The sequence below is a fragment of the Phocoena sinus genome, chromosome 19, assembly GCF_008692025.1.
Source record: "Phocoena sinus isolate mPhoSin1 chromosome 19, mPhoSin1.pri, whole genome shotgun sequence".
NCBI classification, from domain to species: Eukaryota; Metazoa; Chordata; class Mammalia; order Artiodactyla; family Phocoenidae; genus Phocoena; species Phocoena sinus.
The window spans coordinates 14,204,689-14,343,966 of record NC_045781.1 but is presented as its reverse complement, the minus strand read 5'-3'; the positions used below and the strand labels follow the sequence as shown (position 1 = coordinate 14,343,966).

Sequence of the window (139,278 nt, the reverse complement as noted above, 5' to 3'; positions counted from 1 at the left end):
TAATTTTCAGTTTAGGTTAAAATATACATAATGTTTCTCAAAATGTCTTTTGCAGTTGATTTGTGCAAACCAGAACCCAGTTAAAGTCCACACATGGTACTTCACGTATGAAATGTCTCAAGTCTTTTTGATTTAGCACTGTTCTGACCTCACCATTTAACAAATTTCTTCGTGAAATGGACTTGCTGCAAACTAAGACAGTTTCTGTGTAACCTAATCCTGAATTCTAAGTGAGCCCCAGATATCGGGGCCCTAATCTGAGGCATACGAAAGAAAAACGTATTCATACCTCTCTGCCTCAAAGGCCTACCTCCCGTCAAGGTCCTAGCTCCCCACATTCGCTTCCGGAGAGCCTGCAGTCCACCCGCCCTCCATCAACCCACCAACCAGCCTGAAGCACAGAAGCCCACGTGATGCGCTTGCGCATGCGCCTCGCCTACTTGGAACAGCGGCTGGAAAGGGATTTCGAAACCGGCCTTTCCTGCAGCTGGGGCGCTCAGAGGCAGTTTATTCTTTATTTTATTTTAATTAATTAATTTTTATTTCTGGCTGCATTGGGTCTTCATTGCTGTGTGTGGGCTGTCTCTAGTTGTGGCGAGCAGGGGCTACTCTTCCTTGTGGTGCACGGACCTCTCATTGCGGTGGCTTCTCTTGTTGTGGAGCACAGGCTCTAGGCACACGGGCTTCAGTAGTTGTGGCACGTGGGCTCAGTAGTTGTGGCTCGCGGGCTCTAGAGCGCAGGCTCAGCAGTTGTGGGGCATGGACTTAGTTGCTCTGCGGCATGTGGGATCTTCCCTGACCAGGGCTCAAACCCATGTCCCCTGCATTGGCAGGTGGATTCTTAACCACTGCGCCACCAGGGAAGCCCTCAGAGGCATTTTAAATTCATGTAGGTGCTGGAGGCTCTTTTCCTCTGACTGGAGTACTGGAAGTTAGTGCCACTGGCCTTGTGGCCCCTCTCGACTCTCGTTTTTCCATCAGCTGAGGTCTGGGAAGTGCCAGCGTCTTCTGCAATCCTCGCCTTCATTCTGCGGCCTCGGACAGGCCCCTCTTCAGCTGGTGCAGAGGGCCTTTCTCCCAGCGCCTCTCATTTCTTTTCAGTTCCTCAGATCTGCGTTTTGGAGGCTATGCTCATCTCTGGGAAAGCTCTCAGGGAAACGTAAAAATGGCTGATAGGCCCAGGAGAATTAGAAGAAAGGTGGGTATTTACTGAAATTTCACCCTCACTGTGCTTTGGTACATCCATTTCCTTCTCTTGCCCTGGACACTGCCTTGTGGTCAGTCTGAACTGCAGTGATCTTGGAGCCTGCTGGGGCAGCTCTCTCTGCTCCATCCGTGTGGCATTTCACAAAGTGGTTTCCTTTGAACAGCACAGATGGAGCATTTAAAGAAAAAACAGGTAGGTAACTAATAAGGACCTACTACATAGCACAGGGAACTCTACTCAGTACTCTATAATGGCTTATATGGGAAAAGAATCTAAAAGAGGAGTGGATATACGTATATGTATAACTGATTCACTTTACTGTATGCCTGACACTAACACAACATTGTAAATCAACTATACTCCAATAAAATTTCTTTTAAAGTATAATAAATCTAAGTTAAATGATAAACAAACACACAAACAAAAAATAGGGATGTCAGTGCTTAAATGCCAGTGGTGGTTGATGTAGGAGGAGGGCAGAGGTATCAGAGGCTCCCGTGGGCTGGAGAAGTGTGGGAGGACTTCCAGGGGGAACGGGCAGACTGCCTTCCAGGATTTGGTAGGCTAGAGAAGACATGCCAGGGGGAAAGAGGAGGGCAGGAAATACACTGCCCTTGCCACAGTTTTGGAGAGTGTTATGGCCTATGGGCTTATTTAAGGTTGATTTTTTTTTTTTAACAGACCAGCTGAAGATACAATAGCTGTACACATCCACCAGGGAGGGACTTGGTTTGATGAAAACAGTTATTAAGTTAGAATGACTTTTCAACGTTAATAATAGGGAATTTTCACCTAAAAATCTGGATAATCTGCATCTCTGTCAACAGGTCATTCTTACTGTGCTTGGTCCACATTCTGGGTTGGTGAAATTTCCAATTAGACGTGGCCTGCCAAGTCCACATGTTCCACTTCCTACCTTTCCCTTTGCTCCGCTGGACACTGAGGTGGAAACCACTGACCAAAACACTCCCTCCTTGCCTCACTCCTTGACTTTCCCCTCCTGGCCTGGGAAGTTCTTTTTGGATTCACCACCTCTTAGCTTAGGTGGGCACAGGTCAGCCAGAGTCTGAATGCCAGGCTGGAGTGGGAACTGTACTTTGGAGTAAGCTGTATTTTGAAGGTTTGTGATAAAGGCTTTGATATGCTTAAATCCATGATTTGGGTAAAGATGATAAAGGGGCCAAAGGACAAACTGTCTCACCCTTGGAATTGGTTTGATGAAATTAACTTACCTGAATGCATTTAACATTTACTGAACAAGTACATAGATAGCATGCTAAACACTTTTGTACTGATTATCTCCAGAAAAGATGCACTGTGGTTTTGATGTGGAGTGGTTTACTACTCATATCTCCCTTGATTATACTATGTTCAGATATTTTGCAGAGAAAGCGCTCTTCACTTGATCCTAATTTGCTTTCTGTGGTGGAGATTTACATGTTTTTAGATAGGTTAAAAGGAATCAGTTTAGATGTCAGGCCAACACTTATAGCTCAGAGTTCCTCATTTGTATATTTCATTCTTCTTTTTTAATTAAAGTATAGTTGATATACAATATTGTATTAGTTTCAGGTGTACAGCAAAGTGATTCAGTTTTTTATATATCTGTATATCTCTCTATATACACTTTTAGTATTATTTTTATTATAGGTTATTATAAGATATTGAATATAAGTCCCTGTGATTGTTTCTTATCTATTTTATGTATAGTAGTTTGTATCTGTTAATCCCATGCTCCTAATTTATGCCTCCCCCCTCCCTCTCCCCTTTGGTAACCATACATTTGTTTTCTTTTTTTTAACATCTTTATTGGAGTATAATTGCTTTACAATGTTGTGTTAGTTCCTGCTGTATAACAAAGTGAATCAGCTATATTTATACATATATCCCCTCCCTTTTGTGCCTCTCTCCCTCCCCCCTATCCCACCCCTCTAGGTGGTCACAAAACACCAAGCTGACCTCCCTGTGCTATGCAGCTGCTTCCTGCTAGCTATCTATTTTACATTTAGTAGTGTATATATGTCCATGCCACTCTCTCACTTCGTCCAGCTTATCCTTCCCCCTCCCCGGGTCCTCAAGTCCATTCTCCACGTCTACGTCTGCGTCTTTATTCCTGTCCTGCCCCTAGCTTCAGAAGCTTTTTTTGTTTTGTTTTAGATTCCATATATATAAGTTAGCATACAGTATTTGTTTTTCTCTTTTTGACTTACTTCACTCTGCATGACAGACTCTAGGTCCATCCACCTCACTACAAATAACTCAGTTTCTTTTTTATGGCTGTGTAATATTCCATTGTATATATGTGCCACATCTCCTTTATCCATTCATCCAGTGATGGACACTTAGGTTGCTTCCGTGTCCTGACTATTGTAAATAGCGCTTCAGTGAACATTGTGGCACATGACTCTGTTTGAATTATGGTTTTCTCAGGGTATATGCCCAGTAGTGGGATTGCTGGGTCATATGGTAGGTCTATTTTTAGTTTTTTAAGAAACCTCCATACTGTTCTCCATAGTGGCTGTATCAATTTACATTCCCACCAACAGTGCAAGAGGGTTCCCTTTTCTCCACACTCTCTGCAGCATTTATTGTTTGTAGATTTTCTGATGATGGCCATTCTGACTGGTGTGAGATGATACCTCACTGTGGTTTTGATTTGCATTTCTCTAATGATTGGTGATGTTGAGCATCCTTTCATGTGTTTGTTGTCAATCTGTATATCTTCTTTGGAGAAATGTCTATTTAGATATTCTGCCCATTTTGGGATTGGGTTGTTTGTTTTTTTTGGTATTGAGCTGCATGAGCTGCTTGTATATTTTGGAGATTAATCCTTTTAGCCATGGCAATCAGAGAAGAAAAAGAAATAAAAGGAATCCAAATCGGAAAAGAAGAAGTAAAACTGTCACTGTTTGCAGATGACATGATACTATACATAGATAATCCTAAAGATGCTACCAGAAAACTACTAGAGCTAATCAATGAGTTTGGTAAAGTAGCAGGATACAAAATTAATGCACAGAAATCTCTTGCATTCCTATACACTAATGACGAAAAATCTGAAAGAGTTATTAAGGAAACACTCCCTTTTTTTTGAATTTTATTTTATTTATTTTTTTATACAGCAGGTTCTTATTAGTCATCCATTTTATACACATCATTGTATACATGTCAATCCCAATCTCCCAATTCATCACACCACCACCACCACCACCACCACCCCACCACTTTCCCCCCTTCGTGTCCATACATTTGTTCTCTACATCTGTGTCTCAATTTCTGCCCTGCAAACCGGTTCATCTGTACCATTTTTCTAGGTTCCACATATATGTGTTAATATGCGATATTTGTTTTTCTCTTTCTGACTTACTTCACTCTGTATGACAGTCTGTAGATTCATCCACATCTCTACAAATGACCCAATTTTGTTCCCTTTTATGGCTGAGTAATATTCCATTGTATGTATGTACCACATCTTCTTCATGCATTCATCTGTTGATGGGCATTTAGGTTGTTTCCATGACCTGGCTATTGTAAATAGTGCTACAATGAACATTGGGGTGCATGTATGTTTTCAAATTAGAGTTTTCATCTTTTCCAGATATTTACCCAGGAGTGGGACTGCTAGATCATATGATAGCTCCACTTTTAGTTTTTTTAAGGAACCTCCAAACTGTTTTCCATAGTGGCTGCACCAATTTACATTCCCACCAACAGTGTAGGAGGGTTCCCTTTTCTCCACACCCTCTGCAGCATTTATTATTTGTAGACTTTGAATGATGGCCATTCTGACCCATATGAGGTGATACCTCATTGTAATTTTGATTTACATTTCTCTAATGATTAGCGATGTTGAAAATCTTTTCATGTGCCTGTTGCCATCTGTATATCTTCTTTGGAGAAATGTCTGTTTATATCTTTTGCCCATTTTTTAATTCAATTGTTTGTTTGTTTTTTGATAATGAGTTGTGTGAGCTGTTTGTATATTTTGGATATTAAGCCCTGTCTGTCACATCATTTGCAGATATTTTTTTCCATTTTGTAGGCTGTCTTTTCATTTTGTTGATGGTTTTCTTTGCTGTGGAAAAGCTTTTAAGTTTGATGAGGTTCCATTTGTGTTTTTTTTTAAAACATCTTTATTGGAGTATAATTGCTTTACAATGGTGTGTTAGTTTCTGCTTTATAACAAAGTGAATCAGTTATACATATGTCCCCATATTTCTTCCCTCCTGCGTCTCCCTCCCTCCCACTCTCCCTCTCCCACCCCTCTAGGTGGTCACAAAGCACCAAGCTGATCTCCCTGTGCTATGTGGCTGCTTCTCACTAGCTATCTATTTTACGTTTGGTAGTGTATATATGTCCATGCCACTCTTTCACTTTGTCCCAGCTTACCCTTCCCCCTCCCCGTATCCTCAAGTCCGTTCTCTAGTAGGTCTATGTCTTTATTCCCGTCTACAGCCGTACCACCCTGAATGCGCTGGATCTCGTCTGTATTTTTGCTTTTATTTCTTTTGCCTTGGAAGACTGATGTAAGAAAATATTGCTATGATTTATGATATCACAGAATGTTTTGTCTGTGTTCTCTTCTAGGGGTTTTATGGTATCATGTCTTATATTTAGGTCTTTAAACGATTTTGAGTTTATTTTTGCATATGGTGTGAGAGTGTTTTAATTTCATTGATTTAGATGTAGCTCTCCATCTTTCCCAACACCACTTGTTGAAGAGACTGTCTTTTCTCCATTGTATATTCTTGCCTCCTTTGTCACAGATTAACTGACAAGGTGTGTGGGTTTATTTCTGGACTCTCTATTCTTTTCCATTGATCTACATATCTGGTTTTGTGCCAGTACTACAGTTTTGATTACTGTAGCTTAGTAATATAGTCTGAAGTATGGAAGGGTTATGCCTCCAGCTTTGTTCTTTTTCCTCAGGATTACTTTGGGAATTCTGGGTCTTTTGTGATTCCATATAAATTTTAGGAGCATTTGTTCTAGTTCTGTGAAAAATGTCATGAGTATTTTGATAAGGATCACATTAAATCTGTAGATTGCTTTGGGTAGTATGGTCATTTTAAAAATATTAATTCTTCCAATCCAAGAGCATGGGATATCATTCTTTGAATCATATTCCATTTTCCTTATTAGTGTTTTATAGTTTTCAGCATATAGTCTCTAACCTATATGAAATCCCCATGAATTGAGACAAGAGTTGAGTTGGAGTAAATGACAGTGAGCCAGGAACTATTTTCTTTGAGGAATGATGGGATTTGACCCTGCAATTTATAGAAGGCTGCATGCAGGTCTGTACTATAGCCCACCCTCATCTCTCATGTGTAAGGATTTTAAAGCATTCAGTGTGTATCATATACACTTTTATTTCTGATTGAATCTTCAGTTTTGTTTGTTGCTTGCTATTTTTTCTTATGTGTAAAAACTCTTTGTTCTTTAAAATATAGTAAAATCTGAAGTAGCTAAGGTAGAGTTTAAAAAACTAGGATTATTGCAGACACTCAAAATTACCTTTTTTGGAGCTACACCAGAAACACTACCATAGACAATCCTTAAATTAAGACTTTTTATTAATGCCCTTAATAAAAAGTTTTCTCTGTGATAAAAGTGGCATGCACAATCATACTCAAAGGGTTTCTCATTTTAGAGGTTGGTGAATTTCAGGGATGTTTCCATTGACTTCTCTCAGGAGGAGTGGGAATTCCTGGACCCTGCTCAGAGGGACTTGTACAAAGGTATAATGTTGGAGAACTAAAGCAACCTGGTTTCACTGGGTAAGGATATCATTCTTTCTAAACTCAAAATAAGAGTTCCATATTCCTTTGTTTGCTATGTTATGACTCTGGGGGAAATTATGATTGGTATGCCAGTATGTTTCCTATACTCTGAAGCTTTAGGTGCTTTGTGGAATTAGAAATGAGCAGGTTCATGTTGCCTGTTTCATAATGTTCAGAATGCTGAGACGTTGATCTTACCTATTCTTCAGATGATTTTCTTATCCTTATTTGGTCATTAGTTTTAAAATTTCTATTTATATTAAGTCTCCTTAAGCATGGTAAAAATTCTGATTTTGAACATCCACCCCATGGTGATTCATTCTGAGAATGTTGGACATGGGTCCCTGGAATCTGCATTCTGATAGAGTTGGCTGGGGATACTATTGTGTGAAAAAGAATTCTAGGGTAGCTATAATTCTCCTTATTCTGGGTTATCAAAGCATTGCTTCACAATTCTGGGAAGTTCATAGCATTGTTAGGTTCTTTTTCTTCTCTCAAGCAGGAACCAGAAGGCCTAAACCATCTGTAATCTCCTTACTTGAGAATGGGAAGGAGCCATGGCTGGAAGAGAGAATGGTGACAGGAGCCACAAGCTTAGGTAAGTGAAAAGGAGTGAGGCAGGAGTAACACATCAGCTGGTCAGAGAGGAGACCTGAGGTGAAATGTCAGCTTATATTTTTTGACCATCTAAAGGAATATTACTGTTAAGATCTTTGGAGAAATTCTTCTCTTAGGTGGTTCTTATCTCCAAATTACAGTCTTCATATTCCTTTTCTGGTAATCTCTTTGCTATGTAAAGCAATATTCTTTATTTTTGGTGTCTCACAAAGGCATTACTGTGTACTATTCCAGTAGCTAAATTTAAAAAGTTAAAAGAAAAATGCTCCACAGAAAACTATGTAGTAGAAGAGGTGAATTTTTTTTAATTAATTAATTTATTTTTGGCTGCGTTGGGTCTTTGTTGCTGCACGTGGGCTTTCTCTAGTTGCAGTGAGCGGGGGCTACTCTTTGTTGCAGTACATGGGCTTCGCATTGTGGTGGCTTCTCTTGTTGCAGAGCACGGGCTCTAGGTGCGCGCATCAGTAGCTGTGGCACTCGGGCTTAGTTGCTCCGCAGCATGTGGGATCCTCCCGGACCAGGTCCCAAACCCGTGTCCCCTGCATTGGCAGGCAGATTCCTAACCACTGTGCCACCAGGGAAGTCCCAAAGAGGTGAATCTTTATACTTCAGCATTATTTACTTTATCTATTTCACCCATATGTTTCAATTAGGAATTTCAGTGTCAAAATTTCAGCAAACAAAAATTAGTTTAGGGCTTCCCTGGTGGCGCAGTGGTTGAGTCCGCCTGCCGATGCAGGGGACACGGGTTCGTGCCCCGGTCCGGGAAGATCCCACATGCCGTGGAGCGGCTGGGCCCGTGAGCCATGGCCGCTGAGCCTGCGCATCCGGAGCCTGTTAGTCCGCAACGGGAGAGGCCACAACAGTGAGAGGCCCGCGTACCGCAAAAAAAAAAAAAAAAAAATTAGTTTAAATAATGCATTAATTTTTTGGCTCCTCAACCTGTTAGATGAGAGAAACTGAATTTCTGTCACATCTGGAAAAACCTAAGAAATTCAGTATTTCTTTAGCCAATTCAGGGTCTCTTCACCACTCCCTTCCCCACACAGTTAGGCTCTGAATTTACCTAGATTGAGCTCATAAAATGTAATAAAATGCGTTTAATTTATTGGGCTATTATTTTAATGTAATCCATTCACATTGCTCTCTGATGACTTATGTAGGAGCCGTCTGATCCTTATTTATCAGTCTTCAATCATCACGGCTATATCCCTTGTTCCTAAATCTAGGACTTCTATCAGTTCTGTTTCTACTGTACTTCTCAGACATTATCAGGAGCATGAGAAAAACTGGCTTCTGGCCTAATGCATGTAGGATCTCTGCAGACCTATAATGTCAGACGTTCCCTGCCTAGACATGCCCACAGCTATGTCTTCTCTACTGAATTGTTCACTTTATGAGTTGGGGAGATTCTAGGCACGTCATTATCCATTCCTGGGGAAGAAAACATCTCCTATTTAAAGCCCAAACACTATGTTGCTGTTTTATTATTGACTTAAAGTACTTACCTTGATGGTTATAGTTGTGTAGGTTTAACCCCCATGCTTCACTCAGATTTCTGTTCACTCATCAAGTGCATAGCTTCATTCAGTCAAGGGTGAGCAGGAAAGACTGACTCTGCCAGATAACTATTCTCTGAATGCCTTGGGATGCAGCAGGGAGAAATTGCATTTGTAAATCTAATGTTGAGCCTTTTGGATTGTGTTCCCCTGGTTCTCTTAAGAATACGCTCTTGATGTGCTCTAAGACTCCTGGCATTTTGTCCAAGAGGCAAAGGCTCATTAAGTCTGAGAAAATGGTAGTGATAAAATCACACTGCTTAATATATTGTGTATTACCCTGGCACACATAGATGGGATCCTTAGAGTTGATGTAGCATAGGATCACAAAAGAAAAATGGTGAAGTCTGAGTTTAGGAGATGGAGCAAACAAAAAAAAAAATAGGAGAAAGAGCATGATAGGTTCCTGAAATCACATTTCTGCTCTCTGGAATAAGGAAGTGATCAGCAATGTCACAGTTTGCTGACTTAAGGAATGGGATGAAAACAGGTTTATGTGACTGTGATGAAAACTTGTGGCTGTTGGTGAGTTTAAATTTTTCATTGTTTTGGGAACAATGCATATATGTGTGACTTTTATACACGCATGCACATTTTTTTTTTTTTTGGTACGCAGGCCTCTCACTGTTGTGGCCTCTCCCGTTGCGGAGCACAGGCTCCGGACGCGCAGGCTCAGCGGCCATGGCTCACGGACCTAGCCGCTCCGCGGCATGAGGGATCTTCCCGGATCGGGGCATGAACCTGCGTCCCCTGCATCGGCAGGCAGACTCTCAAACACGGCACCATCAGGGAAGCCCCACATGCACACTTTTAACAGGCATTCCCTTTAAGCTGGCAACCTCATGTCTAAAAAGTTCTCTTAGACAAATCATAATCATGCATAAATATATGACACAATGTTTTTGTCCAAAATGTTTTTATAGAATTAGTCAATCAAAGTAAATTCCAATAATGCAATGCTATATCCTTTAAATACAGTGATGCTGATCTATAATCAATTTCCATTGGAATGTGTCCATAATGTATTGTTGAGTATATGACCAGTTATAGACTGTCCATATCTGTCCATTCTGTCCACACACGATATAAGTCTGCCTGTGCACATATACATACCCATATTGCTTAAATTCATTTCACTTTTAGTCAACATCACTTATTGCTTTGTTGCGGTTTTATGTGGGTTTATTTTTTAACATCTTTATTGGGGTATAATTGCTTTACAAAGGTGTGTTAGTTTCTGCTTTATAACAAAGTGAATCAGTTATACATATACGTATGTTCCCATATCTCTTCCCTCTTGCGTCTCCTTCCCTCCCACCCTCCCTATCCCACCCCTCCAGGCGGTCACAAAGTACCGAGCTGATCTCCCTGTGCTATGCGGCTGCTTCCCACTAGCTATCTAGCTTACGTTTGGTAGTGTATATATGTCCATGCCTCTCTCTCGCTTTGTCACAGCTCACCCTTCCCCCTCCCCATATCCTCAAGTCCGTTCTCTAGTAGGTCTGTGTCTTTATTCCTATCTTACCCCTTGGTTCTTCATGAAATTTTTTTTTCGTAAATTCCATATATATGTGTTAGCATACAGTATTTGGCTTTCTCTTTCTGACTTACTTCACTCTATATGACAGACTCTAGGTCCATCCACCTCATTACAAATAGCTCAATTTCATTTCTTTTTATGGCTGAGTAATATTCCATTGTATATATGTGCCACATCTTCTTTATCCATTCAGCCAATGATGGACATTTAGGTTGTTTCCATCTCTGGGCTATTGTAAATAGAGCTGCAATGAACATTTTGGTACATGACTCTTTTTGAATTATGGTTTTCTCAGGGTATATGCCCAGTAGTGGGATTGCTGGGTCATATGGTAGTTCTATTTGTAGTTTTTTAAGGAAACTCCATACTGTTCTCCATAGTGGTTGCACCAATTCACATTCCCACCAACAGTGCAAGAGTGTTCCCTTTTCTCCACACCCTCTCCAACATTTATTATTTCTAAATTTTTTGATGATGGCCATTCTGACTGGTGTGAGATGATATCTCATTGTAGTTTTGATTTGCATTTCTCTAATGATTAATGATGTTGAGCATTCTTTCATGTGTTTGTTGGCAGTCTTTTTATCTTCTTTGGAGAAATGTCTATTTAGGTCTTCTGCACATTTTTGGATTGGGTTGTTTGTTTTTTTGATATTGAGCTGCATGAGCTGCTTGTAAATTTTGGAAATTAACGTTTTGTCAGTTGCTTCATTTGCAAGTATTTTCTCCCATTCTGAGGGTTGTCTTTTGGTCTTGTTTGTGGTTTCCTTTGCTGTGCAAAAGCTTTGAAGTTTCATTAGGTCCCAGTTGTTTATTTTTGTTTTTATTTCCATTTCTCTAGGAGGTGGGTCAAAAAGGATCTTGCTGTGATTTATGTCATACACTGTTCTGCCTATGTTTTCCTCTAAGAGTTTGATAGTTTCTGGCCTTACATTTAGGTCTTTAATCCATTTTGAGCTTATTTTTGTGTATGGTGTTAGGGAGTGATCTAATCTCATACTTTTACATGTACCTGTCCAGTTTTCCCAGCACCACTTATTGAAGAGGCTGTCCTTTCTCCACTGTACATTCCTGCCTCCTTTATCAAAGATAAGGTGACCATATGTGCGTGGGTTTATCTCTGGGCTTTCTATCCTGTTCCATTGATCTGTCTTTCTGTTTCTGTGCCAATACCATACTGTCTTGATTGCTGTAGCTTTGTAGTATAGTCTGAAGTCAGGGAGTCTGATTCCTCCAGCTCCGTTTTTTGTTCTCAAGATTGCTTTGGCTATTCGGGGTCTTTTGTGTTTCCATACAAATTGTGAAATTTTTTGTTCTAGTTCTGTGAAAAATGCCAGTGGTAGCTTGATAGGGATTGCATTGAATCTGTAGATTGCTTTGGGTAGTAGAGTCATTTTCACAATGTTGATTCTTCCAATCCAAGAACATGGTATATCTCTCCATCTATTTGTATCATCTTTAATTTCTTTCATCAGTGTCTTATAATTTTCTGCATACAGGTCTTTTGTGTCCTTAGGTAGGTTTATTCCTAGATATTTTATTTTTTGTTGCAATGTAAATGTAGGATAAAATTTAAATGTTTTAGTGGTATCGTTTTACATGATTTCCCACTAAAACCAAGCTTCTGTAATTAATCAACTGATTGCACTTGATAAAAGGTATCCACTATGAAAATAAATGATATAAAATGCATTTGATATAACTGTTCAGCTGATAAGTCAGATGAACTTCTTGCTAAGTGGAGAAACAAATACCTTCATTGTAAAAGCGAGATCCTGTTGGTCATTATATAACTTCCATCTTAATTGAAATTCCTAAATTATTATTCTTGTACCAACCTTTCCACTGAGCTATACACACATATATCTAAATGCCTACTTGATATCACCTCTTTGATACCCAACAAGCATCTCAAAGTTAACATGACCCCCACCCCCATCCTAGACACTTGCTACATACTTGTTTTCTGTCTTGGCAAATGACACTACCATTCATCCAGATGTTCAGGACAAAAATTTATCCATTATATCTAACTTATTCTTTCCTTCATAAGCACATCCAAGCATCAGCCATTCCTGTTAGTTCTACACTTAAATTGCATCCCAATTTGACCATTTTTCATTGACTTTACCATTTACTACCCTAATTCAAACTACATTCATATCTTAAGACCAGTGGTCTCCAAAATAAATCATATAGAAGCAAAACTGCCCACTGATAATTAGAGACCTGAGTCAACAGGACAAGTGGAAGTCCCCAGCCAGGCCCTTCTCTTCCCACCCCCATCCCTGTCCTATGCCATAAGGAGCCTTAGGTTTGGACACTCCAGCTTGCATATCTAAGCTCTGTCTAATCTTACCAAATAGCTTCCACTTGGCCACCATGTACACATAGGCAACACTTTCACCTTTCGTAGGAGAGATCAAGGGATGGAGCTTTGGACACAGAAGAGGTGTACAGGCTCTGGAAGCAAGCTTGATGCTACTTGAGTGAGGAATTCTCAGATACCCAAAGCATGGTCTGAAGGGGTTTGTGAGCTCTGGACATGCATGTCTCTTTGCATATGGACTTCTCATCAGGAAGGAAAGGTCTTGGCCAAAGGAGGGCCAAATTGTGGCTCTTTGTTTTTTTGAAAGATATTTATTTATTTGGCTGTGCCGGGTCTTAGTTGCAGCATGCAGGATTTTTGCTGCTGAGTGCGAGATTTTTGTTGCCATGTGGGATCTTTTTTTTTAATTAATTATTTTTTTTATTTTTGGCTGCATTGGGTCTCCGTTGCTGCGTGTGGGCTTTCTCTAGTTGCGACGAGTGGGGGCTACTCTCCATTGTGGTGCACGGGCCTCTCATTGCAGTGGCTTCTCTTGTTGTGGAGCAAGGGCTCTAGGCGCACGGACTTAAGTAGTTATGGCATGCAGGCTCAGTAGTTGTGGCGCACGGGCTTAGCTGCTCCGCGGCATGTGGGATCTTCCCAGACCAGGGATCAAACCCATGTCCCCTGCATTGGCAGGTGGATTCTTAACCACTGCACCACCAGGGAAGTCCCATGTGGGATCTTTTTAGTTGTGACACGCAGGATTTTTTTTTTTTTTTTTAGTTGTGGCATGTGGGCTCTTAGCTGCGTGTGGAATCTAGTTCCCTGACCAGGGATCGAACCTGGGCTCCCTGCTTTGGGAGCGTGGGGTCTTAACCAGTGGACCACTACGGAAGTCCCGGTGTGACTCTTTGTGTGTTAATAATTATTAAAATGTTAGAGGCATTTGTTATTTTAATCAACTGGGTACTAATAATTATAATAACTAAATCTTTAAGAAAACTTTGACACAGAGCATTTTAGTCACAGGATAAGAATTAAAATTTCATTTTTGTTGCAGAGAAGTAAAACAAGACTTAATAAAAGATTTTTGAGGATAAGCAGTTGTTACATTAAGACAAAATTGAGTGATGAAAGTGGAGTGGAAATGATTTCAAGTAAAAGGTACCATGCAAAATTTCTAAATGTTAAAAAAGAGGGCTTCCCTGGTGGCGCAGTGGTTGAGAGTCCGCCTGCCGATGCAGGGGGCGCGGGTTTGTGCCCTGGTCCGGGAGGATCCCACGTGCCGCGGAGCGGCTGGGCCCGTGAGCCGTGGCCGCTGAGCCTGCGCATCCGGAGCCTGTGCTCCACAACAGGAGAGGCCACAACAGTGAGAGGCCCGCGTACCGCAAAAAAAAAAAAAAAGAGCTTGCTCGTGTGTGTTTAATGAATGATGAAGATATCTAGCCTATTGAAAACATGCTAGAAATTATATCTTTGCATTATTTAAACTTATGAAAACATTGTAGGTGTCACCTTAAAAATGTAAAAGGGAGTACATTATTTTTAAAAATTGTTTCAAGGGGAATGTAGCAAAACATATGAAAGACCACTGCTCTGATAAAGGAAGATCAAGCTTAGTAAATGATGTGTCAAGGTATACCATCACAGACATGTATGCTATTGAGAAGTAAATAAGGTTGACCCCTGTACCACACCAGCTATCTGAACTTTCATAAGTTGTCACACTTCTGATACAAAGGAAATTACACAGTTCTTGGCTCTTAAAAGTTACCCATTAAATTTAAATTCTCTTCCCTAGAAATTAGTAGTGGGTTTTATATGTACCTGGATTTGACAATCACAAATTTTGGTGTGGGAGGTTCTTCACTAGCGTTAATGTTAGGGTATGAATGCTTTCCAAACATCTCAGTAAGCCGTGTCTAATAAGCCCTGGTAAAATCGTGCTTTATTCTTCACTCCACAGGGTTCTATAAAAACATTCTAGGGCAAAGAATACGGATGGTCAATTAAAATAACTAAGACAAGAAGTCGTTCTTGGTTTCTTCATTCTCAATTTTACTTCATTCTCAATTCAAAGAAGAACTACTGCCTTCAAATAAGAAACAAGTGAAAAAACAGAGCTTATAAATACAGAGTACAGTTTGGTGGTTGCCAGGGGCAGGGTGTGGGGTTTGGGCAAAATGGGTGAAGGGGATCCGTTATAAAATAAATCATGGGGATGTAATGTACAGCATGGTAACTATAGTTAATAATACCGTATTGCATATTTGAAAATTGCTAAGAGAGTAGATCTTAAAAGTTCTTACCATAAGAAAAAAAAATTTTTTGTAACTATGTATGGTGATGGATGTTAACTAGACTTACTGAAGTGATCACTTTGCAATACTTACAAATATCAAATCTTTCCATTGTGTACCTGAAACAAATGTAAAAGTCAATTATACATCAATAACTAATATACATAATAGTCTACAAAACAAATCACATACCATGATTCTCACACTTGTTAGGATACTGAGGACTATGACATCATGAGGGCAATTAGTGGTTCACCATGAAATATTTATATTTGATAATAAGTAAAGTTGGGGAAATATATATTCATTATAAAAATTACAACAAAATAGGTAAAAACATCAGTGCATCGAAATAACTACATATTAAACTAGATGTAAACTATTTCAGAATTTGTATCGCTTTGTTATTAAGACACTATTACTAAATATGAGCCAGATTTTGTTACCTACTAGGATTCCTTTATAAGGAAGTAGAAACATTGTTAAGAAAAGTTCCTGGGAAGAAAAATAACTTGGAAAGTTATATTAATTTATTTTCCAGCAAATTTTAAAACGCTCATGTGCTGATTACTTCCCTGTTGTTGTTTCAGCTCCAAGCATGTCTTTCTCTTATTCTGTGATGCGAGGGCTGGAACTCTGACAAAGACATTTCCTATTCTCCCTTGCTAGTTAGCTTCCTGTTATAGTTTGCCAATGGAGGCATTAAAGGGATTTTGGGAGACAGAAAGGGAGAAGGAACCCGCTTCCTATTTTCCAGTTTTTTTAGTATCTCTCTAGCAGCATCTAGATATATCTAGTATATCTCTAGCAGAATCTCTCTAGCTTGCCTGTAGAATCTTTCTGCTTTCCCAGCACCAGTACCAAACCTAGTTAACAGCCAGCCTGACACCCCTCTTCAGAGCTTTTAGGTTCTAGTAAATCCATCTCTTCCCCTTTGTTCCCCAAGCTCTAGGGTTTAGCTGCTTCCTGAAGTTACAAATCTCTCCCCTTTTTGCTCTTTGAGGCCTTCCTTCAAAATTGTGTAATCAATTTCCTGTAATTAAATCTTCTGTTTGAAATTCCCAGCATAGTTCTGCTTTCTTGATTAGACCCTGATAAACAGAGTCCTACAACAATTTCTTTGAGCAGTACACTTAGTTGACATACTTTGAGGACCACAGCCGTACTCTACTGGAGATGACTGGGCTCAAACCAGTGTTGGACTTGGTGGTATGAGACAAGAAAAATAAAGGACAAAAAGTCTTCTTACGATCAATTACTGACATATGAAGAGATAGTCATACATACAGTTTCTCTGAAGGTACACCTTACCAGTCAGGAAGTATCTTAAATTTCTAGCACTTTAGAATGAAACATCCAAGAAGATCTCTAACCTGCGTGATAGTTAAGTCCAGGGAAGAGCTGTGTGATGTATTTGTCAAGCACCAAACCACAATTATTATCCAAAGAATTCTTTTTTTTTTTTTTTGGCTGTGTCGGGTCTTAGTTGTGGCATGTAGGATCTTCGTTGAGGCATGCACGATTTTTCATTGCAGCGTGGGCTCTTGTGACGTGAGGGCTTCTCTCTAGTTGTGGCATGCAGACTTTCTCTCTCTAGTTGTGGCACATGGGTTCCAGGGCACGTGGGCTCTGTAGTTGTGGCGCTCGGGCTCCAGAGCATGTGGACTCTGTAGTTTGAGGCACGTGGGCTCTCTCGTTGAGGCACCCCAGCTCAGCAGTTGTGGCGGGCAGGCTTAGTTGCCCCACAGCATGTGGGGTCTTAGTTCCCTGACCAGGGATCAAATCTGCGTCCCCTGAATTGGAAGGCGGATTCTTTACCACTGGACCACCAGGAAAGTCCCATCTTCCAAAGAATTCCTAACTGGTAAATTTCCCATTAAAGCAACCCAACTATTAAATGTTTGTGGAGCCTTAAAAAATAATTGCTTGCTTTCTTCTGAATGTAACAATGCAATGTAACAACAGTTTCACAGAGTAAAGTGCAAATCACTTTAGTCCTAGTAGCCAGACTCCCCTTGTCCAAGACTCTGGGGCTTTAGCTATTTGAGGGCTCTTTCTCGGGAGGGGATTGGAAGGAATCTCCAAGGATGTGTTCTTATTTCAAGAACTTCCCTTTGCTTCCACACACCCCCACTTACCGAGATCTTGACTTGGGTGCACCTTCCAGATCTTCCAAGGTCTGGGGAAGAATGTTGGTTTGTTTGGAACCTTCACTGACAAAGACTCTCTCCTTGACCAAACTTTTAGTCAGACTCCTCTGAACCCTCTTCTTAACTAGGCTTCAACCTTTGGGCTTCAATGTTTGTCTTTGCAACACCCACTTTTAGCAAGAATTCTGTCATGTCAGTTTAGCATGAGTTCTTGATATCTGATCAGTCTCAATATCTAATTAAATTTCTCATCTACCCAGGTGGTATCTGATCACTCTGGCCAGCCCTCAGCAAGAATCCTGTTGGTCAGTATAGTGAGAATTCCTCCCTACCCTTTACGTCTCCTCTTTGTAATTTTCCATGAACTGACCACCCCCCAACCCCAACTTGCTCCTTGCCTATAAATCCCCACTTGTTCTTGCTATATTTGGAATTGAGCCCAGTTCTATACTGAAGTCTCTTTCCCCCTATTGCAATATTTCCTGGATTAAAAAAAACAAAACAAAACAAAAACCCCTCAACTACTGTTCAGCTCTGGTTTTCTTTAACATCACTCAGGGGTTCACATTCTTTCCTCCTGACTGTGGACAGTTTTTCTTAAAGCTGGGCCCTAATTAAAGTTTTAAAGTGAAAAGGAGAAACAGCAATAAACCCCAGAGCTGTTGGCTACAACATTATAAATGGCTTTGGTGCAAATGAGCATCTTCCTACAACTGGAATATAATTACCCTCTGTGCCTGGCATCACATATGGGGCAATCAGAGAAGGGATAGTAAAAATGAGGATAACACTGACCCCACCCATGGCCGGAGGTGAGGGGTTGGGTGGGGGTGGGAGAACAGTTAGACCTGGAGACAGGCACACACACAGACACACAAACACTCTTCTCCCACGTACTCAACCCTAAAGACAAGCCCAGAAATACCGCCCATTATGGGTAAACTCCTGCGATCTCTGGGATAAGAACACAGTTACAGAAACGTCATGCCCAAAGTCAGCCACAGTTCTTCACACACCCACAATCACTCTCCCATTCTTGGCGGGACAGACCCACAATCTGTCACACAACGACCCACACTCACGGGCGTGACTGAAAATACAGAAGCTCACTACACCGACAGAACCCGTCGCCCCGTAGTGAGCAAGCACAAAAGTGTGCAGCGACAGTCACACACACAAACCGCCCCACCTGAGCATTCAATAACAGTCACGGGCGTGCACAGCTTCACCACTCCCTCACACACAGTAGCCCAGAGTCATCTGAGTGCCCAAGATCGCACACAGCGTTCCGGGTACCCGCACCTGCGGCCTCGGTCACCTGTAGCGCAGGCGCGATGTCGAGGCGTGTCTCGGGGCCCTCTGGGAAATGTTGTTCTTTCCGCAAAGAGGCCGAGGCGCAAAGCGTTCTGGGGCTCGTGGTCCGCGTGGTCGGAAGGAAAAGCTGAGTCGTTAGTGCAGGTTCCTGCAGCTGGAGTTTACCCAGCGGAGCTCGGTGTCCCGCGCGCCTCAGTCCCCGCCCCGCTCCGCCCCGCAGGGGATTCTGGGAGGCGACGTCGCCGGTCTCGGGTCGCTGGGCGTGTTTCCAGAGCCAGCGGCGCTGGGAGGTGAGTAGGGCCTGGCTAAGCGCGAGAGCTAGAGGGCAGGGCCGGGCTTGGGGTGGACCGGCAGGGAACGGGGTGGGAACCAGGAGGGCGCCGCCGAGGAGACTGTGTGACAGGCTGCGGGTGTGACAGGGTGTGATCTTCTGTGTCACCGTGTATGTAATTGTGCGCGACTGTGACCGTCTGTCTCCGGTATAAAACTCCGAGTCTATGTGTGTTTGTGCGTGACTGTCTCCGCAGGTGTAACTGTGTTATTGTGTATGGGTTTGTGAGAGATTGCGGGTGTGACTTTGTGTGTGTGACTGTGTTTGACCCCTTGTCCCTGTGGATATAACTGCGTTTGAATGTGTGTGACAGAAGGTGTCATTACGTGCCCATGACCATCTATATCTGCAGGTATAATTTTGTGTAATTGTGGCAGGATGTGTGACTTTGTGTGGTATGTCCCTATGCATGAGATTGTGTGTGACTGTCTCTCTGTTGGAGTAACTGTGTATCGTCATCTCTATCTTTGTGTTAATACCACTGTTTATGTATGCGACATTACAGTCGCAATTATGTGACCATATATATGTGTGTGATTGGGTGAGAATTTGTATGTGTATGTCAGACCTAGTGTGTGATTGTGAGACACAGAAAGATTAAAATTACTCACCCATTCACACAGTTACTAAATGACAGAATCAGGACTTAAGCCCAGGCAATTTGGCTCCAGAGGCCTTGCTTTTAATTGCTAAACTCTCTTGATCTTTCCCACGCTGTGAGGGTGAAAAATGGGGGCCCTGAGTTCTGAGGGTGTTGGAGAGTATTGTCTGTGGTCTTGGACTAGGACCCTTCTGGACATAGAACTTAACCTGGGTATCTCTGTTTGGTCCCCTTGTGAGTAACAGAACCCAATCTAAAGACACTGTGGTGAAACCATCCTCATATTGGCTGCATTTGGGGGAGGAAAGCCCAACCTGAAAGGCCAGTCTTCCTCTCCTTAGGCCATGGAGTTTGAGATTTTAGGTTTGTCCTTGTCAAAACTCTTCCATGTCTGGTGCTGAGAGAGGCTGATCCCTGGCTCTTTTTCTCACATACCAAGTGAACTAAGTGTTTGGTTCTGACTTCATGTAATAAAGAAAAATGCTCTCATTTCCTTTTCAACTGTGTGTGTAAAATCTAAGTGGCAATAAGGGTGGCACTTCTCTATGCCAGGAGTTGGCTCAAGCAATCTTGACAGTGAGGAAAGGTTCTGACAGTTGGGTTGATTTGCCCAAGGTCACATAGCCAATGAGGAAAGGAATGGAGAGTCAGTGTGTGTCTGGGGGTCTATATAAAGCACAAGTCTTTCACAGCACCTTTCAGTGACTGATGGTTCATCTCAAACTTGAAAAGTATTATTCAAATGATACACAGCGATTTGAAACAGCAATTTAAAAGCTATTTTTTTAATGCAGGTGCTACTTAGAGCTCCCGGGTGCTGAGAAGACTTCACTGATTCTCCTCTTGGGTTGCAAAGGCTTTTATAAACAAATTCAAGCTGTATTACATTAAGGAAATAATTTTCTTACAGATTGAGTTGATTAGTGCAGAGTAGCCCAGAATTAGGGGGTTGTATATCTTAAATTCTAAGTCAAACACAACTATCTTTGTTTTCAGAGTGAAGAAATGTTGGCGCTGAGAAGACAAGGAACTTGTTTCAGGCTGTGCAGTTTCTTGTTGGTTTGGTATTGAAATTTGTCAATGTTTGCCTCAGGCTGAATTTCTGTGGAGTAATAGAGGTAACACCTGCCACCTCGGAATATGCTTCTCTGAAAAACATATAGCATTGATTTCTCAGGTTATGCTGAATATTTCCCATACAAACATTGTGGTCTCTTGAAAGAGGACCAGTTTTTGAGCCACACTGCAGTTTGACTCATGACTTTGAGTTAGCTGTTTAAACTTTTTGAACCTCAATTTCACTTGGTGGTAAAATGGGGATAATAATACCTACCTTTGCAGTTTTGTGAAGATTAAATAAGATAATGACATACACAACATGTGTAACATTGCTATTTATATTAAAGGAGCCACAGTAAGATTTATTTATTTGTTTATCAAATATGTTTTTAGCACTTACAGTGGTTCTGACATTATTCTAGCACTAGAGATATACCAGTGAACCCAACAAATCCTGGCTGTCTTAAATCTTATACTGTTGTTTGGGAAGACAACAGTTAACAGGAAAAAAAAAATAACATGTCCAATGATGTTAAATGCTAAGAAGAAAAATAAATCAAGATAAGGAAAAATAATAACTGGGAAGGAGATTCCCTTTAGGTAGAATAGGGAGGTCCCTCCAATGTTGTTAACAATTGAGCACAGATATGAAGAGAGGGAATGGGCCGTGTCCAGGCAGAAGGAAAAGCCAAGGCCACAGCCTTGAAAAAGGAGTGTAGACAATGTTTGAGGAACTATAAGGAAATCTGTATGCCTGGAGTAGGGTGAATAAGGGGGAGAAGAGTGGGAAATGAGGTCTAAGGGGCAGCCAGGGCTAGATCATAAATTGTCTTATTGGTGATAGGATGGACTTTAGATTTTGTTGAGTTCAGGCTGTGTGTCCTTAATATCAGTCAGGAGTTCAGGGGTTAAGTTCAGCTTTGGCCTTTTTTCTCAGATCTTGGAACAGGGTAGGGCTGGCCCATGTAAAGAAACTAGAGACCATAAAGGGGCAAAAAACTCTGTGAGTCTCAGATCAGCAACATAGGGCTGCTCTGCCATTTTTTTTCTTGTTTAACTCTCCCTTCTCAGGACTTTGTTCTCCAAAAGAGAAAATTGAAGAAGGAAGGAAGAATGGCTGTTGGACTATGTAAATCCATGTCCCAGGTAAGTTGATGTTTTCACTTTGTTTCCAGAAATTCCACATCATTTTTCAGGACTTTGGGACCTCAGAGAGAGTCACAAGTAGCCCAGTGAGCGCACTCTTCACTTCTCTCTCTCCACTATTTGTTCATATAATCCTTCTACAAAACATTTAGTTGCTATTTTTACTCAGTGTTGTGCTTAAATGTATGGTGGAACAGAACTTTTCCTCTTTAGATGAATCACGATTTGTTGTGTTGGAGATGAATGCAAGTGAAATAAAGGATGGAGTGTGATTATCAAATAGGGAGGTCAAGGATGGCTTTTCTGAGAAAGTGACAGTTGAGCAAAAAAAACCTGAGTGAAAGTAGGGAGTAAGCTTTGTGGAGATCTGGGAAGAGCTTTAAAAAAGTAGAAGGAATAGCAAATACAAAGTTACTGTGTTGGGAGCATGTTTGATGTGTTCCAGGGATGGCAATAAGCCAGTATCCTCAGACAGAAATGTGCACTGTGAGATTAGAGCAGTAGCTGGGGACCAAATTATGCAGGCCCTTAAAAGTCATGACCAGAACTTTGATTTTTGTTCTAAAGGTGAAGGAGAACCATTGGGGTATTTGTGATGTGATTTGATTTATGTTTTAAAAGGAAAACAAATAGCAGAGAAGTAACAGTGGAAGGAGGGAGGCCAGTCAGGAGACTGCTGCAATAATCCAGGTGGGAGGTGATAGCTGCCTGGACCATGGTGGTGGCATTGGAGCTGGTGAGGTTCTGGGTGTATATTGGAGATATAAAATATGGGATTTGATCAGGGATTGGTTGTGGAGTATGAGAGGAAGAAAGAAATCATGAATGACTACAAAGATTTTTGACCTGGGCAATTGTGTAAATGGTCATGCCATTTACTGAGATGGGAAGACAGGGTGGGATGAGATAAGAATCAAGAATTGAGTTCTAGATATATTAAATTCAAAAGACCTTTTGGATATCCAAGTAAAGTATTGATTATATATCTAGAGTTCAGGACTGGAGATGTGAATTTGAGAGTCATTAGTGTATTTAAAGCCATGGGACAGGATGAGATTATCTTGAGGGTAGGGTTGTGGCGAATGTAGATAGGAAAGAGGTCCAAGGACTGAGCTTAAGGCATTCAATATAAGAGGCTGACAAGAAGAGGAGGAATCAGCAAAAGAGACTAAGAAGGACTGATGTAGAAGGAAAACCAGGAGAGTGTGGGTCCCGTGAGTCAATAGTAGAAAGCATTTCAAGGAGATGATCAACTGAGTTAAATTCTTCTGAGAGAGACTGAGGAAGATGCTAGGACCATATGGGAGTACTTGGCAAACAGCATTTTTTTAAAAATTTCAGGGTTTGGTGACCTTCAGGGATGTGGCTCTAAATTTTTCCCAAGAGGAGTGGGAATGGCTGGACTCATCTCAGAAGGATTTGTACAGAGATGTCATGTTGGAGAACTACAGGAACTTGGTATGGCTTGGTAAGGATATGTATCCCCCATAATTCAAATCTTCCCTATGAGATGTTTATGCTTCCTCCATTGGGAATATCTAGGGCATCTTAAATGCTTAGCTGGATTTCTACTTCGTGTTCCCAGGAAATTATTCAAAGTAGTTCCATAGAGTTATAAATGAGTATAGTTCCCTTTGCTCTAGAAAGATGGTTTGGGATAGCAGCATTAGTATGGCGTGGACATTTTTTTAATTGCAGATTATGGGGTCCCACTATAGACCTACAGATTCTGGGAATAGGCCTAATAGTCTGGGTTTTAATGAGCTCTCCAAGTGGTTCTGATACCCATTAAAATTTGAGAACCACTGTGGCTTCTGATTCGGTAGGTCTGGTTGGGGCAGCCTGAGAATTTGCATTTCTAATAAGTTCCTAGGTGATGGTTCTTCTGCTCTAGTACTTTGAGAACTGCTGCTATGAAAGAAGCTTTGTCTGTCTCATTCTCCATTCAAACATCTTTCCATTCTCTGGCCCTTCCTCTAATGTGCTTTCTTGCCTAATGACCAAGAGATTGAGTCTGAGTCTGGAACAGCAATAGCAAGTTGATTTGTTTATCTATCTGTCTGTCTTGCTGGCTCTCATTTTTCTTCTCCTGTAAACAGGACTTTCCATTTCTAAGCCCAACATGATCTCCTTATTGGAGCAAGGGAAGGATCCTTGCATGGTGGAGAGAGAGATGTCAGATGGTCAATATGCAGGTGAGTGACGGGGAACAGAGAGGGCTGTTGTAAGGTGACAGCACAAGTGGTCATAAGAAGACTGCCCTGCATTTGAGGAGGCTGTCCCGGGCTTCAGGGGGTCATTTCCTCTCTATTTATATCAAGTTATATTCTCAATAATATTTCTACCTCTACCCTGAATCTTGTTCCTTTTAAGTTCTTCTTTCCCCTTTATGGATAGAGTTATATACATTTCTAGATTTCTTTTTAGAGTTTTTATTTTTATCAAAGTTATTATCAAAGTTATGCATGCACATTGGTTGAAGAGACAAGTTGTTTTATAAGGCTTATTCCTTTAAAAAAGGAGGGCTCTTGCCCGCTTCCCAGTTTCCCTCTCCCTAGAGGGATCCACTTTCTTTACTTTTGCAGCTTCTTTTGGTGTCTCCTTCACGTCTCTAATAAATATGTTTATGTTGCTGTTTCTTGATTGTTTTTTTCAGGTTTAGTCCTCATCCAGTATCTTCACTAAGAAAATAAGAATTTAGTACTTTCTTATCCTGAATCCAACATGTGTGTGAGCATGCACGCGCACACACACAATTTCTGTCTTCCTATCTCACTGATACCATAATTTTTTAAGTTTTATTTATTTTTTAATTGAAGTGTAGTTGATTTACCACGTTGTGCCAATCTCTGCTGTACAGTAAAGTGACTCAGTTATACACATATGGACATTCTTTTTTTTAATATTCTTTTCCATTATGGTTTATCACAGGATATTGAATATAGTTCCCTGTGCTGTAAGTAGGACCTTGTTGTTTATCCATCCTATATGTAATAGTTTACATCTGCTAATCCCACACTCCCAGTTCTTCCCTCCCCCACCCCCTCCCTCTTGGCAACCACAAGTCTGTTCTCTATGTCTATGAGTCTGTTTCTGTTTTGTAGATAGGTTCGTTTGTGCCATATTTTTAGATTCCATATATAAGTGATATAATATGGTATTTGTCTTTCTCTTTTTGACTTATTATGGTAATCTCTTAGTTGCATCCATGTTGCTGCAAATAGCATTATTTCATTCTTTTTATGACTGCATAGTATTCCATTGTGTGTGTGTGTGTGTGTGTGTGTGTGTGTGTGTGTGTGTACCACATCTTCTTTATCCTTTCATCTGTAGATGGACATTTAGGTTGTTTCCATGTCTTGGCTATTGTGAATAGTGCTTCTATGAATATAAGGGTGCATTTATCTTTTTGAATTATAGTTTTGTCCAGGTATATGCCCAGGAATGGGATTGCTGGATCATATGGTAATTCTATTTTTAGTTTTCTGAGGAACCTCCATACTGTTTTCCATAGTGGCTGCACCAACTTACGTTCCCACCAGCAGTGTAGGAAGGTTCCCTTTTCTCCACACCTTCTCCAGCATTTGTTATTTGTAGACTTTTTAATCATGGCCATTCTGACTGTTGTGAGGTGGTACCTCATTGTAGTTTTGATTTGCATTTCTCTAATAATTAGTGATGTTGAGCATCTTTTCATGGGCCTGCTTGCCATCTGTATGTCTTCTTTGGAGAAATGTCTATTAAGGTCTTCTGCCCATTTTTCGATTGAGTTGTTTGTTTTTCTGTTGTTGAATTGCACGAGCTGTTTGTATATTTTGGAGATTAAGCCCTTGTCGCATCGTTTGCAAACATTTTCTCCCATTCCATAGGTTGTCTTTTGGGTCTTTTTAATGGTTTCCTTGGCTGTGCAAAAGCTTGTAAGTTTGATTAGGTCCCATACCAATATCTTAATTTTTATTGAAACACTGTTCAGTGTTTACATTATTATGGCTATTAAGTGCTAGTCGTAGCTGTACTGTGCATATACCAAGGTTACTTTTTCTGTACTTTTTCTTTTTCTTAGCATTAATAATTATCTGGGGTTTTGTCTGTTTTTTCCCTTAGTTTTCTATGTACATATTCCTAACTCAATTCTTAACTCCCAATCAATTGTTTAAATCTCTTAAGACACTCAGACACATTAGGTTATCTATTGATTTTACCTTCTTGGAGAAATCTCTCCAGAGTCTTCAGATATGCTTCACTCTAGACAAATGGCTCATTACATTTGCTTGCATTCTATTTGGGTTTATCTAACGTTTTCTCATGATTAGATTGAGGTGGTGCACTTTTGAAAAGAGTGCCACAGAAATAATGTTGTATCCTTCTCAGTGAGTGCATCATACCAAAGGATTGATAATATTGATATATCTTATTATCAGTGATGTTAATTTTCATCACTTGGTGAAGGTGGTATCTGCCTGGTTTCTCCATTGTAAAGTTACTATGTTTCTATTTATAATTAATAAATATTTGGGGAAGATACTTGATACTATTCAGTTTCTTCTGAAACTTTTGCCCACTAATTTTAGCATCCACGGCCCTGTTGGATCTAGTCTGCAACAGTTACCACTGTTGTGGTATTGACCTAATGTTGACATTTTTATTTCCTTCTTTTATTTACACATATTAACTAGGATTGTTCTGTCTGGAAGAGCTGTTTCACCTCTCCCATTTGTTTATATATTAGAATATTTCTTCATATTTATGGAATGATGGGTTTTTTTTTTCCTATGAGTTAAAACTACTGTATCATTATTTTGTTGCTCAAAGTGTTCCAGCTTTGACCATTTAGATCTTCTTCAAGTTGGTTCCTATGACCTTTTAACATGCCCCACTTCGTGGTTCCAGGTGTTCCAGGTTCATCTTGTTTTCCTTTCCCCAGCCTTGAATCAACCACTTCTCCAAGGAGCCCTGGTTCCTTTTATTGGGAAATGATGTTTAGAACCAAGGTCTGGGTACTAGGTGTACTTATTGCTACTGGAAGTGATTTCTTCTAGGCCCTCACAGCAGACTGAGCTGGAAAATATATGTATGTATACCAACACACACTTTTAGACAGACACACTTTTATATTTATTTCTGTCTTTATTTTTTTTAATACATTAAATTATTCATTTATATTGATACCTTGATTTTAGTCCTACCCTCCACAGCGTTTATCATAGCCTTTCTCCTTTACTTATTTGTAATTTCTTCTTCTGACAGTGAGAAGCAATGTATTTAATTATTTCCTCCATTTAAGTGTACACACAAAGTAGTTTCAGAATTTCTAACCTATTCCTCTGTGAGAAATAAATTTACTAAGTAGATTACATTATTTGTGTTTAGGTACAAATGTACTTTTTTAGTCTTAAGTATTCAGTCAAAAACTATTTTCCAGAGTTACTTAGGTTAGTTCTTCTAGGTTCATTTGTTTCTGTTGATTCCTACTACATCCTGGTTGATTTTACTTTTTTTTTTGTATCTGAAACATTACTATGCTCCTAAGAATCAGACCTTTACAAGAATGTATCCTCAGAAAAGTGTTGCTCCCTCCTCATCCTTACTGTCTTGTTTCTGTTCCCTACTTCTTCCTGCCCCTTTCTTACCCACCCCTTGTAGACCACCAGTCTTTATTTTCAGGTTGGTCCTTTTTATGTTTCTTTTACACAAATGAGCAGATATACCTGTAGTTGCATTTGCTCTTTTCACTTAGCTATAACGACATGATTTGAACTGTGAGGGTCCACTTATATGCGAATTTTTTCAATAAATACTTACTACACGATCCGAGGTAGGTTGAATCCATTGATGCTGAACTGCAGATTCGGAGGGCTGACTGTAAAGTTATACCCATAGCGCCTGTATTGTTCGGGGGTCAGCTGTACAGGAAATCACTCCATATGAGTTCATGGAGAGCTTCCTCATTTTTCTGACAGCTGCAGAATACTCCATTCTGTGGATGTTATGGTAATTTATTGAATACTCTATAATGTGTGAACATTTAGGATGTTTGCAGTAGTTTACAATTAAGACAATGCTGCAATAAATAACCTTGTAAATATGTATGTTCCTGTTGTTGAGGCTTTATTTTCAGGGTTGTTTTGTAGATGTAGGATTGCTAAGTAAGTGCATATGTAGTTTAGGAATTGACAAATTCCTCCCCAAAAATGTTGTACCTGTCTGCTTTTTATATTAGTTTCTTACGGCTGCTGTAACAAATTACCACAAATGTAGTGGCTGAAAACAACACAAAAATATTATCATACAGCTCTGGAGCCAGGTCAGAAGTTCAAAATGGGTCTCACAGGGCTAAAATCAAGATGTTGGCAGCCTGCCTTCCTTCTGAAGGCCCTCGGGGAGAATCTGTTTCTTGCCTTTTTATGCTTTCTTTAGGGCCTTTATCATCTGTTTATTTTCAACTTTGTAAAATCACCTTGTTTTAAACGTGAGCTTTATATGCAGTATAGAATTGAGTTTTGCTTTGTGAACCAGTCTGGATATCATTTCAGTTTAATAGGTGAAAGTCCAACCATGTTTTTAATATGTTTGGGCTTAATTCTGTACATTGTTTTGTGTTATATTTTCTGATTTTTACAGTTTTTAAAAAAGACTTTAGCTTGTCTGTTTTCCTAGGCTTTTTTTTGGTCGTGTAATACTATAGTTTTTATAATAATTAGAAAGATTCTTCTTTTGTTCTAGTGCCTTCACGGTTATAGGGCTCTGTTTCTTTAGACAGTATTTATTCCTTCTATTACTTGATTGGTCAGCTTTAAAAACTAGCCTTTGATTTTTTCACCTGTTACAGATGTGTCAATAAGTAACCTTATTATACTCCCCACCTTGTTTTCCCAAATTTTGTTACTTGTATGCTTTTTACATTGTCCAGGCATATTATATTTACATGCTCTTGTGTCACATTTATCCCAACCTTTCCTTTTGTCTTAATTCTGTAGTTATATATATTTAGTGTTTTCCACTAAGTCATTTTGCTGAAATTTCTCTGGATTGGCTGAAATCTGTTCTCTAGCAGTTTCCTCAAAAAGAGTTCATGCAAACAATGTCCCCCTAAGCTCTACCTTGTTCATAATTGGCCATTCTTTTCTTAAGTTGCTTATAGCATAGTATTGGTGTTGAATGTTGTTACAAAGAAGTCTGATGCCAGCTTGATATTTTCCCTTTATGTATAAGTGTCTTTATATTTTGTTCTGATCTCCTAGATGGGTACAGGTTAGGGTACGGCTGCGGGTTAGGGTTAGGGTACGGGTTAGGGTATGGTTTATGGTTAGGGTACGGGTTACGGTTAGGGTACCGGTTAGGGTCAGGGTATGGGTTAGGGCTAGGGTACGCTTTAGGGAGAGGGTATTTATTAAACCTCTCCCACTCTCTAGATATCACTTAGCACGTAAAGGTATATTATTCGGGGTCCAGCCATGGAGAAGACTTTAGACACTAGGATAAGAGAAAGAACACACACATTATAAATAAATCACATTAGGGTTTTGTTTCAAACCTGTACATTAAAACACTAGTGCTTAGGAAATCTAATGGAGGCAGAAGCAGTAAAGGGTAGTTTTATGGGAATAACATCACAGATTTTCTGTAGAATACACAGATTTTGACTGGTTAGAAAGTCAAGGAGGGATGCTTTTGTTCTGAAGACATAAACCCTCTTCTAAATTGAGCTGTTATTGGAAGTTAGAAATTTTTTGTTGCTGTTGTATTGCTTTGTGTTTTCATGATTATTCTGCTTGCATCTCCCTTGTTAAACCTTTGATTTGGGGAAGAGTGCCATTACTGGAAATGATTTTACAGAATTCTCAAAAACAAAAGGAAATGGTTCTCACCTAAATATTAAGCAATAATCTCTATACTGGTGTACTAACAGAATTATGATTCAGGGATAATAATTCTATGAAATGTAATTAAACACACAATATATTTTTTCTTTTAAATTTCCATTGTTACTTTTTTAAAGTACAATTGTAATTCAAATTCTTTGTAACAAGTGGAATTTAAAAAGATTAAAGGAAAAGATAATATTTTACCACTTGCCATTCTTTCCCACTCCCTGAAACGACCAGCATAAATGTGTAGCTTTCTTATTTTATCCAGGTGTTCTATACATCTGGAACATCATGTTTCTCACTGTATAAAAACAGATTTAGCTCTCACAATTTTTTTTTTTTTTTTTTTTTGGCGGTACGCAGGCCTCTCACTGTTGTGGCCTCTCCCGTTGCAGAGCACAGGCTCCGGACGCACAGGCTCAGCAGCCATGGCTCACGGGCCTAACCTTTCATTTTAAAGTCATTTTATCAGGACATGTTTTAGTCTTGACCATTTTGGGTCACTTTTTCCTGGTAGATATGTTCTCTATCAGGATGGAGAGTCAAGTTTTTATTTCTGGAAGTATCTTTTTCTTTTTTTACTGATGAAGTTAAAAATATAGGAAAGTATAGAGAATAATATAATAATATAGTAAAGGATTTCCTATTGATAAACAATTTTTGTATTTCTGAATTGCATACTTCATCATGTGTATTATTTATTTAATATACTGCTTGATTCAATTTTTAATATTTAAGAATTTTGCCTGTTATCCATGAGATTGGTCTGATATAAGAACAGTGAAATAGATCAGTGGAACAGTGAAGAATGTACAAAAATACACCCATGTATATATGAGAATTTAGTATTAGATAAAAGTAGTTTTTCAAATTAGTGGTGTAAAAAGATTTTCTTAGAAGTTATAGATAATATTTGTATAATATTGGGTTTTGGAAAGTCTTTCTTAAAATGACATAAAGGCCAGGCTCTATAATGAAAAAATTGGAAGATTTGAGTTCATACAAATTTTTAAAAAATTTTATCAGAAGCATTATAAATCAAGATGACATGTGACAATAAAATTATAAATGAAGATGACATGTGATTTGAGGGAGAAAAATGCTCAAAAGCCTTAATGTCTTAAATTTATAATGACTTCTATAAATCACTTAAAAGAAATGCCAGTGTAATTAAAATATATGCAAAGTACCTGAATAAGGAATTCACCAAAGAAGAAACCACAAAATATATAAAAGGTACATAAATATATATGAAAATGCTCAATTTTATAATCATAGAATTGCAAATTAAAACAATAATGAGGTACTCTTTACTTGTAAGGGCAAATATTTTTAGAATGATGTTAGCCAGTGTGAATGGGTTCAAAGACATATTTCATGTTGCTGACAGGAATGTAAATTGATAAAAAAAAAGTCATAACCATGACTTTCTCCCCTCTTTCCTCCAAGTAAATTCTTTAATTTCTTCTATAACAGTTGTCTTTCTCCTTGGAAGGGTAAAAAGGAGACATTTGCTTTCTTGATATTTTTCAGAATGGGACTCTTTGTATGAAATCAAGGCATTATCTCCAAAATGGTACATTGATGAAGAGGAAATATCCCAGGGGATGATAATGGAAAGACTTACAAGTTATGGCCTTGAATCCTCCAGCTTCAGAGAAGCCTGGAAATATGAGGGTGAATTTGAGCAGCATCAGGGAAATCAGGAGAGTCATTTCAGGCAAGTGACAACTCTTAAGGAAATCTCTGCCATGAAAAGAGACAATGAATATAATAATTCTGAGATAAATGTTCTCTTGAACTCAGTACTTTTAACACAACAGAGAGTTCCCACAGTAGAACAAGTACATAAATTTGATATTTATGATAAAATGTTCCCCCCAAATTCAGTTCTAACTGAACATAAAAGACTACATGCTGAGAAGGAATCTTTGATAGGTAATGAATGTGAAGAATTCAACCAGAATACATACCTTAGTAAAGATGCAGAAATTCCTCCTGGGGAGAAACATTACGAAAGTAATGATTTTTCAGATCTCTTAAGTTTCCACTCATTACTTACTCAACATCACACAACTCATCTTGGAAAATTATCCCACGGATACGTTGAATGTGGTGCTGCTTTTAGCTGTTATTCGTTCTTTACTCAACCTCAGAGAATTCACAGTAGAGAGAAACCATATGCATGCAATGACTGTGGAAAAGCCTTTAGCCATGACTTCTTTCTCAGTGAGCATCAGAGAGCTCATACTGGGGAGAAACCATATGAATGTAAGGAATGTAACAAAGCTTTCAGACAGAGTGCACACCTTGCTCAACATCAGAGAATCCACACTGGAGAGAAACCCTTTGCATGCAATGAATGTGGGAAGGCCTTTAGCCGTTATGCCTTCCTTGTGGAACATCAGAGAATTCACACAGGAGAGAAACCATATGAATGTAAGGAATGTAACAAAGCCTTCAGACAGAGTGCACACCTTAATCAACATCAGAGAATTCACACTGGAGAGAAACCCTATGAATGTAATCAATGTGGAAAAGCCTTCAGCAGACGCATAGCCCTTACTCTGCATCAAAGAATTCACACAGGAGAGAAACCCTTTAAATGTAATGAATGTGGAAAGACCTTTGGCTATCGCTCACACCTTAATCAACATCAGAGAATTCACACTGGTGAAAAGCCGTATGAGTGCATCAAATGTGGGAAGTTTTTTAGGACTGACTCACAACTTAATCGACATCATAGAATTCATACTGGAGAGAGACCTTTTGAATGCAGTAAATGTGGGAAAGCCTTCAGTGATGCTTTAGTTCTAATTCATCATAAGAGAAGTCATGCAGGAGAGAAACCCTATGAGTGTAACAAATGTGGGAAGGCCTTCAGTTGTGGCTCATACCTTAATCAACATCAGAGAATTCATACTGGAGAGAAACCTTATGAATGTAATGAATGTGGGAAGGCTTTCCATCAGATCTTGTCCCTTAGGCTACACCAGAGAATTCATGCTGGAGAAAAACCCTATAACTGTAATGAATGTGGGAACAATTTTAGCTGTGCTTCAGCTCTTCGACGACATCAGAAAATTCATAATAGAGAAGCTCTCTGATTATGTATAACAAGTATAAGAAAGAAAACATTTAGTCACCATTCAGTCCTTATTAAATAAATATCAGTGAATTCTTCAGTTAGTAATTCTATGAATGTAGTACCTATGGAGAAGCCTTCAGTTCATGAGCATCCCTTATTTGAAATAGCCTGAGTAGTAGACATCTGTTACTTTTGAATCTGTTCTGTACCCTATTTGAGACTTATCTCACCCTTAATGCATATCATTCTGATGAAATTGTTTAATCAGAAAGAACAGTAGATTGGTCATAGGCAGGCCAATTATTTTCTTCAACCTCATGATGGATAAGGGATTTACAAATGGCCCTGTCTAGACCAGTAGAGTCCTAGGGGGTCATTGTTATGGGTAGTAAGAAAAGATTTTTTTTTTCCCCACCCCAGAATTGCAAGTTTCAAGGATTTAGTAAGGTTAAAAACTCACCAGTAGCCTTTTTGCCACCACATGAAGAAAGCCTTCCCAGGATAAATCTAACACAAAGGAAAACTGAGGTCAGAGACAGAAATCTGAGGATGCTGTTTGATCTTCTGTATCCAATCATGTCTGAAGTCTACACCATCTTTTACTTTTTCATTTTTGTGATCCAATAAATTTTCTTTTTTCTGCTTATGTTAATTTGACTTGGGTTTTTGCCTCTTGGAATCAGAGTCCTGACTCATACACCCCATGTTTGCTACACATGTGAGAAAGCCTTAATCTTTTATATGGCATAATTGTTTATCCTGAGGATAAGCCTCATAACAAGTATATGAAAGTTAAATACACAGCCTTCATAAAGCTGAGAGAATTGTTACATTTTATTTGTTGATAAAAACTAATTTAGTATTCATTAGTCTGTTTCACAATAAGGAAGAATTTTTAAAAATTCACTTAGTGAAACTTATTACCAGGCTTTCTCATAGGGAATTAAAATCATTTGTGGCAGTGACTCACTATACACCTTTAAAGTAAGATTGGCCAGCTAAGAGAATAATGGATCCATCAGTTTAATGAATGGCTCTTCATCTTAAAGGAATTATTTGATTTTCTACTTTCAGCGTGGGTTTAAACATATCATGTGATAGAATAAGATGGAATTGTAAATGAGGTCTTTTGTGGGTGGGTTGTAAACTTGGTTTAAGAAGTTTATAGATAACTTCTTTGGAACAAGACATATTAGACAAGACATTGCTGGCAGACAAAAAGAATGAGCCATTTTCAACTAATGGTTAAATAAAGCAGTTGGAGCCTAAAGTTTTTAGAGTATAAATCATTACTATTCAGAGTAATGAACAGGAGGGTGTGGGGCAGTATATTCCTGTTTTATCTGAGTGTATATACGAAGGTAAACTTTAATATGGAGACGTTGCCACTTTGAAGAGTTAGAACCAGTTATAATCTTGGGCATTGTCTGGAGAGCATCTATAAAAACAGATCAGGACAAATGAATTATGAAAAAGTGAAGGATTTACTTGTGTCTATATGTGCGTGGAGCAAAACAATGACTACTAATATAATTTCTTTAATAGTCAATTTATACTTATATCTAATAAAAATCTGAAAATTATTTTTCTTAAATATTAAGACAAATTCCCTTTGAACAACTTAACTTGGAATCAGAGTCCTGACTCATACACCCCATGTTTGCTACACATGTGAGAAAGCCTTAATCTTTTATATGGCATAATAGAACTTAAATTACAGACCTAGTATAATTGAATACTTCAAACCTTGAGCAGAAACAAATATAATGGTTTTAAAACACTGCCAAACTTGCATTATATCTAATCTAAAATAGATTAATAATCGTAAGCTAAATTCATGTAATCATTCCTTTATTCTCATATTTTCTGGAGGTATAGGAACACTTATTTGAATATGTTCTAAGGGTTTAGTTATAACTTACATCAGAAAGCTCCTCAGGGTTACTCTAAACTTACTAAGCTTAAAGGAAAAGAAATAATGACTCAGACCAGTGATGAGTCTGAGTTGTTCACTAATTGATTCTTGATCTAAGTATGGCACCTGATTTCTTCCTCCAAGGTGATATAAACCCAAGCCACTGATTCTGTTTTTACAGTTAAACTTCACTTGTAATGTTGATAAAATCTGTTACACCCATGCCTTTAGCACAGGTGTTTGTACTTTACAATCTGATGTTTCTCCTCACAATGAGGTACCTAAATTTTGTTTATCTGCAACTATACAATCCATTGTCTTATTGTGATATACTGACTTGATCTTTTAGCATTATAACTCATGCTTTATTAGTATGTTATAGATATTAGGACTAGCTAGAGATTTCCTATCCTAAGAGATAAGAGTTTGAGTCTGTTTAGTTAATTATCTTTAGGACATGAACTAATCCATTTAGGACTCACTGGTTAAACCTTTTCCACTTGGTTGAGTGTGGTCAATGGCAATGAATTTTGGGATTTCTTTTTTAATCTGGTTATTGTGCTGAACGTATCTTTCTGCCTTGTTACAGTTTATGCAGTTTTTGCTTGTCACATAGAAGAGTTTTCTTTATTTACTCTTGCTTAAGTAGAAGGTTTGTATTTGTGTGTTTATGTGTATGCGTTTTATTTAAAATTTTTGTATTGAGCACCTATTCTGTTGCAGGCTTTGTTCTAATCCAGGCTTTGGAGGTAACAGTTGTGAGTTAAACAGACAAAAATCCTTGCCTTCATAGAGCTAATTTCTAGAGAAGAAGATAGACAATAAAAAATATATATATATAAGTAAAACTTATACTATGTAAGAGTAACTTCTAAGGAGAAAAAGATGAAGGAAGAGCTGGGTGACCAGGTTGATATTTTAGATTGTGTGGCCAGGGAAGGCCTCTTTTGAAGTTAACTTTTGATTAAAGACCTGGGAGAGATGAGAGATCTGTCTATTCATGCTACATATATACACACATACACGTACACACATATACACATGTATAGCCCTTATCTACCTAACGGAAAGGAAATGCATATATGTATATGTATGTGTGTGTATATATATGTTTTATACTTTGTTCTTACTAAATTCTTTCTCATTTTATTATGCCTCTGTATTTGTGTATTGCATTTTAACATTTTTCCTTTTAGTCTCATGAACTCATGGCCTTCTACAGTCATAACACATTTTAATTATAATGTATATATATTTTTTGATGCTCAAATTATCAGAATTTAGCCATTGGGGCTACTTTAAGCTAACTCCTTGCTCCCTTCAGCACTGCTGCCCTGACATCTCTGCAAGCAACTTTACTTTCTGGCAATAAAAGGATATTCCAGACCCATCCTAAATGTTTTCTGTCCAAAGTCATGAAGTTAGCTACCTTCCAAGGAATTTAGGGAGGGAGAAAACAGGCATATACTTTTGAAATGAGATAGGCTGGGACCTGGAACCTGGCACCCTTTGCTACAGTGCGTGCACCTGGACAAATGTCTCTTGGAGAAACAGAATACAAAAAAACTATATAGGACTAAAAATAACTGCATGCATGCATAGTTGGGGCAAATTATGAACAACAAGATACAAAAAGACCAAAAACCCAACTGCCACTTCTGAGGTGTCGAGGGCAAAATCAGGGTACTGCATATAATCCCTGCACACAGCACCACCAAGGAGGTGGGCCGACCACCTAAGCCACCCTTCCAGCCTGACCCTCACCCCATTTAGGGATCAGCTCACACCCCCACGCACACACCAAGAGCGAGCAAGGGCATCTGTTACTTGTTTTCTCTCCCTTGTGCTGCAGCATGAGTCCCAATAAAGACTTGCCTGAATTTCTCATCTGGCCTCATAGCAATTTGTATTGATTAAGGAGTCCAAGAACCTTGGTCAGGAACAGAAAGAGATTATGAAATCAGAAATAGAAGTTTTCAAATAATTTTCCTCAGCAAAAAGTCTTGCTAGATGGATTTGGGGGCCTGAGAAAGAGTCTAAAGTAAGACTGCATTTTCCTTATATACTATATTTTCTATTGTTCCTCTTGCCCAAGAAGAAAACGATGGCCCACAGTAGAGCTCATTTTAATAAGAAATATATATTAATTACTCTATAAAACTTGAAGTTGTTTTAGGATTTGTGAATATTGTTTCAATAACATTGTTAAAAAACAACCATTTGAAAATTGATAATTTAAAATAAAATTGCCTCGATTGATGTAAATGAGTCAAAATGGCTAAGCTTCTTCAGGTGTGTTAAAATTCCACTTGCTCTCTTCCTCCTAATAGAAGGTTTTGTTTCCTTTTAAAAGTATTTCAGACATCTCTTCCTGAGCAAATGCAAAGGCTTTTGTGATGTATTGATAGAAGTAAATTTTCCATGGAGTCCTGTACCCTTTTAGCAGTTACTGTATTTGGATGCTAGGACTGCACATGAATTGGGGGCAAATTTGCTGCTATTATGATTGGGTCCCTTTTAGAGACAGCTGGAAAAAATGTTTCCTTTTTAGAGCATCATTTCACATTGATTCTAGTTCTTAGAATATTTGCCGTACCCTACTTTATTCACAGAGCTCAGGACAGGGAGACAATAAATTGTATGATAGAGAAAAGCAGATTGCTTGAAAACATGAGTTGAGGCTACTTTAGTGACAGAAGAATGAGTCACTTTCCTGGTCAGCTTTCTTAAGGCATTTGCGTGGGGGAATTTCTCACATGTTCTTCCAGAAAGAGTAGTGGAAGTATCCACTCTTGATTATTGGCACATGTATAGTTGTTGGCATTAGACCTTCACATGGATGTCAGGTCTTTTAGTTGGGAGAACCTGAAAAGGTGATTATACTTCTTTCAGACTCAGTTTGGTTATCTGTAAAACTAAAATAATTACAGCCTTCCATGTTTTTGTGAGGATTACTTGACTGTAATATATGTAAACAGTTAACATGGCAATTATTAATGATGAAATTAAGTAGGAAGTTGAATTGCATGCCTGAGAGCCAGCTGCTTATATGAGACAGAATTGCAAATTCTGCCCGTGTCCTGTTTCCCAGTGTATGGAGTCCCAAACAGCCGTGCTCCTAGCCCTTCTTTCTGATCCCGGAGAGGGAACTGCAGTTCCAGAGTCTCTTCGGAGCTCCCTGTTGGGATATATGGGGCTGTTAGGACTCTGCCTTCTATTAAAATAGAGGCCAGGAAGTGAATGGCTCTTGGTTTTTAAATTTTGCATTTATATTTTTGGACCTCAATTCCTAGTATATTACCAAAATTGTTTAGTCTAACACTCAGTTCTTGGTTCTTCCCCCCATCGTTCCCAATCCCTAATCTCCCCCATGGGCACTTACACATCTGTGTTTGGTATGCATCCTTAAATGTGTATATATCCCCTATCAAATAAGTCATGTTGTGTGTTTGAAATTTATATTATTGGTGTTATGCTATAAAAGTGTCACTTTTTTCTACTCAGTACTATATTTTGGATTGATCATGTTCTTCTGTGCACAGTGCTGTTATGCTATTCAGTGCTTCTAACATTTGCATAGTAATTCATAGTAAATGTTTACTACTTTTAATTTATTCATTTCTGCATACAACTCCTGGCTGGCGCAAAGAACATCCTGGTATGTGTCCCCTTGTGGACCTGAGCTAGGTTAGACTACTTGCTGTAGAATATTGTGCAAAGGATTTTTTTGCACAATGTTATAAGGTACAACCAGATTACTTTATAAAATGGCTGCAACTATTTACATTCTCCCCAAGAGCACCTCTGTGTCCTTGTAAACACTTGATAAGTTTTATCTTCCTTGAATGTTTTAGTTTGCATTATTGTTATTGACTACTGGTGAGTTGAAGCTTATATCTCTATACTTCCTCATCATTTGGACCTTCTATCAAGTGGGTCTTTATTTTTTTAGCCATGTTTATCTCTTATCAAATAGGTCATCAAATCTATTTACAAAAGTTTAGTTAAAATGTACTTGTAAGTCCATCTGGGCTTTAGGGTTTTTCTTCTTTTGAGGGGATGTTTCTATATTATTTCAGTGTATCAGATTTATTCAACGTTTGTTTCTTGTGCCAACTTTGGTATTTTATATTTTCTAGAAATGTATTAATTTTGTTTAGGTTGTCAAATTTGTTTGCAAGTAGTCATTCATAAGATTCTTTTATAATTATTCTAACTTCATTTGGATTCTTACTCATTTTCTCATTTACATCTTTGCTCTTTTATTTTTATCAGCTTTGATAGAGGTTTACCTAACTTATTGATCATTGATCTTCAAAAAAACATATCTCTTGGTTTTGTTATCCTTTTCTCTTATTTTTCCTAATTCTTTGATTTCTTCTGCCCTTTATGTTTGTCATTTAATTCTTTTTTGAGTGTGCTCTGTCCTCTTAATCTACATTTTTGTGTTTTTTTAACATCTTTATTGGAGTATAATTGCTTTACAATGGTGTGTTAGTTTCTGCTTTGTAACAGTGAATCAGCTATACATATATCCCCATATCTCCTCCCGCTTGTGTCTCCCTCCCACCCTCCCTATCCCACCCCTCTAGGCGGTCACAAAGCACCAAGCTGATCTCCCTGTGCTATACGGCTGCTTCCCACTAGCTATCTATTTTACATTTGGTAGTGTATATATGTCCATGCCACTTTCTCACTTCGTCCCAGCTTACCCTTCCCACTCCCCATGTCCTCAAGTCCATTCTCTACATCTGCATCTTTATTCCTGTCCTGCCCCTAGCTTCTTCAGAAGCATTTTTTTTTTTAGATTCCATATATATGTGTTAGCATATGATATTTGTTTTCCTCTTTCTGACTTACTTCACTCTATATGACAGACTCTAGGTCCACCCACCTCACTACAAATAACTTAATTTCGTTTCTTTTTATGGCTGAGTAATATTCCACTGTATATTCCAAATCTACATTTTTGAATTGAGAATTTAGTTTTTTGTTTTCCCTGCAAATGTACTTAAGTTGTATGTTTCCCTCTACTACATAAGTTGTGTCCTACAGTTTTGGCATTTAGCGTTTTCATTGTTGTATTCTGTCCTATGCTGTTGCATTGTACATTTCCACGTTTTGTAGTTTATTTTAGGGGTTCCTCTTTAACTCACAATTTTTGGCTATCTTTTTGTTATTTGTGTCTAATGCTATTACATTAGAGGTTTATATTAATTCTTTGGAATTGAATGAGCCTTCCTTTATAGCCTCATATGTAATCAGTTTTTATAACTGTTACATGTATATTCAGAAAGTATATGTATTTTGATCTTTTGAGTATAAATTTCTCATCTGTTAGGGCAAACCATTAAACTACTGGGTCTTTATCAATCTGATAAGTGGGAAATCATATCCCAGTGTAGTTTTTATTTGCTTTTTTCTTATTATGAATGGGTTTGAGCTTCTTTTCTGTGAATTGTCTATATTTCTTGCCCAATATTCAGTTGGAAAGTGACCTTTTACTAATATAGTAGGGAAGTTAGCTCCTTATTATGTGATTTGCAATTTTTTTCCAGTGTATTATTTGTTTTTCGAATTTGCTTACAGTCCTCTTTTGCCATGCAAAATGGATTTTTATGTTATCTAATTTACCAATATTTTCTTTTAAGGCTCTTAAGTTTTGATTCATATTTAAAAGGCCTACATCTTGAGACAATTTAAAATGTTTCACATGATTTCTCCTTTACTTCTGTGCTTTCATTTTTTTTTACATTTTTTAGTTTTTTGGTAAGAATCTCATTTTACCCCCATATGGCTATCCCATTTCTCAGCATCATTTACAAATAATCCATCCTTCCCACTTATTGTAAATGTCAACTCAAGCATATACTAAATAAACAGATGTAGTTTGGTACATTTATGTATTTCCTATTCTTTTAATACCTGTTATATTAAGTCTACTATCTCTTGTCAGTTGTTTTCAGAGAGGGGTTTTTGCCATCTCTGGCTATAATTGTGAATTTGTCTGTTTTTCTTTTTTAGTTCTATAAGCTTTTGCTTTATGTGTTTTGAAGTTCTTGTATTAAATGCCTAAACCTTTGGGATTATTAGGTACTCTTAACTAATATATCCCCGTATCATTACAAAATGAACTTCTTAGTCCCTGGCAATATTCTTTGCTCCCAAACCTACTTTATCTGGTATTAATATGCCCACTCTAGCTTTCTTTTAATTAATCTTATCATAGCATATCTTTTCCCATCCTTTAACTTTTAACCTATTTGTGTCTTTCTATTTAAAATGCGTTTCTCATGAAGAGCATACAATTGGTTATTGTTTTTAAAACTCAGTCTGCAAATCTCTGCTGTTTAATTGCAGTGTTTACACCATTCACATTTTAAAAATTGTTGAAGTGAAATTTACATAATATGGAAATAGCCATTTTTAAGTGAACAATTTAGTAGTAGTTAGTACATTCACAATGCTGTTCATCCACCACCTGTCTAGTTCCAAAACATTTTCATCATTCCAAAGTAAACCCCTTACCCATTAAGCAGTTTCTCCTCATTCTCCCCACAGCCCCACTAAGGAAGGCAACCACTAATCTGCATTCTATCTCTATGGATTTATTTGTTTTGGATATTTCATATAAATGGAATCATACAATATGTGACGTTTTGTATATGGCTTCCTTAGCATAATTTTTTTTTTTTTAGCATAATGTTTTGCAGGTTCATCCATGTAAGCATTATTTGTACTTCAGTTTTTTTATGGTTGACTAATATTCCACTGTATGTATGTACCATATTTTGTTTATCTGTTCATTGTTGGATGTTTGGTATATTTACACCTTTTGGCTATTGTGAATAGTGCTGCTGTGAACATGTGTGTACTTGTACTTGTTTTCAGTTCTTTGGGTATATACCTAGAAGTGGAATTGTTGAATCATATGGTAATTCTGTGCTTAACTTTTTGAGGAACTGCCAAATTGCTGTCTACAGTAGCTGAAGCATTTTACATTCCCACCAGCAGTATACAAGGTTTCCAGTTTTTACACATCCTAACACTTATTTTCCTTTTTTAAGAATTATAGCCATCGTAGTGGATGTGAAGTGGCACTTCGTGTGGTTTTGATTTGCATTTCCCTAATGACTAATGATGTTAAGCATCGTTTTGTGTGCTTGTTGGCCATTTGTATATCTTCTTTGGAAAAATGTCTATTCAAGTCTTTTGCCCAAATTTTAATTGGGTTGTTTGTCTTTTTGTTGTTGAGTCATAAAAAGTTATTTATATATATTGGATACTAGACCCTTATCCTATACATAATTTACAAATATTCTCCCTTTCTGTCGGTTATCTTTTCACTTTCTTGATAATGTCTTTTGATGCACAAAAGTTAATTTTTATTTTTAAGAAGTCCATCTTACCCAACCAATGAGATGTGAGCAAAAGGGATGATTATCATTTCTGTGCCTGCTTTATCTGCCCTTCCTCTACCCTGTTTGCTGGGAGATACTGAGAATTTTAATACTCACCTTTGCCCCAAAGATGGAAACTACTTGTTCAGGAAGGCAGAGCTATCCCACCAGTCCTGGACTGCTCGCCCTTAGACTCTTACATGAGGGAGAAATGTATGATATTTAGGTCACAGTATTTTGGGGTCTTTATTATATCAGCATAATCTACACCCTAACTTATACAACTCCAGTGTGCCATACAAATATTACCATTTTCTGTTTGTGCCATGATAAAGGTTGGGAAGCACCATGATCTGCACCATTTCTTCTTGGTCCCTTTTGCGAGCCCCTCCTCCTCAGTGTCATAAAGGGGAAAATCCTTTCTCTCCTAACCATCCAGGTATTTAGCTTATTCTGGCCCCAAGATATACACTGAATACCTTTAATTCTTGTAGAAAAGTTGAGCATATAATGGGTGTTGGCCAAAGGAAGATATTGCCTTGCCTTGGGAGGCACCTGGGGTAAATAAAGGTTGGTGGGCCCTGGTGCTGGAAGCCCCCCTCCACCAACCCCCCAGGAGTCCAGCACCCATGAAAGACTGTACCTGCATTATGGGTTGCCCTGGCATAGTGTTTCCTCAAGGGTTTCCTTCCTATTTGGGAGACAAGAGCCGCCTCACCCAAGAAGACGTTCTCATTGTTTCCGCAGCCCTCACAAGTCTTTTTCTCCTGCTCTGCTTGACCTGAGACAAACAACGATACCAGGAAAAACGAGCCTCTCAAAGTATATCTTTCAACTCTGAGCCCGGTTATAATGCAGTGAGCTACCAAAATTAACGTGAGCTGCTAGCTCCTTGGCTTGTTAGTCCCCCTGGACAAGCATCACCTGAGCGCTCCTCCCCTAGGAAGATCCTCCCACCTCTGGGGCTTGACTCCTTCCTTCCGGTCTCACCCCTACTCACCCTCCCCTCACCTCCTCCACTCCCCCGAACGGAGCTTATTCCTTTCCACCTCTGATCTCGGTCCCTTCCGTCCCACCCCTCCCTGCAATGCCCCTTGTCTGTGCAAGGGCACCACTTGGGACCCCAGCCCTAGTTCTTCCAGCGGATCAGAGGACGGGTCGGGGCTTTCTTTGGCTCTGGGGCGTATCCGGGGCCGCCCCTCGCGCGCGTTACAGCTCTCCGAGCACCGGCGTCTCCTTCCTAAACTACAAGCCCCAGAGCCCTTCGCACCTGAGCGTTTCCAGCCTTCTTCGGCACCCCCACCCCCGCTCCAACTACATTTCCCAGGGGCCACTGCGGCCCGATTCAGTCTGGTGACGTAGCGGTGTCGGTGGCTAGCGTTTCTCAGCGTGAGGCAGGTAAGTGTGTTTCCGTCTGGCTCTGGGCGCTAAGCGGTGCGACCTGAAGCTCCAGAGGGGCCAGCCTGTGCGGGCCGAGGAGGTGCTGTCTCTCGGTCTTTGTCCGGGCGAGACGTGTACGTCCGGTTTGTTGGCGTGCGTTCGTCGGTGTGTCTACCAGGCTGCTCCTTCGAGTGTATGTGTCAGTGTGTCTTTTTGTCTTGTGTTGCTACTAGGGTTGCGTGTGTGATGCCATAATAGCGTGTTTGTGGGGCCTACGCATGATCTGGTGTAGGGCGTTACCATGGGTCTGTGATTAAGGGGAGATTGTTGCAGCCTGTGTGACTCTGACGCTGTGTCACCACGTTGGTGAGACTCTGTGACCCTGTGTGGCAGTGGCAGTGCCAGTGTGAGCGTGCGACAGCTTTTGTGTGGCTGCCGCCGAGGGTAACCCTTAGTAACCCAGTGATTCCTTGGTGTTCGTGAAGTTCGTGAAGAGTTTCCTTTCTCTCTGCTTCAGATATGGCTGCCTCTACCAAAACAGATCGGGTGAGTGACTGAGAATCTGGCTTCCTTGGAGGAAAGGCCTGAGACTTGCCTTTCTGCATTCCTCTTCCCTGTAGTGCCTCGCCTAAAAGTGGGCTCAAGCGGAGATATGAGTACCAATTTATGAAGCACGATCATGGCTCTCCCGGGCCATGGGTCTTTTCTAGGGTCTCTGATGGCTACAGCTGTGAATCCCTCCTGCTTCTTCCTCAGTAGCCTTAGAGAATCCCTGGGAAAATGACCTCTAGGAGAGAAGGCAGGAATTTGAGTTTCAGTTTGAAGCTTCCAAGCACAGAGATTCTCATGAGTTGCAGACTTGGTCTTGTAATGTGAATTCACAGATGTGGCCCCATATAGCCAAGAGAAGACGGCTGGAGTTTATGCTCCTCAAGGCCGCACTGTCTCTTACCTAAAGAGGGCTAGTTTGGGAGTCAGAGAAACCTATATTCTACTCTGGGCTCCATCACCTCCAAACCATGTCATTTTGGATGAGTTATGTTAACCTGGTTTCCATCATCTGTAAAACGGGGAGAAATACTTAACATTGCACTTTTGTTTTTTATTTTTTCCTTTTTTGAGAATCAAATGAGATAATATATACAAGTTCTTACCTAGTTGCTAGTATTATTGATATTATTATTGCTATTAGAATTATTAAGGTGATTTAAACACATTGTTTGAACATCTCTGGTGTGTACTTGCCCTGTTCAGGAGAGAAAGTTGTGAACTCCATCCCATTGAACCTAAGGCAAGTTCTGTGGCAAAATGCAGCCATTTTGTCAAGGATGCAGGCTGCACCTTGGTGTCTAAGGGACTCAACTCCAGCTTTTGAGGGTTTTTTGGGGTTGAAGAATCTTCATGTGTTATCAGGGGCCAGAGAAGGAAGTGGGGTGAGTTTCAAATTGTGTGTTTGGAAGCTGCAAGACAGGCCTGCAGCCTTCTATCTCCTTTTTCCTCCTCCAGACCTACAGGACTCTGTACTCCCCACCAGAAGAGCCTGAACGGAGAAGTTTGTACCATTTAAGCCTTAAAGCCATGGCCCAGATGAGTTGGTATCTTCCCTCTTTCTTCTAACACCATCTTGTTTATCATGACTTATGCACGACATTTTGTCTAAAGTTTACTATCCTAACAGGTTTCTATGAGCAGTTGGTCCTCAGTTCCTTGCATCCCTAGGGATGAGAGGGCTGAAGATATGTTCTCAATTTACCCAATTCTTACTCTTATCATCCCTGCTCCCCCCACCCTCTCTTCATGTATTTGTTCAGGAAACTAATTCCACCCATCCAGGGAACTTTGTTCTCCCCACAACCCTGATGATGCAGAAGTACACATCTTGGAGAGAACTGAAAACCTTTGTAACTTACGTTGTCATGTGGAATATTTACCAGCACATGAGGCACAGGCACTGCCAGAAAGACATAGGCCAGGGATGGAGCAAGGCATTAGAAGGACCCTTTTAAATCTGAAATGAACCCTTTCATTTCAAGATTGGGGGAAACTGGGGAAGGGCGGGTGTCCCAGGTTTTGAATAGGTCATTTTGGAAGGTAGTTGGTGCAGCAGCTGTTTACCAACAGATGAATCTGTAAAACTCTAAGACTGATACATTCTCTTTGCATTTTAACATTTCTGAATTGGGGATGCCTTTTTTTCAACCAATGGCGTCTTCAGTTTGGTGAAATACAGTAACATTACCCTACCTCATAAATAGTTTTTAAGGCCAAAGAGGAGATAGTCCTGAGAGACCTGACGGGGACCACCTTCTTTAGGACGACTTTAAAAGAAGGTTTGTGATTGATGACTTTAACACAGAGATGTGGGTCAACGGGGTAGGGGTTTGGGCAGGGAACTGATAAGAGATGAAGCACAGGGTTCATTGTTATTCCTGAAGGGTCCAGTTTAAAGTTGTTGCAGTTTGAGTAATGACTGTGTATGTGGAACTCTGAGTCAGCTTTACCAGCTCTCTGTCATCAGGGTGTAGTGTGGCCCAATGGACTGTTACAAGTAAGGAGCTGATCTCCTTACCTGAAATTTGGGGATTCCTTGGACAGGTTCCCAGAGGTCCTTGAACTCTCAGAAGTTGTATGTATGGAGTTGCATGTTGGGGCCTAGGTGTATTTTTCTAGGGATCAGATTTTTAAAATTTGACTTAATTCCCAGAGAAATAACCCGTGTCCTAGCTCAGGCTGATATAATAAAATACCATAAACTAGGTGGCTTACAAAAACATTTCTTAGTTCTGGAGGTTGGAAGTCACATCAGGGTGCTAGCTAGCATGGTTGAGTTCTGGTGAGGACCATCTTCCAGGTTACAGACTGTTAGCTTCTCCTTGTATTCTCATGTGGCCCAAAGAGGGCACTCTGGTCCCTTCATCGCCTTCATCCCATTTATGAGGTCTCTATCCTGATGACCTAATAATCTCCCAAAGGTCCCACCTCCAAATACCATCATATTGAGGGTTAGATTTCAACATAAGAATTTTGGGAAGACACAAACATTCAGTCCATAACAACCCCCAAGGTCTCAAGAACCCCTGGACTAGAATCCCAAGACTATAAGAACTGGCAAAGGTGTTTCCAATAATCTTGCCCTAAATCAGTGTCCTACAGTGAATGCATTGCTGAGTAATTTATGGTTTCTCTTTCACAGAAAGACTGGGCTTTTTCAGTCAGCTACCTCTCCATTGTTGGGAGGAGCAGGGTGTAGCTTGTTATGAACATTTTCTTCTTTTGCTACAATCCTATACAACCTGTGAATATAAGCCCTGCTGGCCACCAGAGCCAGGTAATCAAGCGGCATCCCCTGGGCAGCAACCACAAAATCTGGGACTCCAGATGTGTGCACAGGCTCCCTTCTGGGAGATACCAGCAACATGGAGTGAGGCAGAGGGATAGTGCAAAGTTGGTACCTGCCAGCCTTTCTGATCTTTGGAGAGTATTTCAGTAGACCTCTAGATAATGTGTTAAGTTAGAAGCCTGCCCCTCAGGCTGAAGCTTTAAGATAAGCAAATAGGCCTCTTTCACAGAAAGCCTCGGGGTGTGTTTCATGCTGCTACGTCTGTGCTGTTTCTTTTAAGAGCAGCCAGGTAAGAACTGTTTCTGTTACCGAACCAAACTTGGGTCTGCTTGCTTGTGTGCGGTGTAGCCAATCTGCTGACACTGGGTTGTGCTGAAGGAAAGTGCAGCATTTATTGCAGGGCGCCAAGCAAGGAGTCCAGGGCAGCTAGTACTTAAAAGACCTGAACTCCCTGAGGGCTTTCAGGGAAAGGTTTATAAAGACAGGGTGAGGGAGGGGGTTTGTGGTGTGTGATCAACTCATGGACATTCTTCTGATTGGTTGGTGGTGAGGTAATTGGGAGTCAGCATCATCAACCTTCTGGTTCCAACCAGTCTGGGGTCTACATGCTTGTGGGCAGCAGAGAGTTAACTTCTTCCACGTGATGGGGGTTTCAGTATCACAAAACAGCTCAAAGGACATGGCTCAGAATATCATTTATAGCCCTTGAGGAAGAACTAAAGGTCCTTGACTTTGTTTAATGGCTAAAGTATTATTTTTGTCTTGCTTGACTGTTTTCCTTTCTGCATTTTCTCACTTCTTTGATTAAATTTATTCTTTGACTGAAGTTTTTCTGTAGACAAAAGGCAGGAGGATGACATGGGCGGGGGTCTATTCTGGGAAGGCCTCACAGGGTCCTGCCCAGTTACATTTCTCTGTTTGTTACAGTCCAGTCCGATTGGCAAACTTAAGCCGTGCTGGCCACGAGAGCCAGGCAATCGAGGGGTGTACCCTGTGCTGCAGCCATCAAAAATCAGAGCACAGATGTGTGCACAAGCTCCATTCCGGGAGATACAGGCAACCTGGAGGGAGACTGAGGGAGAGCATGAAGATCGTGCCTGCCTTCCCAGATCTCTGGAGAGGATTACACTCAGCCCTTAGATCTGTGTTTAATTAGAAGCTGGGCCCTCAGCCCACAGCTGTGAAGATAAGCTAATAGGCCTCTTTCACAGGAAGACTGGGCATTTCAGTCTGCTACCTCTCTGCTGAGCCCTGGGATGGGTAGCTAGTAAAAAAAAAAAACAAACAAACCCTCTTTCTCCATTTATTACAGTCCTGTGGGACCTGGGAACATAAGCCCTGCTGGTCACCAGAGCCAGGCAACCAAGGGATGTGCCCTGGGTGGTACCCACAAAAACTGGGGTCCCAGGCATGTGCATAAACTCCTTTCCAGGAGATACTGGTGACCTGGAGCAAGATGGAGGAAGAATGCAGAGATGGCACCTGCTGGCCTCTGTGGTTTTTGGAGAGTATTTCAGTAGGCACCTAGATGTGTGTTAAATTAGCCTGCTCCTCAGGCTAAAACTTTGCAAATTCATTTCTTCATAGATAGTTGGGTAATCATTATGTTGCAGGAGAGGGAAATGTCATGACCTGGGACCTGCAGGAGTCCTTAGGACAGACCACAAAGTGAGAGCCCTTGGCTTCACACAGGAAAGAATTCAAGAGCAAGTCAGAGTAAAGGGAAAGCAGGTTTATTTAGAGAGATACACATTCCATAGGCAGAATGTAGACTGTCTCAGAAAGTGAGAGTGGCCCTTGGGCATGGGGTTGCAGATTTTTATGGGTTAAGTAATTTCGTAGGCTAATGAGTGGGAGGAATATTTTTGCTATTTTGGTGTAGGGTGGGGATATCCCAGGAATTGGGCCACTGTTCACGTTTTGGTCTTTTACGGTCCTCCTCGGAGCTGGCATAAGAGGGAGTGGTTTTTAGTTTTACAATGAAGGTATAATGAGCTAAAGGTCAATGACCGGACTATTCTCAAAGCCATCTTGGTTTCAGCTGGTTCCAGATAGTCTTTATCACATCCCAACAGCCGTGCCCCTTCTTCATTATCTAGCATTTGTGTCCTACCCCTTTCCCTCCTGTCTCAATTAGGCTGCCTCTGTGCTGGGCCCTGGGGGGATAGCCAGGTGAGTCTGCTGGAGCCCTTTAAGAACTGTTTCTCAGTTTGTCCTATCCTGTGGGTCTTGTGGATGCAAATACTATTGGCTTTCAAAGCCAGGGATTTTGGTGGCTCATCTCAGGTACAGGTCTTAAAAGTTGCGGTTCCAGATGTGGGGTTCAAATCCTTTGCTCCTCAGGGAGAAGCTCAGAGTTGTGAGTTTCCTCCTAATTGTAGGTTGCCGTGCCAAGGGTGGGGTTTATGGTAAGATTGCCTCTCAGCCTTTCCCTACCGGTTTGGTTTTTTAAATTTTATTTATTTATTTAACATCTTTATTGGAGTATAATTGCTTTACAATGGTGTGTTAGTTTCTGCTTTACAATGAAGTGAATCAGCTATACATATACATATATCCCCATATCTCTTCCCTCTTGTGTCTCCCTCCCATCCCCCCTCCCTATCCCACCCCCCTCCCTATCCCACCCCTCTATCTCCTACCTGTTTTGATGGGGATATTTTCCTTGTTTACCCAATACATGGGAGTTCCTCAACTAATTTTTGGATTTCTTTCAGAGGGAATTATTCTGTATGTAGCTGTAGATTCATTGTGTCTGCGGGAGAAAGTGATGAGTTCAGGATTCTTCTATGTTGCCATCTCAAACTAGATCCTCACTCCGCCCTTTTCTTGAGGGATAATGCATGTCCAAATTCAGATAGCTCTGTTGACCTGTCTGTCCTGTGAGATCTTAGAAGTAAAACAGACTTCACTCTATCCTATTTTCTGTCCCCCTTTAGTCCCAGCTGGCACTTTTTCTGCTGCTATAATCTCATCTCTCTTCCTGGCTCCAGCTGAGATGGCTGATTAAACTCATTGGTAATCTCTTTATGGAGTGACTGTCCAGCCACACTCTTGGTGTTCTCTCCACAGCACATTTTCTCATTTTTTGCAACGTGAATAGGCTGAGAATTTTCCAAATCTTCAAGATCTGGTTCGTTTTTGCTTAAAAGTTCCTTCAAGGGGCTTCCCTGGTGGCGCAGTGGTTGAGAGTCCGCCTGCCGATGCAGGGGACGCGGGTTCGTGCCCCGGCCCGGGAGGATCCCACATGCTGCGGAGCGGCTGGGCCCGTGAGCCATGGCCGCTGAGCCTGCGCGTCCTGAGCCTGTGTTCCGCAACGGGAGCGGCCACAGCTGTGAGAGGCCCGTGTACCGCAAAAAAAAAAAAAAAAGTTCCTTCAATTTATCTTCCTCTTCTCCCTCATTTTATAATAAACATTAAGAAACCAGGCTACACCTTCAACACTGCTTAGAAATCTCCCTAGCTTAATCCAAAGTTATCACTAATTTCCACAAAACACTAGAACACAGTTCTGCCAAGTTCTTTGTCACTTTCTAACAAGGATCACTTTTCTTCCAGTTTCCAAGAGCATGTTCATAATTTCCATCTGTGAGCTCACCAGAATCACCTTTAACATCTGTATTTCTATGAACAGTCCCATTAATGCAATCTAGGCTTTTTTCTTTTCTAAATTTATTTCTTTTTGGCTGCGTTGGGTCTTCATTGCTGCGCATGGGCTTTCTCTAGTTGTGGCGAGCAGGGGCTACTCTTCGTTGCCGTGCGCGGGCTTCTCATTGTCGGGGCTTCTCTGTTGCAGAGCATGGGCCCTAGGCCCGCGGGCTTCAGTGACTGTGGCACACGGGCTCAGTTGTGGCTTGTGGGCTCTATGGCGCAGGCTCAGTAGTTGTGGTGCACGGGCTTAGTTGCTCCTCAGCATGTGGGATTTTCAGAGACCAGGGCAGGGCTCAAACCCATGTCCCCTGCATTGGCAGGCGGATTCTTAACCTCTGCGCCATCAGGGAAGTCCATAGGCTTTTTCATACATACACCTCAAAACTCCTCCAGCCTCTACCCATCACCCAGTTCCAAAGCCATAACCACTTTTTTTTTTTTTTTTTGGCATTTGTTACAGCAGCATTCCTACCTCATGGTGCCAAAATCTATCCACAACAGTCACTTTCCAGCTTAAACCTATTATTGTTTCCCTTTATCCAGTGGAAAATGCCTGATCTTTTCTGCATGAAATGCTTCATCATCTGGCCTCTGATTACCTAAACTAATCTCTCTGGACTCCGTATGATTTTCTTGCAGTCTGCATAATCCCCACTCATTCTGCCACTTCTATGGTACTACACATGAGGTTCCCTTTACCTAAAATCAAAATATCTGTTACTGTATTCCCAATTTTTATGGGGTTTATTTAATTTGTCTATATTTATTCAGGGCAGGCTTCATGCCCGCCCCAGGGCTATGTCACGTACTTTCTTCTGCTCTCCCAAAGCCTTCTGTTGTCTCTAAAACATTTATCAGTGACTTTTTCCATTTAAAATAACTTCTTTGAAATTATACATGCTGTTTGTAACATTAAAAAAATACACAGGTGTAACTTTTACTACAATTATTTTAATGTAATTTTTACATAACTCCCTTTTATCCCTATCTCTAATCCGTTCAAACTCACCACGTCCTTAAGTTTTTCTCCTTGTGAAAAAATAAAAGACAAATGTTATTGGTTTTTGTTGCTTTTTAATTTTTAAAATTTTATTTATTTTTGGCTGTGTTGGGTCTAATTGCAGCAAGCGGGGGCTACTCTTCATTGTGGTGCACGGGCCTCTCATTGCGGTGACTTCTCTTGTTGCACAGCATGGGCTATAGGGTGCATGGGCTTCAGTAGTTGTGGCTCACGGGCTCTAGAGCGCAGGCTCAGTAGTTGTGCAGGGGCTTAGTTGCTCTGCGGCATGTGGGATCTTCCCAGACCAGGGATCAAGCATGTGTCCCCTGCATTGGCAGGCAGATTCTTAACTACTGTGCCACCAGGGAAGCCCCATTTTTTGTTGCTTTTATTTTTAATTTACATAAGCAATGTGGCACAATAGACTTTTTAAAACTTTTTTCACTCAGCAAAACCATGGCTAGTTCTTTTGTTTGTACTGCTCCATAATATTCCACCTGACTTTATTTGGCCATTCCCTGAGTGAGCGACACTAGATTGCCTCTAATTCCTCCAACAAACTCCACCCCTCCAACAGCATAACAGAAAAGACTATGATTAAAATTCTTATACATATCTTACAGAAATGTGAAATTTTCTCTGGGATATATACCCCAGAGAATGAGATTGGTGTATCATAGGGTTCACTTATACTTAATTTGACTAAGAACTGCCAGGTCACTCTCCACTACAACTGTATATTCCTGCTAGTAGTGTATAAGAGTTCCTCTTTCACCACACCACTACCAACACTTGGCATTATCCAGCTTTCTGATTTTCACAGTCAGCTATGTATAAATTGGTATCTTGTCTAAATTTTGTTTATCTGACCATTGAAAAGTTTGAACATTGTTTCTTTGACTTGTTAAATATTTGGTTTTCCCAGTCGGTAAAATGACTTCATATCTTTTTCTTGGAGGTATCTACTTTTTTCTTTTTGATTTGTATAGTTTAGTAGCATATTCTAGTTGATAGTCTAGATGATAGTTACATGTTAGTGCTAGATGTTGCAAATATCTTCTTTCAGCCTATCATTTTTTTCTGGTAACTTTGGGGTCCTTTGCTTAATAAACATTAATTTTGGTATAGTGTAAGCCATCTTTGAAATTCTTTTTTACCTATAATTTGTGCTTCCTTGGATTTTGTTTTAAGGTCTCCCCAACTGAAGTCACAAATATATTCTACAGGATTTTTCTCCCATTTATCTTTCACAATTAGGTTTTTATTCCACCTAGAATCCTTATTTGTATAGGACTTATGGTCAGAACCCACTTATATTCTTCTCATGTAATGAGCTACTTTCCTAATATAATTTTCTAATAGTTTATCATTTCCTCACTACTAAAGAGTATATATGTGTGTGTGTGTGTGTGTGTGTGTGTGTGTGTATTTCTCTACTTACTTCCATTGGTCTATGGGAAAGTTAACAACTAGAGGGAAGAGTCCACACAAAATTGCTCTGACACCAATTCCAAGTCTGAGGGGTTCCCAAAACTACCTTAAGTTGTTGGGTTTTTTTAAAATTCATTTTATTTCTTTATTTTTGGCTGCATTGGGTCTTTGTTGCTGCATACAGGCTTTCTCTAGTTGCAGCGAGTGGGGGCTACTCTTCGTTGCAGTGCACATGCTTCTCATTGTGGTGGCTTCTCTTGTTGCGGAGCATGGGCTCTAGGTGCATGGACTCAGTAGTTGTGACTCACGGGCTCTAGAGTGCAGGCTCAGTAGTTGTGGCACACAGGTTTAGTTGCTCTGTGGCATGTGTGATCCTCCCACACCAGGGATCAAAAACCTATCCCCTGTATTGGCAGGCAGATTCTTAACCACTGTGCCACCAGGGAAGTCCTTAAGTAGATTTTAGAATAAGATTATGAGGTAGCTCAAAAAATCCCACTGGGATTTTATTTGGAATCTCATTGAATTTATATATAAATTTGGAGAAATTTGATATTTTTATTTTGCTAAGTCATCTGATCCAAGAACGTGGAATATCTTTACATTTATTCAAAACTTCCCCTTTAAGAGTTTAAAGGTTTTTCCATAGTGTTCTTGTGTGTTCTGTGTTAATTCTTAAATATTCATTGCTAGTGTGGAGAAATTTTATTGTTTCTAATAAAATGATCTTGAATCTAGCAGACTAGCCAAACTCTCATAGTTGTCCAATAGTTTACATGTTCACTTGGGTGGATTTTCTAAGTAAATGAATCTTAATGTCCTCAAATATTGAGTTTTATTCCTTCCTTTTCAGTCCTCACACATCTTATTTTTGTCATCTTAACAATGGAAGTGGTACCAGTCATTCTTTTCCTGTAACCTATGTTTAAAAGGATTGACTAGTTTCTTCATTATGAACTACATTTTGCCATGGGGTTTTGCTGTGTATGTTACATATAATTAAGAAAGGTCCCATTTAGTCCTACTTTATTGGAGGTTTCTTTCGCCCCAATGACTAGTCCTTGAATTCAATCAAATTCCATTTCTGTACCATTCGCATTCCAAGGAACATCACTGAGGGAGCACCTTTTTCTCTTATCCTGAGGAGGCAGGGTCTTTATTCCTTTTCACTTCTGAGTTCCTTGTATCTCTGTCTTTAATGTAGGGCTTTTCCTTCTACTGATACAAGTGGGACACTCCCAAATCCCTGCCCTTCCCATTCAGGAAATGGGAGACCTATCCTTGACAGCTCTTCTCTGGCATTTGCTTGCTCTGGAAACTTGGCTCTTTCTTTTGTAATCAACAGGATATTTATGGTGGATTAAAAATGGGCCATAAATCGTTCAATGTTTTCCCATTGTGGGGAGATATCTGATTCCTCACTTCTTGAATCTAGGATGATCTTAGTGGTTAGCTTGACCAATTGAATATGGCAGAAGTAATGTTCTGTGGCTTCTAAGGCTAGGTCATAAGAAGCCGGTGCTTCTGCCTAGTTATCTTGGAATACTCACTCTTGGGATGCTTCATATTGGAACCCAGCCACCATACTGTGAGAAACTGAAGCCACACAGAGGCTGTATGTAGATGTTCCTGGCAACTGCCTCAGGTGAGCTCCTAGTCAACAACCAGTGAGCCAAAGTGGATGTCCCAAATTAGATGAAAGACATGAAACTACACCTCCAAGAAGCTTAATGAACTCCAAGCAAGGTAAACTCAGATCCCCGCTGAGATGCAGTGTACTAAAATTCTCGAAAAACAAAGAGAAAAGTCTTGAAAGCAGCCAAGATAGAGACTTGTCACAAACAAGGGATCCTTAGTAAGATTAACAGCTGATTTCTCATCAGAAACCATGGGGGTCAGAAGGCAGTGGGAGGAAATATTTAAAATGCTGGGGTGGGGGTGTGGAACAAAAAACAACAACCAAAACTGTCAACCAGGAATTCTATATTGGCAAACCACTCCTTCAAAAATGAAGGAAAGGGCTTCCCTGGTGGTGCAGTGGTTGAGAGTCTGCCTGCTGATGCAGGGGACATGGGTTCGTGCCCCAGTCCTGGAAGATCCCACATGCCGCGGAGTGACTAGGCCTGTGAGCCATGGCTGCTGACCCTGCACGTCCGGAGCCTGTGCTCCGCAACAGGAGAGGTCACAACAGTGAGGGGCCCGCATACCGCATAACAGATAAACAAATGCTAAGAGAGCTCATGTCTACTACACCTGCACTGCAAGAAATGCTAAAGGGAGTTCTTAAGGCTGAAACAAAAGGACATGAGACAGTAACTCAAAGCGATACAAAAAAATAATGATCATTGACAAAGGTAATACATAGATGTATACATTAAAGCTATCACCATTGTTTTTCAGGTTTGTAACTCTTTTTGTTTTCTATATGACTAAAAAGACAAATGCATACAACAATAATTATAAATCTATGTCAGTGGGCACGTGATGTATAAAGATGTAATTTGTGAAATTACAACATAAAAGTTTGGGATGGAGCTGGATAACAGCAGAGTTAACGTGTCGTTAAACTAAGATGGTATCAATTCACACTTGGTATCAATTCACAGATTGGTATAAATTTAGGGCATTAACTATTAATTCCCAAATTGCAACCAATAAATTACCTTAAAAACATACTGAAAAAGAAAGAGGGAATAAGAATTACATTGGAAAAGGCATTATTAGAAGAACTGAATAAAAATCATATAAGACATATGGAAAATACAGCAAAACAGAACTATGTTATCAGTAATCACTTTAAATATAAACTTATAAATTAAAAAACAAAGGAAGCAGTATGGATTTTTTGATAACTTGATGCAACTGTATGCTGCTCACAAGTGATTCATTTTATACCCAAGTCACAAATAGGCTCAAAGATAAATGATGGGAAAAGATATTCTACGCAAATGAAGAGCAACCAAAAGAGATCTGGAAGGAGGGTCAAGATGGCAGAGTAGTAGGACGTGGAGCTCACCTCCTCCCACAAACACATCAAGAATACATCTACATATGGAACAGCTGTCACAGAAAACTAACTGGAAACAGGCAAAAGATCTCCTATACAACCAAAGCGGCAAGAAAGATCAACATGTAACTAGGTAGGATGGGGGAAAAAAGACATCAGGTCAGGACTGGCACCCTGGGAGGGATTTGTAAGGAAGAGAAGGTCCACACGGGTAGACACTTGCCCTGGAAAGGGAGCATACTATATTGACTCACAATCTGGGCATCCCAGTCCTAGGGTCCTGAACAGAGGAGACAAGTCACCTTGCCTACTGGGAAATCCACTGAGACAGACAAAAGGATTGAAGAAGCCTAGACTCTACTCTCAAGGAGTGTGTGTGTGTTCTGGCTCACTAACAATCCATGCAGAGAGGGACTTGCAGTAGTGTGTGCTGCCTTGCCACACTTCCCAATCTGAAGGGGCGAATACCTTGGACCTGCTCACTCCTTACTACAGCCTGGCATGAGGTCTATCCCCTATCAAGGTGATAATGGCCACCACACTCTGAGGAAACACATGGCTGGCATCCATGCCAAAAACAGCCCTCACACCAAAAATATTGGACACACAGCCTACACAGGGATGCTCCCACATAAAAACAGCCCTTCAAGAGCGCAGGGGATAACTGTTTCTTCTAAATGCATAGAACAGAGAAAGTTAAGTAAAGAGCATAGGGATTAATCTTAGTTAAAAGAATAAGAGAAATCCCCTGAATAAACAAATAATGAAACAGACCTCACCAGTCTACTAGACCCTGAGTTCAAAATGGAGGTAATAAAAATGCTGAAGGAATTAAGAAAGATTACCAATATAAAGTCAAATCACTGTAATGAGGAACTAAAAACTATAAAGATGAATCAATCAAAAATAGACAATTTAATTGCTGAGATAAAAAACAGTCTAGAAGCAATGAATAGCAGACTAAATGACACAGAAGAATGAATAAGTGATCTGGAAGATAGAATAATGGAAGTCACCCAATCCAGAACAGCAGACAGAAAGATACATTTAAAAAAATTAAAGTAACATACAGGATTTATGGGATAATATAAAACCTGCCAACCTATGCATAATAGGGTTTCCAGAAAGAGAAGGGAGAGAAAAGGGAATTGAAAATGTATTTGAAGAAATTATGGCTGAAAACTTCCCAAACCTAAAGAAGGAAACAGATATCCAGGTACAGGAAGCACAGAGGGTCCCAAACAAGATAACCCAAACAGACCAATACCAAGACATATCATAATTAAAATTCCAAAAGTTAAAGAGAGGATTCTAAAGGCAGCAAGAGAAAAACAGTTACAAGGGAACCCCCATAGGCAATTAGCTGATTTCTCTGTAGAAATTTTGCAGGTCAGAAAGGAAGGGCATGATATATTCAAAGTTCTGAGAGAAAAAAACCTGCAATCTAGGATACTCTACCCAGCAAGATTATCATTTAGAATAGAAGGAGAGAGAAAGAATTTCTTAGACAAGCAAAAACTAAAAGAATTCAACAATACTAAACCTGCCCTGTAAGACATATTGAAGGGTCTTCTCTAAATAGACAAGAAGCAAGAATATATAGGAAAGGGAAAACCACAATAAGAAAGGCAAATATATAAAAGGATTGAAGACCACTTAAATGAGCCAGTAGATAGATTTTAAAAGTCAGAAAAATTTGTAAAAGCGATAACTACAAGTAACAGCAAAAGGATAAACATAAATATATAAAATAGGACATTAAAATCACAAAACGTGGGGGAGGGGAGTTTAAAATGTAGATATTTTAGAACATGAACTTGTATGACTATCAGTTTAACACAAGTAGATATAGTTATGGGCCAACATACTTGAGCTCCACAGTTACCACAAATCAAAAACATATAGTAGGAACTTCCTTGGTGGTGCAGTGGTTAAGAATCTGCCTGCCAATGAAGGGGACACAGGTCAATCCCTGATCCGGGAGTATCCCACATGCCGTGGAGCAACTAAGCCCATGCGCCACAACTACTGAGCCTGCGCTCTAGAGCCCACGAACCACAACTACTGAGCCCATGTGCCTAGAGCCTGTGCTCCACAACAAGAGAATCCACTGCAATGAGAAGCCTGTGCACCACAATGAAGAGTAGCCCCTGCTCGCCACAACTAGAGAAAGCCGTGTGCAGCAATGAAGACCCAATGCAGCCATATATTAATTAATTTTAAAAGTTCACTATTATTATCTGTCATCCATCCATCCATCCCTCTATTCACTCACTCACCATCCCTCTATCCATCCATGTATCCATCCATCCTCCCTCTCTCCCTCCCTCCCTTAAAAAAAAATCAGAGGCAACAGAGGTCCTAAATGACATAATAGACCAGTTGGACTTAACAGATATCTGTAGGACATTACATCCAAAAACAGCAGAATACATGTTCTTTTCAAGTGCACTTGGAACATTCTCTAGGATAGACCACATACTAGGTCACAAAATAAGCCTCAACAAATTTAAAGAGGATAGAAATTATTTCAAGCACCTTTTCTGACCACAACAGTATGAAACTAGAAATCAACCACAGAAAGAAAAACAGGAAAATAATGAACTGATGGAGACTAAACAACATGCTACTAAAAAAACTAATGGGTCAACAATGAAATCAAAATACCTTCAGAGAAATGAAAATGAAAACACAACTTTACAAAATTTATGGGATATAGCAAAAGTAGTTATAAGAAGGAAGTTCAAAGAGATACAGGCCTTCCTCAAGAAACAAAAAAGTCTCAAACAACCTCCCTACCATGAAAAGAATTAGAAAAGTCAACAAAACCCAAAGTCAGTGGAAGGAAGGAAATAATAAAAATTAGGAAATAAATAAAATGGATATCAGCAAAAATAGAAAAGATCAATAAAACCGGGAGCTGTTTTTTTTTAAAGATAAAATGAACAAACCTCTAGGCAGGCTCACCAAAAACAAAATAGAGAGGACATCAATAAACAAAATAGGAAATGAAAGAGGAGAAATAAATGATGTCATAGGAATACAAAAAAAATCATAAGAGAATACTATGAACAGTCATATGCCAACAAATTGGGCACGATAGAAGAAATGGACAAGTTTCTAGAAACACAGAGCCTGCCAAAACCGAGTCAAGAAGAAACAGATAATTTGAACAAGGCTGATGACTAGAAGTGAAATCATATCTAGAATTTAAAAAAAAAAAAAAAAAAAGAACCAACCTCCCTCTAAACGAAGGTCCAGGGCCAGATGGCTTCACTGAGGGATTCTACCAAACATACAAAGAAGAACTTATACCTATCCTTCTCAAACTCGTCCAAAAGACTGAAGAGGAGGGAACACTCCCAAATTCATTTTATGAAGCCACCATCACCCTGATACTAAAACCAGACAAAGACACTACAAAAACGAAAATTTCAGGCCAATATCTTTGATATAGATGCAGAAATACTCAACAAAACATTAGCAAACCAAATCTAACAATACATAAGAAGGATCAGACACCATGATCAAGTTGGATCATTCTAGGATGGTTCAACATACGCAAATCAATCAGTGTTATACACCACATTAAAAAAAGGAAAGACATAAACCACATGATCATCTTAATAGATGCAGAAAATGCATTTGACAAAATTCAACATCCATTCATGATAAAAAAAAATCTCATCAACGTGGGTATAGAGTGAAAATACTTCAACATGATGAAAATCATTTATGACAAACCCACAAGCAACAAAATACTCAACAGTAAAAAGTGAAAGCCTTCCTGCTAAATTCAGGAACAAGACAAAGATGCCCACTGTCCCCACTTCTATTCAACATAGTATTCGAACTCATAGCCACAGCAATCAGACAAGAAAAAGAAGTAAAAGATATCCAAATTGGAAGAGAAGAGGTAAAATTGTCACTAGTTGCAGATGACATGATACTCTGTATACAGAACCCTAAAGACTCCACACCACAACTATTATAACTAATAAATTAATTTAGCAAGGTAGCAGGATACAAGATTAATATACAGAAATTTGTTGCATTTCTTTACACTAACAGTGAAATATCGGAGTATGTAAAAAAAAAAATCCCTTTTAAAATTGCATCAAAAAGAAATACTTAGGAATAAACAACCAAGGAGGTTAGAGACCTATATGCTGAAAACTATAAAACTGAAGGAAAACTGAAAATGATTCAAAGAAATGGAAAGATACCCCATGCTCTTGGATTGGAAGAATTAATATTGTTAAAATGGTCACACTGGGGCTTCCCTGGTGGCACAGTCGTTAAGAATCCACCTGCCAATGCAGGGGACATGGGTTCGAGCCCTGGTTCAGGAAGATCCCACATGCCACGGAGCAACTAAGCCTGTGTGCCGCAACTACTGAGCCTGCGCTCTAGAGCCCATGAGCCACAACTACTGAAGCCTGCACACCTAGAGCCTGTGCTCTGCAACAAGAGAAGCCACCATGTTGAGAAGCCTGTGCACCACAACGAAGAGTAGCCCTCACTCACCACAACTAGAGAAAGGCCGTGTCCAGAAACAAAGACCCAACTTAGCCAAAAATTGTCGGGAACCAGCTGCAAGCTGACACAGTTCTTGCAGCTTAAAGCATGGCAAAGTCCTGCTTAATCATTGACAGGACCCGAAAGAGTTATTAGAGAAGATGTGAGTCTTGGCCCATGAGGTTGCTTGCAGTTTCTCTAACTATAGTTTTTCCTTGGCATGCTTTGGTAGTCACAGTCTGTTCTCATGCATGTTTATATCCTGGTTTGCAGAATGTTTTGTACTATAACTTCAACACTAAGGAAATACTGTCTGATGATTCAGTTTGGTGATTTTAACAAAAAACATGTATTGTCTACTGCAATATATAAAGAGGTTTGATGAGAAATAAAGTGTGTGTGTTTATACACCACCCTCCTGACCCTGTCTCTTCTTAATCCCCTCACCTGCTCTCAGGACTTGTTCCTCAGTCTTACAGTGACTGACAAGTGGCGCCCAAACAGTGACCTGAGTACATGGGCTGTTGAGAGGGAACCCGGAAATATTTCGCATACAGACATATACAGGGTAAGTTGGATTGTACCGGGGGATATTTTAGATGTAGCCTTTCTTTCTGTTTTGTTCTCATCAGGAGTAAAAATGGGGCAAACTGGATTTAAGGAACGACAACTTTTCGTTCAGCTACTGTACTCTATGTTATCTGCTCAGGGCATTAAGGTTACGCATAAACAGCTTGTTCATTTTCTTCATTTTGTGCAGGAAATTTGTCCATGGTTCCCAGAGGGAGGAACTGTTAATATTCAAACATGGGAAAAAATAGGTCAACAATTGAAAACTTTCTATTCCCTTCATGGACCTTCTAAGGTTCCTGTAGGTACTTTTTCACTTTGGAATTTGATAAGAGATTGTCTTGACCCAACTCATGAGCTTCAGAAATTATTCAAAGCAGCGTCTTTACGCTGCTTCCCTTCTGCTCCTCAGTTACAAAATTTGCCTGAGGAACCTGTTTCTCCTACTGCACCTCCCTTGTTGGCGACCATGCCATCTTCAGAGTCCCTGGAGGAGGTTGATGAACTATCCCCAGAGGATGAGACTGAATCGGAGGAAGAGGCTGCACGATATCACAATCCTGATTTTGATGATGGCGTTTTTGCAGCTCTTAAGAATGTGCCTGCAGAGTCTGAAAACTTTCCTATATTAGATAAAACTTCATTTACTGCTTTAGCCCAAGCTTTAACTTGGGTAAAACATTTACATGATGTTACTCAAGATGCTTCCCTAGCCCCTATTGCACATTCTTCTGGCTTTTCCTTGCCAGCAAAATCTCCTGATGAGTCCCCTTCAGTAAATCAGGGGTCTATTTCTGTTTCTTCTACTTCCTCTCTGCCTGTGAGTCTTTCTTCTCCACTCCAAACTGCTTTATTTCAAGCTTCTAAGCAGGGGGAAGATATATCTTCTTTGGGGTTTAAAATAAAGAAGGGGGAATATACCACAACCCCGCACAATTTATTGCGACATTCTTTATATACTTTAAATTTTTTGAACGTAGATAAGCAAGGACAGACAGCTGTCGAAGGATTGTGGCATCCTCGTGCCTTGCCTTTTGCTGAAGTCCGTTGGCAGGATCTTCTTACTAATCAGTGGAATGGTCCAGGATCCTATACTAATATGGGGATGAGGGCATGTTTGTATGTTTCCTAGGGACACTAAGGATCCTCGTTGGATACCTGAGCGCCTCATGAGATTCTGTGGATCCAGACCAGATGGATGGTGAATTCCCTCCCCTGCAATATGGATCCAGACCAGATGGTGAACTCTCTCCCCCACCACATGACGAGAAGGCGGCTCGATGACACTTCCAATCCTCCTGAGAAACCAGCTCTCCAAGCTCATCAGTGTTGTCTCTCCTGGGCCACGTGGATGGCCAACCCTCCAACATGGGGCCAATTGAAACGACTGACCCAGAAGGCAGAGGAGATGTTGATGCAGCAGCAAGTGACTAAGTCCCCACAAACGTTGTTTGTGGCTATGTTGGCTATTATCTCTTGTCAGGTAGTTTTGGGTAATACTGATAATTATTGGGCATATGTCCCTGATCCTCCATTACTTCGCCCCGTAGAATGAAATGATCCCTCAATTCCTGTTTATGTTAACGATACTTCCCTTCTTGGCTATCCAAGCAGTGATTTTATTACCCCTCTCACTGTAACTTGTTTTTCATTTACTGCCTTTCCTTTTGTGTGCCCCTATCTGTTTTTCCATTCCTGCATTTTGGTATAACCAACACGAACAATACCGGCATGGATGTCTTTCGGTAGGACCCAGGCCTTCTTATACATATCAGTTGCAGTATTGGAATGAAACATGATCTCACAGGGAGTGGATTTTGAATATCATGAGGCTCTCCACTTCTTATTTTAAGGCTACAGAGGATCCTCCTAAGGACTTGCCTCCCTGCATTCAACAAATATTGTCCCCCTTTTCTAACCCCTCAGAACCTTTATGGTCATATCCTCTGTGGCATTGATGCCAATATTCTACACCAGTGTGGCATCGAATTCCTCATACTACTGCAGCTGTTTTCCTCAACCTTTTGCTGAACTTCTTATTAATAAGATTGAACCTCCAGGGGGATAGGTGGAGGGTGTCCTCTCCACCAATTTAGGAAATGTACAAAATAATATCTGGAAGTTGATGGCTGCTGTGGGGCCTGTTGTCCTTTCACATCAACAACATCCTGTTAGGAACTTAACCGCTTTTGTTATGGCTTGTGTTCCATCACCCTATGCTATTCTTACTGGTTCTCTCTACGTTTTTCAAAAAGAAGGGTTTTATGACATACGTTGTGATAATTGTAATTTGACAAATTGTATAAGCATGGGGGAACCAAACCGGGGATTTCTTCTTGTTCATTAGCCTCCCTTTGCTATGCTCCCTGTAAATGTTACAGGTCCTTGGTATTCTAATTCAGGTTTGCAGGTCATGCATGAACTCTCCCTTCTTTTACAACGGCCCAAGCGATTTTGGGGGTTACTTATAGCTGGAATTACAGTGCTCATTGCAGTCATTGCTTCTGTAGCTGCTTCTGATACTGCGCTGACTCAAAGTATTCATACTGCCACATTTGTGAATAATTTAGCTGCTAATGTCTCTAATGCTTTGGGAACTCAAGAAACTATTGATAGAAAATGAGAAAGTCATGTTAATGTATTGGAAGAAGTTGTTCTTATTCTTGGAGACCAATTAGCTGCTTTAAAAACTGCCTGTTCTATGCATTGTCATGCAGAATTTTCTGCAATCTGTTAAGCCATATAACGATTCGCAGTGGCCTTGGCCTCAGATTAAGAATCATTTATTGGGAATTTGGTCTCATTCCAATCTATCCCTTGATATTGCTCCCTTACATGGGGATATCACAAATATCCAGCATGCAGCTCCCCTAGATGTAAATCCAGTGGAAATTGCTTGAGACATATTTACCCAGATTACACGTACTTTTGCCCCAAGTTCTCTTATTAACCTCCTTTATTCTATAATTGTTATTGGTATTTTAATATTATTGTGTATTTGTTGTTTTCCAGTCCTCCTGTGAATTGGCTTACGAGCAATTGCAGAACTCCAAGTCGGGCTCTACTACCTCACATTAAAAAATAAGGAAGGGGGACATGTCGGGAACCAGCTGCAAGCTGACACAGTTCTTGCAGCTTAAAGCATGGCAAAGTCCTGCTTAATCATTGACAGGACATGAAAGAGTTATTAGAGAAGATATGAGTCTTGGCCCGTGAAGTTGCTTGCAGTTTTTCTAACTATAGTTTGTCCTTGGCATGCTTTGGTAGTCACAGTCTGTTCTCATGCATGTTTATATCCTGGTTCGCAGAATGTTTTGTACTATAACTTCAACACTAAGGAAATGCTGTCTGATGATTCAGTTTGGTGATTTTAACAAAAACATGTTTTGTCTACTGCAATACATAAAAAGAGGTTTGATGAGAAATAAAGTGTGTGTGTTTATACACCACCCTCCTGACCCTGTCTCTTCTTAATCCCCTCACCTGCTCTCAGGACTTGTTCCTCAGTTTACAGCGACTGACAAAAAATAAATGAAGGGAGGGAGGGAGGGAGGAAGGAATTTATATATATATAAAAAGAAATAGCCATACTACCCAAAGCAATCTACAGATTTAGTGTGATTCCTATCAAAACACCCATGATGTTTTTCACAGACCAGAAAACATAATCCTAAAAATTTATATGGAGTCACAAAAGACCCAGAATTGCCAAAGCCATCCTGAGGAAAAAAGATCAAAGGTGGTGGCATAACCCATCCAGACCTCAGAACTACAAAGCTACAGTAATCATAACAACATGTTATTGACATAAAAACAGACATATAGATCAATGTAAAAGAATAGAGAACCCGGAGTAAACCCAGACACCTACAGTCAATGAATCTACAAGAAAGGAGGCAAGAATACACAATGAAAAGACAATCTCTTCAATAAGTGGTGTTGGGATAGTTGGACAGCTACATGCAAATCAATGAAATTAAAACATACCATATACAAAAGTTAACTAAAAATTGTTTAAAGACCTAAATTTAAGACATGACACCATAAAACTCCCAGAAGAGAACACAGTCAAAGAGCATTCTTGGGCATAAATCACAGCAATATTTTCTTAGATCAGTTTCCCAAGGCAAAACAAATAAAAACAAAAATAAACAAACGGATCTAATCAAACTTTAAAACTCTTGCACAGCAGAGGAGACTAACAACAAAACATAAAGACAACCTACTGAATGGGAGAAAGTATTTGCAAACAATGCAAACCAACAAGGGGTTAATATTCAAAATATACAAACAGCTGATACAACTCAATATTAAAAAACAACATAATTTAAAAATGAGCAGAAGACCTAAATAGACATTACTCTAAAGAAGACATACAGATGGTCAACAGGCACATGAAAACATGCTTAACATTGCTAATTATTAAAGAAATGCAAATCAAAACCACAATGAGGTATCACCTCACATTATTCAGAATGGCCATCACCAAAACTATAAATAATAAATGCCAGAGAGTGTGTGGAGAAAAAGGAACCCTCCTACACTGTTGGTGGGAATGTAAATTGGTGCAGCCACTATGCAAAACAGTATGGAGGTTCCTTAAAAAACAAAAAATAGAGCTACCATGTAATCTGGCAACCCCACTTCTTGGTAAATATTTGGAAAAAATGAAAACTCTAATTCCAAAAGATACATGTACCTCAGTGTTCATGTAGCAGCACTATTTACAATAGCCAAGACAGGGAAACAACCCAAATGCCCGACTGGCTTAAGAAGACGTGTGTGTGTGTGTGTTTGTGTGTGTATGTGTGTGTGTGTGTAATGGAATATTAGTCATAAAAAAGAATGAAATATTGCCATTTGCAGCAACATGGATGGACCTAAGGAATATTATACTTAGTGAAGCAAGTCAGACAAATATATATTACTTATATGTGACATCTAAAAAATAATACAAATGAATATACAAAAGAGAAATGGATTCACAGGTACAGAAAACAAACTTATGGCTACCAAATGAAAAGGGGAGGGGGGAAGGATAAATTAGGCCTATGGGAGTAACAAACTACTATACATAAAATAGATAAGCAATAAGGATTTACTGTATAGCACAGGAGATTGTATTCAATATCTTATAATAACATAATTGAAAATAATATGAAAAAATATATATGTAACTCACTTTTCTGTACGCCTGAAATGAACACAATATTGTAAATCAACTATATTTCAATTTTTAAAGGTTTAAAAGTTAGTTGTAATCTTTAAAGATATAAAAATATCCACTAGAGGAACTAAAAAAGTGATCTTGTGTAGATAGATTAAAACACAAAATGGGTTTTAGGTCTACATTGTTACAAGACAAAGAGGAAATTATCTATTGATAAAGGTGTCAATGCATCTAGAAGATAAACGTACTTGCACTCAACATGAGAGCCTCAAAATATATGTAGTAAACATGGACAGAATTGTTGGGAGAAATAGTTCTACAATACTTGGGGACTTAAGTACCTTATTTTCAATAATGAAAAGTATATCTAGATAGAAGATCAATAAGTAAGTGGACTTGGACAACACAAAAACCAACTAGCCCTAACAGACATATTTGGAACATTCCACCCAACAACAGCAGATACACATTTTTCTGAAGTGCACATGGAACATTCTCCAGGGTCATAAAGTAATTCTCATTTTAAACAACTGAAAGCATACCAAGTATCTAACTAATATGAAACAAGGTTAGAAGTCAATATTAGAAGGAAAATTGAAAAATTTGCAAATATGTGGGAATTAAACAACATACTCTTTAAATGACCGATTGGTCAAAGAAGAAATCACTGGTGAAATTAGCAAATACTATGAGATGAAGGAAAATAAAAACACAACATACCAAAACTTATGAGATTCAATGAAAGCAGTTCCCAGAGGGAAATGTACAGCTATAAATACCTATATTAAAAAGGAAGAAAATCTTAACCTAACTTTACATCTTAAGGAACTAGAAAAGAGGAGCACACTAAACCCAAAACCAGCAGAAGGAAGAAAATATGGACAAAAGCAGATACAAAGAATAAATGAAACTTAAAAATAGAATCAGTGAAACCAGAAGTTGGTTATTTGAATAGATCAAAATTGACAAACCTTTAGATTTGTCTAAAAGTGGGGACATTACAAACCTTACAGTAATTTAAAGAATTATAAAAGAATACTACAAATAATTGTACACCAACAAATTAAGTAATGTAGATAAAATGCAAAATCTCTAGACACAAATTACTGAAATTGACTCAATAAGAAGTTGAGAATTGCAACAGACCTGTAACAGGTAAGGAGGTTGAATCAGTAGTTCAAGACCTTCAAGAAAGAAAAGTCCAGGTCCAGGTGGCTTCACCAGTGAATTTAAACTTTTAAAGAAGGATTAACACCAATCCTATTCAAACTCTTCTGAAAAATAGGAGAGAATTATCCCTAACACATTCTATGAAGCCAGCATTATCCTAATATAAAGCCAGACAAAAATACCACTAGAAATGAAAACCACCTATAAATACCTCTCATGGATATAGGTACAAAAATCTTCAACAAAATATTATCAAACCAAATCCAACAGTATATTAAAAGGATTGCACAGCTTGACTGAGTGTGATTTATTCCAGGAATACAAAGGTGCTTCAACATAAGAAAATAAATGAAGTTAATACACTTCATTAATAAAGCAAAGACCAAAAAAACCCAACATGATCATCTCAATTGATGCAGAAAAGGCACTTGAAAAAATTAAACAGCCTTTCAGGTTAAAAATGCTCAGCAAACTAGGAATAGAAGGGAATTTCCTTAACATGATAAAGGGCATTTATGAAAAACCCACAGCTAACATCATCCCCAATGGTGAACATCTGAAATCTTTTTCCTTAACACCAGGAACAAGACAAGACTATCTGATTTCACCATTGATATTCAACATTGTACTGGAAGTCCTAGTCAGAGAAATTAGTCAAGAAAAATAAAAGGCATCCAAATTCTAAAGGAAGAACTAAACTATCTCTATTTGCAGATGACATGATTCTATACATAGAAGATCCCAAAATGTCCACAGGAAAACACTGGAGCTAATAAATTTAGTAAAATTATAGGGTACAGGATCAGCACACAAAAAAATTGTTTTTCTATACACTAGCAATCAACAATACAAAAAGGAAGTAAGAAAATTCTATTTATAGTAGCATCAAAAAGAATAAAATATGTGGGAATAAATTTAACCAGGGGAGTGAAAGACCTGTACACTGAAAACTACAAAACATTGCTGAGCAAAATTAAAGACATTATTAAATGGAAGGACATTCCATTTTCACCAATTGGAAAATGTAATAGTGTTGTATTACTCTACCAGGTCTGCCTAGTACCACAGACTGGATGGCTTAAACAACAGAAATTTATTTCTCACAGTTCTGGAGGCTGGATATTCAAGATCAAGCTGTTTGCAGATTTGACGTCTCCTGAGGCCTCTCTCCTTGACCTGCAGATGGCCTTTTCTCTGTACATGCACATTCCTGGTATTTCTTCCTCTTCTTAAAGAACAAAATTCGTATTGGATTACGGTCCCACTCTTATGGCATCATTTAACCTTAATTGGCTCCTTAAAGGCCCTATCTCCAAATATAGTCCCATTGTGGGTTAGGGCTTCAACATGGGAATTTGGGGACACAATTCAGTCCATAACAACTAGTAAGATGGCAGTAATCCGCGAAGCAATTTACAGATTCAGTGCAATCCCTATCAGAATTCTAATACTTTTTTTCAGATTGGGAAAGCTGATCCTCCAATTTATATGAAATTTCAAGGGTCCCCAAATAGTCAAAACAACACTGAAAAAGAAAAACAAAATTGGAAGACTCACACTTTCCAATTTCAAAAACTACTTCAAAGCTAGAGTAATCAAAACAATGTGGTACTTACATAAGGGCAGACATATAGATCAATGGGATAGAGTTGAGTCTAGAAATAAACCCAAATATCCATAGCTGATTGATTTTTGGCAAGGGTGCCAAGAAAATTCAATGGGGTACAAATAGTTTCTTTAAGAAATCTGCTGGGACTACTGGTTAACTACATGCACAAGAATCAAGATGAACTCCTGCCTCACTCCATTTACAAATATTAACTTGAAATTGAACAATGACCTAAATTTAAGAGTTCAATTATCAGATTCTTAGAAGAAATCTTGATCTTGAATTTGACAATTAATTTTTAGATTTGACATAAAAAACACAGGAATCAAAAGATAAATTGAAATTCACAAAACTATAAACTTTTTCTACAAAAAGACCTTATCAAGAAAGTGAAAAGATAACATATAGAAGAAAATGTTTATAAATCATGTACCTGTTGGCCATTTGTATCTTCTCTTGAAGAGACAGAAATCCTAACACAACTCTGCTTGCTTGTGGTCTATTTCAATTAAATGTGTGTGTGCATGCACACACACTACCACTCTATTATACTGTCAGATTTTTCTTAGAATTCCATATGTTCTTTTACTGTAGATTAGACCTAAAACTGATTCCTACCTTATCCCTGACTGCCTCAATTCCTGTTTCTCTGCATACTCTATGGGTTAAACCAGCAAAAATCACAAGGCTGACTTCAGTGGTCAGTTTGGATATGTGTCTTAGTATCCCTAATAATGGTAAGACCTTCATGAGCAAGGGACACCTTCGATGGTGCACATGGTTAATGAGAAAATAGCTAGAACTGATAGGGATCTTCATTATTTGGTCTCATCCTGCTCAATAGTTTTTCAACTGTGGTTCCAGGAAGGAAGCTTTAGTTAGATCCCACAGTATTTATCAAGATTCTTCCTGCTGGTAGGAGCAAAACTCCATCTAAATTACCTTCTCAATTAGGTTATTTGGAACTCAAGTCATTTCAAGGAAAATAATAGTGGAATTTTCTCTGTAAAGGTGACAATTACTCTAGTAATAGGCCAGTCTCGTCTCTTAAATATTAGCTCTGCATCTTTTTTTGTTGCCTTTTGTATTTTGGGCTTTGTTGATCACTTAACTTTTTCCAGTATTCAGCTTTAAAATCCCATTCCAGAAGTTAACTGGCCATTTATCCTAAAGAAAAATGGAAAACATCCTAAGATTAGGAAAAAGGCAAGGATGTCTTCTCTCACCAGCATATCTGGAAGGCCCAGCCAGTGAAATAAGACCAGAAAAGAAAATAGAAGGCATACAGAGTGGAAAGAACAGCAGCAACAACAACAAAATTGTCTCTATTTGCAGATGACGTTGTTTTCTATATAAAGAATGGAAAGGAATCTACAAAACAAAAATATCCCTCTCCTGCCAATGAAACAGTTAAGTTTATATCTAACAATATATGTACAGGAGCTGAAAACCAGAAGACACTGACAAAAAAAATCAAAGATCTAAATAAGTGAAGAGACATATTGTGCTTATGGATTGGAAGTCTCAACACAGTAAAAAATTTCAATTTTCTCCCATGTAATATAAAGGTGTACTACAATTCTTATCAAAATCTAAGCAGCATTTTTGGAAAAAAAAACGGTGGATCTAAAGTTATAAGGAAAAGCAAAGGAATTAGGATAAAGCAGTTTTGAAAAAGAAGGATAAAGGGAGAAGAATCACTATTTTGCTATAGTAATCAAGACAGTGTGGTGTTGGTAGGGTGACAGATACATAAATCAATGGAACAGAAAAGAGTTCAGAAATAGACTCACATGAGTAGGCCACCTGATCTTTTACAAAAGTGCAAAACAATTGAATAGACAAAGGATAATTTTTTTCAACAAATAGTGTTGGAACAATTAGACATCATAAGCAAAAAAAATGAACCTTGACCTAAATCCTATACCTTATACAAATTAACTTAAAATATATCATAGACTAGGTAATATCCACATTAAAACTTTAAAATTTTTGTGCAGCCAAAAAACCAATATTTTAATAATGCAAATATTTGACCAATGGTTTGTATACAGAATATAACACTAAAAATAAAAAATTAATTACCCATTAGGGCCACACCCAGTGGCAGTGAGGTAAGTTTTTTTTTTTTTTTTTTTTTTTGCAGTACGCGGGCCTCTCACTGTTGTGGCCTCTCCCGCTGCGGAGCACAGGCTCCAGACGCACAGGCTCAGCGGCCATGGCTCACGGGCCTAGCCGCTCCGCGGCATGTGGCATCTTCCCAGACCAGGGCACAAACCCGCGTCCCCTGCATCAGCAGGCGGACTCTCAACCACTGTGCCACCAGGGAAGCCCAGTGAGGTAAGTTTGCCTCTGCTTCACCAACAGGGTAGTATCAAGCAGGATGAACTTCCATGGTGGCCCAAAAGCACTGAGGTTGAACTAGGTTGTTCCAAGCAGTGCTGCTCAATAATCAGCTTCTCACCCTCCTCAGTGTTATCAGGGCCCAATAGGGAGCTGAACTTTCATCCCCACTTAACAAACTGTAGCAACAAAGGTGGTGATAGCCAACACCCTTTCCCCACTTTCATCTTCCCCATCTGTTCTAGCTGGGCTGAATGGAGAGCTTAACTTCCACCCCCACCCACTGAAAATGAGGCAGATGGCCATGTTCCACTTTTGCTGGGGTGGAGACTGTGGGGCCTAGTAGGGTGCTGAACACCTACCCCAACCTGGACCTCTAAGCTACACCTAAATAGAGTAACTGCCTGCATAAAGGAAGGATCTACAGTCTAACAACATAACACCCAAAATGTCCAGAATAGAACTGAAAATCATTAATTGTATCAAAAAACAGGAAAATCTCAAACTGAATGAAAAGACAATCAAGAGACATCAACACCAAGATAATTTAATCTGACTAGAAATTTAAAACAGCAATCATAGAAATGCTTCAATGAACAAATTATGTACACATTTGAAACAAATAAAAAATAGAAAATCTTAGCAAAGAAAGGGAGAATATAAAAAAATGGATTTTTGGGGGGGGCTCTGTTGGGTCTTTGTTGCTGCACTCGGGCTTTCTCTAGTTGCGGCGAGCAGGGGCTACCCTTCATTGTGGTGCGTAAGCTTCTCACTGTGGTGGCTTGTTGTGCTGTATGGGCTGTAGGGCACACGGGCTTCAGTAGTTGTGGTGCACATGGGCTCAATAGTTGTGGCTCATGGGCTCTAGAGCGCAGGCTCAGTAGTTGTGGCGCACAGGCTTAGTTGCTCTGTGGCATGTGGAATCTTCCCGGACCAGGGATCGAACCTGTGTCCCCTGCATTGGCAGTTGGATTCTTAACCACTGCACCACCAGGGAAGTCCCCAAAATGGAATATTTTTAACTGAAAAATACAGTAGCCAAAGTAAAAGACTCAATGGATGTACTCAAGAACAGAATGGAGGGGAGAGAGGAAAGTATCAATGAACTTATAGAACAAGAGAAATTACCCAATATGAACAACAGAGAGGGAAAATATGCTGAATCCTAGAAGGAAAGGGGAAAGTCAGGCTGAAAAGGCATTCAAAGAAATGGCAGAAAATTCCTCAATTTTGTCAATAAACATAAGCCTACAGATTCAAGAAACTAAGCAAACCCCAAACAGGATAAACCCAAAGAAATCCATGCCAAGAAACATCATAATAAAAATTCAGAAAACTAAAAACGAGAAAAAAATGAAAGCAGCATGAGTAATTATACATTACCTGCAGAGGAACAATGATTTAGATGACAGATTTCTGATCAGAAAACATGACGGCCAGAAGGAAGTAGCACATTTTTCAAGTGCTGAAAGAACTGTCAATCCAGAACTCTATACCAGCAAAAAATATTCTTCATGAGTGAAGGTGAAATGAAGACATGCTCAGATGAAGGAAAACTAAGAATCTGTCAGGAGATCTATTATAAGGAAGTTCTTCAAGCAGAAGAGAAATGAAGGAAATGTGGAACATCAGGAGTGAGGAAAAAACATAAAGTAAAAATATGGGTACATTTAATAAATTATCTTTCTCCTGTTGAGTTTCCAAAATTATGTTAGATGGTTGAATCAAAAATGGCTACATTATCTCATGTAGTTCTTAAGGTACATAGAGGAAATATTTAAGATAACTATGCAATAAAGTGGGGGTAAATTAAAGGAGCTCAGTTGAGATAAGGTTTTGAACTGGCTCAATGTTAACAAAAGTAGACTGTGATGAGTTACATATGTATAATGTAATACCTAGGGCAGCTACTAAAAAATTATACAAAGAAATGTACTTAAGAACTCTATAGATAAGTCAAAGTAGAATTCTAAAAAAATGCCCAAATAACCCACAGTAAGACATGAAAAGTGAAACAGAGGAACAAAAAAACAGAACAAAACAACAAAGTGGCAGAGAATGTTCACAGCAGATTTGTAATAACCCCAAATTGGAAACAATTCAAATGTCTTTCAATGGCTGAATGTTTAGAGAAACCATGGTATATCAATACCATAAAAAACTACTCAGAAATTACCCAAAAAAGAACAAATTATTGTACCTGCAACAAGTGGAATTGATCTCAGGAGAATTATGTTGAGTGAAAAAAGCCAATCTTAAAAGGTTATATAGTGATTACATTTATAGAGCACTCCTATATGAAGAAATTATGGAGATTAATGGTTGGCAGGGATTAGGAGTGGGGAACAGGGGGAGGAAAGGATGGTTGTGACTACAAAGGGATAGAACAAGGGATCTTTGTGGTGTTTCAAGTTCTATATCTTGATTGTGGTGGTAGTTACATAAATTTACACTAGATAAAATGGTATAGAACTAGAGATACACATACAGAAGTGCATGTAAAATCAGTGAAATCTGATAAGGCCTGTGAATCACACTAGTGTCAAATGCGATATATAATTACATAAGACATTACCATTAGGGGAAAGTGGATATAGAGTACACAGAGTAGTCTAGGTTATTATTTCTTCAACTTCTATAAATCTATAATTATTTCTAAATAAAAACATTTTTTGGAAGTCCCAGTAGAGAAAATAGACAAAATACATGAATGGGCTATTCACAGAAAAGGAAATTTGAGTTCTATAAATATTTGAAAGGCCTGAATATGAAACAGCTGTGGTATAGGAAGAAGAGAACTTTCACATCCACTGAGCTCTTACCTGACACATAAAAATCACCAGCATTTGAATTCCCATGTAAGGATCTAGAAACCAAAGAAAGAGTTGTTGAAATACATTGAAACTGCTTCTGCTCTGATACAGGTAACTATCCTTGGCTTGATATTTTACATTAACATTTTACAGTATGCATGAATGGTCTTTATCCCTCAATTTGAACCAACCCAAATGCAGGTGACTTTTTTTTCCAAATGGAGAGTCAGTTACCCCAACAACTGAATATTTCTTTTGTTTCTTCACTGCTTTCAAATAGGGAAGAACTTGTGTTTAAAAATGAAAAATTTAAAAATTGGTCTCAAAGGCTATTTTATACTTCTGATGTGTGTATCCTAATTAACATTATGAGGAGAGGGTAAGCAAAATATTATCTTAATTCAGTTTGGTTTATGTATTATTAAAGATATTTTCTATAAATGTTAGTATCTGATCAAAAATAAGAATCCATTTTAAAATTGTTTCTGTAGGTCCAGGTTTTCTCTATCCATTTGAGTTTTTTAAAAATAAATGTATTTATTTTTTTGGCTGTGTTGGGTCTTCGTTGCTGCATGCGGGCTTTCTCTAGTTGTGGTGAGCAGGGGCTACTTTTTGTTGCGGTGCGTGGGCTTCTCGTTGAGGTGGCTTCACTTGCTGCAGAGCACAGGCTCTAGGTACATGGGCTTCAGTAGTTGTGGCGCACAGGCTTAGTTGCTCCATGGCATGTGGGATCATCCCAGATCAGGGATCGACCCCGTGTCCCCTGCATTGGCAGGCAGATTCTTAGCCACTGCACCACCAGGGAAGTCCCTATCCATTTGATTCTTATTTTAGAGAAACAAAAAAATAAAGACAGGCAAGAGAGAATTAAAAAACAAAACCTACAACATAATTTTGACAACCAGATTTGTTACTACCGTCATATTTGCTTTCATTCTTTTATTAAAGAAATATTACAGATAAATATAACAAGTGCCTTCACTTCCTAAAAGGCAATCAATGTCATATATGTATCCATGATCAATACACAGTACTGTTCTTTGCATTGTTTTATTAAATTTATAGAAATGTTATACCATGTTTCATTGTACATTTTGCTTTTTTCTGTCAATATTATATAATCTATCCATGTAATGATATATCAAATTTGTATCTTTAAATATTGTGTTCTATCATACAAATAATCACATTGTATCAATCTATTCCTCTACTAATGGAAATGTATGTTCTTTTCAATTTAGAGTAATACAAACCATGATGCAGTGAACATAAAGAGATGCATGAACACATGCATCTCTGTGCATATATGTGGGTGCCTCTGAAGCCAATACACCAAAGTAGAATTGAATGTTCCATATTTATGTGTTTTTAAAGAGATCCTGTTACTCTAAAGTAGTAAATATAGTCTATTTTTTCATTATATAGAATTTTGCTTTTTATATTCTAGTCTTCAATCTGGGTTTTATTTTTGTATATGGTATAAAGAACTAACATTTTTTGTTCATATGAATCTTCCATTTATTGAATAGGCCATCCTTTTCCCAATGATTTCAATAGCACTATAATACACAAAATTCCCATGTCTTTCCTCCAGTCTTCAATTTGTTTCCACTGATTTATTTACTCATAAAGAACACACTGTTTAAATGCTATGAGCTTTGAATAAATATGCAATGATATCTAGTAGTCTATCTTCTCTTTTGTTTTTCACGTTTGTTTCAGCTATTTGTGGCCCTTTACATTCCCATATAAAATATTGAATCAGTTCATGAAATTCTTAAGATATAACTAACTGGTAAAAACTTTGAGTGGAAGTACTTTAAACTTAGTGATTTGTGAGAAAATTTATATATTTTTTACCATGTCAAGTCTTTTCAGAAAATGTTATTTTTCTCAGAATTTCAAGTGTGACCTTCAAAATGTTTTATAACTTTATATATGTCTTGTAATTCATTATTGTTTATTCTCAGGTATTTTATATCAAGATATTTTCTAATTAACTATTCTAGTATGAGAGGTTATTTTAAGAGTTTTTTTTTCTCCAATCTTCTTTTTCTTGGTTAAGAGATTGGCTAGGAGCTCAAGTATCATGCTGGCATGCTGATGAAAATATCTTATTTCAGGTTTTAAAGATAATGCTGGATAAATATTATCATTAGATAAGATATCTGCTGAAGATTTTTGATGATCGGCTTTCTCATTATACAATTTGTCACCTTGGCAAGAACTGTGTCACAAATGTGACTTCTTCAAACGGCTTTCCCACATTCACAGTTTTCTGCTCTAGATCCGATAATGTACTGTGCAAGGAGGTGCTAATTCCTTCCGAAGGCTTTTCCATATTCACAAGATTCAGAGTTTCTATTCCTAATGAGTATGAATTCTCTGGTGTCTAACAAGGTGTGACTTTTGGCTGAAAGCCTTACCACACTCATTACAATGATAAGGCTTCTCACCTGTATGTTTTCTCATATGAAGTGTAAGAGATGAGATTTGAGAAAAGGCTTTTCCACATTTACTACAGTCAAAGGGTTTCTCACCTGTATGACCTCGTATATGTATAGTAAGGGAGGAACTTTGGGAGAAAGCTTTTCCACATTTATTACATTCATAAGGTTTCTCACCTGTATGACCTCTCATATGTACAATAAGGGAAGTTCTTTGAGAGAAAGCTTTTCCACATTCATTACATACATAGGGTTTCTCACCTGTATGACTTCTCATATGTAAATTAAGCAATGAGCACTGAGAGAAAGCTTTCCCACATTTATCACATTCATAAGGCTTTTCCCCTGTGTGACTTCTCAGATGAAGAGTAAGGGAAGCAATTTGAGAGAAGGCTTTACCACATTCATTACAATCATAAGGTTTCTCTCCAGTGTGAACTTTCTGATGTGTAATAAAGTTTTGCTTTTGGCTGAAGGCTTTACCACATTCATTACATTCATAGGGTTTCTCTCCAGAATGAATTTTTTCATGAGCAATGAGATTTGATTTCTGGCTAAAGGCTTTGCCACATTCCTTACATATATAGGGTTTTTCTCCAGTATGAATTCTCTGGTGTCTAACAAGATTTGACATCTGAATGAAAGCTTTCCCACACTCATTACATTCATAAGGTTTCTCTCTAGTATGAATCTTCTGGTGTGTAATGAAGTTCTTTTTGTGGCTGAAGGCTTTTCTACATTCCTTACATTCATAAGGTTTCTCACCAGTATGACTTCTCATATGTACAGTAAGGGCTGAGCTTTGAGAGAAGGATTTTCCACATTCATTACATTCATAAGGTTTCTCACCTGTATGAATTCTCACATGTATAATAAGCATGGAAAACTGAGAGAAGGCTTTTCCACATTTATCACATTTATAAGGTTTCTCTCCCGTATGACTTCTCATATGAAGAGCAAGAGATGCTATTCGAGGGAAGGCTTTACCACATTCATTACATGCATAAGGTTTCTCCCCAGTATGAACTTTCTGATGTGCAATGAGGCTTTGCTTCTGGCTGAATGCTTTTCCACACTCATTACATTCATAAGGTTTCTCTCCAGTATGAATTTTTTCATGATCAATGAGATTTGATTTCTGGCTGAAGGATTTCCCACACTCCTTACATGCATAGGGTTTCTCTCCAGTATGGATTCTTTGATGTCTGATGAGATTTGACATTTTAATGAAAGCTTTTCCACATTCATTACATTCATAAGACTGCTCCCTACTGTGGATTTTATGATGTTTAATGAGTTTTTCCTTTTGGCTGAAGGCTTTTCTACATTTTTTACATTCATAGGGTTTCTCTCCAGTATGAATTCTCAGGTGTCTTATGAGGTCCAAAGTTTGATCAAAACCTTTTCCACAATGATTACACTTAAAGGGGGTTACTACAAGATGGGATAAGCTATTGCCAAATGATTTCATAGGTTCATTATATTCACAATGTTCTTTTCTTATAAGGATTCTCTCATTATTATAATAGTTGAAATTATTATGTTCTAAACACTTTCCAAATAAGTCGTATTTATAGAGATTGTGACTGGAAGGAAAAAAGTCTGAGTTTGGAGAAAATGCATTTGCAAATTTCTTATGACATTCATTCACTTTTTCTTCAGTCAGTGTTTTTGTGAATTTATCTTCAAGTTGTGTCAAAAGTCTGTCCTGGATTTTCTGATGCTCATCCATCCCCCATATTTCTCCTAAAACAAATTGCAAATAAATATCACTTGTAAATTTTTCCAATATTATATCAAAAAAATTTTTTAAATATACTAGTATGGGATTGGCTCTTAGCTTATGGCCTAGTGTCCTATTAAGCAAATTCCAGGTACATATAGCTTCTATTTCCTAAGCTTTAGGAAATTCCAGGAAAGGAAATATGAGTAGAGACAGATATTTATGAATACAAATAGCTTTGACTGCTTTTAAATGGGATCTGAAAGAAAAAAGGTAAACTGTTGGATAAATAAGAGGGAGAATTCAGAATGTACAAATAAAGTAAGAAGAAATAGCGATAGAGAAAAAGACAAAAACAGGAAGCTAAAAACTCATAAAAGTACTTTACAGGACTCCATTTAAATAAACTTTTTGACATAATTTTCTGGAAAATATAAATGACCAAAACTGACTCTATAAGATGTAGAAAACAAATACCAATTTCCACAAAATAAACAGAAAAATATGAAAAGAAATACCCCAAAACAAAACAAATAGAAAAGGCCCAGAGATATTATCATGGGGATTTAAACAAACACCTAAGGGACAGCTGTCATGCTGTACAAAATATTATTAAAGAAAAAAGAATTCCCATTTTTTTGTGTGTGAGACAAACATAATATTAACACCAACACCTGATAAAGATGACAACCAAAAAAGCAAACTATACACCAATTTCATTTTTGAATATCAATGCAAAAACTCTACATATCAAAATGACCCAGAAGAAAAAACAAGTGACCCAAAAGCACATTAAATATAAGACATATATATGTTGTTTTTTTCCAGGAATATGTTTCAATATTAGAAAATCTATTACTATAAGTAAATACATTAACAGGTCAAAAGTGAAAAATCAAGTAATCGTTCCAAAGATATTAAAAAGATGATAAAATTCAACACCTATTTTCCATAAAAATCACTTTATAAAATGGGAACAGACAGACACTTATTTAACTTGAGAAAAAGCACAGTATAACTTAAACCCTGGCACTGTTCTTAATGGGGAAAATCCCAAAGCATTCACATTAAAGTCAGGAATAAGAAAAAGATAAGTACTATCACAACTATTATTACAGTACAGGGTAGTGTATTAAATAAGAGAAAGAAATGAGGTATAAAAACTTGGAAAGGAAAGGTAAAGTTAACATTATTTGTCAATACTAAAACTGTTAACTTGCAAAATTGATTCAACTGAAAAATTATAAAAAGTAAAAAATTAAATTCACTATATATAGCAAATTAATATTCAGTTTCAGTAACCTTCATATATACAAACAACTATTTAGAAAATATAGCAAAAGACTACACTTACAATGACAAGAAAAATATGAAAAATCTGGGAATAAATTTAATAAGAAATGTCTAAAAATTATAAGAAAAATTTAAAATGCACACACAGATTTGAACAAATGAAAGTGTTATAGGTTGAATTGTGTGTTCCCCCTTTAAAATATATGTTTAAGCCCTAACCCCCAGTACCTCAGAACGTGAAGTTATTTGAAAATAAGGTCATTGCAGATGTAGTTAGTTAAGATGAGGTCATACTGGAGTAAGGTAAGCCCCTAATCTAATATGACTGGTGTTCTTATAAAAAGATTGCCACATGAAGAGACAGAACACAGGGAGAACACTATGTGAAGATAAAGACACAAATTGGAGTTATGCTGCCACAAGCCAAAGAATGTCTGGGGATACCAGAAGCTGAAAGATACAAGGAATCTTCTCCTATAGGTTTCAGAAGGAACATTGCCCTACTTACACCTTGACTGTGTATTTCTAGCCTCTACTTCATTATGGCAGCTCTAGGAAACTAAGACAAAAGGTGTATCACATTCCTGGAAAAGAATATTCGATAGCAAAAATGGTAATTATTTGCAAGTTAACCTATCAACTTAAAGTGGGTTCAATAAAAATGTTTGAAAATGCAAGTAAATAATAGCTCAAGGGAAAATGATACTAGGGGTTGCCAGCAGAGAGGAAGACATGGGTAAGAGAAGAAAAACTACTTTTCAATATATATCCTATTGTACTTTAAAAATTTTGTACTACAAGTATGTATTATATATTTTAAAAAGTGAATAAATAAAATTGCTCTGAACAATACAGTAATTAATAAAATGAGAACAAACAATAGGAAGGTAAAAATTGGATAAAAGAATCAGAATAGGGACTTCGCTGGTGGTCCAATGGATAAGACTCCACGCTCCCAATGCTGGGGGCCTGAGTTCGATCCCTGGTTGGGGAACTAGATCCTGCATGCATGTTGCAACTAAGAGTCTGCATGTCACAACTAAGAAGTCCGTATGCTGCAACTAAGAGTCCACGTGCTGCAACGAAGATCCTGCATGCCGCAACTAAGACCCAGCACAGCCAAAGTAAATAAATAAATATTTTAAAAAAAGAAGAAGAATCAGAATATAAAACTGGAAGAGCCTGTGTAGCATGATTGAAAGGGAAAACAGAGTGGGAAATTATGCTTAAATATGGCCTCATAAATACATGAATTTATCTCTGATCCTACACAAAACCACACTAAAATTAGATAAGGAAAGAAAAAGATATAAACTAACAAAGACAAAGACCACTCTTCCACCCTAGAGAAGATGGGAGATTACTCTCTTGAGAAATATAAGCAGAAAGGCTCTAGAGTCAAGGACACCAGGCAGAGAAATTCAGAGATAACGAACTGGCTCAAACGTAGAATAAATGAACGTCTACATACCCAAAGGTGAGACATTCAGTCCCCAGTGGCTGCTTAGCTGTAGGAGAGGAAAATGGAGATTTTTCTCCCTCTCTGCCAGACTGAGAATAAAGTAAAGGAAAAATTCTTGTGAAGCTATAATGCAGGTAAAGTTAGAGACGTGGTTGCAGATTATAAATGTAGAAAAGAAGGCAGAATACTAAGCTTAAGCTATTGAGTCCCCTCAGTTCAGGCAGGGAAACAGAAAAGCTCAATTAAGCAAAAGGTGTTGAGGGAGAAGGTAAGACCAGGTCTTTAAGGTACTATCCAAGTAGAAGTGTAAAAGAGTTCCAAGGGCAAGATCAAAATATCAAATGTGACAGAAAAGACTCCATGTTTTAAGATGGTGAAATGAAAAAGTATCTGATCTCTTTTCCTCTATACAAACAGGAATGAAAAGTCATTGATTCTTCAATAATCCTAGGTGGTGGCCGTAACCCCAATTATAATAAATGAGTTAGTGTTGACAAATACAGTGAAGGGTGGAATAGGGAAAAAAGGATTCTAAGAGAAGACAGCTGTTCATGCTGATCTTGGGCACAGCAAGCAGCTGACACTGTCAAAACGGATATCACACCTTGAAGGGCAGAATTAATTAACCCCTGATTACAACATGGAAATTTGGGAGTAGAGACTGATTACAGGAGACTTGACATCCCAAGGTATGTCAAGGAAGCCAGGGCTGAACGAGGAAACACTGTGAAATACTGTCTTTTTAGGAAGAAGTCTGTTGGGGTGAGAGTGTAAGATTCAGAGTTATGAGAAGACTTGCAGCTGCAGTTCCTTTTTGGATGAGAAGAAGTAAAACCTAAACATATTCACAAAACCATGTAGAATAAAAGGCTTTAGTATGAAGAACAGATGCATTCCTATACATCAAGAGTCGGCAAACATTTTCTTAAAGGTCAGGTAGTAAATATTTTAGGCTTCGTGGGTCATACAGTCTTTGACACAACTATTCAACTTTGCCTCTGCAATGTGAAAGTATTAATAGTTAAGATGTAAATGATTCATTGTGGCTATATTCCAGTAAAACTTTATTTACAGAAACAAGTGGCTGGCCTACAGGTCATAGTTTGCAGATTCCTGCTCTAGATCAGAGAACTTTCTTTCCTTCCCTAACAATATCCTTCTTTAAAAGTCAGGTCAAGGAGGAACTATCCTCACTCATAAATGAGAAGGTACTGGAATCAGATCTCTAAAAAAGTATAAGAGAAAAAAGAAAAGAAACGAGATAAAGAAAGCAGACAAAAAATTCAAGCTAAAACAATTGACACATAGTAAATGAAAATCTTGATTAAATGTATTGCCATGAATGAAAAAACTTAATGAAAATATCAACTATAAATGAGCTCAAAATAGAGATACAAATGCATGAGGAAGAAACAATGAGAAAACAAAAAGGGCTAAAAAAAATTAACTAGCAGAACCAAGAAAGAAAGAAAAGAGAGAAATAAAACCATCCAAAATAATGAACACCATGCAAGTGGGGGGAAAAAAGAGAGACAGATAGGTTACATAAAGACTTTTAGGGACCCCCCCTGGTGGTCTAGTGGTTAAGACTTCGCCTTCCAGTGCAGGGGGTGTGGGTTTGATCCCTGGTCAGGGAGCTAAGATTCCCTCATGCCTTGGGGCCAAAAAACATAAAACAGAAGCAATACTGTAACAAATTCAATAAAGACTTTTAAAATGGTCATCAAAAAAAAAAACCTTAAAAAATTTAAAAACTTTAAGTATTGAAATTACAGTAAGGTAACCTCATATTGCAAAACAAGATAGTGGATAAAGCAGAAATTCTGAAGCATCACTGGGCTTATAGGAAGTAGCATAAATCTCCAAGAACAGTACAATCCTCTCCAACAACCATGCCTGAGCACCATACACACAAAAAATGAACAAAATAAAAACAAGTATTAGCCAAAGTCAGGTCTGAGAGAGAACAGCCCTGAAAGCAACCTGCAAGGCAGATCTGTCTTGAGTACCTATGCAAAGCCTTGTTAACTAAAGTATAAGGCTCTTGGGCCATCAATAAAGAAGAGAAGCTCAACTAAGATTCCTACAAAAAGCCAGGACCTTCAAATAATGTTCAACTGATCATCACTTGGTAACGCCTCTTGGCACCCACCAGAAGTACATGCAAATCATCTTCAGAGGAAAGCAACCCCAATTTAGGACAACAGAATTAGCACAAATTAAGATTTTAAAAATTTAAATTTAGGATCAGCAATCATCAACTACGTGAAGAACCAAAATACACTGAGTCCTCAAAAACAAGATATTTAAACCTGAGAACTTAAAATACTGGAACTGTCAGATACTGAATACAAAAGAGTTATGTACAGTATTTTTAAAGAAACAAATGATAGAAACACAAAGCTGAAGAAGCCACAGAAATTACTAGGAAGAATCAGAAAGATGTGAGAGGAAAAAAACATAGCAAAAACAAAAAGAAGAGGAACTTACAAAAATACAAAATACTACTACTAAAAATTTTTTCAAAGGTGGATGAGTTAAAAAGATGAATAAACATGATTGAAGAGAGAATTAACAAAATGGAAGATATATCTGAAGTAATTACTGAGAAGGCAACACAGAGATACAGAGGAAGAAAATAGCAAAGGATATTTAAAAATATGGAGAAAAAAAGGTCTAGCATCTATCTAATATGACTCTCAGTGGTAGAGTGTTAAGGCAATGAATGAGAGCCAATATTTGATGATGCTAGCTGAGAATGTTGAAGTATTTATGGAAGACATAAATAAGAAGACAACACTATGAATAATTTTATACAAACATTTGAAAACACAGATAAAACAAATTGTTAAATATAACAGATGGCCCTGGAACATCAATATATGGTAACCTTCTTAAAATACAGAGGAAATTTAAATATTTATGGCAATTTCTTTGTTCAACTCTGTGAAAATTAATTCGAAAACCAGGATTAAAATGGTATCTGTCTGGAAAATTACAGCCTATTATCAAAAACTATTGCCAAGAGAGAAAAAAACATCTATATAGAACAGTTATAAAAGGAACAATGGAGAAGGGCTTCCCTGGTGGCGCAGTGGTTGAGAGTCCGCCTGCCGATGCAGGGGACACAGGTTCGTGCCCTGGTCTGGGAAGATCCCACATGCCGCAGAGCGGCTGGGCCCGTGAGCCATGGCCGCTGAGCCTGCACGTCCAGAGCCTGTGCTCCACAACGGGCGAGGCCACAACAGTGAGACGCCCACGTACCGCAAAAAAAAAAAAAGGAACAATGGAGAAAAGCTGTCAAAGAAACTTCCCTCAAAAATCTGCAAGGTCCAAATAGTTCAACAGGTAAGATAAATAAAAATTTTACGGGAGTTTTATGCCAATGCTATATAAATGTTCTAGAACGTGAAGAAAAGCTTCTAAATTTTATTTACAAAACGAATGTAACATTGACTTCAAAGCTTGACAGAGTTAGGATATTTAAATTCATAGCAAAAATGTAAGTATGATTCATTATTAAGAAATATTTAAATAATATTCACCCATATACACAAAAGGAAAAAGAATCATATGATAAATCTCCTGTAAGAAAAGATTGTTATTTTAACTATGTGAACTTTAACGGCGGTAAAAAGTACTTTAAAGAGCAATGAATGACCAGAAAAAAATACTAGAAAAACAAGAGAAACGGCTAATCACCTTAATATGTTAAGAATTCATATAAATTAAGAAAACAACAGAAAAAAAGGGGCATAAAACACAAACTGTTCATAAAAAAGAAATATAGATAGATTTTAAACATATGAAAAGATGCTTGCCTTCATTTATAATAAACGAAATGCAAATTCAAACTATAGTAAGTTATTTTTCATTTATCAAACTGGCAATGATTTAAGGAATGCTAATAGACTAAGTTGCAGAAATTGTCAGTAGAAGTATAAATTGTTATCTCCTTGAAGAGCAAAAAAAGACATCACAATATCTTTCAAATTAAAAATATATGTATGTATATGTATATATGTGTACGCATTATACATATGTATACCCATGTATCACAAACACACAAGCACATGCATATATACGTGACAAATGTAGCAGAAAATGGGAGATAACAGAAAAGTAGGACTGACTTTAAAACTTTATCGAAGTAAAAGGATTGTAGTCATTACTGAAGTATGAGAGCAAAAGCTAAATTACAGTGGGAAGTGTGACTATGGGTACAAAATATGATGCTAAAGCATTTACAATGGAAGGAAAAAGAGAAAATAGTAAAGGACTCTAAATGTCAACAAGTTTATTTAAACAACTTCAATTCTGTAAATATCTGAACGTAAAAGGAAAGGAGCCTATGTAAAAAGGTGGGCAGAAAGACTAGAATGATTACCAAAGCAAAGCTGGGAATGAATTAGGAAATGTTGATATCTAACACAGAGGTAAGAAAGCTAACTGGTCTTTTAGGTTCTGAGGAAAGAAGTTAAGAATATTATCTAGAAATGACATCTTACATATATAAAAAATTCACACCAATTGTCACTACAAAGTTCTATGGCCTTAAAAAAAATAACTTTGAAGAACATTTCTGAGGGATCAAAAACTTACAGATTAACAATTAAAGGGCCCTGGCCCCTCCTCACCTGTATGGTTCCTTCCCACTAACCTGGACAATGTCTCTTTGACACTTCTTCCTCCACCACCCATGGTTCTTCTTGCTCCAACTTGAAAATCACATCAGGTTTGGTGAATGGACATCCTGTCAAAGGGAAGTGACATAAGATTTGGGCATAAATACTAGGAACCATCATTCAAGAACTGAGGCTGGCCCAGGGAAACCAGGCTTTCTGAAGGACAAGAAAACTATGTTTTCTAGGAATACTGCCCCTTGAAACATAACCAAGGATGACATTTTGCTTTGAAAGCTGCAGCATGCACATGAATGTGAGCAAAGGCACCTAAAGGTCACACTCAGGCTAACATTTAAAGGTTCCACACATTTCAGAAACACTGGGGGAAAAAAAGGTAATTTACTCCCAGAGTTTTAGTTATATAGGAAACTACCCTTACCCACAGTGATTAAGTTGTTATAGTTTTCTAGCATCACATTCCAGTACAGGTTCCTTTGAGCAGGATCCAACTGCTGCCACTCTTCCTCAGTGAAGTCAATAGCCACATCTTTGAATGTCACTGTTTCCTGTAACAACATATTCCCACTCAATCTGGAGTCATCCATCTTAGATGTAGTGGACAAAACATATTGAAACTTGTTCTGGTAGTACACAAAGGTAAGGGATTATAAAATAAAATTTACCTGTTTTTGTTATTGTCTGAAAGAAAAATATCATTTTAGCAACATCCTGTCAGTTTATGTTCATTCATTGATTTAGCAAGCACACATTTTTAATAACTACTGTGAGTTAAAGAGATCTTGGGTACTAATTTATACTGAGTGTAAAAACTGGGGGAATACAAAACTGTACTAAAAAGTTAATTGGTCTGGGAACTCACTAGATCCCTGTGATTCATTGGTACATGAAAAAATGAAAATAGGATTTGGATGGAAGCAGAAATGCGGAGAGAATGACTTTGAAGTATAGTAGGAACATCCAAACAGAGATATTCATTGATTTAGCAGTTGCATATATTGTTCATTAGATCAGAAGAAATCTAAACTGAAAATGAGAATTTACTGTTCATAAGCCTATAACAGGTGTCTGCAGCCACGAAAACTGGATATATTTTTGTTCAGAGTTCACATATACTGAAAAAAGAGTGCCACAAATAGAATGCTACAAATACCAACAGATATAGAAAAAAGATTAATGAAGTTTTTTTAAATGGTCTGAACATGAATTACAACCAGAACTGTGAGAAAACAGTACCAAGAAAGATTAAAGTGTCAGAAATAAGGGACTGGTAACAAATTTCTTCAAAGAAGTGTGATTTGAACAAAGAAATCAAATGCACTTTTTCTAGTTAAAAACCAAAATGCCCCAAAAATATAAACATAAGAAAAAAATCTTCAACAGCACTGGAAAAAAGGTAGCTTTCCATATTTCCTATACTTTGAGGAATTTCTATGAGATGGGGTAAGATAAAAGGAAATCACCAGGAGCTGGCTCATAAAAAATGTTTCTGATAATTTATTTCTAAGTCCTAAAAGGACCCTATGACCATGAACATCCACTAAAGTTGAGAGTATGCTGTGGGAATAATGGAAACTCCTCTTTTGGAGCCCTTTTCTGCTGAAGATCAAGGACTTATAAACAATCAGGCTTAAGAAACCAAAAGCAATCATGGCAAAATAAGACATCCCTCTGCAGTGGCCCCACTGCAAAAACAGTAATTTGGCATCCATCTATGGACAAAAGTGCCTTTGTGGGAACTGTCGGGTCCAGCACCGTATGCTAAGGGACTGCGAAGGAGTCTTGCCTACCCACACGTTAAGTTATAAGCATACAGACCTCAGTCCTGGCTATAGACCCTGAGAGGCATGTGAACTGACTCTAGCCTCTCTTGGCCATGGTCCAGGAGCCCCCAGAAAATGACTGTCTTAGACAAGCACCCAAGAGAAGACAGAGCTTTTGTGAAAGTACACGTCTCCAGCCAAGAAGTTCCAGTACATAAGTGGAGCAAAAAATACAAGGTTGGACTCATCAGAGAGGGTAAGAGGAACAGTTTGACTTTACCTACTTCACCCCTCCACCAAGGCAACACAGCTTAGGGCCAAGAGAAATCTTGGCCCATGATTTCGTTCATGAAGGAAAATAAGGATGTGTGAGTACCCTGCTTTCCCAGCTATGTGGGATGGTGCCAAAGAGTGTCATTTTTCTCTCATCACATCCAAAGTGCTGAATTGTGAGCTGTGTCACTGAAAAGTCTGAGACAGCAGCAGATAACATTCTCAGAGGATGTTACAGAGAAGCGGATCTTACTAACTGTGCTAAGGACACCATCAAGAAGTAAAAAAGAGGAGTCAAATAAATAAAATAAAAAATGAAAGAGGAGACATTATGACTGATATCACAGATACAATGACCATGAGAGACTGCTATGAACAATTATATGGTAACAAAGTGGATAACCTAGAAGAAACATAGAAACATACAATCTACCAAGACTGAATGAAGAAATAAAAAATCAGAACAGACCAATAATGAATAAGGAGTTGAATCAGTAATCAAAATCTTTCAATAGAGAAAACCCTCCCCTCCCACCAAAAAAAGAAAAGCCGAGGACTAGATGGCTTCCCTGGTGAATTCTACCAATCATTTAAAGAGGAACAGATGCCAGTCTTTCTCATACTTTCCAAAAAAGAGAACTGGAGGGAACATTCCCAAACTCATTTTACAAGGCCAACATTACCCTGATACCAAAGGCAGATAAGGACACTACAAGAAAAACTATAGGCAAATATCTCTAATGAATATAGATGCAGAATTTTTCAACAAAATATAGGCATACTAAATTCAACAGCATGTTAAAAGGATCATACACCACAATCAAGAAGGATTCATTCCTGGGATGCAAGGATAGTTCAACATATGCAAATCAATACATGTGATACATCACTTTAATAGAATGAAAGACAAAAATTATATGATCATTTAAATAGATGCAGAAAAAACACTTGACAAAATACAACATCCTTTTGTGATAAAAACTCTCAACAAACTGAGTATAGAAGGAACATACCTCAGCATAAACAAGGACATATATGATAAGCCAACAACAATAGCATATCCAATGGTAAAAGGTTGAAACTTTTCCTTTAAGATCAGAACAAGACAAGGTACCCACTCTCACCAGACCTATTCAATATAATATGGGTAATCCTAACCAGAGCAATCAGGCAAGGAAAAAAAATACATCCAAATAGGAAAGAAAGAAGAAAACTGTCTTCTTTTTCTTTGCAGATGATATGATCTTATATATAGAAAATCCTAAAATCACTACCAAAAAACTGTAAGAACTAATCAACGAATTCAGTAAAGTTGCAGGACACAAAATCAGACAGAAATCAGCTGTATTTGTATACAGTAACAACAAAATATCTGAAAAAGAAATAAAACAATCCCATTCACAATAGCATCAAAAACAACAAAAATACTTAGCAATAAATTTAACCAAGGAGGAGAAAGCTCTAGACACTGAAAAATATAAGATTTTGATGAAGGAAACTGAAGAGGACACAAATAAATGGAAAGATATCCCATGTTCATGGATTGCAAGAATTAATATTGTTAAAATGTCCATACTACCCAAAGCCATCAACAGACTCAATGCAATCACTATCAAAATTCCCAAAGACTTTTTTCACAGAAACAGGAAAAAGTGATCTTTTTATGGAAAAACCCGGATGAACTTTTTGGCCAACCCAATACAACCTGTATGGAGCCACAAAAGACCCCAAATGGCCAAAGCAATCTTGGGAAAGAACAAGCTGGAAGCATCACATTTCCTGATTTCAAACTATATGACAAAGCCATAGTAATCAAAACAGTGTGGTATCTGCATAAAAATAGACACATGGACCCATGTATAAGAAATGAGAGTCTAGAAATAACCCCCTTGTATCAGTCAACTAATACTTGACAAGGGAGTCAAGAATATTCAATATGGGGAAAGGATAGTCTCTTCAATAAATTGGGAAAACTGGATAATCACATGCAGAATAATAAAACTGGACACATCTTACACCACTAAAATTAACTCAAAATGGTTAAAGATTTAAAATTAGACCTGAAACAGTAAAACTCCTAGAAGAAATCATAAGGATAAAGCTCTTGACATTGGTCTTGGCAATAATTTTTTAAATATGACATGAAAAGCATGAGCAATATAAGCAAAAATCAATAAGTGAGGCTACATCAAACTAAAAAGCTTCTGCACAGCAAAAGGAACAATCAAAAAAATAAAAAGGTGATTTATGGAACAGAAGAAAATATTTGCAAATCATATATTTGATAAGTGGTTAACATCCAAAATAAAGAACTCATACAACTCAATAGCAAAAAAACCCAACTTGAGTAAAATTGGGCAGAGAAACTGAATAGACATTTTTCCAAAGAAGACATACAATTGGCCAACAGGTACATGAAAAAATGCTTGACATCACTAATCACCACGGAAATTCAAATCAACACCACAATGAAGTGTCACCTCACACCTGTTATAAAGGCTATCATCAAAAAGACAAGAGATAAAATGTGTTGGAAAGGATGTGGAGAAAAGTGAACCCTTGTTCACTGTTGATGGGAATGTAAACTGATACAGCCACTATGGAAAACAGCACAGTACAGAAGTTCCTTAAAAAACTTAAAAATAGAATTACCATATAATCCAACAATCCCATTTCCAGGTATATGTCCAAAGGAAATGAGAACAGGAGTTTGAAGACATATATGCACACCCATGTTCACTGCAACATTATTAACAGTAACCAAAATATGGAAACAATCTAAGTGTCTGTCTGCAGATGAATGTATACAGAAGATGTGATATATATGTATACAATGGAATACTATTCTGCCATGAGAAAGATGGAATCCTGCAATTTGCAACTCCATGGATAGATCTTTAGGGCATTATGCTAAGTGAAGTAAGATGAAGAAAGACAATTACTCTATGATATCCCTTATATGTAGAATCCTGAAAAGTCAAAATTATAGAAATAGAGAACAGAATGGTGCTTGCCCAGGTCTAGGAGGTGGGGGTGATGGGAAGATGCTGGTCAACAGGTATAAACTTCCATTTATAAGATGAATAATTTCTGGGGATCTAATGTACAGCATGGTGACTATGGTTAACAATACAGTATTATATACTGGAAACTTGCTAGACAGTAGATCTTAAATGTTCTCGCCCTAAAAAAGAAATAATTATGTGAGGTGATGGAGGTTTTAAGCAACTACTGTGATAATAATTTTGCAGTATATAAGTGTATCAATTCAACACGTTGTACACCTTAAACACAATGTTACATGTCAATTATATTTCAATAAAGCTAGAAAAGAAAATTTTTAAAGAAATATAAAAAGAAAAAAAAAGAAACCAAAGGCAAAGTGTCAGGGTAAAAAAACACCGAAAGGACTTCCCCGGTGGGACAGTCGTTAAGAATCTGCTTGCCAATGCAGGGGACATGGGTTTGAGCCCTTGTCTGGGAAGATTCCACATGCCACGGAGCAACTAAGCCCATGTGCCACAACTACTGAGCCTGCACTCTAGAGCCCACGAGCCACAACTACTGAAGCCCGCACGCCTAGAGCCCATGCTCTGCAACAAGAGAGGCCACAGCATGGGCTTCCCTGGTGGCGCAGTGGTTGAGAGTGCGCCTGCCGATGCAGGAGACACAGGTTCGTGCCCCGGTCCGGGAAGATCCCACATGCCGCAGAGTGGCTGGGCCCGTGAGCCATGGCCGCTGAGCCTGCACGTCCGGAGCCTGTGCTCCGCAACGGGAGAGGCCACAATAGTGAGAGGCCCACGTACCACAAAAAAAGAGAGGCCACAGCAATGAGAAACCTGCACACCGCAATGAAGGGTAGCCCCCGCTCACCACAACTAGAGAAAGCACAGCAACGAAGACCCAATGCAGCCAAAAATATATATATAAATAAATTTATTTTTTAAAAAACACTGAAATGCACGGGATAGTTGGGACTTCCCCTTAGGTGGGATAAAGACCAAAATAAGCTCAGAAAAAGTACCTGGTGAGGAATTACGGCTGAGGAGAAAACATAATGCAGAAAGCTAGTCCTACTATAATGGTTTCATTAATCACATGAAAGGAGAAGAGCACATAAGATGAATTCTTGCTGACAGTGCCTCAGCCTCAGATTTCTCCTCAGGGAATTGTATTTTCCTAAGTTGGATCAATAAAATAATAAATTACAAAACCAACACCACAGATTTTGCAAGAAAATTGTAATTGCTCAAGAGTGACAGACTATACTACAAAGCAACAGTAATCAAGACAGTATGGTACTGGCACAAAAACAGAAAGATAGATCAGTGGAACAGGATAGAAAGCCCAGAGATAAACCCACGCACATATGGACACCTTATCTTTGATAAAGGAGGCAGGAATGTACAGTGGAGAAAGGACAGCCTCTTCAATAAATGGTGCTGGGAAAACTGGACAGGTACATGTAAAAGTATGAGATTAGATCACTCCCTAACACCATACACAAAAATAAGCTCAAAATGGATTAAAGACCTAAATGTAAGGCCAGAAACTATCAAACTCTTAGAGGAAAACATAGGAAGAACACTCTATGACATAAATCACAGCAAGATCCTTTCTGACCCACCTCCTAGAGTAATGGAAATAAAAACAAAAATAAACAAATGGGACCTAATGAAACTTCAAAGCTTTTGCACAGCAAAGGAAACCATAATCAAGACCAAAAGACAACCCTCAGAATGGGAGAAAACATTTGCAAATGAAGCAACTGACAAAGGATTAATCTCCAAAATTTACAAGCAGCTCATGCAGCTCAATAACAAAAAAACAAACAACCCCATCCAAAAATGGGCAGAAGACCTAAATAGACATTTCTCCAAAGAAGATATACAGAATGCCAACAAACACATGAAAGAATGCTCAACATCATTAATCATTAGAGAAATGCAAATCAAAACTACAATGAGATATCATCTCACACCAGTCAGAATGGCCATCATCAAAAAATCTAGAAACAATAAATGCTGGAGAGGGTGTGGAGAAAAGGGGACACTCTTGCACTGCTGGTGGGAATGTAAATTGGTTCAGCCACTATGGAGAACAGTATGGAGGTTCCTTAAAAAACTACAAATAGAATTACCATATGACCCAGCAATCCCACTACTGGGCATATACCCTGAGAAAACCAAAATTCAAAAAGAGTCATGTACCAAAATGTTCATTGCAGCTCTATTTACAATAGCCCGGAGATGGAAAGAACCTAAGCGCCCATCATCGGACGAATGGATAAAGAAGATGTGGCACATATACACAATGGAATATTACTCAGCCTTAAAAAGAAATGAAATTGAGTTATTTGTAATGAGATGGATAGACCTAGAGTCTGTCATACAGAGTGAAGTAGGTCAGAAAGACAAAGACAAGTACCGTATGCTAACACATATATATGGAATTTAAGGGGAAAAAATGTCATGAAGAACCTAGGGATAAGACAGGAATGGAGGCGCAGACCTACTGGAGAACGGACTTGAGGATATGGGGAGGGGGAAGGGTGAGTTTTGACAGGGCGAGAAAGAGTCATGGACATATACACACTAACAAACGTAGTAAGGTAGATAGCTAGGGGGAAGCAGCCGCAAGGCACAGGGATATTAGCTCGGGGCTTTGGGACAGCCTGGAGGGGTGGGAGGGGGAGAGTGGGAGGGAGGGAGACGCAAGAGGGAAGACACATGGGAGCACATGTGTATGTATGGCTGATTCACCTTGTTATAGATCAGAAGCTGACACACTATTGTAAGGCAATTATACCCCAATAGAGATGTTAAAATAAATAAATAAATAAATAAATAAATAAAAAAAAAAAAAAAAAAAAAAGAATCCAAAAAGAAATCATTAAAATAAACTTGATGAAAATACTTTTTAAAAAATTTAGTAAATATGAAGCATAATCTTAATATGAGAAATCTAGAACTTATATACATAAATCCCCATAATTAAAAATCGATATTTTAAGTATAAATACTGAGTTAGGCAAATAAGTTTAATGAAGAAAAATAAATTAAAAAAAACAAACATACAAAATTAGGAATAAATACTGAAACAAACTGAACTTCAATGAAATTAATAATTTAAAAAGAAATATGAAACCAAGACTGATCTCAAAATGAAAAGAAAAGAAAGGAAATCCAGAACAGTTGATACTGTAGCAAAGACTTCTACTCTTCTATTCCAATATTTCCCCCCATTTCCAAATTTTTGGCTGGGCATATGGCCTCCTGTGCCATTATCATTCTTATTATCATTCTTCATCTCCTTTGAAGCTAGGTATTTTTATATAAGGTTCTGGACAATAAGATGAAAGGAGTATTATGTGCAACTACTGGTAAGTGAGCTTAAAGGGAAGAGGTATACATTTTCTTCCCAGCTTCCTCCTTCCTATAGACTGTTAAGTAACTATGATGGCTAGGGCAAATATAGTCATTTGGGATAATGAGGTAGAGCCAAGTATTAGAGGATAATGAGGTAGACAAATGAAATAGAGGAATCCTGGTTCTCTCTGCCTTAGAGATACAGGACCAGCCGTGATTTGTTGGTACCTGAATTCCTACAGAGACTAATAAAATTCTGTCCTGTTTAAGCAACTATTATGGAAGATTTCTGTCACAGTCAATAATACTAGGTAAATCTATTAAGACAGATAAATGCTTATGGTAGAAAGAGAACATTTCAAAATGCTATCTTTGTGGCAGCCATAGAAATATGCTCCCAGATCCCCTTCAAGAGAACAAGCTGTGAGACATATAATTGGTGAACAACCTCCAGCCGCTCTATCTTTAGTTCGACTACTGTGTTCTTGATGAGACCATGCTATTCTCAAGCCACCACTGGCTATTTTTCCAGAGAAAGGCTAAGCACAGTGAGGGTATTAGGGACTGGACCATCCTACCTGACATGGGACTCCTCTAATGGGAAAATTTTGGTCAGCAACTCCCCACTGGCCTGGATGAGACTTTCTCACAGCTGCATGAAGGTCTGAGATGGCAGAATAAAGAATCAGCAAGCTTAACGATCAAGAGATCAATAGAAACTATACAATCTGAAGACGAGGAAGAAAAAAAAGAGTGAAGAGAAATGAACACAGACTAGGAGAGATGTGAGACAGAAATAAGTACATCCACATACACATAATATGAGTACCAGAAGGAGAGGAAAGACAGAAGACTACTCAAAGAAATACTGGCTGAAAACTTCCTAAATTTGACTTTTAAAAAACACTAATATACATATCCAAGACACTCAATGAACCCTAAGCTGGATAAACGCAAAGAGATACAAACACATCATACTCAAAATGCTGAAAGTAACAATACAGAGAAAACCTTAAAAGCTGCAAGAGGAAAACAATCCTTTATCTACAAGGCAGCCACAATAAAATTGACACCTGACTTCTCATTAGAAACAATGAAGGTCAAGGCAATGGGACAGCAATATTTTAAGTGCTGAAAGAAAAAACACTATCAACGAATAATCCTGTAACTAGCAAAGTTACCTTCAAAAATGATTACACTAAGTGAAAGAAGCCAGACACAAAAGTCACATATTTTAGCATTCTATTCATATAAAACATCTGGAATAGATAAATACAGAGACTGAAGGCAGACTGGTGGTTGCCAGGAGCTGGGGGAAAGGGGAACGGGGGAGTAAATGCTTAATGGGTATGAGGTTTTATTTGGGGGTCATGAAAATGTTTTGTAACTAGATAGAGGGGTGGCTGTACAACATTGTGAAGGTACTAAATATCACTGAATTGTTCGCTTCAAAATTATTAATTTTATGTAAATTTCACCTAAAAAAAAAGATGAAATATATTCCCAGAGAATTCATTGCTAGCAGACTGGCCTAACAAGAAATAATAAACGAGAAAAAAAAAAGAAATAATAAAGGAAGTTCCTGAGGCTGAAGGGAAGTGACACCAATCATTAAATCCTCATAAAAAAATGAAGAGTTCAAGTAAAGCACTAAGCAGAACACACAGCAGGCTTGTCAATTTAATTTTATTGTCCTAGGCACTCTGTTCTGTTTCTGGAGATGTGAACATTTGCAGATGAAACTTAATATGGCAACAAAGAACAAAATGATGTGATATTCTTGAGCTATGGGTTAATTTTTTTGCCTCTGGATGGATGTGCTTTGTCATCAGTAATATCTTCAGACCTTCCATGGCCTTATTTATACTGCCTTGGGCCTCTCACTGGCACTCATAGATTCCAAACATGTAACCAGTATACTAGTTTTGAAACGCTTTTTAATGTATGTTTCCTTATTCTTCATAACCTTTCTCCATTTTAGTTTTACTGAAAAAAGAAAGACAGAGGGGAAGATGACTGGGGGAAACCCTGTCCTCCCCCTTGGAGGCCTGGGATAGAGAAGAAAGGCCATGGAGGTAGGGACATAGGCAGTTAAATGTGTGCTCAGAACTTCCCACACTCCAGGGCATTAAGATGAAGTAAGAAAGGTAGTGAATTAAGAGAGCAAAGTGTCATGGTCAAATTGGGGGAACTTTACGTAGCCTTTGTGTCCCATGTAGCATATATCCTGATTAGGGAGTGATAGGACCCTTGCAGAAGGCAAGATGACCCCACAGACTATTGCACATGGAAGCCAGGGATTCTTTGGAGGTTATGACAGAGACTCAGAGTCTATGGAGACAACAAGATCCAAGGGAGGAAAGACGAAAGGAGGGGGCCCTTGGATCATGACTGAGCTGAAAAACATACCACAAATTCATCAGCTACAGAATGCCCAGTAAAAGAAGTCAGCTAAACTAGATTCAGAGGATACCAGTCAGCACACATCCATGGAGAATCACAGAGGACCCTCTTCCTCCCAAAGCTATGAAGATTTTCTTCTATATCTCAGATACCACCTTAAGAGAGGACAGGGGTTTAGAGGGGAATCTGAATAACTGAATAATTATTCAAAGAAACAGTTTACTGATAGGACTAAGTTTTGAATCAGACTGCATCAAAACTAGCTTTTCCTTTCATGCTACTGATCAGAACTCATAAGAGATATGCAAACAAATTTTTAAAATAAACTATATTTTTAACATACATATCAGTGTAGTATGAGTAATTCTGTGACTCATACATATGAAGTCATTGAATAAAGTTAAGGGACAAAGAAATATGGACTATATGTATGATGTGAGGAGGTAAATGGCTTTCAGACAAGGTTCAAATCTCTAAAGAATTTACAATCACAAAATTTACTTTAATAGAACAGTATTGGCCTTGGGCAAAATTCATCTTCATAGTTTAAGACATCTTGTCCAAAACAGCATTCACTGAGGATGTGTGATAGGTACAGAACTCCTGCTAAATAAAACAGGCTTGCAAGGAACTTATATCTTGGCTTTACCTTACCTTCTAACACCAGACTCAAGAAAATCTGCTTTCAATAAAGTTCTGGTATCTGCTGTGTATACCTTAGTATAAATTAAATGAATGTATTAAATATCCAGGAAAAAAATATTCAAGTGTATCCCCCAACCAGTTAACAGGATTAGTTTAACATTCAAAAATTGATGACTTTAGGGCTTCCCTGGTGGCGCAGTGGTTGAGAGTCCGCCTGCCGATGCAGGGGACACGGGTTCGTGCCCCGGTCTGGGAAGATCCCACATGCCGCGGAGCGGCTGGGCCCGTGAGCCATGGTCGCTGAGCCTGCGTGTCTGGAGCCTGTGCTCTGCAACAGGAGAGGCCACAACAGTGAGAGGCCCACGTACCGCAAAAAAAAAAAAAAAAAAAAATTGATGACTTTAAAGGAGGAGAATCAAGATGGTGGAGTAGGAGGACATGGAGCTCACCTCCCGCCATAAACACATCAAAAATATATCTACACACGGAACAATTCTCACAGAAAACCAACAGGAAGCTGACAGAAGGACTCCTATACCTAACCAAAGCTGAAAGAAAGATCTCCACAAAACTGGGTAGGATGGGGGACAAAAAGGCATCAGGTTGGGACCTGCACCCCTGGGAGGGATCTGTAAGGAAGACAAGGTCCACACAGGCAGATCCTTGCCCTGGGGAACGATCAGGCTGGCTCACAATCTGGGCATCCCACTTCTGGGGTCTTACATGGAGGAGACAAGCCCCCTTGCCTAATGGGATCTACTGAGACAGAAAGAGGGGCTAGAGAAACCTAGATCCTACTCATAAGGTATGGTAGAGAAGCCTAGACCCTACTCATGAGGTGTGTGCATATGCTGGCTTGCTAACAATCAGGATGGAGAAAAGGTTTCACCGGCAGCAGCCACCTCACCGCACTTCCTAATCCTAAACAGTAAATGCCCCAGCCCTACTCCCTCCACACCATAGCCTGGTGCGAGATCAGGGGAAAGATTTGTTTAGCCCCACAGAGGCAGACGGGGGCGCCAGGGGTGTAATCTGGATGGAGCCATGGAGCCACTGTCAGTGTGCACACGGGAGGGTGGGTCTAGCCAGGGGAGGCACTGTCAGCACGCACATCAGGCAGCAGGTCTAGCTGGGCAGGCATTGTCAGCACATCGTGTAGCGCCACAAGAATGCATAGTGGCTAAGCGCTGAATCTCGGGCAGGTAGGTCCTGGGAGAGGGCTTGATCTAGCTATGCAGAGACAGCCCAGATGGCCTGGGGTGTGATCTGGAGGGAGCCACAGAGCTTCACTGTCAGCTTGCACACAGCGGTGGTGGCAGCTCTAGCGGTGGAGACTTTTGTCAATGTGTGCACAGGGGCAGCAGAACCAGCTACCACAGACTATGTCAGTGTGTGCACTGGGCAGTGCCACAAGAATGCATAATGGCTAAGTGCTGAATACTGGGCAGACAGGCCCTGGGGAGGAGTGCACAGCAGTTGGTTTCCCAGCGAGAGTGCTCCAGCCCCACCCATTCAACACAGCAGCTTAGCACCAGACCTGGGGCAGACAGATCCTGGGATAAGTCTGCCACAGGGCAGCCCAGATCTCAATTCCTGCCCACCTCAATTCCTGCAGCGACAACACCCCGAAACCCAGCTCCAGTCTACTCCACACCACAGCCCTGCACTAGATCTGGGAGGAACACAACAGAGAAAAGGATGCACCTTGGGCTGCTTCTGAGCAGAACCCTGGACAACTACACACGTGGTACATAGGTTTGCTATGAGCGCATGGGCCTCACTTGCTTCAGCATTTACCTTCTTTGGGGTAGGGCATGCACTGAAGGGCAACAGAGCCTGAGAAACCTGACCTCAGGACTTCTACTCCAACATTTGGGAAGTAGACCCTGCACCCGACAGGGTGGTGACAGCCATGGAACAAAGAAGAGACCCCACCTCCCATCTAGCACAGGCTCTGGACACCAAAAGACCAACTATCAAGGGAATAACAGCCAGCACACTCTGAAGAAAAACGTGGCCAGCATCCACACCAAAACCAGTCCTCACACCAAAAATGTTGGACACACACAGTCTACATAGGGACACTCCCACGTAAAAACACCCCTTCAAGAACACAGTAGATAACTGTTTCTCCTAAATTCACAGAAGCAGAGAAAGTTAAGTAAAATAAAAGAGCACAGGAATTACTCCTAAAAAAAGAACAAGAGAAATCCCCTGAAAGAACAAATAATGAAGCAGACCTCACCAGTCTACTGGACCCCAAATCCCCAAAAAAAGGGTAATAAAAATGCTATAGGAATTAAGAAAGATTATCAATAAAAATGAAGATCACTGTAACAAGGAGCTAGAAACTATGAAGGTGAACAAATCAAGATTAGACGATTCAATTGCCAGGATAAAAACCAATCTAGAGGCAATGAATAGCAGACTAAATGACACAGAAGAGCAAATAAGTGATCTGGAAGATAGAATAATGGAAATCACCCAATCAGAAAAGCAGACAGAAAGACAAATTTAAAAAAAAAAGAAAGAAACATGCAAGATCTATGGGATAATATAAAATGTGCCAAGCTATGCATAATAGGGGTTCCAGAAAGACAGGAGAGAGAAAAGGGGATCGAAAATGTATTTGAAGAAATCATGGCTGAAAAATTCTCAAACCTAAAGATGGAAACAGATATCCAGGTACAGGAAGCACAGAGAGTCCCAAACAAGATGAACCCAATCAAACTCATGCCAAAATATATCATAACTAAAATGAGAAAAGTTAAAGAGAGGATTCTAAATGCAGCAAGAGAAAAACAGTCAGTTAGAGGGAACCCCCATAGGCTATCAGCCGATTTCTCTATAGAAACTTTTCAGATCAGAAGGGAGTGATGTGACATAGTCAAAGTCCTGAAAGGAAAAAACCCAGAAACCTAGGATACTCTACAGCAGGATTATAATTTAGAATAGGAGGAGAGATAAAGAATTTCTCTGACAAGCAGGGCTTCCCTAGTGGCACAGTGGTTAAGAATCCATCTGCCAATGCAGGGAACACGGATTCAAGTCCTAGTCTGGGAAGATCTCACATGACACGGAGCAACTAAGGCTATGCACCACAACTACTGAGCCTATGCTCTAGAGCATGCAAGCCACAACTACCAAGCACATGTGCTGCAACTACTGAAGCCCGTGCGCCTAGAGCCTGTGCTCTGCAACAAGAGAATCCACCACAATGAGAAGCCTGCACACCACAACGAAGAGTAGCCCCTGCTCGCTGCAACTAGAGAAAGCCCACGCACAGCAACTAAGACCCAACACAGCCAAAAATAAAATAAATTAAATTAAAAAAAAAGAATTTCTCAGACAAGCAAAAATTATAGAATTCAGCAATACTAAACCTACCCTAAAAGAAATATTGAAGGCTCTTCTCCAAATAGACAAGAAACAAGAATCTATAGGAAAGGGAAAATCACAATAAGAAAGGTAAATATATAACAAGATTGAAGACCACAAAATCAAAAGAAATTTTTAAAGCAACATAACTACAATTAATAGCAAAAGGGTAAAACATAAATATGTAAAATAGGACATCAAAATCACAAAATGTGGGGGAGGTGTGAACTTGTATGACTATAAGTTTAACACAAGGAGAGATAGTCATGGGCCAACAAACTTGAACTCCACAGTCGCCACAAATCAAAAACAGATTCACAAAAAACAAAGATAGGAACTCAAGCATAAAACAAAAGAAAACCACAAAGGAAAAAAACCAAAAAGAAGAAATGAACAAAGAACTGGAAAAACAACTGGAAAACAAGGTTTAAAATGGCAATAAGTATATACCTATCACTAATTACTTTTAATATCAATAGACTAAATGTTCCAATCAAAAGACACAGGGTGGCAAATTGGATAAAAAAGAAAGAGCTACCATATGATCCAGCAATCCCACTCCTGGGTATATATCCAGGAAAAATGAAAACTCTAATTTGAAAAGATACATGCACCCCAATATTCATGGCAGCACTATTTACAATAGCCAAGACATGGAAATAACCCAAGTGCCCATCAAGAGACGAGTGGCTTATGAAGATGTGGTATATATACACAATGGAATGTTAGTAGCCATAAAATGAATGAAATATTGCTATTTGCAGCAACATGGATGGACCTAGAGAATATTATACTTAGTGAAGTAAGGCAAAGACAAATATGATATCACTTATATATGGACTGTAAAAAATAATATAAATGAATCTATATACAAAACAGATACAAAACAGAAACAGACTCACAAACATAGAAAACAAACTCATGGTTACCAAAGGGGAGGGGGAGGGAAAAATACGGAGTATGAGATTAACTGATACAAAGTACTATACAAAAAACAGACAGGCAACAAGGATTTACTCTATGGCACAGGATACTATACTCAATATCTTGTATTTATATTTCAACATCTATAATTGAAAATAATCTGAACATATATATTCATAACTGAATCTCTTTGGCTGTACACCTGAAACTAACACAATACTGTAAATCAACTATACTTCAATTTTAAAAATTGATCACTTTAATTGACCAAATTAACAGAAAAAAGGAGAAACCTTATTTGATCAAGATCACATATATGGGCTTCCCTGGTGGCGCAGTGGTTAGGAATCTGCCTGCCAATGCAGGGGACACGGGTTCAAGCCCTGGCCCAGGAATATCCCACATGCCACGGGGCAACCAACCCCGTGGGCCACAGCTGCTGAGCCTGCGCTCTGGAGCCCGCGAGCCGCAACTACTGAAGCCCGTGCACCTACAGCCCGTGCTCTGTAACAAGAGAAGCCACTGCAATGAGAAGCCCACGCACCACAACAAAGAGCAAAAGCAGCTAAAATAAATAGATAAAATAAATTTATTTTAAAAAAAGATCACATATACAAGAAAATTGTATGACAAAAGTCAATACCAATTCATGATAGACCCCTTTAGCAGGCTAGGAATAAAAGGAAATTTCCTTCATCTGTAAGAGTATTTACGAAAAAACTTTCATGGTATATCGTACTTACTGGTGAATCATTGAAAGTATACCCTTAAGACTGAGAATGAAACAAAGATGACTGCCACCACATCTATTCATCATTATACTGAACATTTAGCAATTGAAATAAGGCAAGAAAAAAGGGGGGGCATGAGAATTCAAAATGATGAAAAGTGTCTATTTGCAGATGATATATTTGTAAACATAATTCAGTTCAATTTGAAATAAAAACCTAAGCAGTTTTAATTGTGGAAATGGACTAATTCTAAAAATTCTAAGGAAATATATAAATCACTACAAATAGCTACAGCAATGTTAAAGAAAAACAAAGATGGAGATTTGTTTTCATTATCAGATACCAATATTTATAATAATAAAGACATGGTAATTAAGATAGAATGCTACTGACGTAAGGAAAAATAAAACAGTGGAAGAGGATGTAAAGTCAGAAATACATATATTAACATGAATATGTCTTGAAAACAATATGGAGTGAAAAAAGTGAGTTGCAGAACTGTCAGTCAATTATGTTCCCTATTATTTAAAAATCTAAAACAGAGAGCAACATTATATAATATTCATATATACAAATCAGTGTGGTAAAAACATAAAACCATGGACTCTTTTTTTTTTTTTTTTTTTTTTTTTTAAACATCTTTATTGGGGTATAATTGCTTTACAATGGTGTGTTAGTTTCTGATTTACAACAAAGTGAATCAGCTATACATATACATATGTTCCCATATGTCTTCCCTCTTGCGTCTCCCTCCCTCCCACTCTCCCCATCCCACCCTTCCAGGCTGCATGGACTCTTGATATACATAACATTCATGAAAGTGACTGACTCTGGGGACAGAGTATCTGTAATATTCTAATTATTTTATTGAAAAAATCTCAAAGCAAAAATGACAAAATATTAAATATGCTAATTCCAGGTATTCAGTGTATGGCTGTTTATTCTATTTCTCCCTCTCTCTTCCTAGATTTTAAAATAATAATTTTTTTAAAAGATGAGAGAGATGGAAGCAAAAGCAGCTCTGCATTAGTTCAATTTTCTGTGTTCTCACTGACTTCAAGTTTATCCTCATCAATTCCTTCTTCTATTTTCTCACATTGTTTCTAATTTCTAGAACTATATTTTGTTCATTTTGTTTATATTTATTAATGTATCATTATTATTCAGCCTGCAGGTTTTCTTCTGTACATTATTTTTTAGATGTTCTGTAACATAAATTTTTATGTCTTTCTTGATCTAAGTTGCTTATGCTAGTTTTAAAATTTCCATGTGGAAATGTTTTCTTTTTGAATTTTTATTATTAACTTCCTATGTAACTGCATTCTGGAACATGTACAGTTTGTACTTTTGAAATTTATTGAGTTTTATTCAGGCCTAATATACGGTCAGTTTTTTAGTTTTTCCATATCTAAAAAAAGGATATTAATTGTTTCCAGGCTATAAGCTATGATAATCAATTAGCGCTATCAAATTATTACTGGTAGTTATGTTCATTTTGTTGTCTGCTTTATGTGTCTATCATGAGCTAAGACAGACCAATAAAAGTTTCCTATTGATATGTTTCTTCTTATTTTTCACAGTATTCCTTATAGTAAATTTTCTGCAGTTTATTTGGTACAGAAGTAGTCCTAACCATTTATCTTTATTACCTAACGCACTTATCAGCATTTTAAAGCATGATTCTTTTTGTTTTTTTAAAACTTACGGTCTTGGATGAATGGATAAAGGTGTGGTATATATATACAATGGAATACTACTCAGCCATAAAAAGAATGAAATAATGCCATTTGCAGCAACATGGATGCAACTAGAGATTATCATACTAAGTGAAATAAGTCAGAAAGAGAAAGACAAATACCATATGATATCACTTATATGTGGAATCTAAACTATGGCACAAATGAACTTATTTACCAAACAGAAACAGACTCACAGACACAGAGAAGAGGTTTGTGGTTGCCAAGGGGGAGGAGGGGGGGAGAGGGGTGGGCTGGGAGTTTGGGGTTAGCAGATGCAAACTATTACGGTTAGAATAGATAACAACAAGGCCTACTATATAGCACAGGGAACTATATCCAATCTCCTGGGATAAACCATAATGGAAAAGAATATTAAAAAAAGAATGTATAGTTAAAAAAATAAAAAAAAATAAACAGCAAAAAAAAAGAATGTATATATGTGTATAACTGAATCACTTTGCTATATAGCAGAGATTATCACAACACTGTAAATCAACTATACTTCAATAAAAAAATAAAGCTCACTGTCTTGAATTTTATAGTACCTGATATTAACAAATAGCCTTTTTTCTTTCTTTTAAACTGCATTGATATGGCTTTACTTAAATAATGTTTACAATTTCTCTGGGTCAAAAGCTTCCCATCTATAAAATGAAAATGTTGGAATAAATATTCTCTTAAATTCTCTTTTAAGAGTTAATCATTCTCAATAGAAAAGGGGACAGCTAGGAAAATGATGAGATTCTTTCATGAATCCTGAATTTTTTGACAGACTGTAAAAATAGTTTTTTCTAACAGGAAATTTTGCTTTTCTAATTATCATATGTTTATTTACTACCTAGAATCCAGTTAGTAGTTTGCCATTGGTAGTTCACTATTTCAGGTAACATTACCTATTCCATATCAGGTTTTTGAGGAGATATAATATTCAGCAATTTTTGCTATTAACTTTCTTATCTTGATTAATGGCAACACTAACACCTTTTCTGAAAAATGGAACTGTAGCATAAGTTTGCTTTGTTTTTTTTGCGGTACATGGGCCTCTCACTGTTGTGGCCTCTCCTGTTGCGGAGCACAGGCTCCGGACGCACAGGCTCAGCAGCCATGGCTCACGGGCCCAGCCGCTCCGCGGCATGTGGGATCTTCCCGGACCAGGGCACGAACCCATGTCCCCTGCATCAGCAGGCGGAGTCTTAACCACTGCACCACCAGGGAAGCCCTGTAGCATAAGTTTTGATTCCTACCTCTTCTTCAACACCTAGGTACAATGTGTCAACAAGTTCATTTGACTCAGTCTTACCAATACCTCCTAAGTCTCAACTCTTCTATTTCCCCTATATGTTAAAGTAGTGGAACAGGAGAATGAAACAATTGAAACTTTTTTTTTCTGATAGCTCAGAGACTATTTGAGGGTCTCATAGTAGTTGAGGTTTTCATTATGAATATTAACTGCCACTGAAGAGAATGAGAAAATAATTCTTATTTGAGCCCTGGAGTTATGTTTTTTTATTCAATAAGTTACCAACTTACTAGATGTGCCCAGCACTGGTTTAGAGCCTAAGGATATAGCTGTAAGACAGACATAAGTTCTGGTCCTCCTGTAACTTACATACTAGTTGAGGGAAACAAATGAAAACATAAACATGTAAATAGGTAAGATAGAATAAGATAGTGTAGTTGGTTGATCTTATGTGTCAACTTGACTGGGTCGCAGGTTGCCCAGACATTTGGCTGAACATTACTCTAGGTGTGTCTGTGAGGGTATTTCTACATGAGATTAACATTTGGGTCAGTAAAGTGATTAAAGCAAATCGTCCTCCCTAATATGGGTAGGCCTCATCCAATCAATCGAAGACCTGAACAGAACTGAGTAAGAGGGAGCTGTTTGAGTTGGGACTTTAGTCTTTTCTGGTAGCTTTACTAGCATGTTCAAAGTTCCCCAGGGATAAACTTTGTCTGTTCCAAGTGTGGAAAAAGCTAGTATCACTGAAAGACAGTGAATGAGGGAGGGTGTAGCAAGATAATGGTAAAGACATAGGAAGAAGGCATATCATGAAGGGTTCTGTAAAGGACAATAAGAAACCTGGATTTTATTCCAAGTGTAATGGGAAGCCATTAGATGATTTTAAGCAGAGAAGTTAACACCTCAGGTTTTTAAATTATCACTTCAGTTGTTCTCTGGAGAATGGACTACAGATGGTTAAGAATGGATGCAGGGAGATTAACAGGCACTTACTGAAGTACTTCCAGGTAAGAGATGATACGGCCTGGGTTACAAGAGCCATGGAAATGTTGACAAGTGATCAGATTTGAGATATGATGAAAAACTGGACTAATCTAATGATTATTTTAGAAAATCATTTTATTTGCATTAATCATGAGTGAGGCTGAGGTCATACAGGACTGTGGTTAAGTTTACAGGCTTCACAGTTACACCACCTGGGACTAAATCCTGATTCTACTACATCCTTTACCTATGACCTTGAGCAAATTTCTTAATCTTTCTATGCTTGTTTCTTAACTCCTGAAAAAAAAAATGAAGATTCTTTATGAAGTCTATATGAGGTAATCGATGTAAAACTTTAACAATAGAGATTAGTTTTTATTATTATTTACAATTTTTATCAGGCATTTGTTCTTACTTTTTCAACTGTGGATTTCTTTTTCATATCCTATATGCAGTTTTCTATTGGATTTTAATTTGGTTTGTAAATATGTATTTAAACACCAGATTGGGTCTGCCATATGTATTACTAAGATTATTGTCAAGTTTTGCCAATTTACTTTATGGTGATTATATCAATAGGAGAATATAATTTTTATGTACTCAAATTTAGTTGAGCTTCTTTTTTTACTGCCTATGAGTTTGATATTATGCCAAAAAACCAGCTAGTGACTGCAGAAGATACACTCAAGATGGTTGTCTTGCAGTAATCAGAACTCTCATACACTGTTAAGAGTACAATTTTGGACAATCACTTTGGAAAACTGTTTGGCAGTATCAATAAAAGGTAATCTTAAACATAACTTATGACTCAGAAATTCTACTTTGGTAGAAAGAAATATGTACATATGTGCAACAAAAACCTACAAGAAAATTCATAGGAACAATATTTTAATTGTTCCCAAATAAAAGCTACCTAAATGCCTATCAGTAATAGAATGGATACATAAAATTATGGTTTATTCACATTAATTAAATAATATACAGTAGTAAGGTTAAGTAAACTACTTACATGCAATGATTCAACATGAATCTGACAAACAAAATATTAAGTAAAAGAAGTCAGACACAAAGTATATAGGTTACATAAAGTTTAAAAATAGGCATAAATAATCTATAGTGATATAATCTGAACAGTGGTTACCCCTGGGGTGAGGGTAATAACTGAGAAAGATGCAGGAGTCTAATGGGTGTTAGTGTAATATTCCATTTCTTGATCCAGTGCTTATGCTGGTTAAACACGTATTCACTTTGAAAATTAACTGAGGAAAAAACTAGAGATACAGAGAAGCTGCTAGATAGGGGCACCTGGTCAAAGAAAGGCATATCTCAGTATGGCAAAGCTCTGAGCTAAGGGTAAAAAGGCAGCAAAGTGAGATTTGTTCAGTAGCTAAGAGTGCAGGATAAATCTGAAAGAGAAAGATTCCAAAAGAAGTCTGAAGAAAAAGGATGAAGTTCTGAGGAAAAGGAAATGGCCTTGAAGAGGAGACAGGCATTACTTATTCTAAGAGTAAAATGAAGAAGAAATAAGGAACCATGGATTCAATTCATTAAAACCACAAACATTCACAAAAACCACATATACCAGGCATTGTTCTAGGGGCTGGAGATACAGCAGTAAACCAAATAAAGCATACTCTTTGTTCACATTCTAGTGGACTGAAATTATAAGAATTTACCATAAATGATTACTTCAGACTGTGGCTGAATCTCAGCAAACACACATGGAAAAAGATAATTATACAGGGTCATTTGAAAGACACATCCCATCTATTTCTTCAGATATTCTAGTTTTTTAAAAAATAAGGTATGAAAGCATAGAATAATGTGGTAAAATGCATTAATCTTAAGTGTACAAACGGAGACATTTTTATACATTTATGTATTTGTGTACCTACCACTCAGGACAAAATACAGAGCATTTTCAGCATACTAGAAGATTCCCTCATGTTCCTTCCCAGTAAATACCCCTTCAGGGGTAACCACTATTTTCTAACACTGAGATTAGTTTTCTAACTTCATATATATGTAATCACATAGAATGTATTCTCATTTCTGACTTCTCTTATGACACGTTTGTGAGATTATCTATGTTGTTATAAGTAGCAGTAATCTGCTTTGGGGAGTGTGTGTGTGTGTGTGTGTGTGTGTGTGTGTATGTGTATAGTGTCCAACTGCATGAAATACTATAATTTATTCCATTTTCTGTTGATGTTGATTTGCGTTCTTTCCAATGCTGGGCTATTTTGACATATATTCTTTGCCTTATCCTCGATCAAAACAGACCATCAGTGGGGAGTTCCCTGGTAGTCTAGTGGTTAGGATTCGGCACTTTCACTGCCATGGCCCAGATTTAACCCCTGGTTGGGGAACTGAGATTCTGCAAGCTGTGTGGCATGGCCAAGACTTTAAAATTATTTAAAAAAAAAAAAAAAAAAAAGACCACCAGAAAAGCTGGGTTTACCAACTATGGGAAGTCTCGCTACAATGTATTCATTGATCTAGGTGCCAATGAAAAACTTACTTCTGCTAATAAATGTTCATTTTTATCCTTATGGACAATGCAAAGTATGTAATGAATTTTTGCCCTTGTTTACCTATTATAATGAAATTCAAAATTGAAGCCCAACTTTAATCTCTCTGAATGAAAGCATCCCTGCATAATCATATTTTAACTCTTTCCTGGTCTTAATCTTCCAACTCTGTTTCCTCTGAAAATATGTTTTATCTGTATAGGATTTTCCAATTTAGTGTATGGATTACTGCAATTCCCTTAAACTGCACTGTAAAATAAGGCAGGGAACAAATATACTACTTAAAATTTACCTGCAACTCAGTCATTTCCTTTTCTTTCTGGGAGTGGACTGGGCCTGAGAAGGCAGAGCTGGAGAAGAGAATAAAAGCCATTAAACAAGGTTTGTTTTGCAGTTTCAGAAATCTGCACCCACAAGGTAGATTAAAGGTCACTCTATAGCAAAATGATACTTGGAGCCATCAGAAAGGCCAAGAATATACATTCCCCAGGTATAAAGATGACTACTACATCATGTGGAGCTTACGCATATGGTGAACAGGAATAGGAGTACATGTGTAGGAGATGCCCCATGAATTTATCAACAGCTCTGTATCAGAGAATAAACAGTTCACGTGGAGCAGAAAGATACAGAGCTTCACGAAAGCACATCACCAAGAAAATTATGAAACTGACAACACACCTAAGGTATTTTAATGCATTGAGGCTTTTAAAAGAAATATTTTAACTACAAACTAAATGGGAATTTAACTAAAATGGTGACGATTTTATATTTTGAGAAAAGAGTCAGGAGAAGTTTGTGTGTGTGAGTGATGTGTATCAGAGGTACTGGTGGTGGTAAGAACGTTTAATTCTTATTTTCCATAGTATAAAAAATCTAAATCTGAAAAGTGTCAAATAATAGCAGGATAAACATATGATTTGGAAAAACGGAGTAAACAAAAGAAGGCACAGTTAAGAGTTGAAAGTGATTCTTTCTGGGGACAGGAATTAGAGACGGGGAGAAAAAAGGAACAGGGTATAGTTTTTCTTATTCTTATTACAAGTCTAGTAGCACTATTTGATTTTTTTAAAAACAATTAACATATTATTTTGCCCAGATACAAACTGAATCATAAAACAATGTACTATGTACGATTAATAATATTATGTATTATGTAATATTCATAATATAATGTACATGCTTATAAGTATGGGGTAAATAATGCATGATTATAAGTATAATGTAGTATGCACTATCAACAGGTTAATGCAGGGGTCCCCACATCCCCAGCGGTCTGTGGCCTGTTAGGAACCAGGCCACACAGCAGGAGGTGAGTAGCGCCAGAGCAAGGCACTCCCCATCGCTAGCATCACCGCCTGAACCATCGCTCGCTGGCATTACGGCCTCAATCATGCCCCCCGCCACAGTGGAAAACCTGTCTTCCAGGAAACTGGTCCCTGGTGCCAAAAAGGTTGGGAACCTCTGGGTTAACATACACTCTTATAAGCATGGGGTAATTAATTAATGCACGGTTATACATATAATGTATTATGTGTGGCAGCGGTTCCCAACCTTTCTGGCACCAAGGACCGGTTCTGTGGAAGAAAATTTTTCCACGGATGGTGGCGGGGTGGGGGATGGTTCAGGCGGTAATGCGAGCAATGGGGAGTGGTAGATGAAGCTTTGCTTGCTTGCCCACCGCTCACCTCCTGCTGTGCGGCCTGGTTCCTAACAGGCCACAGACCAGTACTGGTCCGCAGCCCGGGGGTTGGGGACCCCTGATTTATGATATAATATATATGCAATTCCAGGACACCGAAATCAAACAACTCTCATATCAACACAACGAGGTCTATATTATGGACAATGCTCAGAAATTTGTGGATCAAATCATAGTTTTATACCCATTTTAGTACCACTAAAATACTTTGAAAAATGATCTGCACCAATATTATAAATTCATTAAGAAGCTAAACAGCATTAACCTTTTAAGTTAAAGACTGGGAGTTAGGGGGACTTCCCTGGTGGCACAGTGGTTAATTATCCACCTGCCAATGAAGGGGACGTGGGTTCGATCCCTGGTCTGGGAAGATCCCACATGCTGTGGAGCAACTAAGCCCCTGCGCCACAAGTACGGAAGCCCGCACACCTAGAGCCCGTGCTCCTCAACAAGAGAAGCCACCACAATGAGAAGCCTGTGCACCACAACAAAAAGTAGCCCCCACTTGCCTCAACTAGAGAAAGCCTCGAGCAACAACAAAGACCCAATGCAGCCAATAAATAAATAAATAAAAATACATTAAGAAAAAAAAAAAGACTGGGAGTTAAAACTCCCCTTAATGATATGCTACAACTGGATATAGCAACATGATTTATTATTATTCTATCAATAATTCTACTCCTATTTATTATATTCCAACTAAAAATTTCAAAATATACTATTCAAACCCAGAGTTGAGGTCTACCAAAATACAAAAACAACCTACCCCTTGAGAAACAAAATGAATGAAAATCTATTTGCCTCTTTCATTATCCCAACAATAGGACTTCCTATCATTATCTTAATTATCATATTCCCGAGCATTTTACTCCCAACACCTAATCAACTAATCAATAATCGTATAATTTCTATTCAACAATGACTAGTTCAGCTAACACTGAAACAAATAATAGTTATTCACAATCACAAAGGACAAACCTGAGCACTAATACTAATATCACCCACCTTATTTATTGGATCAACAAATCTACTAGGGGGCTTCCCTGGTGGCGCAGTGGTTGAGAGTCCGCCTGCCGATGCTGGGGACGCGGGTTCTTGCCCCGGTCTGGGAAGATCCCACATGCCACGGAGCGGCTGGGCCCGTGAGACATGGCCACTGAGCCTGCGCGTCTGGAGCCTGTGCTCCGCAACGGGAGAGGCCACAACAGCGAGAGGCCCGTACCGCAAAAGAAAACAAACAAACAAAAAAACAAATCTATTAGGACTATTACCACATTCGTTTACACCTACTACACAACTCAATAAATCTAGGAATAGCAATTCCCCTAAGGGCAGGAACTGTAATTACAGGCTTTTGTCATAAAACAAAAGCATCCTTAGCTCATTTTCTACCACAAGGAGCACCAGTTCCTCTTATTCCTATACTAGTAATCATCGAAACTATTAACTTATTCATTCTCAACCAACAGCTTTAGCGGTACAGTCAACAGCTAACATCACAGCAGCACATCTATTATTCATTTAATTGGAGGAGTGACTCTAGCACTGCTGAATATTAGCACCACCACAGCCCTCATTACATTTATTATCCTTGTATTACTTACTATCCTCGAAATCGCCATTGCCATAATTCAAACTTATGCGTTTACCTTACTAGTAAGTCTTTATCTACATGACAATACACAATGACCCACCAAACCTATGCATATCACATAGTAAATCCCAGTCCCTCACCCCTTATAGGAGCTCTCTCAGCCCTTCTAATAATATCAGGCCTAATTACATGATTTCACTTCAATTCAACATTATTATCACTAGGCCTTAACAACGTATTAATGATGATGAGACATCCGAGAAATCATTTCCCAAGGCCATTATACATCAATTGTTCAAAAAGGACTTCGATATGGAATAATCTTATTATTTCAGAAGTCCTCTTTTTTACTGGCTTTTTTTGAGACTTCTATCACTCAAGCCTTACCCCTACACCTGAACTAGGTGGATGCTGACCACCAACAGCCATCCGTCCCCTAAATCCATTAGAAGTAACACTTCTTAATACCTCTGTATTAAGGGTATCCATTACTTGAGCCCACCACAGCCTCATAGAAGGAAACTGCAAACACATACTCTAAGCTCTTATTACAATTGCCCTAGGCTTTCATTTTACAAGTCTACAGGCCTTAGAATACCATGAAACATCCTTTACAATTTCAAATGGATCAACTTTCTTCATATCTACAGTATTCCACAGACTACATGTAATTATGGCTCTACTTTCCTTATCATTTGCTTCTTACATCAATTAAAATATCACTTCTCATCTAACCATCATTGTGGCTTCGAAGCTGCTGCCTGATATTGACATTTTGTAGATGTAGTATGACTATTCCTTTACATATTCATTTATTGATGAGGATCTTATTCTTTTAGTATTAAACAGTACAGTTGACTTCCAATCAATTAGTTTCAGTATAATCCCAAAAAGAATAATAAATCTAATACTGACATTAATTACAAACATAGCACTAGCCTAACTAATTGTATTAATTGCATTCTGACTTCCCCAATTAAATATTTACACTGAAAAAAACAAGTTCTTATGAATGTGGGTTTGACCCTATAGGACCAACACATGTATCATTTTCCATAAAATTTTTCTTAGTAGCCATTATATTCCTTCTTTTCAACTTAGAAATTGCTCTCCTTTTACCCTTACCCTGAGCATCTCAGACAAATAATCTGAAAACAACACTCATTATAGCTTTATTCTTAATTTTATTACAAGCAACAGCCTAGCCTAACCAAAAAGGACTAGAATGAACTGAATATGGTAGTCAGTTTAAACTAAATTATTTTGACTTGTTAGATTATGATTAAGTTCATTACCAAGTGCCTTTAGTTTATATAAATATTATTATAGCATTCACAGTATCTCTTGTAGGATTATTAATATATCGATCTCACCTAATATCTTCACTATTATGCCTATAAGGCATAATACTATCACTATTCATTATAGCAACCCTGATCATTCTAAATACACATTCTACCCTAGCCAGCATAATGCCAATTGTTCTGCTAGTATTCACAGCTTTCAAAGCCGCACTCGGACTGTCCTTACTAGTAAGAGTATCAAACATATACGGCACTGATTATGTACAAAATCTTAATCTCCTCCAATGTTAAAAATTATTATTCCTACAATTATACTAACACCACTAACATGACTATCAAAGAACAGCATAATCTGAATTAATACCACAGTCCACAGCTTATTAATTAGTCTCATGAGTCTCTTCTTCTTAATCAATTTAATGACAATAGCCTCAACTTTTCACTAATTTTTTTCCAACTCCTTATCAGCACCATTATTAACTTTAACATGATTCTTCCCATTAATACTAATAGCCAGCCAAGTTCACCTATTCAAACAATCATTAATTCAAAAAGTTATATATTACCATGCTAATTATATTACAAATATTCCTAATTATAACACTCACTGCCATAGAATTAATCTTATTTTATATTTTATTTGAAGCAACACTAGTCCCGACACTTATCATTACCCGGTGGGGTAATCAAACTGAACGACTTAATGCAGGAGTTTATTTCTTATTTTATACACTAGTAGGATTGGTTCCACTCTTAGCAGCACTAGTAGATATTCAAAATATCAAAGGCTCACTAAATTTTCTAATACTTCAATATTGAACACAAGCAATATCCATCTCCTTATCCAACATTTTCATATGACTAGCCTGTATAATAGGCTTTATAGTAAAATACCCCTTACAGCCTTCACCTTTGATTACCTAAAGCATATGTAGACGCCCCCATTGCAGGATCCATAGTCCTTGCAGCCATACTACTAAAACTCGGAGGCTATGGTATACTATGAATTACAACAATACTAAACCCATTAACAGATCTCATAGCATACCCTTTTCTCATATTCTCCTTATGAGGAATAATCATAACGAGTTCAATTTGTCTACACCAAACAGACTTAAAGTCACTTATCACATAGTATTCTGTCGGTCACATAGCACTTGTTTTCGTAGCCATTCTTATCCAAACACCTTGAAGTTATATAGGAGCCACCGCTCTAATAATTGCCCACGGCCTCACATCATTCATATCATTCTGCCTCACAAATTCAAATTACTAACAAGTTTACAGCCGAATGATAATTCTAGCCAGAGGTCTACAAACTTTCCTCCCATTAATAGCAACAGTGATGACTACTAGCAAGCCTAACAAACCTAGCTCTACCCCCAACTATTAAGCTAATTGGAGAACTATTTGTAGTAGTATCATCCTTCTCGTGGTCAAATGTCACCATTATCCTAATAGGAATTACTATAGTAATTACTGCCTTATACTCTCTCTATATGTTAATCATAGCACAGCAAGGCAAATATACAAACTCTATCAATAATATTAAGCCATCATCCATACGAGAAAATGGTCTCATAACTCTTCACATTTTACCTCTCTTACTCCTATCGTTAAGTCCCAAAATCATTTTACGGCCCTTGTACTGTAAATATAGTTTTAAAAAACACTAGATTGTGAATCTAGTAACGGAAGACTAAACCTTCTTGTTTACCAAAAAAGTATGCAAGAACTGCTAATTCATGCCTCCATATCTAATAGTATGGCTTTTTCAAGCTTTTAAAGGATAGTATTGATCCATTGGTGTTAGGAACCAAAAAGTTGGTGCAACTCAAAAGAGAAGTAATAAACTTATTTACCTCTTTCACACTAGTTACACTAGTTATACTAACAATACCAATCATGATAACAAATACCAACATCTACAAAAGTAACATATATCGATCCTATGTAAAAACCACTCTTTCATATGCTTTTAGCACCAGCTTAATTCCAACAATAATATTCACTCACACAGGACAAGAAAGAATTATCTCAAGCTGACATTGAATTACTATCCAAACCCTTAAATTATCACTTACCTTCAAACAGACTCTTTCTCAATAATATCTGTGCCAGTAGCATTATCTGTCACGTGATCTATTATAGAATTTTCAATCTGATATATGCACTCAGATCCTAACATCAATCGATTCTTTAAATACTCCTTTTTCTTATCACAATACTAATCCTTATCACTGCTAACAATCTTTTCCAGCTTTTCATTGGATCAGAAGGAGTTGGAATGATATCTTTTCTACTTATCGGGTGACAACATGGATGAGCAGAGGCAAATACAGCCGCTCTCCAACCAGTCTTATATAATCGCATTGGAGATACTGGATTTATTATTATCAGTAGCATGATTCCCATGTAACTTAAATGCATGAGACCTGCAATCAATATTTATACTTAACCTAAATCACCCAAACCTGCCTCTAACAGGACTTGTATTGGCCACAACTGAAAAATCCGCCCAATTTGGCATCACAAATGACTTCCCGAAGCAATAGAAGGCCCTACCCCCACCTCGGCCCTACTGCACTCAAGGAGAGTTGTAGCAGGTATTTTTTTTATAGTTGTTTTCTTTTTTTTTTTGGCTGTGCTGGGTCTTCGTTTCTGTGCGAGGGCTTTCTCTAGTTGTGGCAGGCGGTGGCCACTCTTCATCGCGGTGCACGGGCCTCTCACTATCGCGGCCTCTCTTGCTGCGGAGCACAGGCTCCAGACGCACAGGCTCAGTAGTTATGGCTCACGGGCCTAGTTGCTCCGCGGCATGTGGGATCTTCCCAGACCAGGGCTCGAACCCGTGTCCCCTGCATTAGCAGGCAGATTCTCAACCACTGTGCCACCAGGTACTTTTCTACTTACCCGCTTTTACCCTTTAACAGAGAATAATAAATTTACCCAAACAATAATATTATGTATCGGAGCAATTACCACATGATTTACAGCAGTATGCACTCTTACCCAAAATGACATTTAAAAATTGTTGCCATCTCTACTTCATGCCAATTAGGCCTTATAATAGTAACAATCAGTATTAACCAGCCTTACCTAGCATTTCTCCATAATTGCACACATGCCTTTTTCAAGGCCATACTATTTACATGCTCTAGATCCATTATTCATAGCCTAAATGATGAGCAAGACATTCAGTAGACAGGTTTATTTAAAGCAATACCTTTTACCACAACAGCCCTCATTACTGAAGTCTCGCACTGACAGGAATACACTTCCTCACAGGATTCTACTCTAAAGACCTAATCATCAAAATCGCTAACATGTCATATACCAATACCTGAGCCCTACTAATAACTCTCGTCACCACATCCCTTACAGTTGTCTATATCACTCACATTATTCTCTTGCACTATTAGGACAAACTTTTCCACTTTAATTCTAATTAATGAAAACAACCCACTCCTAATCAATTCTATTAAATGTTTACTAACTGGAAGTATTTTTGCTGGATTTCTTATCTCCAACAATATTCCCCCAACAACAATTCCACAAATAACTATACCTTATTATTTGAAACTAACTGCCCTTGCTGTAACCATCTGGCACTGAAATCAGCCTCACTACACAAAACTTAAGTACCCTTCAAATTTTCCAACCCCCTAGGGTATTTCTCCATTATTATACACAACTTCCCAACATACTTAAATTTATCAGCAAGCCAAAAATCACATCAGCCTTCCTAGATTTAATCTGACTAGAAAGTATCTACCCAAAACTACTTCCCTTATTCAAATAAAAATTTCTATGCTAGTATCAGACCAAAAAGGCCTAATCAAACTATATTTTCTTTCATTCCTCATTACCCTCACCCTAAGCACAATTCCGTTCAATTACCACGAGTAACCTCTATAATAACCACAACACCAATAAGCAATGATCAACGGGTAACAATTACTAATCAAGTACCAGAGCTATACAATGTCGCAATTCCTATAGCCTCTTCACTAAAAAAAACCCAAAATCACCCGTATCATAAATTACCCAATCCCCTAGTCCATTAAACTTAAATACAATCTCCACTTCTTCATCCTTTAAAACAGGGGTCCGCAACCCCCAGGCCACGGACTGGTACTGGTCCACGGCCTGTTAGGGACAGGGCAGCACGGCAGGAGGTGAGTAGTAAGCAAGTGAGGGAAACTTCATCTGCTCCTCCCCATCGCTCGCATTACAACCTGAACCATCCCCCACCCCCCTACCCCCCCGACTATTTTTTCATAGAAGAAAAAATGTCTTCTATGAAACTGGTACCTGGTGCAAAAAAGGTTGGGGACCGCTGCTTTAAAACATAGAAGACTATTGAAAATTCTATCAACCCTGAAAGAAATATACCTAGAATGGTCTTACTAGAAACTCAAACTTCAGGATACTGCTCAGTAGCCATAGCTGTCATATAACCAAATACTACCAACATTCCCCCTAAATAAATCAAAAATGCTATTAGACCCCAAAACGAACCACCAAAATTCAACACAATCCCACAACCAAAACCACCACCTACAATCAACCCAAGTCCACCATAAATAGGTTTTTAAAAAATTTATTTATTTTATTTATTTTTGGCTGTTTTGGGTCTTTGTTGCTGTGCACGGGCTTTCTCTAGTTGTGGCGAGCGGGGGCTACTCTTCGTTGCAGTGTGCAAGCTTCCCATTGCGGTGGCTTCTCTTGTTGCGGAGCATGGGCTCTAGGCACGCAGGCTTCAGTAGTTGTGGCTCACAGGCTCTAGAGTGCAGGCTCAGTAGTTGTGGTGCACAGGCTGAGGTGATCCACGGCATGTGGGATCTTCCCAGACCCGTGCTCAAACCCACATCCCCTGAATTGGCAGGCGGATTCTTAACCACTGAGCCACCAGGGAAGCCCTAGGTGAAGGTTTTGGAGGAAAACCCACAAGACTAATTACAAAAATAGTACTTAAAATAAATACAATGTATGTTATCATTATTCTTACATGGAATCTAACCATAGCCAATGACATGAAAAATCACTGTATTTCAACCATAAGAATACTTAATAACCAACATCTGAAAATTATCCATTAACAAAAATTAACAATTCATTTATCGATCTCCCAGCTCCATCAAACATTTCATCATGATGAAATTTTGGTTCCCTACTGGGCATTTATTTTTGGTTTTTTTTCTGGGGTTTTTTTGGCCCCACCACAAAAAGATCCCCGCCCTGGCTTGCAGGGATCTTAGTTCCCTAACCAGGGATTGAACCTGGGCCCTCAGCAGTGAGAGCACAGAGTCCTAACCACTGGACCACCAGGGAACTCCCTAGTTCTACAAATCTTGACAGGCTTATTCTAGCAATACATTATACATCAGATACAATAACCACTTTTTAATCAGTAACACATATACGAGATGTAAACTATGGATGAACTATCCGAAATCTACATGCAAATGGAGCCTCCATCTTTTTTATTTGCCTATTTATTCATGTAGGACAAGGATTATACTATGGATCCTACACCTTTTAAAAATATTTACTTATTTTCTTCCTTTTTAATTTTTTTGGCTGCATCGGGTCTTAGCTGCGGCACACGGGATCTTCACTGAGGCATGCAGGATCTTTTGTTACGGCGCGTGGACTCTTCGTTGTAGTGCTTAGGCTTCTCTCTAGTTGTGGTGTGTGGGTTTTCTCTCTCTAGTTGGGACGTGTGGGCTCCAGGGCGCACGGGCTCTGTAGTTGTGGCCCTCGGGTGAGCATGTGGGCTCGTAGTTTGTGGCACGTGGGCTCTCTCATTGAAGCACGTGAGCTCAGTAGTTATGGCAAAAGAGCTTAGTTACCCCATGGCATGTGGGATCTTAGTTCCCCGACCAGGGATCGAACCCATGTCCCCTGCATTGGAAGGTGGATTCTTTACCACTGGACCACCAGGGGAGTCCCAAATCCTATACCTTTTCAGAAACATGGAACACTGGAATCATCTTATTATTTACAGTCAGAGCTACAGCATTCATGGGCTATGTCTTACCTTGAGGACAAATATTCTGAGGAGCTACAGTTAATACCGTTCTCCTCTCAGCAATCCCATGTATCCGCACAAGCCTCGTCAAATGAATCTGAGGTGGCTTTTCAGTAGATAAAGCAACTCTTACACGATTCTTCGCCTTCCATTTTATCTTCCCATTTATAATTGCAGCACTAGCAGCTGTCTACTTACTATTCCTCTACAAGACAGGCTCCAATAATCCTACAGGAATCTCATCTGATATAGACAAAATTACATTTCACCCCTACTGTACAATCAAAGACATCCTAGGTGCCTTGTTACTAATTTTAATACTAATAATATTAGTGCTATTTTCACCCAACCTACTAGGAGACCCAGACAACTACACTCCAGCAAACCCTCTCAACACACCACCTCATATCAAGCCAGGGTGATATTTTCTATTTGCACATGTAATTCTACAATAAATTCCTAATAAACTAGAAGGAGTATTAGTCCTAATCTTTTCTATCTTAATTCTAGCATTTATCCCATTCAAACAACAAAGCATAACATTTCCACCTCTCAGCCAGTGCCTATTTTGAGTACTAGAAGCAGACCAATTAATACTAACATGAAGTGGAGGACAACCCGCAGAACACCACTTCATTATGGTATTTGTCTTTCTGTTTCTGACTTAGTTCACTTCACATGCTAATCTCTAAGTCCACCCATGTTGCTGCATTTCCATTTATTTTTAATTTATTTTCTTTCATCATGTTTTTTTTTCATTTTCAGCATACAGTGCCTGTATATACTTTGAGAGATTTATTAAGTATTGTATTTTGGGGGTGCTAATAAAATGGCATTTAAAATTTTACTTCAGCAGCAACATGGATGCAACTAGAGAGTGTCATTCTAAGTGAAGTCAGAAAAAGAAAGGCAAATACCATATGATATCACTTATATGTGGAATCTAAAATATGATACAAGTGAACCTATCTATGAAACAGAAACAGTCTCACAGACATAGATAACAGACTTGTGGTAGCCAAGCAGGAGGGGCAGGGGGAGAGATGGAGTGGGAGGTTGGGGTTACCAGATGTAATCTATTATATACAGAAAGGATAAACAACAACGTCCTACTATATATATAACACAGGGAACTTTATTCAATAGCCTATGATAAACCATAGTGGAAAAGAATATTAAAAATGTACATATGGGCCTCCCTGGTGGCGCAGTGGTTGAGAGTCCGCCTGCCGATGCAGGGGATACAGGTTCGTGCCCCGGTCCGGGAGGATCCCACATGCCGCGGAGCGGCTAGGCCCATGAGCCATGGCTGCTGAGCCTGCGCGTCCGGAGCCTGTGCTCCGCAATGGGAGAGGCCACAACAGTGAGAGGCCCGCGTACCAGAAAAATAAAGAAATAAATAAAGACAGGGTAAGAGGGGTGGAGTTGTGTGATCAGCTTGTGCACCTTCTTCTGATTCGTTGGTGGTGAGGTAATCAGGAGTCAATATCATCAATCTGGTTCCAACCCACCTGGGGTCAACTCGCTCATGGTCAAGCAGCAGTTAACTTTTTCCACCTGATGGGGGTTTCACTATCTGCCAAACAACTCAAGGATGGCTCAGAATATTAACTACAGACCTTATGGAGGAACTAAAGATCTTTAACTTTGTTTAATGGCTAAGCTATCATTGTTTCAAATTGCTTGACTGCTTTCCTTTGTTTCTGAATTTTCTCACTTCTCTGATTAAATTTGCTCTTTGGAACACCCCCCCCCCCAAAATCTGCATCTACCTTCAAATAATATGACACTGCTTCACCTGTAGTATAAAGACCACAACAACATATTCCAAATTCCTCCCATCCCTTGTGCTACATTCGTCATATATTTCACTTTTACCTATGCCATAAACATACAATATTTACTTTAGATGATCACGTATCTTTTAGAGCAATTACATATAAGAAAGGAAATGAATTTTATTTGAATTTCACTGATTCCAGTTCCAATGCTCTTCATTTCTTTGTGCAAATCCAAGTTTGATTGATATCATATTCCTTCTGCACCTCCTGTAGAGAAGGTCTATTGGCAGTTTTTTTAAATAAATAAAAATTTATTTATTTATTTATTTATGGCTGTGTTGGGTCTCATTGCTGCACACGGGCTTTCTCTACTTGCAGCGAGCAGGGGCTACTCTTCATTGCGGTGCTCGGACTTCTCATTGCAGTGGCTTCCCTTGTTGTGGAGCACAGGTTCTAGGCATGCAGGCTTCAGTAGTTGTGGCACGTGAGCTCAGTAGTTGTGGCTTGTGGGCTCTAGAGTGCAGGTTCAGTAGCTGTGGTGCACAGGTTTAGTTGCTCCACAGCATGTGGGATCTTCCTGGACCAGGGCTCGAACCCGTGTCCCCTGCATTGACAGGTGAATTCTTAACCACTGCATCACCAGGGAAGCCTGCAATGAGTTTTTGATTGTCTGAAAAAGTATTTTATTTATTTATTTTTGGCTGCATTGGGTCTTCATTTCTGCGTGTGGGCTTTCTCTCGTTGTGGTGTGCAGGCTTCTCATTGCAGTGGCTTCTCTTATTGAGGAGCACAGCCTCTAGGTGCACTGGCTTCAGTAGTTGTGGCTCATGGGGCTCAGTAGTTGTGGCTAGTGGGCTTCAGTAGTTGTGGCTCGCAGGCTCTAGAGCGCAGGCTCAGTAGTTGTGGTGCATGGGTTTAGTTACCCCGCACGGGCTTAGTTGCTCCACAGCATGTGGGATCTTCCCACACCAGGGATTGAACCCATGTCCCCTGCATTGGCAGGTGGATCCTTAACCACTGCGCCACCAGGGAAGTCCCTGAAAAAGTATTTATTTTTCATTTTTGAAGCATATTTTTGCATGGTATAGAATCCTGTATTGATAGCTTTTTTCTTTCAGTACTTTAAAAATTTGTCTCCATTGTCTTCTTGCTTGCATGATATCTGATGAGAAGTCTGCTGTATATGATTCTTATCCTTGTCCCTGAGTACGTAAAGTTTCTATTTTCTTGAAGTTGCCTTCAAGATTTTCTTCCTTATCTTTCTTTTTCAGAAGTTTAAATATGATAATACCCAGGGGCATTCTTGGTGGTCCAGTGGTTAAGACTTTGTGCTCCCAATGTAGGGGGCCCAGGTTCGATCCCTGGTCAGGGAACTAGATCCCACCTGCCACAACTAACAGCCTGCATGCTGCAACTAAAAGATCCTGCATGCCGCAACTAAAGATCCTGCGTGCTGTGATGAAGATCCCACATGTGGCAATGAAGATCCCTCATACCACAACTAAGACCCAGAGCAGCCAAATAAATAAATAAATATTTTTTTAAAATATGGTATGTCCAAAAGTGTTTTTCATTTTTATTTGTATTTATCCTGCTTGGTGGTCTCTGAGTTTACTGGTTTGGTGTCATTAACTTTGAAAAAGTCTCAGCCATTATTTCTTCAAATATTTTTTCTTCATTCTCTCTCTTAACTGGGATTCCAATTAAGCATATATGAGACATTTTATACTGTCCCATACCTCTTGGATGCTCTATTCTGGCTTTTTTCACCCACTCTTTTTCTCACTGTGTTTCAGTATAGGTAATTTCTATTACTCTAAATTGAAGTTCACAGATTCTTTCTTCAGCTGTGTCCAATCTACTAATGAGTCTATCATAAATGTTATTCACCTCTGCTGTGATTCTGATTTCTAGCATTTCTATTCAACTTTTTCTTATAGTTTCCATCTGTCTGCTGTAATTACCCATGTGATCCATTACATATTAGTCATAATTATTCTAAATTCCTATTGGGTTGCTCCAATATCTACGTCATATCTGAGTCTGGTTCTGATGATTGCTTTGGCTCTTTGAAGTGTTATTTCTTGCCTTTTCACATACCTTATAATTTTTTGGAAAGCTGGACACCTTGGGTAGTACAGCAAATATAAAGTTAAGTATTTCTTATGCTTACAGATTAGCATGCCTTTCTTTCTGCTAGGTTTTTTTGTTTTGTGTTTTTTGGTTTTTTTCTAGTATGCGGGCCTCTCACTGTTGTGGCCTCTCCCGTTGTGGAGCACAGGCTCCAGACGCGCAGGCTCAGCGGCCATGGCTCACGGGCCTAGCTGCTCCGCAGCATGTGGGATCTTCCCAGACCGGGGCACGAACCCGTGTCCCCTGCATCAGCAGGCGGACTCTCAACCACTGTGCCACCAGGGAAGCCCTCTGCTAGGTTTTTAACACGGGGGTTTGAGTCAGCAGATGGGTGGGGTTTAGGTTTTTCATTGCTGTGGTTACCTTCATTGTACCACAGGCTTCAAATTCCTCTAAAGATACCTGTGTTTAAGGTATGGGTTGGTTTGCCAGGCATGTTTACTCAATATATGTTTCTCCCTTGGCAATGAGTATTCCGTCTGTGCTGTTCCCCACAGAGAATCTCTCTTGCAGGTCTCCCAGCTATGTTCCACTATTACTTTTATTTGATGCTTGTTATCCTCATGGGGGGTTGGGCAGTAGGGGTTGGTAGAGAAAAGCAGTCTCTTATATTCTCACTAAGCCTAAGTCTTAGGCAGGCCCCATGTCCCTCAGTCTTGGTTATGTATGTGGCTTTCATGAATGCTCTTGCCTCTCCTCCAGCTGTGTGCTAGGTCTAGCACATATTCCTTCCCCACTCCCAGAGGTAGTGCTTTTTTTTCAGTTCACTTTCTTAAACTGCTATAAGTTTCCACCTGTGCCCTAAGGTAACAGTTTTTGTTGCTTTTTATTATACAAACTAAAGTTTTTATTCTGCAGCAAAGATGGGTCTGTGCTGTTGTTCCCTTTCCCAAAGCAGCACCACAAGGAAAGATATCACAGGGTTCTCCTCCATTTTCACAGTGAGTGTCTGGTGGGATTTCTGGAGGAAAAGCCTAACAGAGATTGAAAACTCCCAAATTTGCAACTCCCTCAGTGGCTTTATACTCTTGCTGGTCCACATTCAACCTTTGACAAGTTGTTAAAAAATTTTAACTGTATCTTCTTACTGGCTTATATGGTGTCTGGCAGTATCCACCCCATATGAGTGAAGGCTCAAGTCTTATACTCTTGCTGGCCCACATTAAACCTTTGATAATTTGTTTAAAAAATTTAACTGTATCTTCTTACTGGCTTATATGGTGTCTGGCAGTATCCACCCCATGTGAGTGAAGGCTCAAGTCCTGTTTCTCCCAGAAGGCATCTGTTTTTCCTCAGATTTCAGGTTAGTTGGTTGTCCTGTGACCTCAGTTCTTTGATGAGTTCAAAAAAAGTTGTTAATCTGCAGTTCGTCCAGTTTTTTCCTTGTTTTAAGGGTGGAGGCAGAGCTCTTTCCATCTATGTCCCTGAGCAAAAACCCAAAGTCCCTCCATTACAATAAACTTTTAAGAATTGCCCCACTTGGAAGGTACACAGCAAAAGTCCCTCAGCTTATTCTGGCATGGGGCCCCAAAATACCTCCCACATGAAGTTAGGATTAAGATGGTATCTTAATGTTAAGTAAATTCGCTATGTTGGAGCTGCTGCGGCGAAGTGTTACAGGCAAAGCAGTAGCAATTGGCAAGGCGTCAGGGAAAAAAGAATAAATTTGGAGAAATTCAAAGTGGACTGACTGGAGAAATACTTTAAAAACAAATTCTCATATTAGATGTTCTATTCATACCAAATGTTATTTTTCTTGTCCCTTTGTGAAGAACTTACTTGAGGCATATCCATTTGTTCAGTTTCTGAACTACTATGCATACTTCCCTCCTGAAATGAGCTCGGATACAGTTAAAAAACATTAACAACTTGGGCATCCGTGTCATCATCATCGTCATTATCATCATCTCTGCCTGCTTGAATCCAAATTTTGCCAAAAACTCTAGAATCATTGAGAGCCCCACCCCTGGCTGCATTTCCCAAAGCAATTCTCTAGATAGTTTGAGCTAACTTACATACTGGGGAAATGGCTCCATCACGGATGAGTATTTTCTTTCCACCACCACCCCAAATTTTCCCTAGTCTTCTCTTTCCTTAGTCTTCCCATGTGTCCCTGGATTCCAGGTCCTAACATCCACTTGGCAACATATGTTTAAATCACATGGGAGGGGGGCACAAGTTATGGTTATGCCCCTTTTAAAAGAAACACAGTGCACTCACTCCCTTAAAAGCTACTGCATATCATTTCCCCCTACATAGAAACCATTCCCTGATTGCTGATCAGCTGCATCTTTCACTTGACCAATGCCTTCTCATCCTTAAGTCAAATTAAGAACTACTTTATCCAGGGAATTCCCTGGCAGTCCAGTGGTTAGGACTTGGCACCCTCACTGCTGTGGGCCCAGGTTCGATCCCTGGTTGGGGAATTAAGATCCTGCAAGCCATGCAACATGCCAAAAAACAAACAAACAAACAAAAAAAACTACTTTATCCCTTGATCAGGATATCCCTCTATTGGATATATCTTACTCCTACATCCCATGAGCTTGCCCAACATTGGCATTTATCATTCTGCCACAGCATTTGCTGATTTGTCTCTCTCCCTAGGACTGTGAATCACTTATGGCAGGGACTACTTATATGGCTTCTTCATGGCCTAGCACAATAATTTACATTTCAAAGGGCACAGTAAAACTTTGTGCAGTGCATTTAAAATAACTATGACTAATATGTTCAGGGCTCTAATGAACAAATTAGGAAAATAGACAGATAATGTAAGGGGAGAAATAAACACTATAAGAAAGAATCAAAAGGAACGCTAGCAATCAAAAATATATCAACAGAGGTGACCTAAATGGGAAGGAAATCCAAAAAAAGAGGGATTATATGTATACATATAGCTGATTCACTCTGCTGTACAGCAGAAACTAACACAACATTGTAAAGCAACTATACGCCAATAAAAATTAATTTAAAAAATACACTAACAGAAATGAAGGCATTCAGGAAGAGGTAAAATTGTCATTGTATGTAGATGACATGATACTCTATATAGAAAACCCTAAAGACTCCACACAAAAAACTATTAGAACTCATAAATGAATTCAGCAAGGTAGCAGGATACAAGAGTAATATACAGAAATGTGTTGCATTTCTTTACACTAACAAAGAAATATCAGAAAGGGAAGGTAAAAAAAAAAAATCCCATTTAAAATCACATCCAAAAAACAAACCACCTAGTAATGAACCTAACCAAGGAGGTAAAAGATTTATATGCTGAGAACTATAAAACATTGATAAAGGAAACTGAAGAGGATTCAAGGAAAGGGAAAGATAGCCCATGTTCTTGGATTGGAAGAATTAACATAGTTTAAATGGCCATAGTACCCAAAGCAATCTACAGATTTAATGTGTTCCCTATCAAATTACCCATGACATTTTTCACAGAACTAGAACAAATAATCATAAAATTTACATGGAATCACAAAAAAACCAGAATTGCCAAAGCAATCCTGAGGAAAAAGAACAAAGCAGGAGGCATAACCCTCCCAGACTTCAGACAATATTACAAAGCTACAGTAATCAAAACAGCATGGTACTGGCACAAAAACAGACATACAAATCAATGGAACAGAATAAAGAGCCCAGAAATAAACCCACACACCTACAGTCAATTAATCTTTGACAAAGGAGGCAAGAATATACAATGAAGACAAGATGGTCTCTTCAGCAAGTGGTGCTGGGAAAGGTGGACAGCCACATGTAATCAATGAAGCTAGAACACTCCCTTACACCATGTACGAAAATAAACTCAAAATGGCTTAAAGACTTAAATATGACATGACACCATAAAACTCCTAGAAGAGAACATAGGCAAAACATTCTCTGACATAAATCACAGCAATGTTTTCTTAGGTCAGTCTCCCAAGGCAATAGAAATAAAAGCAAAAATAAACAAGTGGGACCTAATCAAACTTATAAGATTTTGCACAGCAAAGGAAACTATCAACAAAATAAAAAGCCCACAGACTGGGAGAAAATATTTGCAAATGAAGCAACTGACAAGGGGTTAATCTCCAAAATATACAAACATCTCATGCAACTCTTTGTCAAAAACACAAACAACCTAATCAACCTAATCAAAAAATGGGCAGAAGATCTAAATAGACATTTCTCCAAAGAAGACATACAGATGGCCAAAAAGCACATGAAAAGATGCTCAACATCACTAATTATAAGAGAAATGCAAATCAAAACTACAATGAGGTATCACCTCACACCGGTCAGAATGGCCATCATCAAAAAATCTACAAACAATAAATGCTGGAGAGGGTGTGGAGAAAAGGGAACCCTCTTGCACTGTTGGTGGGAATGTAAATTGATACAGCCACTATGGAGAATAGTATGGAGGTTCCTTTAAAAACTAAAAATAGAACTACCATACGACCCAGCAATCCCACTACTGGGCATATACCCTGAGAAAACCATAATTCAAAAACTGACATGTACCACAATGTTCACTGCAGCACTATTTACAATCACCATGACATGGAAGCAACCTAAGTGCCCATCAACAGATGAGTGGATAAAGAAGATGTGGCACATATATACAATGGAATATTATTCAGCCATAAAAAGAAAGGAAATTGAGTTATTTGTAGTGAGGTGGATGGGCCTAGAGTCTATCATACGGAGTGAAGTAAGTCAGAAAGAGAAAAACAAATACTGTATGCTAACACATATATATGGAATCTAAAAAAAAAAAAAAGGTTCTGAAGAACCTAGGGGCAGGACAGGAATAAAGATGCAAATGTAGAGAATGGACTTGAGGATGTGGGGAGGGGGAAGGGTAAGCTGGGATGAAGTGAGAGAGTGGCATGGACATATATACACTACCAAATGTAAAATAGCTAGTTACTGGGAAGCAGCCGCATAGCACAGGAAGATCAGCTCGGTGCTTTGTGACCACCTAGAGGGGTGGGATAGGGAGGGTGGGAGGGAGATGCAAGAGGGAGGAGATATAGGGATATATGTATATGTATAGCTGATTCACTTCGTTATAAAGCAGAAACTAACACACCATTGTAAACCAATTATACTCCAATAAAGATGTTAAAAAAAAAGAACTCAACCATGTTAAAAAAAAAAAAAACTAGAAGTAGAGTTGCCATATTACCCAGCAATCCCACTTATGGGCATATATCCAGAAAAGACAAAAACTCTAATTCAAAAAGGTACAGGCACCCCATTGTTCATAGTGGCACACTATTTACAATACCCAAGACATGGAAGCAACCTAAATGTCCATCGGCAGATGAATGGATAAAGAAGATGTGGTGTACATATATATAATATATATATATATACACAATGGAATATTATTTAGTCATAAAAAAAGAATGAAATAATGCCATTTGCAAAAACATGGATGGACCTAGAGACTATCATACTAAGTGAAGTCAGACAAGGACAAATATTATATATCACATGTGGAATCTAAAAAATAGTACAAATGAATCTATATACAAAACAGAAAACAGACTCACAGACATAGAAAACAAACTTATGGTTACTAAAGGGGAGAGGAAGCAAGGGAGGAATAAATTGAGAGTATGGGATGAACAGATGCACATAAAATAAACAACAAGGATTTACTGCATAGCACAGGGGACTATATTCAATATCTTGTAATAAACTATAATGTAAAGTATCAAAAAAAGAATATATATATAACCAAATCACTATGCTGTACACTTGAAACATAATATGGTAAATCAACTATACTTCAACAACAATAAATAAATAAAAGTCCAAAATTTTCCAAAAAATATTTATATGGGAAAAAAGAAGAGGAACCAAGACTGTCTGAAGAAATATCTGATTTTAGGGCTGGAGCGGGAAAACTACAAGATGAGCCTAGAACATCTTGTGCCAGAAATTAAGGAAGTGCTCAAAAACTGATAGGACCAGGGCTTCCCTGGTGGCTTAGTGGTTGAGAGTCCACCTGCCGATGCAGGGAACACGGGTTCGTGCCCCGGTCCGGGAGGATCCCACGTGCCGCGGGGCGGCTGGGCCCGTGAGCTACGGCCGCTGAGCCTGCACGTCCGGAGCCTGTGCTCTGCAACGGGAGAGGCCACAACAGTGAGAGGCCCGCGTACCGCAAAAAAAAAAAAAAAAAAAAAAAAAAAAAAAAAACAAAACTGATAGGACCATGTTAAAAAGATGTGAAACTGGCTCAAAGAACCTCCCATTGGCCAAATTAGGGGCAATTTCAGCATGAAAATAAATATTTACAGTAATAAATTATAACCTACTGAATAAAATAGAATCCATGAGCTCAACGTGATATAAATCAGTAGGGAGAAAGGAAAGCTCTTCCTTTCCATTATAATGCCAACCAATAAATGTAAAAGGAATAATATAAACATAAAACCACTTATCAACTGGAGAGTGGTTCAGACTGAAGTTGTCAATGGAGGCTAAGAATGGGTAAAGTTTCGATGAGGAACAGGATTTTAGCACCATATTGGAACATTTTCCAACAGTTAGAAGGAAAAATAGAACTTTACAGTGAAGACATCAACATGACTAGATGATCAAGGTTAACATCACCAGTGATGGGACAGAATGACATAATGAGAAAATCAAAGTTTGTCAGGAATACATGCCTGAGTCTAGGCATGAAGAAACATCCAATGGAATCAAGTTGAGTGCCAGCCTACAGAATATAAGGCCTGTATTCTTTTAAACTCTCAAGGACATGATAGACAGAATGACTGAGGAACTGTTCCAGGTTGCAGGAGGCCAAAGAGACATGACAACCAAATGCAAGGTATGAAGGAATCCTATACCTGAAAACTAAAAAAGACATTTTGGGAGGACTTCCCTGGTGGCGCAGTGGTTAAGACCCCATGCTCCCAATGCAGGGGGCCCAGGTTCAATCCCTGGTCAGGGAACTAGATCCCACATGCATGCCGCAACTAAGAGTTCACGTGCCACAACTAAGAAGCCCGCATGCTGCAACTAAGGAGACGGCAAACCACAACTATGGAGCCTGCCAGCTGCAACTAAAAAGCCCACCAGCCACAACAAGACCCGGCACAACCAAATAAAAATAAATAAATATATATGTTTTTTAAAGTATGAAGAAAAAGACATTTTGGGGACAATTGGCAAATTTGAACAGGTTCTCTAAATGGCAATGTTGTATCATTGGTTGACTTCCTGACTTATTGGGAGGTCTCTGTTTAGGGAAATACACACTGGAGTATTTAGGGGATGAATGATCAGGTCTGAAGCTTGTAGTCAAATGGTTCAGAAAAAGACTCATTTTGTGTGTGTGTGTGTGTGTGTGTGTGTGTGTGTGTGTGTGAAAGAAAGAGAGAGATATTAAAAGTTGGTGAATCTGGGTGAAGGCAATAAGGGAGTTTTTTTGTAATGTACTTGCAAATTTTCTGTGAGTTTGAAATTACTCTGAGATCATTTTTTTTTAATTAAAATTGCTTAGTGCTGATGGAACTCTAAAAAAAAAAAATGAATGCCTTCAATGGACTCATCAGTAGACTCAACATGACTGAGGAAAAAATCAATGAACTTGAAGACAGGTCAACAGAAACCTCCCAGTGTTCACTTCAGCAGTATATATACTAAAATTGGAATGATATAGAGATGAATAGCATGGCCTCTGCACAAGGATGACATGCAAATTTGTGAAGCGTTTGATATTTTTTAAAATGATGGGGGGGCAGGGATAGAAATGTAAAGCTTTAGAATGCATTCAAACTTTGATTATTATCAACTTAAATTAGACCATTATAAATATAAGTGGGTTATGTCAGTCTCATTGTAACCATTAACCAAAAATTTGCAGTAGATAACAAAAGATAGTGAGAGATGAATCTAAGCATACCAATAAAGAAAGCCATCAAACCACAAAGAAAGAGCAAAGAAAGGAACAGAGGAACTACAAAACAGCCAAAAACCAATCAACAAAATGGCAATAAATACATACCTATCAATAATTACTTTAAGTGTAAATGGATTAAATTCTCTGATCAAAAGACACAGAACGGGTTCGTGCCCTGTTCCAGGAGGATCCCACGTGCCGCGGAGCAGCAGGGCCCATGAGCCATGGCCGCTGAGCCTGCGCATCCGGAGCCTGTGCTCTGCAACAGGAGAGGCCACAACAGTGAGAGGCCTGCGTACCACACACACAAAAAAAGAAAAGCTTTCAAAAAGACACAAAATGGATGAATGGATAAAAAAAACAAGACCCATCAATATGCTACCTATGAGAGATTCACTTCAGTTGTAAGAACACACACAGACTGAAGGGTCCATCTTTTTGCATGATGATATTCCATGCAAATGGAAACCAAAAGAAAGTTGGGATAGCTATACTTATATCAGACAAAACAGACTTTAAAACAAAGACTGCCATAAGAGACAAAGAAGGGCATTACATAATGATAAAGGGGTCAATCCAACAAGAGGATAAACATTTGTAAATATATGTGCACACAACATAAGAGCACCTAAATATATGAAGCAAATATTAACAGGTCTAAAGGGAGAAATAGGCAGCAATACAATAAGACAATGGATAAATCGTTCTGACAGAAAATCAATAAGGAAACATTGGCCTTAAACAACACATTAGACCAGACAGACTAAATAGATATATACAGAAATTCCATCCAAAAGCACCTGAATACACCTTCTTCTCAGGTGCACATGGAATATTCTCTAGGATATGATAGGTACAAAACAAGTCTTGACAAATTTAAGAAGACTTAAATAATATCCAGCATCTTTCCCAACCACATGGTATGAAACGAAATCAATTACCAGAAGAAAACTGGAAAATTCAGAAATATGTAACAACTAAACAACATGCTACTGAATAACCAATGGGAACAAAGAAATCAAAAGCAAAATCAAAAATATCTTGAGACAAATGAAAATGGAAGTACAATACACCAGAACTTAAGGGATACAACAAAAACTGCTCTAAGAAGGAAGTTCAGAGCAACAAATGCCTATTTCAAAAACCAAGAAAAATGTCAAATAAACAATCTAAGTTTAAACCTCGAGGAACTAGAAAAGAAGAATAAAAGAAGCCCAAACTTAGTAGAAGGAAGGAAGTAACAAGAATCAGGGCAGAAAAAAATGAAATAGAGACTAAAAAGACAAGAGAAAAGATCAATGAAACCAAGAACTGATGCTGTGACAAGATAAACAAAATGGACAAACCTTTAGCTAGACTCACCAAATAAAAAGAGAGAAGACTCAAACAAAATCAGAAACAAAAGAGGAGATGTTACAACTGATACCACAGAAATATAATACAAAAGATAAGAGACTATTACAAACAATTATATGCCAAAAAATTGGACAACCCAGAAGAAATGGATACATTCCTAGAAACATACAACCATCCAAGACTGAATTATGAAGAAACAAAAGAATCTGAACAGACCGATTACTAGTAAGGAGGTTGAATCAGTAATTTAAAACCTCCCAGCAAACAAAAATCCAGAACCAGATGGCTGTACTGGTGAATTCTACCAAACATTCAAAAAAAAATTAATACGAATCCTTCTAAAAATCTCCCAAAAATAGAAGAGGAGAAAACACTTCCAAACTCATTTCACAAGGCCAGCATTACCCTGATACCAAAACCAGACAAGTATACCACAAGAAAAGACAATCACAGGCCAATATTCCAGATGAACACAGATGAAAAATCCTCAACAAAATATTAGCAAACATGAACTCAACATACATTAAGAAGCAAACACCTCAGGGCTTCCCTGGTGGCACAGTGGTTAAGAATCCGCCTGCCAGTGCAGGGGACACAGGTTCAATCCCTGGTCTGGGAAGATCCCACATGCTGCGGAGCAACTAAGCCCATGCACCACAACTACTGAGCCTGCACTCTAGAGCCCACAAGCCACAACTACTGAAGCCCGCATGCCTAGAGCCCACGCTCCGCAACAGGAGAAGCCACCGCAATGAGAAGCCTGTGCACCACAATGAAGAGTAGCCTCCACTCGCCACAACTAGAGAAAGGCCATGTGCAACAATGAAGACCCAATGCAGCCAAAAATAAAACAAACAAATAAATTTATTTTTAAAAAATTTTTAAAAAGAATCAAACACCTCAATAAAGTGGGATATATTCTAGGGATGCAAGGATGGTTCAATAACCACAAATCAACAAATGTGATACACCACATTACCAAAATGAATGATAAAAATCCATATGATCAATATGATCATCTCAATAGATGAAGGAAAAGTATTTGAAAAGATTCAACATCCATTTTTGATAAAAACTCTCAACAGGGCTTCCCGCATGGCACAGTGGTCGGGAGTCTGCCTGCTGATGCAGGGGACACAGTTTTGTGCCCTGGTCCAGAAGGATCCCACATGCCACGGAGCAGCTGGGCCTGTGAGCCATGGCCGCTGGGCCTGTGCGTCTGGAGCCTGTGCTCCACAACGGCAGAGGCCACAACAGTGAGAGGCCCGCGTACAGCAAAAAAAAAAAAAAAAAAAAAAAAAAACTCTCAACAAAGTGGGTATAGAGGAAACGTATCTCACATAATAAATGATATATATGACAAGCTCAGAACTAACACCATAGTTAATGGTGTGAAGCTAAGAGCTTTTCCTCTAAGACCAGGAACAAGACAGGATGCCCATTCTCACTATTTTTGTTCAACATAGTACTGGAAATCCTAGCCAGAGCAATTAGGCAAGAAAAAGAAATAAAAGGCATCCAAATGGAAAGGAAGAAGTGAAACTTTTATTATTTGCAGATGACATGATATTATACATACAAAACCCTAAAGACTGCCAAATAACTGTTAGAACTTATAAATGAATTCAGTAATGTTGCAGGATACAAAATTAATATACAGAAATTGCTGCATTTCTATGTACTAATAATGAACTATCAGAAAGAAAAGTTAAGAAAATAATTCCATTCACAATTGCATCAAAAAGAATAAAATACCTAGGAATAAGCTCAACCAAGCAGGTGAAAGACTATACAATGAAAACTATAGGACACTGATGAAAGAAATTGAAAAAGACACAAATAAATGGAAAGAAATTCCGTGTTCATGGATTGGAAGAATTGATATTGCTAAAATGTTCATACTACCCAAAGCAATGTATAGATTCAATGCAATTTCTATCAAAATTCCAATGGAATTTTTCATAGAAATAGAACAAACAATCCTAAAATTTGTATGGACCCACAAAAGACCCCAAATTGCCAAAGCAATCTTGAGAAGGAATAACAAAGCTGGAGGCATCATGCTCCTTGCTTGCAAACAATACAAGACTTCTCTTTGTTTTGTGTGTTTGTTTTGCATATTTGACTTTCCAACCATGTAAATGTCTTACATGATTATAAAACAAAATTAAAAGCTAAAATAATTAATTAAATAAATTAAATTAAAACAACAACAACCAAAAAAACCCATAAGCTATAACTAAAAATCAAAAGCAGAATGAAACAAATGAACCTACTCATATGTTACATTTGTGGCTTAACCACACACAGAGAAATTAGTTCTAGTTACTTTAAAGCACAATAATTGGGTTATATGTCCCTAGAGAGACAACCCCAAAGCAAATAGATCTATAAAGAAATATTAAATTATTTGCAGTAGGAATATTTTAAGTACTAGTAATATTGCTCTGCACTATCTTATTTATATATACATATACACATCTACAGATGGATGGATTAATAAATAAAAGACACAAAAATGAAACTAAAGTAGAAACTCTATAATTCTAAATTTTTTTGATTGCAAATAGCAGTATGAACTCATGGGGTCTACTCTGTTAAGAGTATATTTCCAGCTACAACGTTAATAAACATTGAAAACATATCACGTGAAAGAAGCCAGTCACAAAAGACCACATATTGTACAATTTCATTTATATGAAATGCCTGAATAGACAAATTCATCAAGGCATAAATCAGATTAGTGGTTCATTAGACTGGGAGGAAGGAGGAGAATATGAGATTGACTGCTAATGGGTACGATAATTCTTTCAGGGGGGACAAAAATGATCTAAAATTACATGATGGTGATGGGTGCACAACCCTGTGGATTTTTTTAAAAAACATTCCGTTGTACACTTTAAAGGGTAAAATGTATGGTATGTGAATCAAGCTACTACAAAAAACTAAAAGAATATATTTCCTAGCTCTGCCCACCAAAACAAAAAGCCTAGAAACAATGACCATGTCAGTAGGACTAAGCACCATAACTGGGGTTTTCTCCCAACCATTCTAGCTAGTCCCTTTCAGTCTTTTTTGCTGGTTCCTCCTCATTTTCTTTGACTTTCTCATGTTGAAGTGACCCAGAGATAAGTCCTTTACCTCTATCATTTTCCATCTACCCTCTAAGTGATCTCCTTAAATACCACGTATATGCTGATAATCCCCAAACATATGTCTCCAACCTAGGTCTCAGATCTTTCTTTTGAACTTCAGACTTGTATATCCCACTGCCAACTTAATATTTCCAACTGAATGTCCAATGGGCATCTCATACTTCAGATACAATATTCCAAACTGAAATCTCAATATCTCTCTATGCCCCAGATTCTTCCTACCTTCTTTCCCTTCTCAGTTAATGATAACTCCATTCTTCAAGTTGCTCAGATTAAAAAATATTGTGTCATCTTGTCACACTTACACTCCACATCAGTTCTATCAGCAAATTATGTCAGCTCTACCTTTAAATTATATCCAATACACGACTACTTCTCACCATTTTTACTACTCTGGTCCAGGTCACCAACATCTTTTCCCTAGATTAATGCAATAGTTTCCTAATTGGTCTCTCTGCTTCTGGCCTTGTCCCTGCCCTCTTCCCCTATTCTTCTTCTCATAATTCTTTCATCAGAGCAACCAAGGCAATCCTCTTAAATCGTAAGCAGATACTATCACTTGCATGTTCAAAACTCTCCAATAGCTTCCCATCTCATTCACAGTAAAAAGCCAAGATCCTTAACAGGACCCATAAGGCCCAATCTGATCTGCCCTTCTTCCCTCCAATTACCTTTCTTCTCTCATCTCTCACTACTCTCCCTCTCATTTGCTCTATTTCAGCCACACCAGCCTCTTTGTAACAGGCATATTCCCATCTCAGGGCTTCTCTAACTGTTGTTCCCTCTTCCCTTAATTATGTGCATAATTAGCACCTTTATTCCCTTCATATCTTTATTATTACATTTTCAGGATGCATTCTTAACTACCCCATCTAAAACTCCAAGTCTCATCCCTGATTCTATATATCCTCCTGCTTTACTTTTCTCTTAGAATGTTTCACTATTTAATGTATGTTATATTTAACTTACTTACCTCATTTATTATCTGGCCCACAACAATGTAAGTACCATGATAGCAGAGAGTTTGTCTCCTTTGTTCAATGTTATATCCCAAGCATCTATAATTATTCCTGTCACACACAGCATTCAATAAATGGTGAGTGGATGAATGAATGAATCCTCAGTACCTGAAGAACCTGGAAAAGAAATTTGAAAATAGAACACTGCTTTAGAAAAACACCTTAGAAAACACATAATTCACACAAAAAAAGATTTTTAAATGGTTGACTTCAGTAGTAATTAAATAACTGCAAATTAAAGAAATTATTTTACATCTATGAGGTTAACAAAGATTATTAATACTAACGATAACCATTGTTATCAAGGGTGTATGAATATAGGCAATCTTATACTATGCCAATAATACTGTAGATTATTGGAACCTTACAAGAGAATAACTGGATAGAATTAGGGAGTCTTTAATAAGCATATACATCTCAACCTATCAGTTCCACTTCTAAGAGTCTGCTCCCCACCAAAAAAAATTAAGAAAGTTTATTGTAACATGCCAAATAGTTGCTGATAAACCCATTCTATATAATGGCAAGAAGTTAAAAAGAACCAAATTACCCATCAACAGGTGTAAATGCATTAAAATGTATACCATAAAAAAAACTTTTAAATGATGACATAGATGTGTAATTGTTTAAATGGAAAAATATTAACTGCACATTGTTAAATGGCATAGGTAGATTACAGAACTGTATGTATAGCGTGATTCCAATTTTATAATATACGAATGCATATGTATGTATTCACAGAGGGAGGGGTGAAAAGATGGGAAATAAATTTTGATAGTGGCTGGTAGAAGTATAAATGATTTTTGCTTTCTTGGAGCTTTTCTTTATTTTGTGATTTGGGGCGGGGAGTGAGGGGCAAGGAGTATTGTTACTAAGCACACAAAACAACGTGGCCATTACACAGAAATAAAATTTTAAATAAATACTGAAACAACGTGTTGGGGCTATTGATATCTCATAGAAAAACATATTTACGATTACCATTTCCAAAGAAATGAAGCACTGGTACAAGCAGTCTCACAAGTCTACACACACAACCGAACTCTGCCTTTTATCGTGGTTTGCAGCCACGTTCATAGTGAAACAGAAAAGGAAAAGCACATCCACAAAATCCGCCTGCACACACGACTCCACGGCCATATCAGTCACAGACAAATGCCTGGCAAATAAAGTCCTATCAAGCCACACGCTCACAGTCCTTCACACGTCACTCCCACGGCCTCAAGGAACCACCCGCACGGGCAAAGCCCTGCCCGGCGTCCTCCTCCAACAACACAGGCACCGGGTGGTCCGCAGGCCCCTATTCCACCCAGCACAAAGAGTCCCGGACTCTGAGCTCGCGACTTCCCGAGGACTCACCACCGAGCCCGCAGACACATGCCCCAATTCCGCACCTCAGCGCTGCCCAAGTGGCACAGCCGGTGCAGCCCGAGTTAGGTAAACCATTAAGGTCAGTGCCGGCTGTGGCCGAAGGCAGCACAAGCCTCGGTCCGTTAGACGCAGGATAACTCTTCCCAGAGCCCCTCGCGGCTCGCCGGGGCGGGACTGGCCCTCCAGTTGACGAGTAGCGGGAATAAGCAACCGCTGCGTTGAGGGGCTCTCAGATCTGCCGAGAGGCCTCAGCTGAGTTTTGCGGCAGCTGCCTCCAGTGAGTCCGGCCCTCGGAGCCTGGGAGTGCCACTTGGTGCCGAGAAGAATGTGAAAAGGTCCGCAGTTTTCCTGCCCCGGACTACATTTCCCAGAGGCCGTCTCGGCCCAAATCTATTTTCTGCGAAAAGTCGCCTCCTCCTTACAGTTGTCTGGATCTTTGGGTTCTAGGCGTTACGGTATCTGGTCCGTGAGGGAAGCACCGCTGAGTCGGTTTCGTTCCGTCTGGTCCCGGCTCCACCTGGGACTGGACTTCAGTGGGGTGAAAGTGGGGCAAGGTCTGGGCACCTTGAAGAGACGAGATGGGCCAGCCTGAGCCTCAAGCTCCTGGAGGCAGTCAGAAAAGGGAGGAGTAAAAAAAAAGAAAGAAAAGGGAGGAGCACCGTTGCGTGATCGGGTGTGGGAGCTTTCAGAGGTGGAATTTGTGGTAGGGAGTCTACGGGGTCGAGGGACTCTGAGGTCCAGTGACTTTAGGGTCGTTCTAGTTTGCGACCATTCGTGTGACCATGGTCTCGTCGTCTGTTCTAGTGACCTCTTGATTCTGACTCTGCAGTTTTTCAGAGACAATGTGCTCTGTCCGTTCTTTGTGTTTCTGCTTTTCTGACGGGCACCTGTTACAATATTGAAATTTACATGGTTAGGTCAATACATGAGTCACCAAAATATTAAATGGAAAAAAATTATAGAGATTCGTGATTGTGTATTACTGGAAACACCCACGCTTTTTTTTTTTTTTTTTTTTTACACTGTGTTACTCCATATTCCATGTGTGTTATATGGACAGAAGTGATACAGGTAATCTAGAAAGATGTTGTTGAAGAAGGCAAAGACACTGAGCCATCAAATGAAAGGTCATGTCAATAATTCAAAGTAGCCTCGCCATCAGGAGTGAAAAGTGTAAGTTGAAA

The 139,278-nt window shown here is 38.6% G+C and overlaps 2 protein-coding genes and 2 non-coding genes across 12 annotated transcripts; 2 read left to right on the top strand and 2 right to left on the bottom strand.

Moving 5' to 3' along the window:
• Positions 1 to 16,792: 16,792 nt before the first annotated feature.
• Positions 16,793 to 64,537, top strand: ZNF527 (zinc finger protein 527). Of its 6 annotated transcripts, none has more exons than XR_004347092.1 (6): positions 16,793 to 19,072; positions 20,711 to 20,832; positions 21,845 to 21,919; positions 23,261 to 23,387; positions 24,019 to 24,114; positions 60,975 to 64,535. XR_004347092.1 is itself a non-coding variant. In XM_032614532.1 (6 exons), the coding sequence occupies exons 4-6, from the start codon at positions 23,314 to 23,316 to the stop codon at positions 32,892 to 32,894; spliced, it is 1,734 nt and encodes a 577-aa protein (XP_032470423.1). In that variant the 5' UTR covers positions 16,793 to 19,072; positions 20,711 to 20,832; positions 21,845 to 21,919; positions 23,261 to 23,313; the 3' UTR covers positions 32,895 to 33,690. The 6 variants fall into 6 exon arrangements, 4 of the variants coding, with proteins under 4 accessions (XP_032470423.1, XP_032470421.1, XP_032470420.1 ...); XM_032614532.1 differs by lacking the exon at positions 60,975 to 64,535 and adding an exon at positions 31,321 to 33,690 and having other exon boundaries at positions 23,261 to 23,377; XM_032614530.1 differs by lacking the exon at positions 60,975 to 64,535 and adding an exon at positions 31,321 to 33,527 and having other exon boundaries at positions 20,711 to 20,778.
• A 10,563-nt stretch (positions 64,538 to 75,100) lies between these two features.
• ZNF569 (zinc finger protein 569) lies at positions 75,101 to 138,594 on the bottom strand. 4 transcript variants are annotated; one of them, XM_032614459.1, is made up of 6 exons: positions 138,517 to 138,594; positions 136,678 to 136,840; positions 109,035 to 109,092; positions 86,182 to 86,308; positions 85,778 to 85,870; positions 75,101 to 78,385 (listed from the first exon to the last, which is right to left on the bottom strand). In XM_032614459.1, exons 2-6 carry the CDS (start codon positions 136,680 to 136,682, stop codon positions 76,560 to 76,562), a joined length of 2,109 nt encoding a protein of 702 aa, XP_032470350.1. In that variant the 5' UTR covers positions 136,683 to 136,840; positions 138,517 to 138,594; the 3' UTR covers positions 75,101 to 76,559. The 4 variants fall into 4 exon arrangements, with proteins under 4 accessions (XP_032470350.1, XP_032470348.1, XP_032470349.1 ...); XM_032614457.1 differs by lacking the exon at positions 138,517 to 138,594 and adding an exon at positions 138,083 to 138,402; XM_032614458.1 differs by lacking the exon at positions 138,517 to 138,594 and adding an exon at positions 138,118 to 138,402.
• On the bottom strand, positions 118,601 to 118,673 carry TRNAE-CUC. Its single transcript has one exon. It is a non-coding gene; the product is annotated as a tRNA-Glu (tRNA).
• Positions 130,910 to 131,016, top strand: LOC116744871. Its single transcript, XR_004347199.1, has one exon. It is a non-coding gene; the product is annotated as a U6 spliceosomal RNA (small nuclear RNA).
• Positions 138,595 to 139,278: the final 684 nt, after the last annotated feature.

Excerpts from the sequence above, each read along its gene's own strand:
- ZNF569 (XM_032614459.1), bottom strand. Across the intron at positions 86,309-109,034 it reads AGGAAATGACTGAGTTGCAG|GAAACAGTGACATTCAAAGA; the intron begins GTAAATTTTAAG and ends ATGTTGTTACAG. Across the intron at positions 85,871-86,181 it reads TAACAACTTAATCACTGTGG|GATGTCCATTCACCAAACCT; the intron begins GTAAGGGTAGTT and ends TCCCTTTGACAG.
- ZNF527 (XM_032614530.1), top strand. The coding sequence starts at position 21,887 with ATGGCTGTTGGACTATGTAAATCCATGTCCCAG. Across the intron at positions 23,388-24,018 it reads CAGGAACTTGGTATGGCTTG|GACTTTCCATTTCTAAGCCC; the intron begins GTAAGGATATGT and ends TCCTGTAAACAG. Across the intron at positions 24,115-31,320 it reads GTCAGATGGTCAATATGCAG|AATGGGACTCTTTGTATGAA; the intron begins GTGAGTGACGGG and ends GATATTTTTCAG.